Here is a 144179-nt window from a genome sequence, read left to right as displayed (position 1 = left end):
TCAATGGAGGAATGGATACAGAAATTGTGGTATATTTACACAATGGAATACTACTCAGCAATCAAAGAGGAGGAAATCATGAAATTTGCAGTAAATTATGGGATCTAGAAAAGATCATTCTGAGTGAAGTGTCCCAGAAAGAGAAAGACAAACATGGTATATACTCGCTTGTATAGAATACAAGGTATGATAACCATAATGAAATCTATACACCTAAAGAAGATAATCAAGAAAGTGGACATGGGCGAGGATGATCAATCCTCAGTGAGAAAGACAAATGGAATGTGCACTGAACGTATGACTGGAGTCTACTGCAGAAGGCATCTGAAAGACTCTAACTAGCAGTGTTTCAAAGCAGACACTAAGACTCATAACCAAACCCTGAGCAGAGTGCAGAGAATCATATGAAAGAAGGGGAGTTAGTATGATATGGAAAGGATAGGAAGTCTACAAGGATGAAATATATCTGGGCAGAGGGTCTTTTCTGAGACTGACATTCAACCAAGGACCATCTATGGATATAGCCTAGAACTTCTGCTCAGATGTGAGCCATGGTAACTCAGTAACCAAGTAGTTTCCCAAAGAAAGGGTAACAAGGACAATTTCTAACAGGATCTTAAGGGTAGGCTCTTTGACCCCCACCCCCAGGGGAGGAGCAGTCCTGTTAGGCCACAGAGGAGGACTTTGCAGCCAGCCCTGAAGATACCTGATAAAACAGTGTCAATTGAAAGGAGAGGAGGTCCTCTCCTATCAATGGACTTGGAAAGGGGCAGGGAGAAGACCAGGGAGGGAGTGTGGGATTGGGGAGGGAATGAGGGAGCAGGATACAGCTGGGACACAGAGTTAACAAAATGTAACTAATAAGAAAAATAAAATTAAAAAAAGAGAAAAAAATAAATGCTTAACATTTTAAAATATCAAAAAACATGTTTATCCAAAAATCTCCTATATTTCTACAAATGTGGCATATTTCTCAAGTAAGCATAAATAATTTACTTGCTAGCTGTAAGTTACTTTCTTCTAATTTATTAGTCTGCATTTTATATTCTAACATCATTTAATTATATAAAGTCAGGTTATGTAATTTTCTTTTTTCTAATACAGGATTTATTGATTTTGGTTATAGATTTAATGACTGTTTACTTTCTCGGTTCCCAAGAACTGAGAATTATTGCTAATGCCTTGATCTTAATGATTTTTTTTAAAACTTAATATATTAATAAGACTCATTTTAAAATATTTTTATCATTTTAGTGGTTACCATATTGAGTACATTTTCAGGTGTTAAGATTACTTATTTTAAAATTTTAAACCTCTACATTCCTCAATGTGCTCTCCTTATGCTTGCCTTTGGTTCTCAAATAATATCTAGAGACAGAAGATTGTTCAAACCTTTTGCTATATTATTTATGTTCTGATATAGTGTGGTGTGTGCCTATCTGCATAATCAGTTCAGAGAAGACGCTCTGGAGACAGAAATACTACAAATCTTGGCTCTGCTACCAAGAAAAACAAGTCAAAAATATGGTTTTCAGGTGTTTCTTTTTTAATTTTTTATTAATTACACTTTATTCATCCTGTATCCCCCCATAGCCCCTCCCTTCTCCCCTACCTATCCAACCCTCTCTCCCCTTTCTGCATGTATGCTACTCCCCAAGACCGGGGAGGTTCTCCTCTCCTTTCTGATCTTAGTCTATCAGTTCTCATCAAAAGTGGCTGCATTGTCTTCTACAGTGGCCTGGTAAGGCTGCTCCCCCCTCAGGGGGAGGTGATCAAAGAGCAGGCCAATCAGAATATGTCAGAGGCAGTCCCTCTTCTCATTACTTTGTAAACCTCTTGGACACTGAACTGCCATGGGCTACATCTGTGCAGGGGCTCCAGGCCATCTCCAAGAATAGTCCTTGGTTGGAGTATGAGTCTCTGGGAAGTTCCCTGTGTTCAAATTTTCTTGTTCTGTTGCTCTCCTTGTGGAGACCCTGTCTTCTCCAGCTCTTACTATTTCCCACTTCTTACATAAAATTTCATTCACTCTGCCCAGCAGTTGGCCATAGGTGTTTCTTGAAACAAATTATTTTTGAAGGACATGCTGTTTTAAAAAGTTGTTACTTATAAGAGTTTTCATGTAGAAATGATATAAAGGTGTTCAAAATGAAAAATAAAATGAAATAAACAGTCAGTGCTCCATCAACTTATCAGAACACTATTGATTAATGCCAAAACACCGAACTTCTGAAATATTATAACATAAACACAACAGTAGCAAAAAGTAGCAAAAGGGGTGGGTGGGAATCTGAAGTATCTCCCATTTTTAATGTGTTTTAAACTATTTTTGTATCTTTATAACTCATAATTATACCTTAATATATCAACTTAGACTCTTTAATCTTTTTTGAATTTATTGACTCTAAAACATTTTCTCTTACCAAATAACAACACTCTAGATTTTTACAACCTAAACTCCTATATCCTCAGATCCTACATAAGCTTCATATTTTTATCCAGCTATATACCTTAAGAGACAGGCAACTGACATGAATCCTGTGAGCAAGGCAAACCTGTTTTCCTTTCTAAATAAGAGATCTAGTACCTAGTAGTTCTGTCTAGCCAATGAACTGATGAATGAGCTAACAGTGAATCTAATTGTCTGCTCTTTAGCTGTAAACCTACCATAACCGTAGCCTAGCCGTCAAAGTAATCAGAGACCTGAGAAGGATAAATTATAAGATAAATAAATATACCAATCCATGTGCCAATCAAAATGACAGAGATGACCAGTTAGTACATCACCTAGGCAGTGTCCCTAGCTCCTGTGTCTCATGGCATCCTGAACAGAGGCAGTCCAGCCAGGCACAGAAGTTAAGAGACTGTTTCTGTGGAGAAAGAAAAGAGAGAATGGCCTCACCTCACCCTTTGCAACATGAAACATTGACTTTCCAGGTGTCCACAGTTTTGGCTAGTGGGCCAGTTGAGGCAGCATTGCCCAATATTTAGCATACCACAATCCAGAGTCATAATCATCTGTCGTTATGCCGAAATCTTCTCTGAGACCTTGGGGAGCTACTGCCAGGATTTCAGGACTTTCTGTCACAATAAGCTTATACCATATTCATCAGATCTCTGACAAGCTTAAAGGCCAGCATATCTGTGTTACTCTTTGTTTTTATCATCTGCTCTAAACTGTGTCCTAGAAAACAGAGTGCTATACAATCTAATTCTGAAATTTTTTCTAAAATGCATGTTTTAGAACTATATATTTTAAGTAGCCTAGTCTTGACCTTAAAAAATCCTACACAAAGAGACTAGGTAAGGCTCAACTGTAGTATTTAGCATGACTTTAAATCAGCTCTTTCTGAATGAAAATCAAAGCAAACCTTTAAATCAGATACAGTTCATAGAAAGGCTAGCAAATCTTGCTGCTCCGGCCACTTGAGACCTAAACAAAGATGATCGCAAACTCATGGCTCCACCCTCTTTATCTCTGGACCTGCATGGTGGCTGGCCACGTGTAACTGAACTCAGCTGAAAGCCCTAAACAAATATGGCAAGAAAACTACAGCTTCCACACTCTCTATCCCTGAACCATCATGGCAGCTAGCCATGTGTTAGCACAGGCTGCAACTGACAATACCAAACATAGCCATTAGGTGTTGATGATGATACAGCAAACACTGTGGAGCATCCACAACCCCCCCACAACCAAAAGTTCTAACATAATGATCAAATGAGTTTTAGAACCAACTGCATAACAGAACAGTACAGAACACTTTTAAACTATATGAATTATTCTGGCCACACCAAACCTATCAGCCAGAATTCTTTCCCATTAAAAGAGCATGAGAAAACATTTTGCAATGAGGAATCACCAGCCTTTTAAATGAATTATACAGTACTTTCTGAAATCATATTTACTCTCTGGCTTTTTATAATACATCCACTAACCTGCAACATCCTATATACCTTCAGGTGTCTAGCTTTCTTTATTTTGCTTAACCAGACATTCTTACTTTTTTGCGTTCTCTCTTGCTTTTCAGACAACATAAAAACTGTCATCAAAATCCTTCCCATTCTGACATGATCCTACTGGAGCCCAGCATCTACAATTTGCTTTTTATAGGCAAAGCAAAAACAAGTTACATTAATATAAAAAAGAGTTCTGAAACTGCCAAATTATTTTTCTAAAACAACTTTCCAGTAGCAGATAACATAAAAGTAACATAAACAAACTCTAAGGAACTTAGAACAAGTTTTAAAGAACTTGGTGAAACTTCCTCTTTTCTCCGTCTCAAGGTAAAAAACAGGATGGAAATTTTTTTTCCATAAAAAAAGCAGATTAACAAACAGCTCTCAACAAGATACATTGTACAAACTGCAATTTTCTCCATTAGTGCAAATCACATGGCTTAGTTTTACGTAGTAAAATTAATAAAATAAATACCAAAGTATTTTTATTCTCCCCCAAAGTATCAAGAAACTTTCAAATTTTCTGTTACACTGCCCAAGATTATTGTCATACCCAAATGCCTGATAAACTTTGAACATTTTATAGCCTTAAAGATTTAAACAATTTTTAAAACTAGTTTTTGCAATATCAAAATAAAGTACCCCTTTTGTAGGAGAGAAGTCACAAGGCATAACCATAATCTTAAAAGTCAAAACCAGATTTTAAAACCAGAATTTACCAGTGCAAACAATTTATTTTCTAAGACCAATACCAATTTAAAATAACTCATCCTTTTAACCTAGAAGGAAATGAGAATTATTTGACCAATGTCTCCCCCCAATTTTTTTTTTACCCATAACAAGGTGGCTGTCACATTATAACCCACATGGTAAAGTCAAGATGAGGTGAGACACTGAGGCACATCATATACCACGTACTAACCTATACATATGTGTTCATATACCTAATAAACAAATAAGCACACATTTTAAACAAGTTTCATAAGGTCTTTCAGAACAGAAAACAAAAGGTAGACACAAACAAATACTGCACAGAGATATTGAAACAAAAAACACTCACCAGCTGGCCAAATTTCCCGAGACTAAAACTGACTCTTTGGGGGCAGGCCGAACATACTGATTCCTCCTGCATTGGGCTATTGCAGTAGACATTGGGCTATTGCAGTAGAGTGGGCTATTGCCCCAGGAGACACCGAGTGGCACTCATTGGGACTAGGTAGTACAAATTACCCACCAAAATACTGAAAATACTGATGAAGCTAGGAGCAGGTCCATCTGATAGGTTTGGGGTGGAAAGTCATCTGTCCAATAAACACAAAGACTCACAAATGCAAGAAACACAACCGAAAAGCAAAAACAGTGCTAGGGGTTAAGGAGCTCTTCTGTCAGAAATTCCTCCAGGATGGGCCCAAGTCCCTTCCTGGGTAAGGTACTGTAAAAACAGACCTTCAGATTCTCACTCTGGCTCTTCTGCCACAGAAGCCTCAGAATGGTGGGTGGTTCTAGACCACCTCTAGAAACTGATGAAGTTGGGGGACGTCTCCCCCAACTTCAGAAACTGTGATTGTTTGATACGTCTGTCTAAATCACATTTAGTCACTCATACAGATACCTCGAGGCAAAACAGAATACAGAAGATAGGCGCCAACCAGAACACTGCACACTGCACAAAACACAAAGAGACAAAGACGGTGACAGAGACTGAGACACAGACACTACACTTACCAGCTGGTATGAGACCCTCCAGATCAGTCCTGAGGTGTTGGTGGGCCCTGGAATCTCTGTGGAACCTCCAAATGTTACTCCCAGTTAGAAAGCCCCCAAAAGATCTACAGGAATTGACTCCATTGCAAAACACATGAGAGGCTTTTTATTGTAAATTACAAGCTGCAGCTTGAGCCCACAACACCCACTGCCAGAAGCAGTGGGAGCTGAGTGAGATGCGCCCAGGTTAGTTAGGTGATATATAGATTCTGGTCCCTCCCAACATGCCCAAGGCAGGGGCAATTCCTGCCTGGCAAGCATCCATTGGTCAAAATGCTACATTTTGAATTGATTGTCTATAGGAAGGTCCCCAGACCATAATGACCTGGTGTCCCTCCCTAGGGGGATGGGCCAGTTTCCTAGCAACTGTTATCTCTAGTGGGTGGGGAAAAATGCAGTAAGGTGGTCCTTCCCCTCAGGGCATTGCTGGACTTCCCCACGCACCTACCTCAGATCTTAATAATAGTTGCTAATTTTTAATCTTTTTGGTCTCTCAGTATCCACAGAGATGATTCCTTCTGCATCACATGGGATTGTATATAGAGATCCACAGCACTATAAAATGCAGAGAGAGACCTTATAACACCCCGCTCTAAATGGGATTTTCCTACTGAATTCTCCCTCCCTTCAGAGTTCTGGAAAGCATGAAGGAAAATAGTCAGGAAGAGTTTCTTAAGTAGAGGGAATTGAAAACACAAGAAGAATAATGCCCTGAGAATCTGGCTGCAGAGGAAGATGATGCAGCTAGTGTTGATGAGACCTGATAAGCTAGGTTCATATAGAAGGGTGAGGACAACCTCCCCTATCAGGGAAGTAGAGAAAGGGCTATGGGTGGAAGAAGGAGGCTGGGTGGAAATGGAAGGAGAAGAAGGTGTGGGCAGCAGAGGAGATACAATGTGAACAATTTGTAATAAATAAACACATAAGAAAAAACAGGACTGATGTCTTCTTCTTGGGGAGGGTTCCAGGGTATGGCAAGGATGAACTAAGTTTTCTCTAAGAGACTTGGCACTGAGACTATGATCATGTGCCAATGAATAGATAAAGAAGTCATACTTCATTTGATGTATTTTAAAGAAAAAAAAATTAAAGTGGCACATGGATAGGAATATGAACCTGGGAGCAATGGAAAAGGACTGTAATGTATATTATATCAAATTCCCACATAAGCAATAAAAAATAATATGTGGACAACTTTTACAATGACTTTTAACATGGAGAAAAGATTCCATTAAAGGAGGGCAGAGTTTGACTCTATAAGGCATTCTTTCCAGGAACTCTTTATGTAGCAGAGAATCATAGTCATGAACTAGTCATTACCCCACTACCTCAGACTTCATGAACTCAGTTGGCACCACTGAACTAGGAGTCCTACCCCTAACACTACATTTAGAGGGTTTAGATGGAGGACCACAGGAGGAAACACAACTGCTCTTGTTTCCTAGGCGTTTAACAGGAACCCATTACACTGTCCTGAAGGCCCAATTTTAAATGTAAACACTAGGAAAAGGAGGGTTCCTCACTGACCACTGACACAGCTGCCAATCCAGCCAGGTCAGCCAAGGCAACCCTGCTCATAAAGGTTTGGAAACACTAGTGTGGAACAGAACCAGCTGTCAAATAGTTTACTTTCCCCCACTTCTCCTTTTACACTCACAGATATTCTATCTTTTAGTCAAACTAGTCTCAGGAATTGTCTGTTTTCTGAAGGAGTCTGGTGATTGGAATACTGCCTCCTGATCTTGAAGATGTGTGTCTTATCTAAGTTCTATATCTCAGAGACTTCCCTTGGTGGTCTGTACAAGCATGGTATTCTGAGTCTGAGAAGTAGATAACAAGCTTCCTGAAACCTTGGGAAACAGATCACAAACTTTGTTTAACCTTGAGCAAATTCTTGGATGGTTTGACAGGTGGTACAGATGTGTTGATACTGTGAAAAAAAATTTGGTTGTATGCTTTGCTTTATAAGTGTTGTTTGCTAGTGCAGTAAAGTGAGACATGATCAGGAATCTGTATTCTCTCCATTCTTTGCCTCCCTGTCCCCTCATTTACACTCCATCTTTCAGATGGACCCTTTTCTGTTGGTTTAATGTTCTTTTGAAATGTATGCATCTTACCCTTGTTCACTCAAAGGCTGATTTCTCCCCCACCACCCCAGTGTCTGGATTCAATCTGGATATTGCAATGTGATAACAGGCCAAAATAAAACAACTAGCCACAATGTTGTGTAAAGGGAGGAGCCAGAGAACAGGAAAAGGGGAAAGAGTGGGAGAAAAGGGTGAGAGAGCTTGGAGAGAGAGCTGCAGGACAGATCTTGGAACTACATGGAGATAGACTGGACCTAATATTTAACAAAAAAGCAAGTATAATGGGTAAAATCGAAATGTTAGGAAACTATGAGGGCTTGGAGGTTTAGGAAGGAGTAACTCTTGCTCAGCATTGCATTTTAGGTTAACTAAATAAACCCAGTGTCTATGTAGTGATTTGGTTATACAGCTGTTTAGGACTAACAGCAGCTTTAGCAGAAGATAAATCACCAATAGTAAATATTAATAGTCACTTACAACAAATGGCACCAAACTAATCTAAGTATCCAAACCCTTTAAATCATGCTTTACCATAATGTGGTGGAGGTAATAAGCTCCCAGTAAAAAAAAAAAACCCAAACTTAAAAACGTAAAAATCCCAGGTAAATTACTGTATTTTTAAGAGAGACTCTTACATGCCCAGGAGCAAAAGACAGCCTCCTGTGGACAGACCTGAGACTTGACAAAACTGGCTGGCACTATAGTTTATCTGAGGGGTAAACAAGCATGGCTCCTTTATACTGTGGTTGGTTCAACTGTCTCAGATCCACAGCCATGGAAGGAAAGAAAGAAAGTAGAGGCAGATAGACCTCTAGACAGAGTTTGGCCTAAATTACATGTAAAATGAAAATTGCCATGGCAGAGGGTGTTTTAATCCCTTTTGGCTTCATTTTGGCTGTCATAGTCATGGATCTGGTTGCAATATGTTTAATGATGTGGTTTTTCTCCATACCTTCTCCAAGAAAGTTTAAGGAGAAAATGGAAGAAAATAAACAAGGATTGGAATACTAAGTTACAGTGAAGAAAAAGGGCACTCTTCCAAATAATTAGATTAATAATGGCTAAAATTCAAAGCTCTCTGGCTGTAAGATACTTGTCAGCTCTTTTTGATAAGGGTCCACCAATTCACTAAAAATCAATAAAAATAACCAATTGGGCTTTGTTATAGCATAAATTGGTACAACTGACCCAACCTTAAATTTTTCTTGTCTCTTTGTTTGATTTTCACTTAAAGGCTTTGAATTGCAGTGATACTGATTTGAATATATGCCTTTATTGCCAAACAGACAGATCTCTGAGTTCAGGATCAAGATTTTTTACATAATAATAGCCAGAATGGCAACTCCTGCTGATTAGCCATTTGAAGAGATACTCTTAGATTCAAAAATGACAAAATTTTCCAAAAGGTTACCATGTAAATTCTTTTTTCTTAATAATAGATATTATGTCCTTACTGATCTAAAGTTGGGATTCACATCAGTTTTAAGTTTATGTAAAGAGAGATAATGTCACACTCCTCCGGAAACTGCCTTATCTTTTAAACAAGAGACAGTTTCATGGGGGAAAATGTTGGTGATGCCTATGTAAAAAAAGACACAAGAGGCTAAAAGATGGCCAAGTACTTGCCAACCTAGTTTAGTCTTAAAAATTCAAAAATTATATTTATATGTTTTAAAAGTAAAACTGTCCATCCATTTCAAAAAGAGGGCAAGACAAAGAGCAGCCAAAACCAAGGTAAAAATCCAGGTACAAGATGCCAAGGATATACTTAATGCTAAGGGTAAGTGTCTTTACAGTCTAAGGCTAAGAAAGTTAATATAAAGTTCAACTATAAAGGCATAAATGTCCAGTCTTTATAAAAAAGGGGCAAGCCAAAAAATAGCCACTAAAATATCAATGTAAAGCCCAGGTACAAGATGCCTAGAATATGCTTAAATGCTAAAGGTAAGAGGGAATTAAAATTAAGTTTGGCTCTAAAGGCATAACTTCCCATTCTATATAAACAAGAGGATAGGACAAATAGCTACAACATATAGAAAAATATAGGACAAAACTTCAAATAAGATACAAGACACCTACGGTATGCTTATATTCTGAATTAAAAAAGGAGTTTATATAAAGTTTACTTTAACATGCGTTTTTCTATTTCTCAAGGCAAACAGCTTGTCTCTCTAATGGAAGACTTCTCTAGAGAAATAGGTAGCAACGTGGTCTAATACAACAGGCACACAAGAGCCCAAAAAGATATTTTGATCTATCCAACTTTGTTTTGTTTTCAACATGATAACAAGGGTAACTTATATTGGTAAAACTTTTACATGGGAACAATTCTAAAACTGACTGAGACATAAAAATGTGTCTCCAGACAAAACTTCAACAAATATACTCAAAATGTATTATGCTAACCTTTTAATTGATATAGATTAAATTGGCTTAAGTTTAGTTTCATCCAGCACATATCTTACATTCATCATTTTAGAACAATATAATGCTTGTGAGAAATTATATGTTTGCAGAACAAAAGAACTAGACACCAGAGATGCTGGATCACACCTAATAGAATCGTTCTTCAGTATGCTGAGACATTGACACATCTGTTCCAGCATCTTGCATGTTCCAGCATTCTGCTTGTTCCTGCCTCAACTTCTTCAACTCCTGTTTCTCATCAAAGCCTGCTTCCAAAAGAACTTTGAAGAAAGCTACTAATCTTAATAGGTCCAGCATTGTAGACTGTTCCAAAGAGGACTTTTATTAAGCCTAAATTTTCTCAATATTCAAGCACTAGACTACAAATATTATTGCTTGCTTAATTAACCATTTTCCCATTTTATTTCAGCCCCTACAGGATTTCTACATGTCCAAAATGTCAGCTACAAAATTTTATTGTCATTGGGAGATGTTTATTATACTGGTCTTTTTCAAAGTGAAACAAGGAATATACAGGGATATCATAGGAATAGAAAAAAGATAACTTATTGAATCTACTCAACTTAGGATTTTGTTTGTTATTCTCAAATAAGCTTATTTTTAACTCATTGGTAAATGATTTTGTATATTGATTAAAAATAAGTTTACTTTTGATACATTGTTATAAGCTTTAGTATATGGATAGAAATCAAGGTTACTTCCAATACTTTTAAACTGCTATTAAAGACTGTTTAGGATATTAGGTACTGCAAGTTAATTTTTAGCTATTGTCATCTCAGACACTACTCTACTTTATCACAGGAGTATATATCCTAGGTTTAACAGAGATAAATGATTTTGTAGACAGATCAATTACATAAAGATAGGTAGTCTTCCAAACTTCAGAGACCTACAGAATATGACATTTAAAAGTGCCTTTATTATTTTAGAGATTCTTTCATGATGAGACAAGTCATTTCCTGGCAGCACCGTGCCAACCTGAAAGAAGATAATGAGCATCTAAGAACCTCCATATGGAGATGGCTACAAAACTGGCAATAAAGCCATTCCAGTAAAGAAATTACCCTTGCTTCAAAAACAAGAAATTCTGCTAAAAATGGGCAGGCTTAAATGTAGGACAGGTAGACTGACAAACTCTGCCCAAACAATGTAAGCAAGTCCTAAATAGTTCACATATATGTCTGTCAAATATTCTGAGCAAGAAGGCTGAAGATGATGCTCCAATGTTCTAAAGAGTTATGGGTGACTGTTCAGGCACCAAACTGTCTCTTGTCAATTTTTATTTTTTGGAAGCTGCTAACATGCACTTCCTATTTATTCTAATAGCTAATTTTATTTCCTTCTCAAGTCTCTGATGGGGTTGAAACCAAATAGTTATAGTGCCACAATTAAGCTTGAGTTGTTTAGAAGTTAAGAAAACTTTTCATATGGGTAATACCAATAAGGATAAAATTAACTTGGGTATAGAAGTTTTAACTTGTCAAGATAGATAGGAGAATCAGATAACTTTCTTCTAAGTTGCTAAATACACATGGACTGGACATTGTGCATGTAGATTTTACCTAACATTTTTCATAATTTCATAATTATTATTGTATTGATAGAAAAGAAGACTTTTATTGGACTTAAAGGGGTATAATGTTCTTTTGAAATCTATACTACCCTTGTTCATTCAAATGCTGATTTCTCACCCTCAGTTTCTGAGTTCAATCCAGATATTGCATTGTGATAAACAGGCCAAAATAAAACAACTAGCCACAATGTCGTGCAAATGGAGGAGCCAAAGGACAGGAAAGAGGGGAGGAGCCAGAGGGCAGGAAATGAGTGGGAGAAAAGGGTGAGAGAGCTAGGAGAGAGCTGGAGGACTAATCTACGAACTATGTGGAGATTGACTGGACATAATATTTCACAAAAAGCAAGTATAATAGGTAAAATCTAAATGTTAGGAAACTATGAGGGCTTGGAGGTTTAGGAAGGAGTAACTATTGCCCAGCCAGCATTGTATTTTTGGTTAACTAACTAAACCCAGTTTCTGTGTGATGATTTGGTTATACACCTGTTTAGGATTAATGGAAAGCTTTACTAAAGATAATTAATAGTAAATATTAATTTCAGATAAAACACTTTTCATCAAGCCCAAATGATGGGTCATTTGGCGCCTGAACAAGTGACCTTGAAAACGAGGGGCAACATGAGAAAGGCTGGTTTTTAGGAGCTGTGGATGCCCAAAAATATGTGCTTTGTGATGACCAGCGATTGCAAGGAGGAAGACAAGGTAGGCAGGCAGTGAAATCATGGGGCAGAGAAATAACAGGAAGAAGTTAATGAGGAATTTAAAGTCAATGCTAATAAAAGGAAGGAACTGGGAGAAACACCTTTATCCCCTTTAGTTTGTAAATGAAGATTGTCCCTTGTTCCCAGTTGAAGGTACCATCAATCTGGAAACCTGGGAAAAGGAATCTCATAAGCTAATGCATTGCTTGGGGAAATTAGAGCAGCCAGACTGGCAGAAAACAAGTACTTCTAAGGTTATTTCAAATGTTCATAAAGGAGCTCAAACAGATTTGTGTAATTTGAGGGCAAAAAATAGTTTTAGGAGCTAGATCATGAGGATAAAGTGGAGTCAGACGAAGAAATTGCCAAGTCTCATAAGTAAGACTGGCCTCCTGGTCCCTCTGCCCCAGTGGCTTTTCATGACACATGTGCAAGAGATTTGGGACCACTGCAGGAGGATATTACTGTTCTCTTAAATAAAGTCCAATTAGAAATGGAACAAGTTCAGATATTAAGTGAACATAAGAAATTAAAATTACAAAATAATAATAATGATAATAATAAATAATAATGACAATAATAATAAAAAATATTGTTTGAACTGGTAAATTTTAAAGTAGTTTTTACTTTTGAAATTATAAATTTATGATTTTACTTTATTATTTTGCTTTATGATTTCACTTCTGAAGAGGATGCTTTGTTTTAATATTACAAAAACATGTTTTAACAAATATATAAATGTTTAAAAAGTATGTACCACGCTTCTTTTTTTATCTTTGTTTCTACTTTTTGGTTTTTGTGTGCCAGGTTCTGGTTTTGGTTTGCTCACAAGGTCTGGGAACTTGGAGAGTTTCCAATCTGGCTGAGGGAATCTGGAGGGCACTCCAATTCATAGGGAAGAGATCCCAAGAGGCCCGTAAAGGTTCTACTCCTTTTGGGACAAGGAGAGAGGGTCTCTCAGATCCTATTTTATGTAATAAGGAGGCTGCTGGAGCCTGCTCTCTATCTGGAAGCTTTGGAAAGGGCCAGGGGGCTCTGCTCCTTCCAGAATATATGTGTGTAGAGGGAACCCATGAGTTTGCAATTTTATTTCTACAAATGAGGGGTCCACTCCTTCTGGACTCTGTGGGACTTGTGTCTCATAGGGGCTGGTCAAGTCCTGGAATTTGGATATTATGGTTACTCCAAGGTGACAAAGTCAGATTTCTATGTTCCTTATGTATGGGAGGATGGTTGACCAAGGTGTATTTAGACTTTAATGTAGAAAAAGACTTTGGCAGGTATTTGTCTTGGCTTGGAGGACTATTATAGCTCCTGACTTTCCCCTTCACTAGTCACTGATAATGAAACCACAGTTTGAGGTTTTTGTTTCTTGTTTGCATTGATCAGAAAGTTTCTAGGCTGAGATTTTTTGTGGGTACTGCTTTATGCTTGGCTACACTTTCCAGTTAAAACAAACTTTGTATCCTTGGTAAAAGTTTGAATGTTTTGGAAAGCATGCCAACGTTAAGGTGCTTCCTTATGAAATCAGTATAAAATTATTAGCCTGCCTTCAGTAAAATTGCAGCAGAGCCAAAATCATCAAGGTGTCTCTGTCAATTCATCCCCGAAACCCTGTGTTCCTGTCCAGAGCCTTGTTCCCCACGGATGCAGGGAATCCGACTGGGCTGGTCTGTGGCAACCAAAGTTTATTGTTCACAGTTAAAAATAGCTAAGGATGCCCATAGTATGCATCATCTTAATAGTCAAACCTTGAGACTTCAATATGGATTGAGTGAGGAACAGGCCAGTAGTATAGTCAAGACTTACAGTACTTGTACTCAATTTCAGCCTGTTATTCAAGCCAGTCCTAAAAGATTGGCTCCAAATCAGATATGACAAATGGATATTACTCATATTTCTGAATTTAAACAATTAAAAAGTATACATGTATGCCTAGATATCTATTCTAGATTTATTTTGCCACTCCTCAACCAGGAAAATCTCCAAAGAATGTATTGCTCATTATCTACAGGCTTTTAATATTCTAGGAATTCCTAAACTGACAATGGAACAGAATATAGTAGCAAATCTTTTAAAATATTTTGTCAACAGTTTCAAGTTTTTCACGTAACTAAAATGCCTTACAGGCCTCATGGATAAGGCAAAGTAGAGCATGTCCACTAAACAGTGACGATTTATTTGCAAAAAACAAAGAAGGGGGAGCTACTCCCCTGGATACCTAAGAATCATCTTAACCATGTTATTTTCATTTTGAATTTTTAAAATTTGGATAAGCATGGTAAATCTGCAGCATATTGATTTTGGCGTACAGAAACCAAGAAAACTTTTGCTAAAGTTAAATGGAGGGGTCCTTTAAAAATCAATGGCATGGACTGGCCCCTGTACTCATATGGGGACAAGGATCTGTCTATGTTTTTCCACAAGAAAATGTTGCACCTCGATGGCTACTAGAACATCTGGTGCAAAAAAAAAAAAAAATGAATGAGGAGTTTCCTCCTGACAAAGATAATGATGTCAATGAAGACCTGGGCAGTCAATATGACTTTTTATTGGGAGTACTTTCCTAATACATCTCCACTACACCCAGTTTCCTGGGATGATCTAGAAGTCCTTGTTTAACTCAACAATCTTTGGTTGCTGGGTTTTCCTGCTTTTGAAGGAACACAAGTAAAAGAAACTCTTAACTTTTCAGGAATAGGAAGAGCTCATCTTCTTGCTTTACCAGAAAGAGTATTCATCAGGACTGCTTACCAGTCTCTCCTGACTAGATCATAGGTCGAAATGCTTACTACTCTGAAGTTGGGTTGGCAGCTCAAGCCTCCCTTTGCAAACAGGCAAAGTAGAACATTGGAGGGATATTATTGTCCCTTTCTACGGGAGTTAAGAATGACAGTCTTACATCTCCAATGAGACACCCATCCTGTGAGAAAGGTGATCAACTCACTTGACCTCAAATGATGTTTCCTTGAATAAGATGCATTGGAGTAACACCAAATAACTACTCCTGGGACAATGACACTGCGTTTACAGTCATGGACTGGACTGGTCTATTGTTAAGGGTATTAAGAACTTGGTTTCTGATATAGGTAGTCAAAATTCCTTTGTTTTAGAAAAAGCTATTAGTACTTTACTTTGGAAGATTTCAAATAGAAATTGGCAAACCTATGTATAGGAATTGGGGACTGTGTTGGGATATTGGGCTTTCTCTCTGGGAATGCAAGTAGCTTTGCTAAACTAATCAAGTATACTTCTGTTTGGCATGTGTTAATCTTCTTTATTTACTGCTAATCAGAAACATTGTAGTAAGACATTTTCAGAACGATACCTATTCAATTCAATGTGTATATAACAATGTTACTAATTATGTTAGTGCTAATAATAATGCTCTTTCAGTATTAGTTGTTAAGCAATCTGCCTTTGTTATGATTCCTGTTAGGGGTTTAATGATGAGAAATAAGATACATGACATAGAATCTGCCAAGAAATGTAGGTTAGAATTGGCCAATACAATCTGGGATATATTTACTAGTCTCAAGGAGGTACTTTCCATCCTTTGATTCTGTGCTTAAGTGGAGACTGACACTTGCGGGTATGGCCGGTATGCATTTGTTGCCCTGTGCCTGCCTTCCTTCTTCAACAAAAACAATGCATGCAAGTAGAGTTGCATGAATTTAAATTAAAGACCTCTAACAACCCCAGTTGATATGGAGGTAAGTCAATGACAGGTCAGAGTAAAATTGTGGTTGTTCAACCTAAGTCAGAGTCTCATAAAATTGCATCTGAGACCTAAATGACAAGTAAGGAAAAATACATATTTTGCAAACCTAAGACAGCCTTTCCAAAACAAAGAAAGGGGAACTGAAGGAGTCTGGTAATAGGAATTCTGCCTCATGGCTTTGCCAGATGCTGATCTTTTCTAAGTTCTATGTCTCAGAGACTGTTCTTGGCAGTCTCTGCAGGCTGGCTGTTCTGAGCCTGAGAAGTAGAGGTTCTCCAACCTTGGGAACCACACAGCAAATTTTGTGTAACCTTGAGTGAATTCCTGAATGACTTCCCTGTTGGAATAGATGTGTTGCTACTGTAAAAATAATTTTGCTTGTATGTTTTGCTTTATAAGTGTTGTTTGCAGGTTAAGTAATTGAGACTTGATTAGGAATCTATCTTGTCTCCATTCTTTGTTCCCCTTTTCCCCATTTCTACTCCCTCATTCAGTAGTAATCTGTTTGACTACCCTACAGTGCTGGTCATGTTACCCTGTTCTTAGAGACTCAATACCTAAAAGAAAACCTAGACCCTGACAGTCTATTTTATCAATAAGAATATGAAGGTACATTTAGTTAGTATGCCAGTAACTGCTCAGATCAAAGTCACAATCTAGGAAAGTTCAGATCCAAGACCACAGTAGGAGACCACCTTTTCTTTTGGTACATTCCACTTAATCCTACATCACTTTGAAGCTTCCCTACTTAGGAAGCTGTCCAGTTGAGTAAACATTAAAGTTACAATTCCTACCTTAGATTGTCACAGAGGTAAAGAGGAGTAAAGGAATGGGATCTGGAAAAAGGGATGCGATAAAACCTTTTGTTTGTCACCACAAAGAGTTAAGTTTGCCCAGGATCAGAGATACTGAACACTAAGGAAAGGTGTTCACTCATCTCCATGGAAACCTTAAGATTCTCTCAGGTGTTGATTGGCTGAGAGGTAGAATGATGTCATGCAAAAAGTGGAAGCCAGTAAGTGTTTCAGGAGGCCATTATTAAAAGGGCCAAGTGGATAGCCTCCTTGAGAGAAAAGAGATCTGTCTAGCCCCCCATTCCAAAATCTTGGCAGCTGAAAGCACAAAACCCAGAGATGAAAGTTCCTGTGTCCAAGACTATTAGCTCAGGAAAAGTGTCACGTATTTCTTTCAAGTGTTCATTAATAAAGTTACATTTCCTTGACATGTGACTTACACATTATCACAGATTCCATTATATGTGTTAAATACACAGATATGTCCTCAGTCAATGAATTAATTACTGTGAAAATGCTCCCTGACCAAGGCTACTCTTAGAAAAAAAAGCCTCTAATTGTCACCTTGCATATGTTTTTACATAAACCATGAATGATATCACATCAGCAAGCAGTCAACTTTTACAGTCCTGTAGCAGAACTGGGAGCTTTTCATACTGAAGTACAAGTGGCAGGCAGAGAGAGGAAGTCAAAGAGAGATATAGGTAGACAGAAAGATTGAGGAATAGAGAGATTGAAACAGACAGAAACAAAGATATAAAGTGACAGTGACCAAGAGACAGAGACTCCATTCTATCTGTTCACTTTCATCGGCACATTAACCTCAAACCACACCCTCTGATAATATAACTCCAAAAGGAATTATATTTTCTAAGTAGGTCATCCCTCCTAACACTTCCCAGACATTTCTTCTGGGAAGAAGAAGAAACATTTAAATGGATGAACTTGAAGAGGGCATTGCAATTCAAATCACCAGCAAGTAGAAGAAGATGGAGAGACTTCTAGGCTGAAAGAACATAGTTATCTTCAAAGTTTGTCATTCAATGCAATGATTAAAGTCCCAGCAACTTCCAAGGACAAAAGAACAGGTTTGACAACCTCCTTTGGGAAAATGTGGAATATTTCTATAATGGATTATTCTTCAGCTAAGAAAATGACATCATGATATTTTCAGGCAAATGGATGGAACCAGCAAAAATAATCCTGGGTGAAGTTACTAAAATGCAGAAAGACAAATATGGTATGTATTTACTTATTTGGAAGTCTCCTAGCAGTGGGGGATAATGTTCCAATAGGCTATCTATTCTGAATAAGCAAGTCTTCCACTAGGGGGATTGGATGGCAGTTAAATGAGTTGTTGGGCCAGGACATTCTATGAATATTTTCAAGCAACCCAGGCCCTTTTTATTGAAATATTTTGTCTCTGCTCAAAACTCATAGATCAGTGCTATGTTCTCAGATCCTCAAAGATGCTTCGTTTTTCATCAAATGGGATTGCATACAGAGACCCACAGTCTGATACTATGCAGAGAGAGACCTGAAAACACTCAGATCTACATGGGATTTCCTTATGAAATTCTTCCCCTCCCCTTAGAGCTCTAGGAAGCCTTCAGGAAAGTTTCAGGAAGAGTGTCATATGTAGAGGGAATTGAGAACACAAGGAGAACAATGCCCTGAGAATCAGGCTGCACAGGAAGATGAAGAAGCCAGAATTGATGATACCTGATAAGTTAGGGTCAGATAGAAGGGGGAGGAGGAACTCCCCTATCAGAGAACTCAAGAAAGGGCATAGGAGTAGAAGAAGGGAGCTGGTTGCGACTGGAAGGAGAAGAGGGAAGGGGGAGCAGAGGAGATACAAGTAAACAAATCATAATAAATAAATAAATAAATTTGAAAAACTGTGATTAAGGCAATGACGTATAGACCTCTTCTTGGACATGGTACCAGACTGCAGCAAAGATGAACTCATTTTTTTTTTATGGGACTTGGGACTGAGACACTCTGATCATGTTCCAATGAGTAGATGAACAACACATACTTTAATTGAGGTAATTTAAAGAAAAAAAAATTAGTGTGAAATGTGGGTAGGAGACTTTAAACCTGGGAGAAATTTAAACCTGGGAGAAATGGAAAAGGAGTGTAATGTATATTAAATGAGACTCCCAAATAAGCAGTAAAAATAATATGTTGACAAATTCATAATGATTTTTCACATGGCGAATAGATTCTGTAAAGGAGGGCATAGTTTGACTTTGTAAGGTATGCTTTCCAGGACCTCATAATGTAGAAGAGAATCCTAGCCATGAACTAGTGGTTACACAGCTACCTCAGATCAGAAGCTCAGGTGGCACCTCTGAACAAGCCGTCCTGGCACAAACACTACTTTTAGAGTGTTTGTCTTGAGGACACAGCAGGGAACACAACTGCTCTTGTGTCATGGGCATATAACATGGACCGGTTTCTCTTTCCTGATGGCCTAGTTTAACTCTTAACCCTAGGACCAGGAGGATTCCTGACTGAACCAAGAGTAGGACACAGCTGCAGATCCAGCCAGGTCAGCTAAGGCAACCCTACTCAGAGAGGGTTGACAACACTAGTGTAGTACAGCACCAGCTGTCACATAATATCTTGCCCCTTAGTCGTCTACTCTTCCCAATATTTCTCTATTTCAGCCAAAACAGTCCGAGGAATTGTCTTGTTCCTTCTCTTTTCACTGTTCTTAAAGACTCAACAGCACAGGGAACCTTAGACAATAGGAGTGTATTATATTAGTAAGAATGTGAAGGTATATTTAATGAGTACATGAGTAACTGGCTAGTTCAAAGTCACAACCTGAGAAATTTCAGAACCAATACCACAATAGGAGACCATCTTGTCATTTGGTACATTCCTCTTAATCCCACATCACTTTGAAACTTCCCTACTTAGGAAACTATATAATTAAATAAATAGTTTTATTTCCTACCTGACATTGTCACAGAGATAAACAGGAGTAAAGGTGTGGGATCTGGATAAAGGGATGAGATAAAGGCTTGTTGGGTTTCCTAAGAAAAAGTCACCTGTACACAGGATTAGAGATACTGGACACAGGAAAGTTTGCCAATTCATCTCCATGGAAACTTCAACATTCTTTCAAGGTGCTGAATGGGTGAGAGGGAGAATGATATCATGCAAAAGGGGAAAGTTAGTAAGAGTTTCAGGAGCCAGTCATTAAAAGGGCCAAGTGGACAGCCTGCTACAGAGAAAGGTTGAGCAGCCCTATATGCCTCAATCAGGGCAGCTGATAGAGTACAGCTGAGAGATGACAGTTCCTGTGTCTAAGGCTCTTAGTTCAGGAAAAGTGTCACATATTTCTTTCAAGTGGTCATTAATAAAGTTATATTTCTTTGACAAGTGACTTTCACTTCATCATAGATTCCATTATTATTTGTTAAATGTACAAATATGTCCTCGGTCAGTGAATTACATACTATGAAAATGATTCCTGACCAAGCCTACTCTTTGAAAAAAAAAAACAAAACATTTAATTGGGAACTTGCTTATATTTTTACAGAGACCATCCCTGATGTCTCCTCAACAAGCAGTCAACTTGTTGTAGTCCTTTAGCAGAACTGAGCGCTTTTCATATCAAAACATAAGTGGCAGGCAGAGAGAGGGAGACAGAGAGAGCAAGAAAGAGAAAGAGCTATGTAGACAGATTCAGAAATATTGAGACTGAGACTGACAAAAACAGAGATATAAATTGACAGAGACCAAGACACAGAGACTCCCTTCTGTCTGGTTACTTTTATTCATACATCAACCTCCAAGCACAACCTCCTATAACATAAATCCAAAAGGAATTATATATTTTTAATATTTTTAAAATTTCTATTAATTACAATTTATTCACTTGTTATCTCCCCATAAACCCCTTCTTTCTCGCCTTCCCATCCCACCTTCTTTCCCCTTTCACCTTGCATGCCTGTTTTGAAGTCCATTGATAGGTGAGAACTTTCCTTACTTCTAATCCTAGTCTATAAGATCTCATCAGGAGTGGCTATATTGTCTTCCTCTTTGGCCTGGTAAGGCTGCTTCCCCATCAGGGTGAGGTGAATAAAGAGCAGGCCAATCAGTTCATGTCAGAGGCAGTTCTTATTCCCATTACTCTGGAACTCCCTTGGACACTGAACTCTGCCATGTCTACATCAGTTCAGAGATTCTAGGTTATCTCCATGCATGGTACTTGCTTAGAGTATGAGTCTCATGAAAAAATGTTCTGCTCAGATTTTTGGTTGTGTTGCTCTCCTTGTGGAGCTCCTATCCTCTCCAGACAGATCTTACAATTTCCAAATTCTTTCATTAGATTCCATGCATTCTGCCTAACAGTTGGCCATATGTCTTAGCAGTTGCTTTGATAGTCTGAACGACAAAGCATTTCAGAAGCCCTCTGTGGCAGGCTCCTATCTTGTTCCCTGTTTTCTCCTTCTTCTGATGTCTGTCTTCTTTGTCCTTTGGGATGGGGATGGAGAAATTTAGCCAGTCTTCCTTCTTGATTAGTTTCTTTTTTTATTTTTTTTATCAGTTACATTTTATTAACTCTGTATCCCAGCCATGTCCCGATCCCTCATTTCCTCCCAGCCCCTCCCTCCCTCCCTCCCTCATCTCCACCGTGCCCCTTTCCAAGTCCACTGATGGGGGGACCTCCTCCCTATTCATCTGATCCTGTTTTATCAGGTATCTTCAGGACTGGCTGCAAAGTCCTCCTCTGTGGCCTAACAGGACTGCTCCTCCCTTTGGGGGTGGGGAGACCAAAGACCTGTCATTGAGTTCCTGTTAGAAATAGTCCTTGTTGTTTCCTTAATTTCTTTCTCAGCCCTTTTGTCTTTTGTATACAGGAGGGCTACTGATTTTTTTGAGTTAATTTTGTATCCTGCCACTTTGCTGAAGGTGTTTATCAGCTGTAGGAGTTCCCTGGTAGAGTTTTTGGGGTCACTCACGTATACTATCATATCATCTGCAAATAGTGATAATTTGACTTCTTCCTTTCCAATTTGTATCCCCTTGATCTCCTTCAACTGTCTTATTGGTTTAGAAAATCATTCATTAGACCAGCAGCCTATAAAGTGACAATAGTCACTATTAATTCAAAAGTAAAGGCACATAAATAATTTCATTTAAGTATTGACATCAAAATTGTAAATTGCATATGGGAAAAATCTGTATGTTTTTGCTTTAAATAAAAGCCAACAAGATTAAAAAATAATAATAATAATAATAATAAAAGAAATAGTCCTTGTTCCTCTCACTTTGGGAAACCAATTGGTTACTGAGCTACCACAGGCTACATCTGAGTGGAAGTTCTAGGTTATATCCATACATGGTCCTTGGTTGAATGTCAGTCTCAGAAAAGACCCTGTGCCCAGATATATTTGGTCCTTGTGGAGCTCCTATCCTTTCCACATCAGACTAACTCCCCTTCTTTCTTATGATTCCCTGTACTCTGCCAAAGGTTTGGTCATGAGTCTGCTTTGAAAACACTGCCAGTTAGAGTCTTTCAGATGCACTCAGTAGACTGTCATACATTCAATGCACATCCCATCTGTCTTTCTAAACGAGGATTGATCATCTTACCCCATGTCCGCTCAATTGATTATCTTTTTTAGGTGTATAGATTTCAGTATGTTTATCATATCTTATAGGTCTATATAAGTGAGTATATCCCATGTTTGTCTTTCTCCTTCTGGGATATTTCACTCAGAATGAGCTTTTCTAGATTAGTTTCTTAAGTGTACAGATATTAGTAGGTTTATCCTATATTATATGTCTAGATCCGTGAGTATATGTCCTGTGTGTCTTTCTGTTTCTGGGATAGCTCACTCAGGATGATCTTTTCCAATTCTCACTATTTACCTAAAAATTTCACAATTTCCTTCTTTTTATTGCTGAATAACATTCAATTATGTAGATGTAACACTATTTATGTATCCATTCTTCAGTTTTGGAGGATTCACTAGGTTGTTTCCAGGTTCTGGCTATTACAAATAAAGCTGTTACAAACATGATTGGGCGAATGTCCTTATTATATACTTCAGCCTCATTTTGATATATGCCTATGAGTAGTATATCTGGATCTTCAGGAAGCTCTATTCCTAGTTGTTTATGAAAGTGCCAAATTGATTTTCAGAATAGATGTTCAAGTTTACATTCCCACCAGCATTGGTACAAGTTTATAGTCACACCAGCATTGGAGGAGGGTTCCCCTTCTCCACAGCCTCTCCAGCATGTGTTGTCACTTCAGTTTTTCATCTTGGCCATTCTGATGGGTGTAAGGTGAAATCTGAGGGTCATTTTGATTTGTATTTCCCTGGTGGCTAATGACATTGAGCATTTCTTTAAGTGTTTCTCTGCCATTCGATATTCCTGTATCAAGAATTCTCCCGTTAGATCTTTTTCACATTTTTTTTTAAATTGGATTACTTGATTTGTTGCTTTTCAACTTCTTTAGTTCTTTATATATACTGGATATTAGCCTTCTGTAACTAAAAGACTTGGTGAAGATTCTTTCCCAATCTGTAGGCATTTGTTTTGTTTTAATGACAGTGTCCTTTGCTTTACAGAAACTTTTCTGTTTCATGAGGTTCCATTTACTGATTGTTATTATTAGAGCCTGTGCTGTTGATGTTCTCTTCAGGAAGTTGTCTCCTGTGCCAATGAGTTCAGTGACTTTCCCTCTTTTTCTTCTACCCAATTTAATGTGTCTAGTTTTATGTTGAGGTCTTTGATCAACTTGGACTTTAGTTTTGTGCAGGATGATAAGTATGGATCTATTTGCATTTTTCTACATGTACACAACCAGTTAGTTCAGCAGCGTTTGTTGAAAATGCTATCTTTTTTCCATTGTATGGTTTTGGCATCTTTGTCAAAACTCAGGTGTCCATAGTGTGTGGGTTTACTCCTGGGTCTTCTATTCAGTTCCATAGATCCCCCATTTTTTCTATGCCAGTACTATTCAGGTTTTATAACTGTTTCTCTATAGTACAGATTGAGATCAGTGATGTAGAAACCTCCAGAAGGTCTTTTATTGTGGATGACTGTTTTTGCAATTCTGGGTTTCTAGTTTTTCCATATGAGTTTGGGAATTTTCTTTCAAGATTTGTAAAGAATTGTGTTAGTAATATGATGGGAATTGCAGTGAATCTGAGAATTTCTTTTGGTAAGAATGCCATTTTTAATACATTAATTCTGCCAAGACATGAGAATCGGTGATCTGGTCCATCTTCTGATATCTTCTTCTAATTCTTTCTTCAGAATATTGAATATTTTTTATACAAGTCTTTGACTTGCTTGGTTAGGGTCATACCAAGGTACCTTATATTTTTGAGCAAATACAAGAACACATTAAAGATATCATCCATGATGACCAAGTAGGGTTCATCCCAGGATGCAGGGGGGTGTCAATATATGGAAATCCTTCAATGTGATCAACCATACTAAAAAAAAAAAAAAAACATGATAATATCCTTAATGCTGAGAAAGCTTTGACAAAATCCAATATCCATTCATGTTTAAATATTGGGGAGATTAGGGATGAAAGGTACATATTGAAAAAAAAGTAAAAGCAATACACAAGAAGCCTATAGCCAACATAAAGCTAAATGGAGACAAACTTAAAGCAATCCCACTAAAATCAGGGATAAGGCAAGGCTGCTCACTCTCTCCATATTTTTTTCAACATAGTTCTGGAAGTCTTTGCTAGAGAAATAAGAAAATTGAACAAGATCAAGGAGATAGAAATCAGAAAGGAAAAATTCAGAGTATCACTATTTGCCGATGGTATTATAGTATACCTTAGTGATCAAAAAATTCTACATGTGAAATCCTACAGCTGATGAACACCTTTAGCAAAGGGGAAGGATACAAAATTAACTCAAAAAAATCAGTAGTGCCTGTATACAAAAGACAAAAGGGCTGAGAAAAAAATTAGGGAAATAAAATGAATTAAATTATCCAACAAGCCCATACCTCCTAACCCTTTCCAGACATTTCCTTACTGGGGACTCCACATGTAAATAGATGAGCTTCAAGAGGAGAGTGCAATTGAAATAACCAGGAAGTGGAAGAAGACGGAGGGACTTCTAAGCTAAAAGAACATAGGTATCCAGATATTTTGTCATTCAATATAATGTTTAAAGCCCAAATTACTTCCAAGTTCTAAATAACAGGGCTGACAATCTCATTTGGGGAAATATGGCATATTTCTCTAATGAATTATTATTTAGCTAAGAAAATGACAACAAGATATCAGGCAAAAACATCCTTGGTGAAATAACTAAAATGCAGAAAGACAAATATGTTATGTATTCATTTAAGAGGAAGCCTCTGAATAGTAGGGGATAAAGTTACAATAGGCCATCTATTGTGAACAAAGCAGTGTTTCACTAGGGCCTGGTGGCAGTTAAAAGAGCTGTTGGGTTGAGGGCATCCTACAAAAATTTTCAAGAAACCCATGCTATTGTTATTAAAATATGTTGATCTCTGCCCTCAAGTGATAGTTCAGTGTCATTCCGTAAATTCCCCTTAATCCCACTTCATTTTGAAGCTTTCCTATTTAGGAATCTGTCCAAATAAATAATCATTAAAGTTTCATTTACTAGCTGACATTGTCACAGAGGTAAGCAGGAGTAAATGTGTGGGATGAAAAAAAAGCTTGTTGGTTTTCACAAGAAAAAGTCACATGTGCACTGAATCAGAGATGCTGTGGAAAGTTTGTTTACTCATCTCCATGTAAACCTCAAGATTCTCTCAGTTACTGATATATATATATCAATTGAAGTAAGTGTTTCTCATATACTCATTGAAACATGATCAGAGTCTCAGTGCCAAGCCCCTTAAAGAAAACTGAGTTTATCATTCCCACACACTGGCACCAACCCAAGAAGAAGCCATCAGTACTCTAAGCCATCAGAGCTCTATAATTCATCACCTTGTTCACAGATTTTCTCATGTATTTATTTATTATGAATTATTTACTTTGTATCCCCACTGCTGCCCCCTCCCTATTCTCCTTCCAGTCCCACCCACCCTCCATAATCTATCCTGATGTCCATTTTCTAGTTCCCTGATAGAAGAGGTCCTCCTCACCCTTTTGTCTGACCCTTGCTAATAAGGTCTCATCAAGACTGGCTGCATCGAATTCCAATGAGTCCTGATTCTCAGAGCATTGTTTTTCTTTTGTCCTCAGTTCCCTCTACTCATGAGACTCTTCCTGTCTCCTCTCCTGCAGGCTTCCCAGAGAACTGAGGGGAGTGAGAATTTCATCCTGAAATCCCTTTTAGACCTGTTTTAAGGTCTCTCACTGCATAATATAGGACTGCATGTCTCTATATGGAGTACCATTTGATACAGAAGAAAGCATCTCTTTGGATCCGAGAACATGGCACTGATCTATCAGTTGAGGGCAGAGAGCAACATACTTTAATAACAACAGACCGGTTGCTTGAAAATTTCCATAGGATGCAGTGGCACAACAACTCAACTAACTGCCATCCAATCCCATTCCTGGAAGACTGGTTTGTTCAAAATAGATGGCCTATTAGAAATTCATCTTCCACTATTAGAAGACCTCCTAATAAATGAATACATACCATATTTGTCTGTTCATTTTATTTATTTCACCCAGGATGAAATAACTGGTTCCATCCATTTGCCAGAAATTATCATGATGTCATTTTCTTAGCTGATTAAAACTCTGTTATGGAAATATTCTACATTTTCCCCAAAAGAGATTGTCAAACTGTTCTTTAGTCCTTTTAAGTTGCTGGGACTTTACTCATTGTATTGAATGACAAGCTTTCAGGATAACTATGTTCCTTTAGCCTAGAAGACTCATCTTCTTCCACTTCCTGGTGATTTGAATTGCAATGTCACCTTGAAGCTCATCTAATTTCATGTTTAGTCCTCAGTGAGGAAATGTCTGGGAAGGGTTAGGAGGTATGGCCTTGTCAGATAATGTAATTTGTATTGGAGTTATAGGATAGCAGGGTGTGTTGTGTAGTTTATATAGGAATGAAAGTGACCAGACAAAATGGAGTCCCTGTCTCTCAGTCTCTCACTTTATAACTGTTTTTCTGTTGGTCTCAATCTCTCTATTTCTGAATATGTCACCCTCACACTTTCTTTCTCTATCTCTCAAAGTCTCACTCTCTCAGCCTGAAGATTGTGGTTCAGTGTGAAAAGCCCTCAGTTCTGCTGAAGGACTACAACAAGATGACTGCTTGATGACATGACATCATAAATAATCTCTGTAAAAATAAAACAAGGTCACAATTAAATGCTTTTCATTCAAAGAGTGGCCTTGGTCAGGGAATATTTTCACAGTAAGTAATTCACTGACTGGGGACATATCTGTGCACTTAACAAATAATAATGGAATCTGTGATAATGAAGTCCTGAAAATCTTGCTGGCTTTCTCCTGTTTCATGACATCATTCTGCCTCTCAGTCAATCAGCAGCTGAGAGAATCTTGAGGCTTCCATGCCCCATACCCAGACCACAAAACTAAACTCCTGTTTACCTCTGTGACAATCTTAGGTAGGAAATTGAACTTTAATATTTATTTAATTACACAGCTTCCTAAGTAGGGAATCTTCAAAGTTATTTAAGATGAAGGGGAATGTACAGAATGACAAAGTGGTTTCCTTCTGTGGTATTGGATCAGAAATTTCCTAGGTTGTGACTTTGAAGTGAGCAGTTTAGTGTGTACTCACTAAAGATACCTCCACATTCTTATTGATATAATAGGCTGCCATGGTTTAGGGTTCCATGGATTATTGAGTCTGTAAAAACAGGGGAAAGAGACTGATACCAGACAATTATTGGGACTTGTTTGGCTCACACAGTAAAAGATCAGTGTATGTAAAAGGAGAACTGAGGGACAATTAACTATTTGACAGCTGGTGCTCTTCCAAACTAGTGTTGCCAGCCCTCTCTGAGCAGGGTTGCCTTTGCTCATCTCACTGGATTGGTATCTGTGTCCTATTCAGTGGTCAGTGATGAACCCTCCTGGTCCTAGGGTTTACAGTTAAAACTGGGCCTTCAGACCAGTGAAAGCAATCTGTACTATATGCCTAAGACACAAGAGCAGATGTGTTTCCACCAGTGGTGCTCCAGACAAACCCTATGCATGTAGTGTTAATGCCAGGATTGCTTTTTCAGAGGTGCTACCTGAGCTCATGGGGTCTGAGGTAGCTGGGTAACAACTAGTTCCTGGCTAGGATTCTTTGCTACCTTATGAGTTCCTGGGAAGCATACCTTACAATGTCAAACTCTACCCTCTTTAGCAGAATCTTATCTCCACATTAAAAGTCATTGTGAAAGTTGTCAAGATATTATTTTTATTAAATATTTGGAATTTTATATAACATACATTACACTACTCCTCCATTGCTCTCACATTCAAATTCCTATCCATGTGTCAACCTGAAATCTTTTTTCTTTAAAATACATCAAGTGAAGCATGTGTTGTTCATATACTCATTAGAACATGATCTCAATCTCAGTGCCAATGAGTTCATACTTGTCACACCATGACACCACCCTCAAGAAAAAGCCATCAGTCTTGAAGAGTTCTATACTTCATCACCTTGATCACAGTTTTTCTTATGTATTTATTTATGATAATTTGTTCCCTTTATTCCCCTCTGCTGCCCCATAATTCTTCTCCTCCCAGTTCCACTCACATTTTTTCTCCTAATCTTTTTCTAATTCCCTGTGAGGGTAGGTCCTCCTCCCCCACTGATCTGACCCTAGCTTATCAAGTCTCACAAGGCTGGCTGCATCATCTTCTTCTGTGCCCTGAATCTCAGGGCATTGTTCTCCCCATGTCCTCAAATCCCTCTACTTATGATACTCTTCCTGTTTCCACTCCTGCAGGCTTCCCAGAGCTCTGAGGGGAGGAAGAATTTCATTGGGAAATCTCACTTAGAGCTGTTTTTTTAAGGTCTCTCTCTCTCTCTAGTATCATACTGTGGGTCTATATGCAATTCCATTTGATGCAAAAGGAAGAATCTCCATGGGTAGAAGAACAAGGCACTAATCAATCATTGCAGGGAAGTGAGGAACTTATTTTAATAACAACAGCCTATGATGCTTAAAAATTTCTGCAGAATGCCCAGCCCCAACAACTCAATTAACCGCCATCCAATTCCCCTACTGGAAGACTGCTTTGGTCACAATAGATGGCCTAGTGGCCATTTATCCCCCACTAGTAGGAGATCTTCTAATAAATAAATACATACCATATTCGTGTTTCTGCATTCATGCAGGATGATTATTCCTGTTTCCATCCATTTGCCTGAAAATATGTTGTCATTTTCTTAGATGAATAATTCTCTGTTATGGAGATTCCACATTTTATCCAAAGGATATAGCCAGTCCTGTTCTTTAGAACTGGAAAATTCTGGGACTTCAATTATTATATTAAATTACAAACTATAAGGACAACAATGTTCTTTTAGCCCAGAAGTTTCTCCATTTTCTTCCACACTTTGGTGATTTGAATTGCAATTTTCCCTTGAAGTTCATCTGTTTATATATGGAGTCCATATATATAGAGAGGAAATGTCTGGGAAGGGTTAGCCATATTGCCTGTTAGAGGCAATATGGAGTTATATTATGGGAGGTTGTGCTTTGAGGTTGTTATGCCAATGAAAGTGACCAGACACAATGGCATCTCTGTCAGGGGGAGGAGGACCTCACCTATCAGCAGAATTTTAGAAAGGGGTAGACGAAGAAGTGTAGCTGGAAATGGAAGAAGAAGAGGGAGGGAACAGCAGAGGGGATACAAAGTGAACAAATAAATGAAAACATTTTAAAAAAAACTGTGATCAAGGTGATGAAGTATAGAGCTTTTCAGGACCTATGGCTTCTTCTTGGGGGTGGTGTCACGGTGCAGAAAGGATGAACTCAGTTTTCTTTAAGGGACTTGACCCTGAGACTCTGATCATGTTCCAATGAATAGATAACACATACTTCAGTTGATATATTTTAAAGGAAAAAAAATAAGTTTGACTCATGAACCTGAGAGCATTGAAAAAGGAGTATAATATGTATTATATTAAATTCACATATAAGCAATAAAAATATTATGTTGAAAACTTTTACAAAGACTTTTAACATGGAGAAAAGATTCTGCTAAAGGAGGGAAGAGTTTGACTTTGTAAGGCATGATTTCCAGGAACTCATAGTAGATAATCTCTGTCATGAACTAGTGGTTACATACCTACCTCAGACGCCATGAGCTCAGATGACATCTCTGAAGAAGCAGTATTAGTACTAACACAAAGTTTAGAGGGTTTGTCTGGAGGACCACTGTATGTCCTAGGCATACAACACAGACCTATGTCTATGTCCTGAAGGCCCAGTTTGAACTATAAACCCCAGGAACAGGAGGATTTTTCACTGACCACTTAGTACGAGACGGCTAACAATCCAGCCATGTCAGCGAAGGCAAACCTGCTCATAGAGATTTGGCAACACTAGTGTAGAACATCATTAGTTGTCAAATAGTTTATTGCCCCTCAGTTCTCCTTTTACATTCACAGATCTTTCCTATTTTAGCCTAACTATTCCCAGGAAATTTTGGATTTCCTTCTCATTCCCTGATCCTCAAGAGTCAATTCTCCAGAGAACACAAGACCATGCCAGTCTACTTTTATCAATAAGAAGATGAAGGTACATTTGTTGAGTATATCAGCAAGTGTTCAGTTCAAAGTCACAACCTAAGAAATTTCAGATTTAAGACTACAGTAGGAGACCACCTTGTCATTCCTACATTCCCCTAAATGCCACATCACTTTGAAGTCTCCATACATAGAAATGTGCATGATAGCACTCATTAAAGTTTCATTTCCTACCTGACATTGTCACAGAGGTAAACTGGAATAAATGTGTGGGATCTAGAAAAAGGGATGAGATAAAGGCTTTTTGGGATACAGGAGAAAAAGTCACATGTGCCCAGGATCAGAGATACAGGACACTGATGGAAGTTGGTTATCTCATCTCCATGGAAACCTCAAAATTCTTTCTGATGTTGATTGGTTGAGTGGAAGAATGATGACCTGAAACAGGTGAAAGCCAGTGAGAGTTTCAGGAGACAGTTATTAAAATGGCCAAGTAGACAGCCTGCTTGAGAGAAAGGCTCAGCAGACCTACATGCCTCAATCTGGGCATCAGAAAGCACACAACCCAGAGATGACAGTTCCTGTGGAAAAGAATTTTAGTTTAGGAAAAATGTCACATATTTCTTTCACGTGGTCATTAGTAAAGTCACCTGTCCTTGCCATGGGAGTTTTACATTATCAGAGATTACATTACTATTTGTTAAATGCACTGATAAGTCCTCAGTCAGTGAATTACTTACTGTGAAGATGCTCACTGAGCAAGGCAACTCTTTGAACAAAAAGCTTTTAATTGGGAACTTGCTTATATTATTTACAGAGACCATCCAGGCTGTCATAGCAGCAAGTAGTCATCTTGTTGTAGTTCATCAGCAGATCTGTGAGCTTTTCATACTGATCCCCAAGTGGCAGGCAGAGAGAGGGAGACAGAGAAAGAGAATGTGCTAGAAAGACATATTCAACAATAGAGACACCAACACCGACAGGAACAAAGATATAAAGTAACAGAGACCAAGAGACAGAGACTCCATTTCCTCTGGCCACTTTCATTGGCATATAATCTTTAAAGCACAACCTCCTATAATAAAACTCCAATAGGAATTATATTATTTAACAAGACCATAACTCCGATCCCTTCCCAGACCTTTCCTCACTGGGGACTAAACAAGTAAATAGATGAGCTTCAAGTGAACATTGGAATTCAAATCACCAGAAGCAGAAGAAGTTGGAGGGATTTCGAGGCTAAAAGAACATAGTTATCCTGATAGTTTGTCATTCAATACAATGATTAAAGTCCCAGTAACTTACAATTTTTAAAGAATGGAACTTACAATCTCCTTTGGGGAAAATGTGGAATATTTCTATAACAGGTATTATTCATCTAAGAAAAAGACCTCATGATACTTTCAGGCAAATGAAAAGAACCAGGAAATACCATTCTGGCTGAAGGAACTAAACTGCAGAAAGAAAAACATGGCATGTATTCACTTATTGGAAGGTCTCCTAATAGTGGGGGATAAAGTTCCAATAGGCCATCTACTGTGACCACACCAATCTTCCACTAGGGGCATCGGTTGGCAGTGAATTGAATTGTTGGGCCACAGCATCCTACCGAAATTTTGAAGCAATGCAGGGTGTTGTTAATGAAATATGTTGCTCTCTGCCCTCAACTGATAGATTAGTGCCATGTTCCTGTATCCACAGGGGTGGTTCCTTCTGCCTCATATAGGATTACTTGCAGAAAGCCATTGTCCAATATTATGCAGAGAAAGCCCTTAAAACACCCAGCTGTATATGAGATTTCCCTATGAAATTTTCCATCCCCTCAGATCTCTGCGAATCCTACAGAGAGGAGACAGAAAAAGTGTCCTAAGTAGAGGGAATTGAGGACACAAGAAGAACAATGCCCTGTGAATCAGGCTGCAAAGGAAGATGATGCAGCTAGCATTGATGAGACCTCCTGATAAGCTAGGGTCAGTTAGAAGGGGGAGGAGACCTCAACTATCAGGGGAATTTTAGAAATTACATAGTGGTAGAAGGAGGGTGTTTGGGAATGGAAGTAAAAGAGGGAACAGCAGCAGAGTGAATACAATGTGAACACATTGTAATGAATAAATGCATAAGAAAAACTGTGATCAAGGTGATGAAGAATAGAGCTCTTCAAGACTTATGGCTTCTTCTTGGGGGTGGTACCAGGGTACAGAGAGGATGAACTCAGCTTTCTTTAAGGGACTTGGCACTGAGACTCTGATTATGTTAAAATGAGTGTATGAACAACACATAATTTAATTGATGTATTTTAAAGAAAAAAATATTTTACTGTGACACAGGAGTAGGAATTTGAACCTGGGAGCAATGGAAAAGGATTGTAATGTACATGATATGAAATTCCCATATAATCAATAAAAATAATATAATAACAACTTTTACAATGACTTTTAACATGAAAAAAGATTCCATTAAAGGAGGTCAGAGTTTGACTCTACAAGGGCTGCTTTCCAGGAACTCATTGTGTAGTAGAGATTCCTAGTAGTGGTTATCCAACTACCTCAGATCCCATGAGTTAAGGTGGCACCTAGAAGAAGCAGTCCTAACACTAACACCAGGTTTTAGGGTTTCTCTGGAGGACAACAGCAGGAAAATCTGTTGCTCTTGTATCCTAGGCAAATAACACGGGCCCATTTCTCTGTGCTGAAGGCCTAGTTGGAACTGCAAATCTCAGGACCAGGAGGGTTCCTCACTGACCCAAGAGTAGGCCAGAGCTACCTACCCAGGAACGTCAGTGAAGTGTGGAACAGCACCATCTTTTAAATCCTTTATTGTCCCTAAGTTTTCATTTTACAATCGCCGATTTTCTCTGTTTCAGCCAAACCTGTCCAGGAAATGGCTAGTTTCCTTCTCTTTTACGTGCTCTTTAAAGACTCAATATCCTGGAAACCATAGATCCTGCCAGCCTATTATACCAATAAGGAGCTGTGGGTAGATTTTGTGAACGCGCCATTAAATGCTCAGTTCAAAGTCACAACCTAGGAAATTTCAGATGCCACAGTTTGAGACTTAATTGCTATTTTATATGCCCCTTAATCCCACATGACTTTGAAACTTTCCTACTTAAGAAGGTGTCCAATTAAATATACAGTAATTTTATATTTCTTATTTGACATTGTCATAGAGGTAAACATGTATGAATGTGCGGGATCTGGATAAAGGGATGATAAAAAGGGTTGTTGGGTTTCACAAGAAAAAGTCACATGTGCACAGGATCAGTGATTCTGGACACGGAGGATAGATTGTTTACTCATCTCTATGGAAATCTCAATATTCTCTCAGGTGCTGATTGGCTGAGTTGCTGAATGATGTCATGAAAAAGGTAAAAGCCAATAAGAGTTTCAGGAGCCAGTTATTAAAAGGGCAAAGTGTAGAACCTCCTTGACAGAAAGGCTGAGCAGCCCTAAATGCCTCAATTTGGGCAGGTTAGAGCACACAACCCAGAGATGACAGTAACTGTGTCCAAGACTTAGTTCAAGAAAAATGTCACATATTGCTTTCAAGTGTTCATTAATAAAGTCAGGTGTACTTGACCATGTGACTTTCACATTATTACAGATTCCATTATTTTTTGTTAAATGCACAGATATGTCCTCAGTCAGTGAATTACTCACTGTGAAAATGCTCCCTAACCAAAGAAAATCTTTGAACAAAAAGCGTTTAATTGGGACCTTGCTCATACATTTACAGAGACCATCTTGAGGTCATATCAGCAAGCAGTCATCTTGTTGTAGTCCTTCAGCAGAATTGAGAACTTTTCATACTGAACCACAAGTGGCAGGCAAAGAGAGGGTGACAGGAAGAGCAAGAGAAAGAGCTAGAGAAAAAGATTCAGAAATATTTAGACCAAGACTGAGAGAAACAAAGATATAAATTGATAGAGACCAAGAAACAGAGACTCCATTCTCTCTGGTCGCCTTTACTGGCATATCAACCTTCAAGCATGTCCTCCTATAATATAACTCCAAAGGGAATTATATTTTTGAATGTTTTTTTATTTTAATTTTTATGAGTTGCACTTTATTCACACATAAAAGTGCTACAAACACAATTGAGCAAATGTCCTTATTGTGTACTTGAGCCTCTTTTGGATATATTCCTAGAGGTAGAAAGCTTAATCTTGAGAAAGCGCTTTCCTAGTTGTCTAAGAAAGCACCAAATTGATTTCCAGCATGGTTGTACAAGTTTACATTCACAACAACAGTGGAGGAGGGTTCCCCTTTGTCCACAATCTCATCAGCTGTGTTGTCATTTGAGTTTTTGATCTTGGCCATTCTGATGGGTCATTTTGATTTGCATTTCCCTGATGGCTAAGGACATTGAGCATTTAAGTGTTTCTCTTCCCTTCGATATTCCTCTATCCAATATTCTCTGTTTATCTCTGTTCTCCATTTTTTATTACTGGTGCTCTATAATAAAGCTTGAGATCAGGGATGTAGATACCTCCAGAAGATCTTTTATTGTAGAGGACTTTTTTTTTTTTTTTTAGCAATTCTGGTTTTCTTGATTTTCCATATGAAGTTGAGAATTTTTCTTTCAAATTCTGTAAAGAATTGTGTTGCTACTTTGAAGGGAATTGCATTGAATATAGATTGCTTTTGGTAAGATTGCCATATTTACTATGTTAAGCCTCCCAAGCCGTAAACATGGGAGATCTTTCTATCTTCTGATATTTTTTTCTAATTCTTTCTTTAGAGATGGGACATTTTTTTCATAAACTCTTTGACTTGCTTGGTTAGAGTCATATCAAGGTACTTTATATCTTTGACCAAACACAAGAACACATCAATGATATCTGCCACTATTACCAAGTAGGCTTCATCCCAGGTATGCAAGGGTGTTTCAATATATGGAAATTCATTAAAGTGATCCACCATATTAAAAAAAAATGAAAGAAAAAAACATACGATAATCTCCTTAGATGTTGAAAAATCATTTGACAAAATCCAACATCTCTTTATGTTTAAACTATTGGAGAGATCAGGGTTACAAGGCACATATTTAAATATAGTAAATACAATATAATGTAAGCCTATATCCAACATCAAACTAAAATAAGAGAAACTTCAAGCAATCCCACTGAAATCAGGGACAAGGCAAGGCTGCCCACTCTCTTCATATCTCTTCAACATATTTCTGGAAGTCATTGATAGAGCAATAAGACAATTGAAGTAGATCAAGAGGATACAAATCTGAAAGGAAGAAGTCAAAGTATCACTCTGCAGATGATATGATACCTGAGTGACCCCAAAATTCTACTAGGAAATTCCTTCAGCTGATAAACAGCTTTAGCAAAGTGGCTGGATAAAAAATTAACTGAAAAGAAAAAAAAATTTCAATAGCCCTCCTATATACGAAAGATAAAAGGGCTTAGAAAGAAATTATCGATACAAAAGGAATTGAATTAACTGACAAGGACATACTTCCTAAACAGACATTTCCTCACTGAAGACTCAAATGTAAATAAATGGGCTTGGAGAGGACATTGTAATTCAACTCATCAGGAAAAAGAAGAAGATGGAGGGAATTCTAGGCTAAAAGAATATTGCTATCCTGAAAGTTTGTCATTTAATACAATGAACAAAGTCCCAGCATCTTGGAAAGACTAAAGAATAGGACTGACAATCTCCATTTGGGAAAACATGGAATAGTTCCATAACAAGAGTATTATTCATCTAAGAAAATGACAACAAGACATTTTCAGGCAAATGGATGGAACCAGGAAAAATCATCCTGGAGGAAGTAAATAAAATGCAGAAAGACAAACATGATATGTATTCACTTATTAGGAGGTCTCCTAATATTGGGAGATTGAGTTCCAATAGGCCATCTATTGTGAGCACAAGGGATATTGGATGGGAGTTAATTTAACTGTGGGGCCAGGGCAACCTATGGAAATTTTAAGACAACCCATGTTGTTTTTATTAGAACAAGTTGCTCTCTGCCCTCAAATGATTGCTCAGTGCCATGTTCTTGGAGCCACAAAGATGCTTCCTTCTGTATCAAATGGGATTGCACATAGAGACCCACAGTCCAGTCCAATATTATGCAGAGAGAGACCTTTAAACACCTAGCTGTGAATGGTTTTCCCTATGAAATATTACCTATCCTCAATTCTCTGCTAAGCCTGCAGGAGAAGAGGTAGGAAGAGTATCATAAGTAGAGGCAATTGAGGACAGAAGAAGAACAATTCCCTGAGAACCAGGCCTCAAAGGAAGATGATGCAGCCAGCCTTCATGAGACCTGATTAGCTAGGGTCAGATAGAAGTGTGAGGAGTACCTCTTCTATCGGGGAACTAGAAAAAGGGAATAGGGATGGAATAAGATGGGTAGATGGGACTGGAAGCAGAAGAAGGAAGGGGCAGCAGTGGGGATACAAAGGGAACAATTCATAATAAATAAATACATCAGAAATAATGTGAACAATGTAATGAATTATAAAGCTCTTCAGGACTGATGGCTTCTTCTTGGGGGTGGTGCCAGGGTGGGGGAATGATAAACTCAGTATTCTTTAAGGGACTTGGCAATGAGACTCTGATCATGTTCCAATCAGTATATGAACAACACTTACTTCAATACATATATTTTAAAGAAAAAATTTAATGTGACACATAGGTATGAATTTGAATATATATATAATATAATTTGATATATATAATATATAATTTGAATATATATAATAATATTATATATAATGTATATTATATATAATGTATATATTACACTCCTTTTCCATTATTCTCAGGTTCAAATTCATACCTAATTGTCACATAAATGTATATATATATATATATATATAATAAAATTCTCACATCATAATCAATAAAAATAACATGTTGAAAACTTTTACAGTGACTTTTAACATGGAGAAATAATTCCGCTAAAGGAGGGCAGAGTTTGATGTTGTAAGGCATTTGTTCCAGGAACTCCTTATGTAAGCATCCTAACCATGAACTAGTGGTTATACAGGTATGTCAGACCCAAAGAGCTCAGGTGCCATTCCTGAACAAGCAGTCCTGGAAAAAACACTATATTTAGAGGGTTTGTCTAGAGGACCACAGAAGGTAACACAGCTGCCCTTGTTTCCTAGGCATATAACACCAACCCATCTCTCTTTCCTGATGGCCCAGTTTTAACTGTAAACCCTAGACCAGGAAACTTGCTTACTGATCACTGAGTAGGATACAGCCGTCCATTGAGACAGGTCAACCAAGGCAACCCTGCTCATAGAATGTTGTCAAAACAAGTGTGGATTATCACCAGCTGTAGGAAAGCTTTAAAGTGGTGTGGGAGGAAGGAGAATGTACTGAATGACTGTGGTCTTGGATCTGAAATTGCTAGGTAGTGACTTTTAACTGAGCAGTTACTCTAGTCCTAAGTGTATCTTCACATTCTTATTGATATAAGTTGGCAGAGTCTAGGGTTCCCTGTGGTATTGAGTCTTTAAGAGCAGGGAAAAGCGAAGAAAACATGGTAATTCCTGGGACTGTTTCAGGTGAAACAGAGAAAGAATGGTGAGTGTAAAAGAACTGAGGGGCAAATATACTGTTTGAAAGCTGGTCCTGTTTCACAATAGTGTTGCCAACCCTTTATGAGGTTGCCTTAGCTGACCTGGCTGGATCGGCACCTGTGTCCTCAGTAGTCGGTGAGGAACCCCACTGGTCCTGGGCTTTAAAATTAAAAGTGGGCCTTCAGGACAGAAAAATGGGTTTGCATTATATGCCGAGGAAACAAGGGCAGTTGCATCCTACAGCAAACACTCTAACGTAGTGTGAGTGCCACCACTGCTTGTTCAGTGTTGTGACCTGATTTCATGAGGTCTGAAGTAACAGGGTAACCACTATTTCATGGCTATGATTCTTTACTATCTAATGACTTCCTGGAAATTATGCCTTACAAAGACAAACTCTGCCCTCCTTAAGCAGAATCTTTTCTCCATGTTAAAAGTCATTATAAAAGTTGTCAACATATTATTATTGATTATGTTTAAATTTCATATAATATATATTACACTCCTTTTCCAATGCTCTCAGGATCAAATTCCTACCCATGTCACACACACACACAAAAATTTGTTTTTCTTTAAAATACATCAATTGAAGTGTGTATTATTCATCTACTCTTTGGAAGATGATCAGACTCTCAGTACCAACCCTTAAACCCTTCAACCCTTAAAGAAAACTGAGTTCATCAATGTCGAACCCTGGATCCACTCCCAAGAAGAAGCCATCAGTCCTGAATAGCTCTATACTTCGTCACCATGATCACAATTTTCCTTATGTATTTATATATCACTATTTGTACACTTTGTTTCCCCTATGCTGCCCCCTCCCTCTTCTCCTTCAAGTCTCACCCACCCCCTTTTAAACCCCTATACCCTTTGTCTAGTTCCCTGATTCGGAAGGACCGCCTCCCCCTTCAATATGACCCTAGCTTATCAGGTCTTATCAAGGCTGGCTGCATCATTCTCCTCAGCAGTCTGAGGCTCAACGCGTTGTTCTTCTGTACTCTGCTTATCACACTCTTCCTGCCTCCTCTCCTGCAGGCTTCCCAGAGTTCTGAGGAAAGGGAGAATTTCATAATGAAATCCCATTTAGAGCTGGTGTTTCCAGGTCTCTCTCTGCATAATGTCAGACTGTAGATCTCTGTGCATTCCCAATAATGTAAAAGGAAGCATCTCTGTCTGTACAAGAACATGGCTGATATATCAATTAAGGAAAGAGAGCAATATATTTTAATGACAACAGCCTGAGTTGCTTGAAAACTTCCATAGGTGCCCTGCCCTAACAACTCAGTTAACTGACACTCAGTCCCCCTATTGGAACACTGGTTTGGTCACAATAGATACCCTATTAGAATTTTATCCCCTACAATTAGGAGACCTCTTAATAAGTGAATACATACCATATTTCTCTTTCTGCATTTTAGGAACTTCACCCATGATGATTTTTCCTGGTTCCTTAAATATGCCTTAATATCAATGTAATGTCTTTGTTGAATAATACTCATTTATAGGAATATACCACATATTCCCCAAAGGATACTGTAAGTCCTGTTTTTTAGAAATTGGAAGTTGTTGGGACTTTAATCACTGTATTGAATGGGAAACTATCAGGGTAATTTTGTTCTATTGGCCTAGAAGTCCCTCCATCTTCTTCTTCTTCCTGGTGATTTGAATTGCAATATCCCTTTGAAGCTCATCTGTTTACATGTGGAGTCCCCAGTGAGGAACAGTCTTGGAAGAGTTAGGAGGTATGGCCTTATTAGATAAAATTATTCATTTTGGAGTTATATTATGGGAGGGTGTGCTTTCAGGTTCATATGCCAATGAAAGTGACCAGACAGAATGGAGTCTCTGTCTCTTGGTCTTTGTCACTTTATATCTTTGTGTCTGTTAGTATCAGTATCTTTATTTCTGAACCATCTCTCTCACTCTTACTCTCTCTGTCTCTCTCTGCCTCTCCCTCTCTGTTTGCCACTTGTGTTTCATTATGAAAAGCTCTCAGATGTGCTGAAAGACTACAAGATGACTGCTTGCTGACATGACATCATGGATGGTCTCTGTAAAAATATAAGCAAGGTCCCAATTAATCACTTTTTGTTCAAAGATTTATGTTGATTAGGGAGCATATTCACAGAAAGTAATTCATAGACTGAGGATATATCTGTGCATTTAAAAACTAATAATGGGATTTGTGATAATGTGAAAGTCAATGTCAAGGACACATGAATTTTTTAATGCTTACTTGATAGAAGTATAGGACCCTTTTACTAAACTAATAGTCTTGGACTCAGGAACTGACATGTCTGGGTTTTGTGCTTTCACCTGCCAAGATTATGTCATGTAGTTATGCTCAGCTTTGCTCTTAAGCAGGCTGTTGGTCTTTTTAATGACTTGTTCCTGAAACTATTACTGGCTTTCACCTGCTTCATGACATCATTCTTCCTTACAGCCAATCAGCACCTGAGAAAATCGTGAAGATTCCATGGAGATGAGTAAACAATTTTCCTCATTGTCCAGTATCTCTGATCCTGTGCACACATGACTTTTACTTATGAAACCCAACAAAACTTTACCTCACCTGTTCCTGCCCCTTTACTGCTGTTTACCTCTGTGACAATGTCATGTAGGAAATGAAACCTTAATGTTTATTTAATCAGAAAACTTGCTAGTTAGGGAAGCTTTAAAGTGATGTGGGATTAAAGGGAATGTACTGAATGACAACGTGGTCACCTACTGGGATCTTGGATCTGAAATATCCTAAATTGTGACTTTGAACAGAGGAGTGTTCACTTAATAATTGTACATTCACATTTTTCTTAATATAATGGCCTGGCAGGGTTTAGGGTACCCTGAGGTACTGAGTTTAAGAGCAGCAAAAGAGAAGGAATCTTGACAATTCCTGGGACTGGTTGGCTGAAACAGAGAAAGATCTGTGATTGTAAAATGAGAAATGAGTGGCAAAAAAGCATTTAAAAACTGGTCCTGTTCCACACTAAGGTTGCCAACCCTCTATGAACACAGTTGCCTTTGCTGACATGGCTGGATGGGCAGCTGTGTACTACTCATTGATCATTGAACTCTCATGGTCCTGGGGTTTACATTGAAAACTGAGCCTTCGGGACAGAGAAATGTGTCTGGGTTATAGACCTAGGACACCGTCGCAGCTGTGTTTCCTTCAATTGTCCTCCAGAAAAACTGTCTAAAATAAGTGTTAGTGCCAGGACTGCTTGTTCATAGGTGCCACCTTATCTCATGTGGTCTTAGGTAGCTTGGTAAGCACTAGTTCATGGCTAGGATTCTCTGTTACATAATGAGTTCCTGGAAATCATGCCTTACAAGGTCAAACTCTTCCCTCCTTTAGCGGAATCTTTTCTTCATTTTAAATGACATTGTAAAATTTGTCAACATATTAGTTTCATTGATTATGTGTGGGAATTTCATACACTATACATTACACTCCTTTTTCATTGCTCCCAGGTTCAAATTCTTACCCATTTGTCACACTATTTTTTTTCCTATAAAATACATCGATTAAAATATGAGTTGTGTGTATACACATTGGAACATGATCAGGGTCTCAATGCCAAGTCACTTAGATAAAACTGAGTTCATCCCTGTCGGACCCTGGCACTAACCCCAAGAAGAATCCATCAGTCCTGAAGAACTCTATACTTCATCCCCTTGATCACAGTTTTCCTTATGTATTAAGTTTTCACTATTTGTTTACTTTGTATCTCCTCTGCTACCCCTCCTTTTTTTTTCTCCCAGTCCCAACTACCCTCCTTCTTCAAACCCTATGCCCTTCCTCTACTTCCCTTATAGGGGAGGTCCTCCTTTTTTTTCATTTTGACCCTAGCTTATCAGGTCACATCAAGGCTGTTTGCATCATCTTCTTCTGATGCCTGACTCTCAGAACATCAATCTTCTTATGTCCTTAATTGCCTCTACTTATGACATTCCTCCTGCCTCCTCTCCTGCAGGCTTGCTAGAGCTCTGAGGGGTAGGAGAATTTCATAGGGAAATCCCATTTAGAGCTGGGTGTTTTAAGATCTCTTTCTGCATAATATTGGAATGTGCTCTCTGTATGCAATACTATTTGATGGAAAATGAAGATTCTCTTTGGATTCAAGAACATGGCAGTGATCTATCATTTGAGGGCAGAGAACAACATATTTTAATTACCAGGTCCTGGGTTGCTTGAAAATTTCCCTAGGATGCCCTGGCCCAACAACTCAATTAACTGCCACCCAATCCCCCATTTGGAAGATTGGTTTGGTCACAGTAGATGGCCTATTGGAAATTTATCCGTCACTAAAAGGAGACCTAGTAGTAAGTGAGTACATACTGTATTTTCTTTCTGCAGTTTAATTGCTTCACCCAGGATTATTTTTCCTGGCTTCATCCATTTGCCTGAAAACATCATAATGTCATTTTCTTAGCTGATTAATACTCTGTTATGGAAATATTCCACATTTTCTCGTGAGGATATTGCCAGTCCTGTTCTTTAGAAGTTGGAAGTTACTGGGAATTTGTTTATTGTATTGAATGACAAACTTTCAAGATAACTATGTTCTTTTAGCCTAGAAGTCCCTTCATCTTCTTCTCCTTCCTAGTGATTTGAATTGTAATGTCCCCTCAATGCCAATCTATTTACATGTGGAGTCCCCAGTGAGGAAATGTTTGATCCTAGTTAGAATGAATGGCTTTGGTAGATAATATATTTCCTATTGGAGTTATATTATAGGAGGCTCTGATTTGAGGTTGATATACCAATGAAAATAACCCTCCAGAAAGGGGAACCCTTCTCCACTGCTGGTGGGAATGTAAACTTGTACAACCACTCTGGAAATCAATCTGGCGCTTTCTTAGACAACTAGAAATAGCGCTTCCTCAAGATCCAGCCATACCGCTACTGGGCATATATCCAAAAGAGGCTCAAGTACACAAAAAGGACATTTGCTCAACCATGTTTGTAGCAGCTTTATTTGTAATAGCCAGAAGCTGGAAACAACCCAGATGCCCCTCATCTGAAGAATGGATGCAGAAATTGTGGTATATCTACACAATGGAATATTACTCAGCAATGAAAAATAAGGAAATCATGAAATTCGCAGGTAAATGGTGGGATCTGGAAAGGATCATCCTGAGTGAGTTGTCCCAGAAGCAAAAAGACACACATGATATATATTCACTCATATAGACATACAACATAGGACAAACCCTCTAAAACCTGTGCATCTAAAGAAACTAAGCAAGAGAGAGGACCCTAACTAAAATGTCCAATCCCCATCCGGAAAGGCAAAGAGGATGGACATCAGAAGAAGAAGAAAACAGGAAACAACCTAGGAACTTACCACAGAGGGCCTCTGAAAGCCTCTGCCCTTCAGACTATCAAAGCAGATGCTGAGCCTGATGGGCAACTGTTGGGCAAAGTGAATGGAATTTTAGGTAAGAACTGGGAAATAGTAAGAGCTGGAGAGGACAGGGTCTCCACAAGGAGAGCAACAGAACAAGAAAATTTGAACACAGGGGTCTTCCCAGAGACTCATACTCCAACCAAGGACTATTCATGGAGATAACCCAGAACCCCTGCACAGATGTAGCCCAGGGCAGTTCAGAGTCCAATTGGATTACATAGTAATGTGAGGAGGGACTGCCTCTGACATAATCTGATTGGCCTGCTCTTCTATCACCTCCCTCTGGGGGGGAGCAGCCTTACCAGGCCATAGTAGATGACAATGCAGCCACTTTTGATGTGAACTGACAGACTAAGATCAGAAAGGAGAGGAGAACCTCCCCTATTAGTGGACTTGGGGAGTGGCATGCATGCAGAGGAAGGAGGAAGGGTGGGATTGGGAGGGGAGGAGGGAGGGGCTTATGGAGAGATGCAGAATGAATACAGTGTAATTGATGAAAAATTTAAAAAAATATTCATTCACAATAAAAAAAGAAATAAAGATTATAATACTTAAAAAAAAAGAAAATAACCCTCACAATTGAGTTGATGTTTGTTTGTCTATGTCACTTAGTATATTTGTTTCTATTTGTCTCTGTCTCTCTATTTCTATATCTGTCACTCTAGGTCTTATCTCTTTCGGTCACTTGCAGTATCCCTCTTTCTGTATGCTGATTCTGGTTTAGTATGAAAAGATCTCAGTTCTGCTGGAAGACTACAACAAGGTGACTGCTTGCTGACATGACATGGATGGTCTCTGTAAAAATATAAACAAGTTCTAAATTAATTGCTTTTTGTTCAAAGAGTTGCCTTTGTCAGTGAGCATTTTCACAGTAAGTAATTCACTGACTGAGGATATATCCCTGCATTTAACAACTAATAATGGAATCTGTGTTAATGTGAAACTCATGTATCAAGGACACATGAATTTTTAATGACCATTTGAAATAAATATGTGACATTTTTCCTGAACTAAGAGTCTTGGACAAAGGCAGTGTCATCTCTGTGTTGTGTGCTTTCAGATGTCCAGACTGAGGCATGTAGGGCTGCTCAGCCTTTCTCTCAAGAAAGCTGTCCACTTGACCCTTTTAATAACTGTCTCCTGAAACTCTTACTGGCTTTCACCTTTTGCATGTTATCATTCCTCCTTTTGGCCAATCAATACCTGAGAGAATCTTGAGGTATCCATGGAGATGAGTAAACAACATTCCTCGGTGTCCAATATCCCTTCTCCTGTGCATCTCTGACTCTTTCTTGTGAAACTCTATGAGACTTTATCTCATCCCTTCATCTAGATCCCACACCTTTACTCCTGTTTACCTATTTAATATAGGAAATCAAACTTTAATGTTTATTTAATTGTTGTTCTTCCTAAATAGGGAAGCTTCAAAGTAATTTTGGATTAAGGATAACATACTGAATGACAAAGTGATGTCCTAAGGTCATCTTGGATCTGAAATTTCCTAAGTTGTGACTTTGAACTGAGCAGTTACTTGTGTACTAACTAAATGTAGATTCACATTCTTATTGATATAATAGGCGGGCATGGTCAAGGGTTCCCTGGGATATTGAGTCTTTAAGAGCATAGAAAAAAAAGAGGTAACCTGATAGTTCTGTGGGCTAGTCTAACAGGGTTCACCTGAAAGAGGGAGTGTAAATGGGGAGGGAGGACAGTGACGTCAAGAATGGAGACAAGACAGATTGCTGATCAAGTCTCAGTTTACTGAATGAGAAAACAATTCTTATAAAGGAAAGGATACAAGCATTTTTTTTCCACATTAGCAATGCATCCATACCACATGACAGGCATCCAGGTATTCACTCAATGTTACACCAAGTTTCCTTTCTAGTTCCCATGGTTGCAGGGTGGTTGCTATATACTTCTCAGGCTCAGAACACCTGGCTTGCAGAGACCACCAAGGACAGTCTCTGAGTCATGGGACTTAGAATAGACCCACATCTGCCATGGCCAGGAAGCAGAATTCTAATTACAAGAATACATCAGTTCCTCCTTCTTTGTTTTACAGAGAGCCTGTCTTAGGTTGGCATAATGTGCATTTTTCCTTACTTGTCATCCAGGATGCAATTTTATGAGCTTCTGTCATATATTGGAAAAACAACAATTTTAATCTTAAATATCATTTACTTACCTCCATATAAAATGGGGTTATTAGAAATCTTTAATTTAAATTCATGCCACTGCACTTCCTTCTTCAAGAACTTTAATGCATGCAAGTGCACACAGAAGGAAGGCAGGCACACACCAACAAACCCATAACCTCCAGGCCTTCAAGTGTCAGTTTCCAATTAAGCACAGAGTCAAAGGATGGAAAATGCCTCCTGAGGCTAGGAAATATATCTCAGGTGGTATTAGCTAATTCTAACCTAGGTTTCTTGGAAGAATCTATATCATGGATCTTATTTGTTATTTTTATCATGTCCAATAAAAAGTGTTTGCTAGACCAAATACCATCAAGGTAATTCTGAACCTGAGTCCAATTAAATTCTGTGTCATCATACCAAGAATCAGAACCCTGACAGGAATCATAACAAAAGCAGGTTGCTGAACAACTAATACTGAAATAGCATTATTATCAGCACTAACGCAATTAGTAAGATTGTAATATACACGTTCTTTGAATAGGTATCATTGTTCTTAAAATGTCTTATTACAATGTTTTCAATTAGCAGTAAATAAGGAGGATTTACACAGGCCATAAGAGAAGTATACTTGATTAATTTAGCAAAGCTACTTGCATTCCCAGAGACAATGCTTATATATCCCAAGACAGCCCCCAATTTCCATACATAGGTTTGCCAATTTTTATTTGAAGTCCTCCAAAGTCCAGCACTAACAGCTTTTTCTAAAACAAAGGAATTTTTACTGCCTTTACCAAAAGCCAAGTTCTTAATTCCATTAACGATAGACCAGTCCAGTCTATTACTGTAAATACAGGGTCATTGTCCCAGGAGTAGATGGTGGGTGTTTCTCTGATGGATCTTCTCCAAGGAACCATCAGTTGAGGACAAGTACTATGATCCCCTTTCTCAAGGGTGGGTAATTCATTGGAGATGTAAGACTGTCATTCTTAACTGCCATAGGAAAGGAAAATAATAATATCCCTCCAATATTCAACTTTGCCTCTTTGCAAAGTGAGACTTGAGCTGCCACCCCAACTTTAGAGTAGTAGGCATTACAAACTATGACCCGGACAGGGGAGACTGATAAGTAGTCCTGATGAATATTCCATCTTGTAAAGCAAAGATGATGAACTCTTCCTATTCCTGAAAGTTAAGAATCTGTTTCACTTGTGTTCCTTCAAATGCAGGAAAACCCAACAAACATGTGTTGTTGACAAAAACAAGGGCTTCTGGAGTATTCCAGGAAACTGGATGTGGTAGAGGTGGATTAGGAACACACATCCAATAAACAGTCATGTTGACCAGATGGGTGTTCTTTGTTTGGGGGGCTTGTCCCAGGACCCCAAGACTCCAGGAACCTGACCCAGAGGTTTTCTATGCAGGCCATAAGTGTCTAAATGTTTCTGTGCAATGTTTGTGTGTGCAGTACTTTCTGTTCTCTATTCTGAAAATTCCTCAGAGCTCAAGGCGTCAGTATCTGCGTAGCAAGACGTGATCAAGGTGGAAGCACTGGTGGTCACAAATGTTAAAGTTCAGGGGGACGTCCCTAGCTTAATCAGTATTTTGGTGGGTAATATGTCTAGTCTGTTTTGATTTTTTTTTGTGTGTGTGTCTGTTGGGAGTGAAATTGTTAGACCTTTGACAGACACATTTCCAACATTGCGGAGCACGGTGGCCTTGTACTCCTGGCTCTGGGGCAGGGCATAGTCACACCTCCATACTGTAAGTTCCAGAATGCCTGCTCTCACAGGCCCAGACTGCTTGGTCCCAGTGAGCACCAGTCAGTGTCTCCTGGGGCAACAGCCCACTCTCAGTGTCTCCTGGGGCATTAGGGCCCATGCCTCCTGCACCCACTGGGGTGTAGCAGAAGAGGAATCAGTATGTTTGGCCTGCCCCAGAAATCAGTTTTGGTCACAGGAAATTTGGCCAGCTGGTGATTGTTTTTTTGTCTCAATGTCTCTGTACAGTATTTGTTTGTGTATACCTTCTGTTTTCTGTTCTGAAAGGCCTCATGAAACTTGTTTAAAATGTGTATGTGTGCCTATGTGTTTATAAGATTTATAAATGCATAGGTTTGAAGGCAACAATATAGGTTACCACATGGTGTTACTCTGCCATCTTGAAATAAGTCTCATGAAATGTAATGTGACCTGTGACCACCATCTTGGTAGCCACATGTTTCCTTCTAGATTAAAAGGATGGGTTATTTTAAATTGTTATTGGCTTTATAGGTTGGATTGTTTTCACTAGTAAATTCTGGTTTTAAAATATGGTTTTGACTTTTAAAATGATGGTTATGCTTTGTGACTTCTCTCCTACAAAAGGGGTACTTTATTTTGATATTGCAAAAACAGGTTTTAGAAAATTTTAAAGTTTATGAGGCATTTTAGACTATGATCTTGGTTAGTCTAACAGAAAATTTAAAAGTTTCTCGGTCCTTTGGGGAGAACAAAAAAAAACATTGGTATTTATTTTATTAATTTGACTAAATGAAACCAAGCCACATGTTTTGAGCTAATTAAAAAAAAATGCAGTTTTTACAATGTATCTTGTGGAGAGCTGTTCGCTTGTTAAGCTGCTTTGTTTATTGTAAAACATGTTACCACCCTGGTCTTCACCTTGCTCAGAGAAAAGAGAAAGTTATACCAAGTTCCTCAAAACTTGTTCTAAGTTCCTTAGTCTTTGTTTAGGTGACCTTGGACCATATTTCCTTCAGGGAAGTAATTTTAGAAAAAGAGTTTAGCAGTTTCAGAACTTCTTTTTTTGTATTAAGGTAACTTGTTTTTGCTTTGCCTATAAAAAAACAAATCGTGGACTTGCTGCTCCAGCAGGATTGTGTCACTATGGAAAAGATTTTGATGAGAGTTTTTATGTTGTCTGAAAAGTAAGAGAGAGAACAAGAGATATTTTAAAAACAGCTTTTCTAAAGTAAGAATGTCTGGTTAAGCCAGAAGAACGAAGCTAGGAACCTGAAGGTTTATACAGAAGGTTGGTGGATGTATTATAAAAAGCCAGAGAGTTAATATGATTTGAGAAAGAACTAAATTTAAATATGGTACAATTCATTTAAAAGGCCATTGATTCTTCATTGCAATTTTTTTTTTTTTTATGCTCTTTTAAGGGGAAAATATTCTGGCTGATAGGTTTGTTATGGCTACAACAGTTCGTACAGTGTAAAATTGTTCTGTATTGTTGTATTATGCAGTTGGTTCTAAAACTTATTTGATCACAATGTTAGGACTTTTGGTTATAAGAGCTAACAAAGCCCAATGGCTATGTTTGGTATTATCTGTCACAGCCTCTGCTAACACATGGCTAGCCACCATGATGGTTCAGTGATAGAGAAGGTGGAGCTGACTATTAACTGTAAACCCTAGACCAGGAAACTTGCTCACTGATCACTGAGTAGGATAAAGCTGCCCATTGAGCTAGGTCAGCCAATGTTGTGAGCCGCGTGGTCGTATCGCCAGCAAGAACGCACGCAGACAACAGGATCCTTCTGCAGCAAGCTTTATTGCAGTCAAACGATGATAGGAGGAAGACCCCGAGCCCCGAAGTGGCGCTGTTTATATAAGCCCTGCTTGCACCAGAGTGGTGGGAGATGACATATCATCCCCTGATTGGCTGCTCACGCATCACCCCATATGACGCCCTGGGCTGGGCTCGTGACGACGGTTGCCCAAAGGTCATAACTGTCATAACGGTCATGTGCTCTAGGACTTGTTTACCAGTTTAGAAGGGCAGAAGCCAGCGCCATGGCAACCAAACCCTGGCTCTCCACATCTCCCCCTTTTTTATTTTGTTTGAACAGTAAGCTTCCTACTGTCAATACAGCATTATGCCAGAAAGCCAACGTCTGAGCCTAGTGGAAGGCAATGCTTCAGCCATTGCCCATCATTGGAGCAACCTCCTCACTGTGAGGCTGTCCTGTCTTATGTCGGTGAAGACTTATTTGCACTCTTCCGTCACTGACTTTCCAGATCGTTTGGCAAGAGAAAAATTGTGATTTACACCCATCCCCTTGCAATGGGAAACAGATCCCCAGGGAGTGCAAGGGCTGTAAATCCAGATTGTGGCATGTGCCTGCAAAGACAGAGGCAACCTTGTCAAACATTAATTTTTCCGCATGGATAACCAAACATCGGGGGGGGGGGGTGCCTTGCTCCAGAGCGGCTAGCACCTGTACGATCACCACCTTGTCACGTTTTTGTTGTGTTTTGAGTTTGCAGAACAACCAGAGGACAAATATTAAACCACAGCACAGGGCAGCTCCAAACATCCCAATGCCCACCCATTCCTTAAAATAAGAAAAGGCGGAAGAAACCCAGGATAATAAGCCATCTGTGAGCGATAAATCCACTGGAGTAGAATTAATGGTCGCCACCGCCGCCCTTAGCTCTTCCTTTCTTCAAATCATTCTGACCAATTTCCTGCAAGATATAGGAACAATTTCCTGGACAAATTAGCGGCTCGGGTAAGATTTTCATTTGTACACTGGCAATACAGAGTGATCATATTTTTCTTTCACACCCTAATTGAGCCAATTGAGATAAAATATCTATTCTTTCTTCCACAAGATCCCGATGCTGGTTAAGAACCATCAATCTGCCTTTTAATTGTGCGCTAGCAGATGCATGAAGGTTTATGGCTTCAGCCACACCTGCCGACAATTGATTTACTGTTGTGCTTGTTTGGACTGAATTTGCCATTGCCAAGCCGACTGCAGTCAGCGATGGCAGTAACAAGGGCTGCGGTGATGCCAAAATCTCTCTTCTGTCTAAACAGGGAGAGGGTGGATGGAGTCTCCACAGGGATTGGGATCCACTGCCGGACTCTAACAACCAGGGCACGAGCGTATCGCCAGGCATTCCAACATTGCGACATCCAGCATGTCTCATTGGTACAATTTCTAAAAGAATTATTGGACAAAACAAGTAAAAAAGGGGAATAAACACAGACAGGACTAGGCGGAAAAACCGTCTGATTTGTATTGGAGGAGAAAAATTTAGGAAAAACCAATGAATTATGTCTGACCGGCATATTCTTCAGGAATGCAGACAAAATGGCCCAACGTTGTATCCACAATACTAGGAACCCGATTTATAAGGATCCAAGCAAGAAGTGGAATTAGTTGCAGATATATTCGTTGGAGGATCATCTTCAGCTGCCACGAGCTTTCGCCTGAGGTGCTCCGGTACCCAGAATGGATTGTTTTTTTCCTGTGGGAAAACACAGACAGCTCCCCTGGATCTTATTAAGATAGGATCCGGGCCTTTCCATTGACCAGTCAAGACATCCTTCCATTTGACCATTTCCTTAGGCCTATCAGGCTCTAAGCAGTTGCGATCAGCTGCCGAGCGGCCCTGACTGTCCAAATTTAAAAAATTGAGAGGAAAAGAGTGCCAAGGAAACAGTCACTCGTGGCACTGAGGGCAGAGCCTCCTCGACTCCCCCTTTTTGTTTTATTAAGTAGGATTTTAGAGTGCGATGAGCACGTTCAATAATACCCTGTCCCTGAGTGTTATATGGGAGACCCGGTAGGTGGGTCACTCCCATTTGATGACAAAACTGTCCAAATTTCTGAGAAGTATAGGCTGGCCCATTGTCAGTTTTTAGAATTTTGGGCTTTCCCCAGGCATTCCATGCCTCCAGGCAATGTTGAATAACATGGGCTGCCTTTTCTCCAGTCAGGAGAGAAACAAACATAACTCCAGAGCAAGTATCAATGGAAACATGTAAATATTGAATTTTACCAAGAGATGAAATGCGAGTAACATCCATCTGCCTCAATTGTAGAGGATGGATTCCTCTGGGATTAATCCCACCATGAGGCATAGGTAAGAACTGACAACAATTTTGACATTGGGTTACAATATCTCTAGCTTCCTTTCTAGTTATGTCAAATCGATGACGCAGTGTTTCAGCTGTCACATGAAATTTCTTATGAAACTCTTTAGCCAATTCCAAATTTGAGAAGAGGGTAAATGCAATCATCTTTGTGGCTCGATCTGCCAGGTCATTTCCATGGGACATGGGTCCCGGTAGACCTGAGTGAGCCCTAATATGTGTAATAAAAACAGGGGATTTTCTGATAATTAAGGCAAACTGAATTTTTTGAAAAGTTTTTGCAAGCTTGCTAGATGCCTTGATCAATCCAGCAGCCTCTAAACTTTTGGTTGCATTTACCACATAACTAGAATCAGAAAAATATTTAAAGGACCTGGAAATTTTGTCAAAACTTCTAACACTACTAAACATTCCACAATTTGAGGCGAAGTCTCATGATATTGCTTAGAAACAATATTATTATTACCCGCATAAGCTCCTACTCCTGTTTTTGACCCATCTGTATAAACTACCAGTCCATCCCGAAGTGGTTTCTGGGACGTTATATGCAGGAAGACTACCTCTTGAGTTAAAGCAAATTGCAAATGAGGTGATGAGGGTAATGATTATCAATCAAGCCACTAAAGGAGGTAACTAGCACCGCCCAAGTATCAGAGGTAGCAGTCAATACCAGAACCTCATGAGCTGTATAAGGCACTATTAAGAACTTTGGCTCCTTCCCAAAGTGTGTAATGGCGGCTTTTAACCCTCGTAGTGCAAGTTGAGCAACTGCATCTGGATACCATTCAAAAATTTTTGCAGGAGAAGCATTGGGATGAACCTACAATAAGGGTCCATCTTGCCATAATACAGGAGTTGGTAAATGTTTAGTTTTAATAACACACAGATAAAAGGTCTTAGTTTTATCTACACGTTTTAATTGGGCATCTTACAAAGTGTTTTCTCCCACTTGCAGGGCGCGGCTTGCAGCCGGTGTTAAGGCTCTGGGTGAAGAAATATGAGCATTCCCTTCCAAAATATCAAATAGGGGTTTTAATTCAGCAGAAGGAATCTTTAAAAACGGCCTAAGCCAATTTATATCACCTAATAATTTTTGAAAATCATTTAAGGTATACAAATGGTCCCTGCAAATTTCTATTTTTTGAGGAACTATTTTGTCCGGGTAAATGACCATTCCCAAAAAGGAACCTACCTCAGAAATCTGGACCTTTTCAGTGGCAATATGCAATCCCCATTGCTGCAGGGTTTTTTGCAACAAAGGATATGCATCTTGCAAAATGGCTAACTCCTCATGGCACAAGAGAATATCATCCATATAATGAATCAGCAACAAGGAAGGAAATTGCTGTCTAACTGGTTCAAGAGCCATCTGCACATACAATTGACACATGGTGGGGCTATTAGCCATGCCTTGAGGTAAAACTCTCCATTGATATCTTTTGTCTGGCTCGTGGTGATTAACAGCAGGTAGGGTAAAGGCAAATCTCTCATGGACACAGAGGAACGGAGAAGAAGCAATCCTTGATATCTATAATTATGACTCTCCATTGTTTAGGCAAAGCAGAAAGTAAAGGTAGGCCTCCCTGAACAGAGACAAAGAGCCACATCTGTGCATTAATGGCCCTTAAATCATGAAGAAGTCTCCATTTTCCAGACTTCTTTTTAATAACAAAAATAGGTGTGTTCCAGGGGGAAGTAGATGGTTCCAAATGACCAAGCTGTACCTGTTCTTTAACCAGCCTTGTAGCGGCTTCTAGCTTTTCAGAGGAAAGGGGCCATTGTGGAACCCATATGGCTTCCTCTGTGAGCCAAGATATGGCCATGGAACCCACAATGGCAGCTAATGAAAACCCAGGCCTTGTTTCCCTGTATTACTTTCCTGTGAAATTGGGTGTAATCTCCTTTGTTCCTGTTTACCAAGGCCTTTTCCTTCCTTATAACCCATCCTTTTCATTATATCAACCGCTTGTTGCGAATACTCATTAGTCAATGCTAATCTTAAATCCTGCAAAATATCTCTTCCCCAGAGAATGACAGGGAGAGGAAGTGCATATGGTATGAAGCTTCCCATTTGACCTTCTGGTGCCTGGCACATCAAATAACATGAACTAATCGCAGGGCTGGCCTCATATACCAACAGGCCACACCTTAGGCCACCAGGTGGAAGAGATAATGCTTTTATCAGCCCCTGTGTCCAAAATACCAGTAAAACTTTTCCGTTCTATCTGTAATTGTAGAGTAGGTCTAGTTTTAAGATCAACTACCAAATGAGCAAAATCTGTTCCTGTGGAACCAAGCCCTCTTGCACCCCTTGATGTTTCGGTAAATGGAAAGCAATCATGAAGGCTTGGGAGGAGGACCAATTGAGCAATCCTATCTCCAGGAGAAATAGAAAATACGCCTTCAAGGCAGGAACAAAGCACCTGGAGCTGTCCCATAAAATCTTGATCTAATACTCCAGGATGGACCATAAGTTCTTTTAGAGTGAGAGAGGAGTGACCCAAAATAAGTCTGACACTTCCTTCAGGCAGGGGGCCTTCAAACTCCACTGGGACAGGTTGCACCCCCATGTGTGGCATTAATAAGAATTGGGAGGTGGAACAGAGGTCCAACCCTGCTGATCCTCTTGTTGCTCTATTACTGGATAAACCCTCCCATTGTCTGCCTGTGTCCAATATCTTTTGGGGCCCTGAGATCTGGGGCCCTGAAGTCCGTTTTTTGGAACATTTTTATCTCTCTCCTTAGAGGGGGTGTCATGCTGTATAAGTTCTCCCTGAATATCTCTGACTGAGCGGCATTCATTAGCCCAGTGATTGCCTTTTCTACACTTAGGGCAAAGTCCAGGAACTTTCTTTTGCACAGACATACGACAGTTTCTTTTTAAATGACCCATTTTGCCACAATTAAAACAAACTTTATTGTTTCCAGAACTTGGGTGGTTATTGTTTTGTAATATGGCTGCCACCAGGCCGGCGTTGGCAAGCTGGCCTCCGAGTCCTCGGCAAACTTTTATCCAATCTGTCAGTCCTTTGCTCTTTCTGGGGGTAATGACTGCCTTGCATTCTGGTGAAGCATTCTCATACACCAGTTGCTCTATCATTGGTCGGACCCTTTCCGGGTCTCCAAATATTCTGCCTGCTGTGTCTGTCATTCTGGCCACAAATTCTGGGAATGACTCCTGAGGACCCTGGATAATTTTGTTAAATGGCTCTCGGTCCCGCCCTTTTTTGAAAGGGCCTTCCATGCTTTAATTGCAGCAGCAGATATTGGGCTGTACGCTCCCCAATCATAATCTGTCTGTTGCTGAACATGTGGACCTTGTCCTGTTAGTAGCTCAAATGTCCAGCATCATTGATTGTCTTCTGCATTGGCATTAGCCCTAGCTTGGGATTGACAGGCATCATGCCATAAGGCTTTCCATTCTAAATACACTCCCATATTAGGGAGGGCAGCTTTCACTACAGTCTGCCAATCATTTGGGGTCATTGCTGTAGAGCCTAGCCTTTCAAGCTGCATAATTGTAAAATTAGCATCCACCCCGTACTTATTAACTGACTCTGCCAGTTCCTTGACTAGAGGGTAATCTACAGGTACGTGGACACAGCCTCCCTCCACATCTTCAAATACTGGAAAAGTCTGAACATTTTTGTTTCTATCTTTTGTTGAAAAGAAGGAATCAGGACAGTGCCTCCTGGTGTAGGGCGGAGGAGCAGTAGAGACAACGGGAGCAGCCGAATGAGAAAGTGCGCCCTTCCTGTTCCTCATACTACCTTGCTTTTGATACAACAGTAATGGCCGCTCATCTGGGTGGTATCGTTCTTCCTCATAGCGGCTGCTTCTTCCTCTGACCCCTCGGAGGGACTTAACTCCTCTGACTCAGAATTGCCAATTTCTAAAGCCTCTAGTTTTTTTGTCGGATAGAGAGGCTCCTTTTTAGATTTTTTTCTTCTCCTTATCATGTTTCTCTCCCAGGGCGTTCTTTCCCTTATCTCTCACTCCTGCGGCTTTAACATCTGCAGAAGGGCCTTTTTTCTTAGAGATGTCTTTATTTCTATCCATTGGGGCCCCTAATCTTTTGTCACGTTCTGTTTCTGACATGCTGTCTTGTATCTCCTCTAACACTCCCTTAGTGCCTACTCTTAGCTTTCCGTTAATCTCTTTCCTTTCAAGGTCACCCTTAAGCTTGTATGAAACCAAAAAAAAGAGGACGAGGGCAATGGTCACAACAGAGAAAGAAATAAAGGCTTCTGCTAGCTGAAGTGAAAGATGAGATAAATCAAGACCAAACATGCCTCTCAGAAGTAATCTCACTGCTGCAGTTCTGAATCCTCCCCTCGAACGGGGGTCTCCTTGGCACCGGCAATGGCGGGCTCCCGGCGTCCTGGGTTTCGGCACCAAATGTTGTGAGCCGCGTGGTTGTCTTGCCAGCAAGAATGCATGCGGACAACAGGATCCTTCTGCAGCAAGCTTTATTGCAGTCAAACGATGATAGGAGGAAGACCCCGAGCCCCGAAGTGGCGCTGTTTATTTAAGCCCTGCTTGCACCAGAGTGGTGGGAGATGACGTATCATCCCCTGATTGGCTGCTCACCCATCACCCCATATGACGCCCTGGGCTGGGCTCAAGACGATGGTTGCCCAACGGTCATAACAGTCATGTGCTCTAGGACTTGTTTACCAGTTTAGAAGGGCAGAAGCCAGCGCCATGGCAACCAAACCCTGGCTCTCCACAAGCCAAGGCAACCCTGCTCATAGAATGTTGCCAAATGATGTGGATTAGCACCAGCTGTAGGGAAGCTAAAATGTGGTGTGGGAGTAAGGGGAATGTACTGAATGACTGTGGTCTTGGATCTGAAATTTCCTAGGTAGTGACTTTTAACTGAGCAGTTACTCTAGTCCTCACTAAGTGTACCTTCACAAACCTGCAGGAGAGGAGGCAGGAAGAGTGTGATAAGCAGAGGACAGAAGAACAATGCCCTGAGACTCATACTGCTGAAGAGGAGGATGCAGCCAGCCTTGATGAGACCTGATAAGCTAGGGTCAGATTGAAGGGGGAGGAGGTCCTTCCAAATCAGCCAGTTTTGCTGCCATATTTGTTTAGGGCTTCCAGCTGAGTTCAGTTACATGTGGCCAGCCACCATGCTGGTCCAGAAATAAAGAGGGTGGAGTCATGATTTGTGATCATCTTTGTTTAGATCTCTGAGTTATGTTTAGTCCTCTGATTAGTGCTAAGTGTAAAGCTTTTACTGTTGAATTGTAATGCAAAGTGGTAGAATCAGCAAGATTTGCTAGCCTCTGTATAAACTGTATCTGATTAAAAGGTTTGCTTTGATTTTACTTCAGAAAGAGCAGATTTAAAGTCATGCTAAATACTACAGTTGAGCCTTACCTAGTCTCTTTGTTTAGGTTTTTTGACTCTAAACCATAAATTTTGGTGAGTTTATCAGCCAACGCATTTCCTTTAACAGGGGTCTTAGGAAATTTGAATAAGCCCTATAATTTCCTATAAAAAACCGAAAGTTATTTTTTGTATCAAAGTTTGAATTTGTAAAAATAAAATTCCAGCAGGAGAAGATGTCTTAATTTGACCTGCAGTCTCTAACCTAGGCAAAGGCTGAGATATATTTGCACTATCTGTAAAAATGTTCAAAGACTGCTTATTAAAACTTTGAAACACAGCCAATACTTCAGGTAACGGCTTTTTGTGCAGATGTGTTAGACTCTTGAAATGATATTGTTTTTCTTTTATAAGCATAGGCAGCAACACCAAATACTGAAGCATCAGTAAATACTGTTAAAGTACCAACAACTGGGGTAACTTTTGTTTTAATTGGAAAAACTATAGGATGCACCTATAAAAATTAATTATTATTATTATTATTTTTGCCTAAACAGTTTGGACTCTGTCATAATAAGCTTACATATGTGAAAATGGCCATATTTATCAGATCTCTGACAAGTCTGAGGGCCAGCATATTTGAGTTACTCTTTGTCTACATTTATCATCTACTCTAAACTTCATCCTATAAAACAGGATGTTGTAATCTCAATTTTGGCATATTTTTCAAATCTATGTTTTAGAACCAAATTTTAGTTCAATCTATATAGGGAAACTTTATAGTGACTAATTTTAGATTTAACATCAAAAAAAAAAAAAAAAAAACTGGACAAAGAGACTAGGTAAAACTCCAATCGTATACTCAACTATAATTGTTAGCATAACTTTAAATCTGTTCTTTTTAAACTAAAATCAATGCAAAATTTTCAATTAAACATAATTTATAAAGGGGCTAGTAAATCTTATTAATCCTATTGTACTGTATTAAAACTTAACAGCAAAAAATTGAAGGACAAAAGTTTTATTTAACATTAAACATAGAACTAAATTTATTCTGTAGCCCTCAGCAAAAATTTACTACTCTGGCGGTACCAAATTATAGGCCAGAAAAAAACAGCATTAAATTATTTAATTAGGTAGTGGTAGCCAGGCATATATTTTATATAATGGTTAACAATGATCTGAATATAGCCCTGCATAATCCTGTGCTAATATAGAACTCTAGTCCTTTTTGTCCTGTAAAAGAGCATAAGCGATCATTTTGCATTGATGAATCTCCAGTCTTTTTAAATGAAGAACAACATATTTTATAGGGTTTTTTTTGTTCTTTTTTTTGTTGTTGTTGTTGTTTTTACCTGAGTATATTGTACTAACTGCAGTTTCTGTTTAATTGGCTTAAACAACATTACTTGGTTTTACTTTGTTAACCTAATAAAATAAATACAAAAGGTTTTTTATTTCCCCCAAAGTGTTGAGTCACTGTTTTAAGTTCTTTGGTAGAGTGCCCAAGGGTTGCAATTTTAAAATAACTGATAAATTTTAAAATGTTTTACAGAATTTAACTCCAATGGTCCAAGACCAAAATCAGGGGTGTTGATTTTGTCAAATACTTTTTCAGTATCTAAGGAGATTATCATGTGTTTTTTCCTTTCTTCTATTTTTTTTAATATGGTGGATCACATTGATGGATTTCTGTATATTGAACCACCCTTGCATACCTGCGATGAAGCCCACTTGTTCATAGAGGATGATATCTTCGATGTGTATTTTTGTATTTGGTCAAAGACATAAAGTACCTTGATGTGTTCCTATGAAAGCAAGTCTAAGATTGTATGAAAAAGATTTCAAGTCTCTGAAGAAAAGATTGAGAAGAAGATATCAGTAAATCAAAATATTTCCCATGCTCATGTCTTGGCATTATTAACACTATAATAATGCCCAACTTACCAAAGCAATCTACAGATTCAATGCAATTCCCATCAAATTACCAACACAATGCTTTACAGACCTTGAAAGAAAAGTCTCACCTTCATATGGAAAAACAAGAATCCCAGAATAGCTAAAGTAATCCTCCACAATAAAAGATCTTCTGGAGGTTTCATTATGCCTGATCTCAAGCTGTATTATAGAGCAACAGTAATAAAACCTGCCTGGTACTGGCATAGAAATTAGAATGGTGGATCAATGGAACAATAGAGAAGACCTAGATATAAACCTACACATTTATGGACACCTGAGTTTTGACAAAGCTGCCAAAACTAAAAAATGGAGAAAAGATAGCATCACCAACAAATGGAATTTTCTAACTGGAGATCTACATGTAGCAGAATGCAAATAGATCCATACTTATCACCCTTCACAAAACTAAAGTCCTGGTTAATTGAAAACTTCAACATAGAATTGCACTCATTAAATTGTTTAGAAGAAAAAGTGGGGATGAGCCTTGAACTCACTGATATTGGAGACAACTTCCTGAACAGAACACCAACAGCACAGGTTCTAAGAGTAACAATCAGTAAATGGGCCCTCAAGAACCTGAAAAGCTTCTGTAAAGCAAAAGACACTGTCATCAAAACAAAACTACAGATTGGGAAAGAATCTGCACCTTACCTCTATGTAACAGAGGGCTATTATCCAGTTTTTACAAAAAATAAAGAAGTAGAAAAGCAATTAACAAGTAATCCAATTAAAAAATGGGGAACAGTGTGAAATAGAGAATTATCGATAGAGGAACATAGAACGGCAGAGAAATACTTAAAGAAATGCTCAATGTCATTAGCCATCAGGGAAATGCTAATCAAAATTTTCCTGAAATTTCACCTTACATGCATCAGAATGGCCAAGATCAAAAACTCAATTGACAAAACATTCTAGAACGGTTGTGCAGAAAGGGGAACGAACTCTCCTCCACTGTTGGTGGGCATGTAAACTTGTTAAATGACTCTGGAAATCAATCTGGTGCTTTCTCAGACAACTAAGAATAGCAATAGCATGTCCTCAAGATTCAGCTATGCACCTCTAGGCATATATCTAAAAGAGGCTCAAGGACACAACAAGGACATTTGCTCAACCATGTTTGCAGCGGCTTTATTTGTAATAGCCAGTACCTGGAAACCTTCCAAATGAAAAAATGGATACAGATTTTGTGGCACATCTACAAAATGGAATATTACTCAGCATTGAAAAAAACACAAAAAAACCCAGAAATCATGAAATATGCAGGTAAATAGTGGGAACTTGGAAAGATCATTCTGAGTGAGCTATTCTACAAGCAGAAAGACACACATGGTATATACTCTTTAATAGACATATAATATAAGATAAATATAATAATATCTGTGCACCTAAGGAAACTAATCAAAAGGGAGGACACAGGTAAAATACTGAATTCCAATGCCAAAAGACAAAGAGGATGGCCATCAAAAGAAGAAGAAAACAGGGAACAAGTTAGAAGCCTGTCACCAAGGGCCTCTGAAAGGCTCTGCCCTGCAAACTATCAAAGCAGATGCTGAGACTTATGGACAACTGTTGGGCAAAGTGAATGGAATCTAATGAAAAAAGTGCCAAACAGTAACATCTGGTAAGAACAGAAAATCCACAAGGCGAGCAACTGAACAAAAGTATCTGAGCACAGGATCTTCCTGAGACTCATACTCCAACCGAGTACCATGCATGGAGATAACCTAAAACCCCTGCACAGATGTAGCCCCTGGAAATTCAGTGTTGAAGGGGGGTTCATAATAGTGGGAACTGCCTCTGACATTAAATGATTTCCCTGCTCTTTGGTCATCTCACCCTGATGGGGGAGAAGCCTTACCAGACCAGAGAGGAATACAATACAGGGACTCCTGATGAGATCTGATAGACTAGTATGAGAAGGAAAGAAAAGAACTCCCTTTTCAGTGGACTTCGGAAAGGGCATGCATGGAAAAGTCAGAGAAAAGGTAGGATTGGGTGGGGGAGGTAGGAGGTTTTATGGGGGTATACAAAGTAAATAAAGAGTAATAAAAATAAAAATTAAAAAGATTAAAAAAAATAATTCCTTTTGGAGTTACATTATAGGAGGTGGGCTCTGAGGTTGATATGCCAATTAAAGTGACCACACAGAAAGGAGGCTCTGTCTCTAGGTCTCTGTCAATTTGTATCTTTTTTTTTCTATTGGTCTCAGTCTCTCTGTTTCTGAATCTTTCTCTCTAGCTCTTTCTAGCTCTGTGTCTCTTTGTCTCCCTCTCTCTGCCTACCAGTGGTGATTCAATATGGAAAGCTCTCAATTCTGCTGAAGAACTACAACAAGATGACTGCTTGCTGACATGGCATCCTGTGTGGTCTGTGTAAAAATATAAGCAAGGTCCTACATACACGCTTTTTGTTCAAATATTTGCCTTGGTCAAGGAGGGTTTTCATAATGAAAACTGTGTATTTAACTGTGTATTTAACAAATAATAATAGAATTTGTTATAATATGAAAGTCACTTGACTCTATTGAAGATTGCTTGAAAGAAATTTGTGACAAATTTCTTAAAATAAGCATCATGAACACACAAACTGTCATCTCTGGTTTGTGTACTTTCAGCTGCCAGATTGAGGAATGTAGAGCTCCTAAGCCTTTCTCTCAAGTAGGCTGTACACTTGGCTCCTGAATCTCTTAATGGCTTTCACCTGTTGCATGACATCAATTTCTCTATCAACCAATCAACACCTGAGAGAATCTTGAGGTTTCCATGAAGATAAGTAAACAAACTTTCCTCAGTGTTCAGTATCTCTGGTCCTGTGCACATGTGAATTTTTATTGTGAATCCCAACAAGCCTTTATCTCATCCCTTAATCCTGACTCCAGAACTTTACTACTGTTTACCTCTGTGATAATTTCAGGTAGGAAATGAAATTTTAATCTTACTTTATTTAATTGGACAGCTTCCTAAGTATGAAGCTTCAAAGTGATGTGGAATTAAGGGGAATGTACCTATTGACAAGGTGGTCTCCTATTGTGGTCTTGGATCTGAAATTTCCTAGGCAGTGACTTTGAACTGAGCAGTTACTGAAGTACTGACTAAATGGACCTTCACATTGTTATTGATATAATAGGCTGTCAGGGTCTAGGGTTCCCTGTGGTATTGATTCTTTAAGAGCAGGGAAAAGAGATAGAAACCAAATAATTCCTGGGAATGGTTTGGCTGAAACAGTATTTGTAAAAGGAAAACTGAAGGACAAGATATTGTGTGACAGTTGGTGCTATTACCCCTAGTGTTGGCAACCCACTATGAGCCAGGTTCCCTTGGCTGACATGGCTGAATGGGCAGCTGTATCCTATTCAGTGCTCAGTGAGCAAGTTTCCTGGTCCTGGATTTACACTTAAAAACCATATCATCAGCACAGGTGTCTTTTCTGAGACTTACACTCCACCAGGGACCATGTATGGATATAACCTAGAATCTCTGCTCAGATGAAGTATGTGGTAGCTCAGTAACCAATTGATTTCCCATAGTAAAGGGAAAAGGGACTATTTCTGACAGGAGCTCAATGGCAGGCTCTTTGACCTCCCCACCTTCCAAGGGAGGAGCAGTCCTGCTAGACCACAGAGGAGGACTTTGCAGCCAGTCCTGAGATACCTGATAAAACAGGATCAGATGAATAGGGAGGAGGTCCTCTCCGATCAGTGGACTTTGAAAGGGGCAGGGAGGAGATGGGGGGGGGAGGGTGGAATTGGGACTGAATGAGGGAGGAAGATACAGATGGGATAACAAAGTTCATAAAATGTAAGTAATATTAAAAAAAAAAAAACTGGGCCATCAGGACAGAGAAATGGATGGGTTATATGCTTAGGATACAAGAGTAGCTGTTTTACCTGTGGTGTTCCTCCAGACAAACCCTCTAAACTTAGTGTTACAGCCAGGACTGCTTGTTCTGAGTTGCCACCTGAGCTCATGGTGTCTGACATAGCTGGGTAACCACTAGTTCATGGCATTGAATCTCTGCTACACAATGAGTTCCTTGAATGCATGCCTTATAAAGTCAAAATCTGTGCTACATTAGTGGAATCATTTCTCCATGTTAAAATTCAATGTATAAGTTGTCAACATTTTATTTTTATTGATTATATGGGAATTTCATATTCCACATATTGTACTCCTTTTCTAATGCCCCCAGGTTTAAAATCCTACCTATGTGTCACACTTTTTTTTTCATTAAAATACATCAATTTAATAAGTGTTGTTCATATACTCATTGGAACATGATCAGAGTCTCAGTGCCAAGTACCTTGAAGAAAACTGAGTTCATCCTTGCCACACACTGCCACCAATGCCCCAAAGAAGCCATCAGTCCTGAAGAGCTCTATACTTCATCACCTTCTTCAAATTTTTCATATGTTTTATTTATTGTGAATTGATCACTTTGTATCCCCTCTGCTGCACTCTCCCTCTTCTACTTCCAGTTCCACCCACCCTACTTCTTCTATCCCTATGCCTTTTTTCTAGATCCCTAATATAGGAGGTACTCCTCACATTTCTATCTTACTTTAGCTTATCAGGTCACATCAAGGCTGGCTACATCATGTTCCTTTGCAGCCTGATTGTCAAGACATTGTTCTCCTTATGCCATCAATGACCACTAGGGGAGGTCCTCCTTTTCTTTCGTTCTGACCCTAGCTTATCAGGTCACATCAAGGCTGTTTGCATCATCTTCTTCTGATGCCTGACTCTCAGAGCATCAATCTTCTTATGTCCTTAATTGCCTCTACTTATGGCATTCCTCCTGCCTCCTCTCCTGCAGGCTTGCTAGAGCTCTGAGGGGAAGGAGAATTTCATAGGGAAATCCCATTTAGAGCTGGGTGTTTTAAGATCTCTTTCTGCATAATATTGGAATGTGCTCTCTGTATGCAATACTATTTGATGGAAAATGAAGATTCTCTTTGGATTCAAGAACATGGCAGTGATCTATCATTTGAGGGCAGAGAACAACATATTTTAATTACCAGGTCCTGGGTTGCTTGAAAATTTCCCTAGGATGCCCTGGCCCAACAACTCAATTAACTGCCACCCAATCCCTCATTTGAAAGATTGGTTTGGTCACAGTAGATGGCCTATTGGAAATTTATCCATTACTATAAGGAGACCTATTAGTAAGTGAATACATACCGTATTTTCTTTCTGCAATTTAGTTGCTTCACCCAGGATTATTTTTCCTGGCTTCATCCATGAGCCTGAAAATAGCTTGTTGTCATTTTCTCAGCTGAATAATACTCTGTAATGGAAATATTCCATTTTTTTCCATGAAGGAGAATGTCAGTCCTTTTCTTCAGTCATTGGAAGCTACTGGGAATTCAATCATTGTATTAAATGACAAACTTTCAGGATAACAATGTTCCTTTAGCCTAGAAGTCCCTACATCTTCTTCTACTTCCTAGTGATTTTAATTGAAATGTCCCCTCTAAGTCTATCTATTTACATGTGGAGTGCCCAGTGAGGAAATGTCTGGTTAGGGATAGAGGGATGGCCTTGTTAGATAATATAATTCCTTTATTTCCCTAATTTTTTTCTCAGCCCTTTGATCTTTTGTATACAGGAGAGTACTAATTTTTTTTAACTTGATTTTCTTTCCAGCCACTTTGCTAAAGGTGTTTTTCAGCTGAAGGAATTCCCTTGTAGAATGTTTGGAGTCAAACAGGTATATTATTATATCATCTGCAAATACTGATTCTTTGACTTCTTCCTTTCATATTTTTATCCTGTTGATCTTCTTCAATTGTCTTATTCTTCTATTAAGTACTTCCAGAACTATTTTGAAGAGACATGGATAGAATGGGCAGTCTTGACTTTTCTCGGATTTCAGTGCAATTGCTTTAAATTTCTCTCAGTTTAGTTTGATGTTTGATATAGGCTTGCTAAATACTGCCTTTTCTATATTTATATATGTGCCTTGTATCCCTGATCTCTCCACCACTTTAAAAATGAATTGATGTTGGATTTCGTCGAATGCTTTTTCACTATCTAAGGAGATTTTCATGTGTTTTTTTTTTCAGTCATTTCTTTAATATGGTGGATAACATTATAGGGTGTGCCTATATTGAACCACCCCTGCATAGCTGAGATGAAGCCTACTTTGTCATAGTGAATGATATCTTTGATTTGTTCTTGTATTCCATCAAAAACATAAAGTACCTAGGTGTGACCCTAAACAAGCAAGTCAAATACTTGTTTAAAAACAATTTCAAGAATCTGAACAAAGAATTAAAAGAAGATATGAGAAGGAAAGGTCTCCCATGCTCATGGCTTGGCATGATTAACATGGTAAAAATGGCCATTTTACCAAAAGCAATTCAATGCAATTCCCATCAAATTACTAACACCATTCTTTACAGAATTTGAATGAAAAATTCTCAACTTCATATGGAAAAACAAGGACCCCAGAATTGCTAAAACAATCCTCTACAATAAAAGATCTTCTGGAGATATCTCCATCCCTGATCTCAAGCTGTATTAAAGAGCAACAGTAATAAAAAATTCATGGTTCTGGCATAGAAACAGAATTGTGAATCAATGGAACCAAATAGAAGACCCAGGAATTAACCCACATACTTATGGACACCTGAGTTTTGACAAATATGCCAAAGCCATTCAATGGAAATAAGATAACATGTTCAACAAATGGTGCTGGTCAAACTGAATGTCTACATATAGAAAATGCAATCTGGTGCTTTCTTAGATACCTAGGACCAGTGATTCCTCAAGATGCAGCTATCTACCTCTAGGCATATATCGAAAGATGCTCAAGTACACAATAAGAACATTTGTACAACAATGTTTCTAGCAAATTAATTTGTAAAATCCAGGAACAGGAAACCACCCAGATTCCTCCCCCACACCAATTATAAAATGATACAGAAATTGTAGTCCATCTACCATATGGAATATTGCTCAGCCTTTGGTTCAAAGAGTTCCCTTGGTCAGGGAGCATTTTCACAGTAAGTAATTCATGAACTGAGGACTTATCTGTGCATTTAACAAATAATAGTGGAATCTGTGATAATGGGAAATTCATGTGAATTTATTAATGACCAATTTCCAAAGAAATGAAAGAAATATGTGACACTTTTGTTGAACTAAGAGTCTTGGACACAGGAACTGTCTTCTCTGGATTGTGTGCTTTCAGCTGCCCAAAGTGAGGCATGTAGGGTTGCTCAACCTTTCTCTCAAGCAGGCTCTCCTATTGGCCCTTTTAATAACTGGCTGGCTTTCACCTGTTTCATGACATCATTCTCCCTCTCAGCCAATCAGCACCTAAAAGAATCTAAAGGTTTCCATGGAGATGATTGAACAAACTGTCCTCAGAATCCAGTATCTTTGATCCGGTGCACATGTGAATCTTCTTTTGAAACCCAACAAGCCTTTATCTCATCCTTTTATCCAGATCCCCACTTTTACTCCTGTTTTCCTCTGTGACAATGTCAGGTAGAAAATGAAATTTTAATGTTTATTTAATTGGACAGCTTCTTAAGTAGGATAGCTTCAAAGTGATGTGGGATTAAGGAGAATGTAAGGAATATCAAACTGATCTCCTACTCTTGTCTTGGATTTGAAACTTCCTAGGTTGTGACTTTGAAATGAGCAGTTACTCAGGTACTCATTAAATGTATTTTCATATTCTTTTTGATATAATAGCCTGACAGGGTCTATGGTTCCTGGTTCCTTCCATTTGCCTGAAAATATCATGATGTCATTTTCTGAGCTGAAGAATAATCTGTTATGGAAATATTCCATGTTTTCCTCAAAGTAGATTGTCAGTCTTGTTCTTTAGCCTTGGAAGTTTCTGGGAATTTATTCATTGTGTTGAATGACAAAATATCAGGATAACTATGCTCTTTTATCCTAGAAGTTCCTCCATCTTCTACTTCCTGGTGATTTGAATTGCAATGTACCCTTGAAACTCTTCTATTTACAGGTAGAATCCCAATAAGGAAGTGTCTGGGAAGTGTTAGGAGGTATACCCTTGTTAGATAATACAATTCCTATTAGAGTTATTTTATAGGGGGGGTTCTTTGAGGTCAATATGCCAATGAAAGTGACTAGAGAGAAAGGAATGTCTGTCACTAGGTTTCTGTCACTTTCTATCTTTGTTTATGTTGGTCTAAGTCTCTATATTGCTGAATTTCTCTCTAGCTCTATCTATCTCTCTGTTTGGGTCCCTCTCTCTGCCTGCCACTTGTGGATCAGTATGAAATCTCTCACATCTGCTGAAGGACTACAACAAGATGGCAGCTTGCTCAAATGACATCATGGATGGTTTCTGTAAAAATATAAGCCATATCCCAATTAAATGCTTTTTGCTCAAATAATTGTCTTGGCAAGGGAGCATTTTCTGAGGAAGTAATTCACTGGCAAGGGAGCATTTTCTGAGGAAGTAATTCACTGACTGAGGACATATATGTGCATTTAACAAATAATAATGGAATCTGTGATAATGTGAATATCGCATGTCAAGTACTCGTGACTTTATTAATGACCCCTTTAAAGAACTATGGGAAACTGTTCCTGAACTAAGATTCCTGGACACAGGAACTGTCTTCTCTGGGTTGTGTGCTTTCAGCTTCCCAGATAGAAGTATGTAAGGCTACTCATCCTTTTTCTCAAGCACTCTGTACAATTTGCCCTTTTAATAACTGGCTCCTGAAACTCTCACTGATGTTCAGCTGTTTCATGACATCAATTTCCCTCTAAGCCAATCAGCACCTGAGAGAAACTTAAGGTTTCCATGGAGGAGTGAACAAACTCAGTGTCCAGTATCTCTGATCTTGCGCACAAATGACATTTTCTTGTGAAACCCAACAAGACTTTATCTCATCCATTTATCTAGATGCCACACCTTTATTCCAGTTTACCTCTGTGACAATGCCAGGTAGGAAATTAAATTTTAATGTTTATTTAATTAGACAGCTTCCTAAGTAGGGAAGCTTCAAAGTGATGTGTGAGTAAGGGGAAACTAACAAATAACAAGGTGTTCTCGCACTATGGACATGCATCTGAATTTTCCTGGGTTCTGTCTTTGAACTGAAAATTTACATACTCACTGAGTGTACATTCACATTATTATTAATATAATAGGATGGCAGTTTCTAGGGTTTCCTGGGTTACTGCATCTTTCAGAACAGAGAAAAGAGAAGGAAAACATAATTACTAGGACTCGTTTGGCTGAAACAGAGAAAGGTTGCTGTATGTGAAAGGAAAACTGAAGGGCAATAAACTATTTGACAGCTGGTATTGTTCCTCACTAGTGTTGGCAACTCTCTATGAACAGGGTGCCTTGAGAGACATGGCTGTATTGGGAGCTGTGTCCTACTCAGTGGTCAGTGAGGAACTCTCCTGGTCCTGGGGTTTACAGTTAAAACTGGGCTTACAGGATGGAGATATGGGTCTGTGATATATGCCTAGACACAAGAGCAGCTGTGTTTCCAACTGTGGTCCTTCTGACCAAATCCTATGAAGTGTTAGTGCACCTCTGCTTGTTCAGAGGTGCCATCTGAGCACATGGGGTCTGAGGTAGCTGGGTACACCCTAGTTCATGGCTAGTATTCTCTATTATATAATGAGTCCCTGTAAAGCTTGCCTTACAAAGTCAAACACTGCCCTCCTCTATCGGATATTTCCTCCATGTCAAAAGTCATTGTAAATGTTGTCAATATATTATTTTTATTGTTTATGTGGAATTTCATGTATTTTACATTACACTCCTTTTCCATTGCTCCCAAATTCAAATTGCTACCCATGAGTCAAAATAAATATTCTTTTTCTTTAAATTACATCAATTGAAGTAAGTGTTGTTCATCTTCTCATTGGAACATGATCACAATCTCAGTGCCAAGTCCCTTAAAGAAAACTGAGTTCATCCTTGCCATACCTAGGCACCAACCCAGAGAAGAAGCCATCAGTCCTGAAGAGCTCTGTACTTTGTCACCTTGATCACAGTCTTTCTTATGTATTTATTTATTATGATTTGTTCACATTTGATTCCCTCTGCTACCCCTTCTGTCTTCCCAATCCAGTCCAACCTACCCTGTTTTTTCAAACCCTATGACATTTCTCTATTTTCTGAAGTTGAGGTCCTCCTCCCCCTTCTAACTGACCCTAGCTTATCAGTATTCATCAAGGCTGGCTGTACCATCTTCCTCTGTAGTCTTATTTTCTGGGCATTGAACTCTTTGCGTCCTCAATTGCTTGTACTTATGTCACTGTACCAGTCTTCTCTACTGTAGCTTTCCAGAGCTCTGAGGGGAGGGAGAATTTCATAGGGAATGCCCATTTAGAGCTGGGAGTTTTAAGGTAGCTCTCTGCATAATATCAGAGTGTGAGTCTCTGTATATAATCCCCTTTGTTGCAGAAGGAAACATCTTTGTGGATCAAAGAACATGGTACTCATCTATCAGTTGAGGGCAGCAAGAAATATATTCTAATAACGATGACCTGGGTTACTTGAAAATGTCCATAGGATGCTGTAGCCTAACAAATCAATTAATGGCCACCCATCCCCTAGTGGTAGACTGGTTCACTCACAGGAGAATCCTTATTCTAATTTTATCCCCCAGTATTAGGAGACCTCCTAATAATAATGAATACATACCATATTTGTCTGTCTACATTTTAGTTACCTCACACCTTATCTTTTTTTTTGCTTCTATTCTTTTGCCTGAAAATAAAATGATGTCATTTTTTAAGCAGAATGATACTTTGTCATGGATCAATCCACATTTTTGCCCATGGAAATTATCAATCCTCTTCTGTAGACCTTAGTAGTTACTGGGACTTTAATCATTGTATTGAATGACAAACTATCAGGATAACTATGTTGTTTTAGCCTAGAAGTCCCTCCATCTTCTTCCACTTCCTGGTGATTTGAATAGCAATGTCCAGTTGATGCTCATCTATTTACATGTTTAATCCCCAGTGAGGAAATGTCTGGTAAGTCCTTGGAGATATGGTCTTATTAATAGGTATTATATTACAGAAGATTGTACTGTGAGGTTGATATACCACTGAAAGTGACCAGACAGAATGGAGTCTTTTTCTTTTGATCTCTGTGACATTCTATCATTGTTTCTTTTCTTCTCAGTCTATCTATTTCTGAACGTATCTCTCTAGTTCTTTCTCTATCTGTCTCTGTCTGTCTCCGTTCTCTGCCGGCCACATGTGGTTCAGTATGAAAACCTCTCAGTTCTGCTGAAGGAGTAAAACAAGATAACTTGCTTGATGACGTGATATGGATGGTCTCCATAAAAATATAAGCAAGGTCCAATTAAACGCTTTTTGTTCAATGAATTGTCTTGGTAAAGGAGCATTTCTACAGTAAGTAATTCACTGACTGAAGACATATCTGTGCATTTAACTAATAATAATGGCATCTGTGATAATGTGAAAGTCACAGGTCAAGGACCCGTGCCTTTATTAATGACCACTTGAAAGAAATATGTGCCACTCTTCTTGAACTCTTGGACACAGGAACTGATATCTCTGTGTGTTTTCAGCTGCCCAGATTGAGGCATGTAGGTCTCACCACAATTTCTCCCAAGCATGTTGTCAACTTGGCCCTTCTCATAACTGGCTTCTGAAACACTTTCTGGATTTCACCTATTGCATGACATCATTCTCCCTCTCAGCCAATCAACACCTAAGAGAATTTTGATGTTTCCATGGAGATGAGTAAAAAACGTTCCTCATTTTACAGTATCTCTGATCCAATAAACATGTGACTTTTTCTTGTGAAACACAACATTCTTTATCACATCCCTTTATCCAGATCCCACACTTTTACTCCTGTTTATCTCTGTGACAATATGAGGTAGGAAATGAAAGTTTAACATTTATTTAATTGGACTGCTTCCTAAGTAGGTTGCTTCAAAATGATGTGGAATTAAGGGGAATGTACCCAATGACAAGTTAGTCTCCTACTGTGGTCTTGGATCTGAAATTTCTTAGGTTGTGACTTTAAACTCTACAGTTACTTGTGAACTCATCACTATAACTTCGCATTCTTATAGATATAATAGGTTCTTATGGTTCTCAGTTCCTTTAAAATAATAATAATATTATTATTACTAACTAATTTAAATTTAAAATTTCTGTAGGATGACCTGGCCTAACAACTCAATTCACTGACACCTGATATCCCTAGTACAATACAGTTTGGTCACAATAGATGGCCTATTGGAACATTATCCCCCACTATTAGGAGACCTCCTAAAAAGTGAATACATACCATGTTTGTCTTTCTGAATTTTATTTACTTCACCCTGAATGAATTTTTCTGGTTCTGTCCATTTAGCTGAAAATATCATGATGTCATTTTCTTAGCAGAATAATACTCCATTATGTTAATATTCCACATTTTCCACATAGAAGATTGTCAGTCCTGTTCTTTTGCCCTTGGAAGTTGGTGGGACTTAACTCATTATATTGCATGAGAAACTATGAATATTACTATATTCTTTTATCCTACAAGTTCCTCCATATTCTTCTACTTCCTGGTGATTTCAATTGCAATGTACTCTTGAAGGTCCTTATTTACATGTGGAGTCCCCAGTAAAGAAATGTCTGGGATGTTTATATGAGTGAATATATACCATGTGTGTCTTTTTGCTTCTGGGACATCTAAACATACTAAGCAAAACAGAGGACCCTAACTAAAATGTTCAATACCCTTCCTGAAAGGCAAAGAGGATGGACATCAGAAGAAGAAAACAGGAAACAACCTAGGAACCTGCTATAGAGGGCCTCTGAAAGCCAGAAGAAGAAAACAGGAAACAACCTAGGAACCTGCCACAGAGGGCCTCTGAAAGCCTGTGCCATGCAGACTGTGAAAGCAGATACTGAGCCTGATGGCCAACTGATGGGCAGAGTGAATGGAATTTTATGTAAGAAGTGGGAAATAGTAAGAGCTGGAGAGGACAGGAACTCCCCAAGGAGAGCAACAGAACAAGAAAGTTTGAACAGAGGGAACTTCCCACAGACTCATACTCCAACCAAGGACTATTCATGCAGATAACCTAGAACCCTGACAATGCAGCCACTTCTGATGAGAACTGATAGACTAAGATCAGAAAGAAGGAGAGGAGGACCTCCCCTATCAATGGACTTGGGGAGGGGCATGCGTGCAGAAAGTGGGATAGGGGAGACCAGGAGGGGAGGTGGGAGGGGCTTTTGGGGGATACAAAATGAATAAAGTGTAATTAATAAAAGTTAAAAAAAAATAAAAAAGAGAAATGTCTGGGAGGGGCTATGATTTATGTCATCGTTAGATGATATAATTCCTATTGTAGTTATATTATAGAAGGGTTTGCTGTGAGTTTGATATGCCAACGAAAGTGACCACAGAGAGTGGAGTCTTTGTCTCTAAGTCTGTGTCACTTTATATCTTTGTTTCTTTTGATCTCCGTCTATTTATTTTGCTTTGAAAACTCATTTTTTAATTAATTATATTTATTCACTTTGTATCCCCCCATAAGCTCCTCCCTTCTTCCCTATTGATCTCATCCTCCATCCCCCTTCTTCACCCATGCTCCTCCCCAAGTCCACTTATAGGGGAGGTTCTCCTCTCCTTCCTTCTGATTTTAGTCTATCAGATCTCATCAGGAGTGGCTGCATTGTCATCTTCTGTGGCCTAATAAGGCTGCTCCCCCCCTAAGAGGGAGGTGACCAAAGAGCAGGCCAATCAGATTATGTCAAAGCATTCCATCTTCCCATTACTATGTAACCCACTTTGATGCTAAACTGCCATGGGCTAAATCTTTGCAGGGGTTCTAGGTTATCTCCATGCCTGGTACTTGGTTAGAGTATGAGTCTCTGGGAAGACCCCTGTGTTCAAATTTTCTGATTCTCTTGATCTCCTGTGGAGTTCCTGTCCTCTCCAGATGTTCCTATTTTTGAATTGCTCTCTCTAGCACTTTGTCTGTCACTTGTGATTCAGTATGAAAAGCTCTCAGTTCTGCTTAAAAGCTGCAACAAGATGAGTGCTTGCTAACTTGATATCCTGAATGGTCTCTGTAAAAATATAATCAAGGTCCCAATTAAATGCTTTGTGTTCAGAAGGTTACCTTTTTCAGGGAGTGTTTTCCCACCAAGTAATTCACTGACTGAGGACATATCTGTATTTAACAAATAATAATGGACTCTGTTGTATGTGAATCTCACATGTCAAGGACAAGTAAGTTTATTAATGACCACTTGAAAGAAATATGTGACACTTTTCCTGAAATAAGAGTCTTGTACACAGGAACTGTAATCTCTGCGTTGTGTGCTTTCAGCTATCCAGATTGAGGCATTTAGGGCTAACCACCCTTTCTCTCAAGCAGGCTGTCACTTGGCACTTTAAATAACTGGCTCCTGAAACTCTTACTGGCTTTCACTTCTTTCTTGATATCATTCTCCTTCTCAGCCAATCAGCACTTGAGAGATTCTTGAGGTTTCCATGGATATGAGTAAACAATCATTGCTCAGTGTCCAGTACCTCTGATCCTGTGCACATGTGACTTTTTCTTGTGAAACCCAACAAGCCTTTATCTCATCCCTTTATCCAGCTCACACTCCTTTACTCCTGTTTATCTCTGTGACAAAATTAGGTAGGAAATGAAACTGCAATGTTTTTTTTTTTTTTTTTAATTGGACAGCTTCCTAAGTAGGGAAGCTTCAAAGTGATGTGGGATTAAAGTAAATGTACCGAATGACAAGGAAGTTACTACTGTGCTCTTTGATCTGAAATATCCTTGGTTGTGACTGTGAACTGGGCAGTTACTCACATACTTACTAAATGGATCTTCACTTTCTTATTGATATAATAGGCTGGCAGGGTCTAGCATTTCCTGGGGTTTTGAGTATTCAGGAGCAGCGAAAAGAGAAGGAAACCAGAAAATTCCTGGGACTTTTTTGCTAAAACAGAAAGTTAGGTGCATATAAAAGGAAAAATAAGGAGCAATAAACTTCTTGACAGCTGGTGATGTTCCACAATATTGTTGCCAACCCTCTATGAGCACTGTTACCTTGACTGACCTGCTGGATTGTCAGCTCTGTCATTCTTAGTAGTCAGTGAGCAATTGTCCTGACCCAGGTGTTTACGTTTACCTGGGCCTTCAGGACAGAGAAATAGGTCTCCGTTATATGTCTAGGACACAAGAGCAGCTGTGTTCCCTACTGTGGTCTGCTAGACAGAACTTCCAATGTAATGTTTGGGGCAGGACAGCTTCTTCTGAGGTGCAACAAAGTTCTTGGTGTCAGAGGTAGCTGGGTAACCCCTAATTCATGGCTAGGATTGTCTGCTACCTAATGAGTTCCTGGAAAGCTTGCCTTACAAAGTCAAATTCTGCCCTTCTTTAGCTGAATCTTTTCCCATGTTGAAAGTCATTGTAAAATTTGTCCACACATTTTTTTTTTTATTGCTTATGTGGGAATTTGATATAACATACATTACACTCCCTCACCATTGCCGCAGCTTCAAATTCGTACCCATGTGTCATACTATTTTTTTTTTCTTTAAAAGACATCAATTCTAGTATGTGTTATTCATCTACTCATTGGAACATGATCAGAATCTCAGTGCCAAGTCCCTTAAGGAAAACTGAGTTCATCCTTGCCACACACGGGCACTAACCCCAAGAACAAGCCATCAGTCAAGAAGAGCTCTGTACTTTATCACCTTGATCACACTTTTTCTTTTGCATTTCTCTATTTTGATTTGTTCATTTTGTTTCCCCTCTGTTGTCCCCTCCCTTTTTCTCCTCCAAATACCACCCACACTTTTTCTTCTACCTCTATGCCCTTTCTCTAGTTCCCTGATAGGGGAGATCATCCTCCCCCTTCTATATGACCCTAGCTTATCAGGTGTCAACCAGGCTAGCTGCATCATGTTCCTCTGTGGCCTGATTCTCAGGAAATTTTTCTCCTCATGACTTCAGTTCCCTCTACTTATGACAGTCTACCTGCAAACTCTTCTGCAGGATTTCCAGAGTTCTGAGCTGAGATATAATTTCATAGGGAAATCCCATTTAGACCTGGATGTTTTAAGGTCTTTCTCTGCATAATATAGGACTGTGTGTCTCTGTATTCGACCCCATTTGATGCAGAAGGAAGCATCACTGTGGATGGAAGAACATTGCACTGATCTATTATTAGAGGGCAGAGAGCAACATATTTCAATAACAATAGCCAGGATTGCTTGAAAATTTCTGTAGGATGGACTGGCGCAACAACTCAATTAATTGACCCCTAGATCTCTCTAGTGGAACACTGGGTTTGCTAACAATAGATGGCCTATTGGAACTTTATCCCTCACTAATAGTAGACCTCCTAATAAGTGACTACATAACATATTTGTCTTTCTGCATTTTAGAAGCTTCACTCAGGATTTTTTTCCCTGGTTCCATCCTTTTGCCTGAAAATATCATGATGTCATTTTCTTAGGCGATAATACTCCAGTATGGAATTATTCCACATTTAACCCAAAGAAGTTTGTCAGTCCTGTTTTTTTTTTTTTCCTTGGAAGTTGCTGGGACTTTCATCTTTGTATTGAAAGACAAACTATCTGGATAACTATGTTCTTTTAACCTAGAATTTCCTTCACCTATTTCCACATCCTGGTGATTAGGATTGCAGTGTCTTCTTGAAGCTCATCTATTTACATGTGGAGTCCCCAGTGAGGAAATATCTGGGATGGAGATATGGCCGTGTTAGAAAATATAATTCTTGGAGTTGGAGATTTAGCTCAGTGGTAGAGTGCTTGCCTAGCAAGCACAAGGCCCTGGGTTCAGTACTCAGCTCTGAAAAAAAAAAAAAGACAAAAATAAGAAAAAGACCGAAAAAAAAGGTAACTAAGATATAATTAATTTTTTAATTTTAATTTATTTTTATTTTTAATTACACTTTATTTACTGGTATCCCTCCATCTATTTCCCTACCTTCCCTCCCAATTCTTCCCTTTCTCCCTCTTCTCCACACATGCCCCTCCCCAAGTCCACTGGTAGGGGTTTCTTCTTCTTTCTTCTCATCCTAGTCTGTTAAGTCTCATGAGGAGTGGATACGTTGTCTTCTTCTGTGACCTGATAAGACTGCTTCTCACTCAAGGGGAGGTGATCAAAGAGCAGGCCAATCAGTTCATGTCAGAATAAGTCCCTGTTCCCATTACTATAGAACCCACTTGGACACTGAAGAGCCATGGGCTACATCTGTTCAGGGATTCTAGGTTATCTCCATGAATGGTCCTTGGTTGGAGTATGAGTCTCAGGAAAGACCCCTGTGTTCAAATTTTGTTCGTTCTGTTGTTCTCCTTGTGGAGCTCCTGTCTTCTCCACATCTTCCTATTTCCCCTTTCTTTAATAAGATTCCCTACATTCTGTCCAAAGTTTGGCTATAAGTCTCAACATCTGCTTTGATAGTCTGCAGGGCTATCGTTGATAGATTTCTGTATAAAGAACCACCCTTGCCTTCCTGAGATGAAGCCTACTTGGTCATAATGGATGATATATTTGATGTGTTCTTGTATTTGCTTGTATTTTGCTGAGTATTTTTTCATCAATGTTCATAAGGGAGATTGGCCTGAAATTCTCTTTCTTTGTTGGCTCTTTGTAAGGTTTAGGTACCAAGGTGGCTATGGCTTCATAGAATGAGTTTGGTAGTTTTCCTTCTGTTTCTATTTTGTGGAATAGTTTGAAGAGTATTGGTGATAGCTCTTCTTTGAAGGTCTGGTAGAATTCTGCGCTGAAACCATCTGGTGCCTGAGATTGATTATTACTCCTCTTTTGTGTCTGCTTTTTTTTTTTTTTTTTTTTTTTCTAGAGCTTTTAGGTGAGCCATTCAGTTGCTGGCATGAGATGTTTCTAATTTCTTCTTGTAGGCACTTTGTGCTATGAACATTCCTCTTGGCACTGCTTCCATTTTTTTTTTTTCCATAAGTTTGGGTATGTTGTGCCTGCATTGTCATTGAATTCTAGGAAAACTTTTATTTCTTTCTTTATTTTTTCTCTGATCCAACTTTTATAAAGTAGCAACTTGTTTGTTTTCAATGTGTATGTGAGGTTTTTGTTATTTCTGTTGTAGTTCAGATTGAGCCTTAGTCCATGGTTGTCAGATAGGATACATGGATTTATTTCAATCTGTTTGTATGTGTTGAGACTTGTTTTGTGACCCATTGTGAAGTCTATTTTGGAGAAGGTTCCAGGAGGTGCTGAGAAGAAGGTAAATTCTTTTGTGTTTGGCTGAAAGGTTCTGTAGACATTTGTTAGGTCCATTTGATATATGACCTCTCTTAGTGTCATTGCTTCTTTGCTTAATTTCTGGTTTGTTGACCTGTCCTTTCTTGATAGTGGGGTGTTGAAACCTCCCACTATTAATGTGTGGGGATCCATGTGTGTTTTAAATTTTATCAATGTTTCTTTTACAAATGTGGGTGCCCTTGTATTTTGGGCATAGATATTCAGGATTGTGATGTCTTCTTCGTGGATTTTTCCCTTGATGAATATGAAGTGTCCTTCCCCATCTCTTTTAATTAATTTTGGTTATACATTTATTTTATCAGATAGTAGAATGGCTATTCCTGCTTGCTTGTTGGTTCCATTTTCTTGGAAAACTGCCTTTCAGCCCTTTACTATCAGGTAATGTTTATCTTTGTGACTTAGCTGTGTTTCTTGTACATAACAGATTGTTGGGGCTTGTTTATGCATTTGTTCTGTTAGTATGTGTCTTTTCATTGTAGTGTTGAGTCCATTGATGTTAGGGGAGAATAATGACCAGTGGCTGTTAGATGCTTTGATTTTGCTGTTGTCTATGGTACTTTGTTTGTTCTTGGCTACTTTTGCTTTTTGCGGTAGAGAGGTTATTTGTTTCCTGTGTTTTCTTGAATGTAGTTAGTTTTCCTGAGTTCTATTTTTTCTTCTACTATCTTCAGTAATGATAGATTTGTGCGTAAGTATTGTTTGAATTTGTTTTTGCTACTGAAAATCTTGTTTTCTAGATCTATGATGACTGAGATTTTTTGCTGGATATATTAGTATGAGCTGACAGCTGTGTTCTCCTAGGGTCTGCATTATATCACTCCAGGCCCTTCTTGCTTTCATTTTCTCTGTTGAGAAGTCAGTTCTGATTCTGATGGGTTTGCCATTATATGTTACTTGGCCTTTTTCCCCTTGTAGCTTTCAGCATTTTTTCTTTGTTCTGTGTACTTACTGTTTTGATTATTATGTGGCAGGAGGATTTTCTTTTCTGCTCTAATTTATTCTTGTGCTGTAGGCCTCTTATAATCTTTTAGGCCTCTCCTATATGTTAGGGAAATTTTCTTCTATGATTTTCTTCTTTTGTTGAAGATATTTTCTGGGCCTTGGAGCAGGGAATCTTCCTTTTCCTCAATTCCTATTATAATTAGATTTTGTCCTTTCATATTGTCTTGGGTTTCTTGGATGATCTGTGTCAGGAATTTTTTGGATTTAACATTTTCTTTGATGGATATGTCGATTTCTTCCATTGTTTCTCTCTACACCTGAAATTCTTTCTTCCATCTCTTGTCATCTGTTGGTTATGCTTACCTCTATACTTTGTTTTCTTCCCTAAATTCTTCCTCTCCATTACTTACTCTATTTGTGTTTTCTTTAAGTTTTCCAATCTGTCTTCAGATCTTGAGTTGTTTTCTTTATTTCCTTCACCTGTCTGATTGTATATTCCTCTTTTACTTTTATTTCCTTCAACTGTTTGAACATTCCTCTGTTTCTTTTATTTCTTTCAGTGATTTCACTATTTCTTCTCTGAAGGCTACAGACTGTTTGGCTGTATCTTCCCATATTTCTTCACGGATGACGATAATCTGTTTGATTTTGCCTTCCTCTAATTCTTTACATATTTTATTCATTTCCTCTATTATCCTCTTTATCAGCATAGATGAAAGGTCATCTTCTTGAGTTTCTATTATTGGGGGGTGGTCCAGGGCTGCTCACCCACCCATAGATGGAAGGGTTCTGGAGATACCATATTGCTGTGTCCTTTGTTGGTTAAGCTTTTATGATGACCTCTACTCATTGGGACGTTTTAGGTGTTGGTTGTTAGTTTCTGCTGCTTCCTGGAATACTGGGGTAGAGAGAATCTCCGTGCAGGAAGATATTTTTTCCTGACAGAGGCTTCCTCTGCTTTTTTGGTATGGTCACTCTATGGCCAGTGTTTCCCAGGAATTGCCACTGTTCACCTCAGGTGTTTAGACCTAAGTAGTAATTGTGTTCTTTTTTTGTCGGGGGGCTCTCCTCTCACCTGTAGAAGTCCTCAAGTCAGCTGACCCGCTGCTGGGTTTCTCCTTCTGAATTTAGTGAGCTTCTGCACTGTTTTCCAGTTATAGCCCTCTTGAAGAACCTGCTGATTCCCTAGCTGTGGGGTTTTCTCCCAACAGGGTAACTCATTATGGTACCATGGGGCACACAGTTCTGTCTAGGAAGTTGAGAGATTACCCCAGCAAGTCTCTGTGCCAGAGGCTGAGAGTTCTGCTCTGGGATGGGAGACTGTTTTCCCAAGTTAGAGATGGTGGTTGGGGTGCTACTTTGAGCCCAAGGCTGTGCACTCCTCTCTATGCTGGCAACTGAGGGCTCCACTCTGATCTGGAGGCTGGGCATCTCAGTCCTGGCTGGAAGCTCTGTTTTCCTGTCTGGGATGGCGGCTGTTGGCTCCGCTCTGGTCCACAGGCTCTGTGCTCAGAGCTGGGCTGGCAATATGTGCCCTCTCCTGGTCCAGAGGCTGGGCCCACCTCTCTGACCTGGCATCTAAGAGCTCCGCTCTGGCTCAGAGGTTTGGTGACACACCCTGGGCTAGAGGCTGTGCTCCCCGGTTGGAGATGGTGGTTGGGGTCATCATGTGGGCCAGCTTTCGGTCAGAGGCTGTGCACTCCACTCTGGGCCCGCAATTGAGGTCTCTACGCCGGTCTAGAGAATGAGCTCTTGATTCTGGGCCAGAGGCTGTGTGTCCCAGTCTTGATGGCAGCTGGGGGTGCTGCAGAAGGCTGTGTGCTCGAATCTGGAGCAGCAGGTGCGCCTGCTGGTTCCCAAAACCTTTTCCAGGTATTGACTAGGTAACCTGAAGTTGGGCCCCAGTTGATTTCCACACCTTAAGCTTTCCTCTCACCTGGCAATCACAAACACTGGTGTTTTAGGTCACAGAGTTCAGTCTCCTGGTCGCAGTGCCGACACTGCTGTCCTGCTCCTAAGAAACAGTGTCCTCCTGACACCGCCATCTTTTCACAGAAAATATAATTCTTATTGGACTTTTATTTTAGGAGGTTGTGCTATGAGGTTGATTTGCCAAAGAAAGTGACCAAAAAGAATGGAGTCTCTGTCTCTCGGTCTTTGTCACATTTTATATATATATATATATATATTTTTTTCTGTTCGTCTAGGTCTCTCTATTTCTGAATCTGTCTCTCTAGCTCTTTCTCCCCAGTGAGGAAATGTCTGGAAATATAGGATTAAGGGGAATGTACTGAATGACAAGGGGGTCTCCTTCTGTGGTCTTGGATCTGAAATTTCCTAGGTTGTGACTTTGAACTGAGCAGTTATTGTTGTATTGACTAAATAGACATTCACATTCTTAATGATATAAAAGGTTGGCAAAGTCTAGGGTTCCCTGGAATATTAGTTCTTTAAGAGCATGGAAAAGAAAAGGTATCCTGAGAGTCCTGTAGGCTAGTCTAACAGGGTCCACTAGAAAGAGGGAGTTTAAATGGGGGGGGGGGTAGAGATGCAAAGAATAGAGAAAAGACAGATTCCTTTCCAAGTGTCAGTTCTCAGACATGCAATGAAAGTTTATAAAGCAAATGTTACAAGCAAAATTATTTTCACAGTAGTAATACATCTGTGCCACCTGGAAAGGCATCCAGGAATTCACTCAAGGCTACACAAATTTTGGTCTCTGGTTCCTAAGGTTGCAGGGAGTTTGCTATCTACTTCTCAGGCCTAGAACACCCCACTTGCAGAGACCACCAAGGACAGTCTCTGTGACATGGAACTTAGGTAAGACCCACATCTAACATGGCCAGAAAGCAGAATTCTAATTACAAGTTTCCTTCAGTTCCCCCTTCTTTGTTCTATGAAGAGCCTCACTTAGGTTGGCAAAATGTGCATTTTTCCTTACTCGTCATCAAGGTCTCAGATGCAATTTTTATGACCTTCCTTCTTAGGGTGGAAAAAACACAATTTTACTCTTACATGTCATTCACTTACTTCCATATCAAATGAGATTGTTAGAGAGCTTTAAGTTCATGCAACTGGACTTGCATGCATTGAAGTTCTTGAAAAAGGAACTGCAACACACAAAGAAGGCAGGCATATGCCAACAAACCAATCCCTGCCATGCCTGCAAGTGTCAGTCCCCAATTAAGCACAGAGTCAAAGAATCAAATGCTTCTCCTCAGTCTAGTAAATATATCCCAGGCTGTATTGGTCAATTCTATCCTAGGTTTCTTAGAGAGTCTATGTCATGGATCTTATTTTCTCATAATTAACATGTGCAATGAGAAGTTTTGATAGACCAAATACCAGCAAGGTAATTCTGAACCTGAGTCCAATTAAATTCTGACTCATCATACCAAGAATCAGAAACCCTAACAGGAATCATAACAAAAGCAGATTGCTGAACAACTAGTACTGAAAGAGCCTTATTTTCAGCACTAACTCAATTAGTAAGATTGTAATATATACATCCAGTAGAATAGATATCATTTTTCTTAAAATGTCTTACTACAATGTTTCCAATAAGCAGTAAATAAATTAGCATGCCAAAACAGAAGTATACTTGATTAATTTAGCAAAGCTATTTGCATTCCCTATATTTCACAATGCAGCTCCCAATATCTATACATAAGTTTGCCAATTTTTATTTGAAGTCCTCAAAAGTCTAGCTTTTTTTCTAAAACAAAGGAATTTTGACTGCCTTTACCAGAAGCCAAATTCTTAATACCCTTAACTATAGACCAGTCCAGTCCATGACTGTAAATGAAGTGTCATTGCCTAGGAGTAGATGGTGGACTTTTCTCCCATGCATACTGTCCATGGAACCATCATTTGAAGATAAGTGCATTGAATCTCTTTCTCCCTGGGTGGTTAACTCATTGAAGATGTAAGACTGCCATTCTTAACTCTGGTAGGAAGGGACAATAATACACCGCCAATGTTCTGCTTTGCCTGGTTGCATAGGGAGACTTGAGCTGCCACCCCAACTTTAGAGCAGTAGACATTTTGATCTTTGACCTGGACATGTGAGAATGGTAAGCTGTCCTAGTAAAGCAAAGAGGATGACCTTTTCCTATTCATGAAAAGTTAAGATTTTATTTTACTTGCATTCCTTCAAAAGCAGGAAAACCCAGCCATCACTCTTATTGACATAAACAAGGACTTCTGAATCATCCCAGAAACCTGTATGTAGTACACGTGGATTAGGAATATACACCCAATAAACAGTCATCTTTACTGGAGGGGTCTTCATTAACATCATTATCTTTGTCAGGAGAAAACTCCTCATCCATTTCTCACACCAGAAGTTCGAGTAGACATCGAGCTTCATCATTTTCCTGTGCAAGAACACAGACAGATCCTCATACCCATATGAGTACAGGGTGGAGTCCATGCCATTGATTTTTTTTATTGTTTATTATTAGTAGTTACATTTTATTAACTCTGTATCCCAGCTGTATCCTGCTCCCTTATTCCCTCCCAATCCACCACCCCTCCCTCTGCTTCTCCCTGCCCCATTCCAAGTCCAAGTACTGGAGGGGACCTTCTCCCCTTTCATCTGGCCCTGTTTTATCTGGTATTTTCAGGGCTGGGTGCAAAATCCTCCTCTGTGGCCTAGCAGGACTGCTCCTCCCTTAGGGGCTGCGGAGGTAAAAAAAACTTGCCATTGAGTTCCTGTCAGAGATAGTCCCTTTTCCCCTTATTATGAGAAACCAATTGGTTATTGAGCTACCATGAGCCTCGTCCAAGCAAAGGTTCTAGGTTATATCCATAAATTATTTATTAAAATATCCTTCTATTTTACTTTAGCAAAAGTTTTCCTGGTTTCTGTATGCCAAAATCAATCTGATGCAGATTTACCAGATTTATCCTGGTATTTCATTCTGAATTTTAAAAATTCAGAATGAAAACAACATGATTAAGATGATTCTTAGGTGTCCAGCTCCCCTTTCTTTGTTTTTTTGCAAAAAATCTTAATTGTTTAGTGGGCATGCTCTACCATGTCTTGTCCTTAAGGATTGTAAGGTAGTTTAGTTATATGAGAAGCTTGAAACTGTTGACAAAATCTTTTAAAAGATATGCTAGTATATCCTGTTCCATTGTCAGTTTTAAATTGCTTTAGGAACTCATAGAACATTAAACTCTTTAGACATTGAGCAATAGCATTTTTTTTGCAGCTATTGCTAGTAGAACAGTGGCAAAAATGAATCCAGAATAGGTATCTATTCAAACATGTACATATTTTAATTGTTTAAATTCAGTAATTTGAGTAATATCCATTTGCCAATTCTGCTTTGGAACCAACCCTTTAGGATTGACAACCAAATGAAGAACAGGCTGAAATTGAGGACAAGTATTGCAAGCCTTGACTATAGTATGGGCCTGTTCCTTAGTCAATCCATATTTAAGTCTCAAGGTTTGACTATTAAGATGATGCATATTATGGGCATCCTTGGCTCCTTTTAACTCTGAACAATAAACTTTGGTGACTTTATCTGCCAATGCATTTCCTTTAGACAGGGGTTCTGGTAAATTAGAATGAGCCCTCCAATAGCCTATAAAAAAGGGAAAGGTTTTTTTTTTTTTTTTTTCTGTAACACAGTTTGAATTTATACAAATAAAATTTCAGCAGAAGAAGATGTCTTAATTTGACCTGCAGTCTCTAATCCAGGCAAAGACTGAGCTTCATATACACTATCTGTAAAAATGTTCAAAGACTGTTTATTAAAACTTTGAAACACAACCAATACTTCAGGTAACTGCTATTTGTGCAGATGTGTTAGACAGTTGAAAAGATATTATTTTTCTTTTATATGCATAGGCAGCAACACAAGATACTGAAGCATCAGTAAATGCTGTTAAAGTATCAATAATTAGGCTAATTTTGTTTTAAATGGAAAAACTATAGGTTGCACCTGTAAAAACTGAATTAATTTGTTTTTTTTTTCTTTTGTGCCTCAACTGTTCAGAATCTGTCATAATAAGCTTACATATGTTAAAATGCCCATATTTATCAGATCTCTGACAAGTCTGAGGGTCAGCATTTTGAGTTACTGTTTGTTTACCTTCATCATCTGCTTGAAACTTCATCGTAAAAAGCAGGATGTGATAATCTCAGTTTTGGCATATTTTTTAAATATCTGTTTTAGAAACAAATTTTAGGTAGATCTACATAGGCAAACTTTATGGATACCAATTTTAGATTTAACCTTAAAAAATAAAACTAAACAAAGACACTAGGTAAATCAATCTTGTACTCATCTATAATCTTTAGCACAACTTTGAGTTTGCTTTTTTAAACTAAAATCAAATAAAATTTTCAGTTAAACCTAATTCATAAAGGGGCTAGGAAATTTTATTAATCTTACCAAATTGTATTAAAACTTAACAACAAAAAATTAAAGATAGAAGTTTTATTTAACATTAAACAGAGAACTAAACTTAGCTTGTAGCCCTTAGCAAAAATGGAATATTCTGGATATACCAAATGTATAGGTCAAAAAGAAACAGCATTAAATCATTTAGGTACCGGCAGCCAGGCATATACTTTATATAATGGTTAAGAATGATCTGCATAACCTGCATAAACCTGCATAACCCTGGGCTAACATGGAACTGTAGTCCTTTTTTTTTCTGTAAAAGATCATAAGCAAACATTTTGCATTGAAGAATCTCCAGCCTTTTTTAAAAAATAACAACATATTTTATAGTTTTTTTATGTGAATACATTGTTATAACTGCAGTTTTTGTTTAATTGGCTTAAACAGCATGGCTTGCTTTTGCTTTGTAAACATAATAAAATAATTACCAAGGATTTTTTTTTATTTTATTTCCTGAAAGAGTTGAGAAAATTTTAAGTTCTTTGTTAGAGTGTTTTAAAATACCTGATAACTTTTAAAATATTTTATAGTATTTATCTCTGATGTTCCAGGACCAAACTCAGAGGTGTTGATTCAAATGGTCTCAAGTCTAAAAATACGCAAATCTGGAGATAAACATATACACACAGAGAGATACATAAAGAGCATAGAAATCTGACATTGTCACCTTGGAGTAAGCAGAATACCCAAATACCAGGACTTAACCATCTACAAGACACAAGTTCCACAGAGTTGAGAAGGAGTGGATCCCTCGTGGTTCTGCTCCACACAGATAGATTCAGAAGGAGCAGAGCCCTCTTAGACCTCTCCAAAGCTTCCAGATGTAGAGTGGTCTCCAGCAGCCCTCTTAGCACACAGTCCCAGTGCCCCTCTCTCCTGTTCCCCAAAGGAGTAGAAGATTAGGTGCCTCTCTCCAGGAATTGGAGCATCCTCCATATTCCCTTGACCAGATTGGAGACTCTCCAACTTTCCCAGACCTCACAAGCAAACCAAAACCAGAAACGAAAACAGAAGCCAGCAGACAAAAACCAAAACCAAAACCAAAACAAAAAACAAAGACAAGAAACAACTGCAGTACCTGCTTTTTTACATATTTAAATATTTTTTTAACTTTTATTAATTACACTTTATTCCTTTTGTATCCCCCACATAAGCCCCTCCCTCCTCCCCTCCCAGTCCCACCCTCCCCACCTTCTGCATGCATACCTCTCCCCAAGTCCACTGATAGGGGAGGTCCTCCTCTCCTTCTTTCTGATATATATATATCAGAACAACATATATATATATATATATTTGTTCTTCTCAATGCAGTATATTCAGGAACCTTGAACAATCATCTGACCCTGGGGAAAGCCAGCCCACAGTTTAAATAGCCTCTGGGTAGCCAACCCCAGCGTGCCTCGTGGGCAATTGGGCAATGCAGATATGCAGATAGGTCCACATACATGGAGGCAAGCCAGATCCTCAGCCTTAGCCAAATATGGAGTTGTTTGTGACAGAGAGCACTCACCATTGGGAAGGTGGAAGGCAGAAACCAGCTCCATCTTTAAGGCGCGGCATTACTCAGCTCTCTACAGTTCCCCTTTTTTGTTTTAGAGGCATCAGGCAAGAGTAGAGGTCCGATCTCTGATATTAGAAATAAATTGGGACTTTGTACCAATGTTCATTTAGGTGTCATTCACTCAAAGAGCATCAGACCCGTCTGATACCTTTTTCTCAGAGGCGGGACCTGGGGCATCAACCTGCATGCAATCAGACATGCTCTTCTCTGGGTCAAAAGCGGCTGACCCTGATTGCAGTGCTTAGCCTCGCATCCTGAATGTAACATTTTAGCTTTTTATGGTAGCCAAACATGCTTGGGGAGACTGTCCTGCATCAATGGCTGTAAAGGCCTGAATGATCATGGCTGCATTACGCTGTTGTGAGACTCTAATCTTGCATATACACCACAGGCAAACCAAGGAGACCAACACCCGAAGGCCTTCTAATGCTCCCATTCCTTCAGATGATTCATGGCTGCAGCAATCCATGATGATAATCCTGTGGCTAGTCCTGTGTCCACTCTGGTAGAATTTACTGTGACAATGGCCACTCTCAGCTGCTCCTAAAACAAAACATCTTCTTTAGGAGTGAAATCATAAAGCACAAGTATAATTTTAAAAGTCAAAACCAGACTTTAATATTTAACAGTGCAAACAATCCAATTTTATTATTATTATTATTGTTGTTGTTGTTATTTTGTAATTTTAATTTCTCTAATTCCCTTAATAAGTGAACTTGTTTCCTTTATAATTGGACTTTCTCTAGGGGAACAGTGATATCCTCTTGCAGTGGTCCCATATCTCCTGCATATGGGGCAGTTAAAGCCATGGGGACAGAGGGTGCAGGAAGCCAGTCTGAAGTATGAGAATTAGAAGTTTCTTCCTCTAACTCCATTTCATCCCCACCTTCTAGCTCCTAAATTATCTTTTGCTCTCAAATTACACAAATATGTTTGAGCTCCTTTATGAACATTTGAAATATACTTAGAAGTCCTTTTTTTCTGCCTGTTTGGCTGTTCTATATTCACCAAGTAACTCCCTAGCTTGTGAGATTCCTTTTCCCAAGTTTCCAGATTGATGGAAACTTCACCTGGGAACCAGGGACTTACTTCATTTACATACTAAATGGGAGAAGGTTGTATCTCCCAGTTCCTCACTTTTATTAGCATCGACTTTGTATTCCTCATTAACATCTCCCTGCTATGTCTCTGCCCCATGATTTCACTGCCTGCCTACCTTGTCTTTGTTCCTGCGATGGGCAGTCATCAAGAAGCACATTTTTTTTTCCCTTAGGAATGAGGAGCTCCAAAAACCAGCCTTTCTCATGTTGCCCTTCATTTTCAACGTCCCTTTTTTTGGGCACCAACTGACCCATCCTTTGGGCTTGTCAAAAAGTGTTGTTGTATATGAGAGTAATATTTACTGACAACTATCTTTAGTAAAGCTTGCTGTTAATCCTAAGCAGCTGTATAACCAAATCACCATACAGAGACTTGGTTTATTTAGTTCACCTAGAAGACAATGATGGGCAATAGTTACTCCTTCTTAAACCTGGTTGCCTTGAGCAATAGAAAATGCATGTTTTAAGTAAACTTTATATAAATTCCTTTTTTAAATTTAGAATATAAGCATAATATAAGTATCTTGTACCTGTTGTGAGATTTAGTCCTACATTTTCATATATGTTGGAGCTATTTGTCCTATCCCCTTGTTTACATAGAATGAGAAGTTACGCCTTTATAGCCAAACTTAATTTTAACTCCTTCATACCTTTAGCATTCAAGCATATCCTATTCATCTTATACCTGTGCTTTACATTGATAGTGGCTATATTTTGTCTTTACCCCCATTTTTTTTTTAATACAGAGTGGACAGTTAAGCCTTTATAGCTGAACTCTATGTAAATGCTCTTAGCATTAGTATATAAACTCTCTTACCCTTAGTGTTAAGTATATCCTAGGTATCTTATACCTGGATTTTCAATTTATTTTTGCCTACTCTTTTGCTTACCCTCTTTTTGATATGGGGTGGACAGTTTTATTTTTTAAACATATTTAATTATATAAATATAATAAAATAAATATAATATAAATATTATATATAATATATAATATAATAAAATAAATATTATATAAATATTATATATAAAATATAATAAAATAAAAATAAACACTTTTTGAGTTTTTCAGACTAAACAGGTGCGGCAATACGCAGCTCTCTACAGTTCCCCCCTTTTTGTTTTAGAGGCATCAGGCAAGAGTAGAGGTCTGATCTCTGACATTAGAAATAAATTGTGACTTTGTACCAATGTTCATTTAGGTGTCATTCACCCAAAGAGCATCAGACCCGTCTAATACCTTTTTCTCAGAGGCGGGACCTGGGGCATCAACCTGCATGCAATCAGACATGCTCTTCACTGGGTCGTAAGCAGTGGACCCTGAGTGCAGTGCTTAGCCTCGCATCCTGAGCACTTTGCCATCTTTAAGACTCTTGTGTCATTTTTACATAGGCATAACCAATGTTTTTTACCCATTAAAATATCTCATGTTTAAAAGGATAAGACAGTTTCCAGAGCAGTGTGACATCTCTCTTTACATAAAACTAAAAATGATGTTAATCCCACCTTTAGATTAGGAAATGCATAACATCTATCATTAAGAAAAAATAATTTACAAGATAATATTAGGAAAATTTTGTCATTTGAATCTAAGAGTGTCTCTGCAAATGGCTAAACAGCAGGAGTTGATCACAGTTTTTCTTATGTATTTTTTTATTAACATTTTGACACTTTGTATCACTTCTGTTGCCCCTCCCTCTTCTCCTCCAAGTCCCACCCACTCTTCTTCTTCTACCTCTATGTCATTCCTCCAGTTCTATTATAGGGGAGGTCCTCCTTTCCCTTCTATCTGATCCTAGCTTATCAGGTCTAATCAAGGCTTAGTGCATTGTATTTCCTTGCAGCCTGAATTTCAGGGAAATGTTCACCTTGTGTCCATAATTCCCTCTATTTTTGACACTCTTCATGCCTCCTCCCCTGCAGGCTTCTCAGAGCTCTGACAGGAGAGAGAATTTCATAGGAAATACCATTTAGAGCTCAGTGTTTAAGGTCTGTCTCTGAATAATATCAAACTCTGTTTCAATGTTTGCAATCCCATTTGATGCAGAAGGAAACATCTCTGTGGATCCATGAACATTACTCTGATCTATGTGGTAAGGGCAGAGAGCAGCATATTTTAATAACAAGAGCCTGGGTTTCTTGAATATGTTCTTAGGGTACCCTTAAAAATTCAATTAACTGCCACCCAATCCACCTTGTGGAAGACTGCTTTGGTCACAATAGATGGCCTTTTGGAACTTTACTTGCCACTATTAGGAGACCTTCTAATAAGTGACCTCATAACATAATTGTCTTTCTGCTTTTTATTTACTTCACCCAGGATGATTTTTCCTGGTTCCATCCATTTGCCTGAAAATATCATGATGTTATTTTCTTAGCTGAAAAAAATATCCATTATGCAAATATTCCACATTTTTCTTAAAGGACATTGTCACTCCTTGTCTTTAGAACTTATAAGTTGCTGGAACTTTATTATTATATAGAATGACAAACTATCAGTATAACTGCATTCTTTTAGCCCATAAGTCCCTATATCTTCTACTACTTCCTGGAGATTTGAAACACAATGTCCCATAGCAGCACCTCAATTTACATTTTGAATGCCCAGTGAGGAAATATCTGGGAACTGTTTGGAGGTATGGACATCTTAGATTGTACAATTATTGCATTTATATTATAGGAGGGTGTGATTTGAGTTTGATATGCCAATGAAACCAACCATAGAGAATGGCATCTCTGTCTCTCAGTCTCTGTCACTTTATATATTTTTTCAGTTTGTCTATGTCTTGCTATTTCTAAATCTGTCTCTCTATTTCTCTCTTTGTCTCTGTCTTTCTCCCTCTCTCTGCCTGCTGTCTATAGTTTAGTATGAAATGTTCTCATTTGTGCTGAATGACTATGACAAGGTCCACTTAGCCCTTTTAATAACTGGCTCCTGAAACTTACTGGCTTTCACCTGTTTTCATGACATCATTATCCCTCTTCAGAAATCAGCACCTGAGAGAATCTTGAGTTTTCCATGGAGATGAGTAAACAAACGATCCTAAGTGTCCAGAATCTCTGATCATGTGCACACGTTCATTTTTCTTGTGAAACCCATGAAGCCTTTATCTTATCCCTTTATCCACATCACACACCTTTATTCCTGTTTACCTCTGTGACAATGTCAGGTATGAAATGAAAATTTATTGTTTATTTAATTGGATAGCTTCCTAAATAGGGAAGCTTCAACATGATGTGGGATTAAAGATCTGTACAGCATGACAGTATGGTCTCCTACTGTTGTCTTGGATCTGAAATTTCCAAGGTTGTGACTTTGAACTGAGCAGTTACTTCTGCACTCACTAAACGGACCTTCATATTCTTATTGATATAAGAGGCTGGCAGAGTCTAGGTGTCCCTGTGGTACTGAATCTTTAAGAGCAGGGAAAAGAGAAGAAAACCAGACAATTCCTTGGCCTTATTTGCTGAAACAGAGAAAGATCAGTGTATGGAAAAGGAGAACAGAGGGGAAATAAAGTATTTGACAGCTAGAGTGGTTCCACACTAGTTTTGCCAACCTTCTATAAACAGGATTGCCGATTGACCTGCATGGATTGGCAGCTATGTCCTACAGAGTGGTCAGTGAGCAATACTCCTAGTTCTGGGGTTTATAGTTAATACCTGGCCTTCAGGACACAGAAATGGGTCTGTGTTACATGCCTAGGACACAAGAGGAACTGTGTTTCAAGTTGTATTCCACCAGATAAGCCCTTTATACTCAGTGTTTGTGCCCAAATTGATTGTTCAGTGGTGACATCTGAGCTCACGGGGTCTGAAGGAGCTGGGTAACCACTAGTTCATAGCTAAGATTCTCTGCTACATACTAAGTTCCTTGAAAGCATGGCTTTCAAAGTAAAACTCTGCTCTCATTTAGCAGAATCTTTTCTCCATGTTAAAAGTCATTGTAAAAGTTGATAACATTATTTTTATTGATTATGTGGGAATTGCATATACTATACATTACACTCCCTTGCCATGGCTCCCATGTTCAAATTCTTTCCTATGTGTCACATGGAAAAATATATTTTTTTCTTTTTATTATTATTATTAATTACACTTTATTCATTTTATATCCCCCATAAGCCCCTCACTCCTCCCCTCCCGATCCCACTCTTCCTCCCTTTTCTGCATGCATGCCCCTCCCCAAGTCCACTGATAGGGGAGGTCTTCCTCTCCTTCTTTCTAATCTTATACTATCAGTTCTCATCAGAAGTGGCTGCATTGTCATCTTCTGTGGCCTGGTAAGGCTGCTCCCCCCTCAGGGAGAGGTGATTAAAGAGCAGGCCAATCATATTATGTCAGAGGCAGTCCCTCTTCCCATTACTATGTAATCCACTTGGACACTGAACTGCCCTGAGCTACATATGTGCTGAAAATATATTTTTTTCTTTAAAATTCATCAACTGAAATATGTGTAGTTCATATACTCACTGTAACATGAACAGAGTCTCAGTGCCAAGTCCCTTAAAGAAAACTGAGTTCATCCTTGCTGTACTCTGAAAACACCCCCCAAAAGAAGCCATGAGTACTGAAGAGCTCTCTTCTTCACCTTGATCACAGTTTTTCTTATGTATTTATTCATTAAAAAGTGTTCCCTTTGTATCCCCTCTGCTGTCCTCTCCCTCCCTCTTCTTTTTCTGGTCGCACACACATTCTTCCACCCCTATGTAATTTCTAAAATTCCCCTGATATTCCTCCCCCTTCTAACTGACTCTAGCTTATCAGGAGGTCTCATCAATGCTAGCTGCATCATCTTTCTCTGTAGCCTGATTTGCAGGGCATTGTTCTTCTTGTGTCCTCAATTACCTCTACTTATGACACTTTGCTGCCTCCTCTCCTGCAAGATTCCCAGAGCTCTGAGGGGAGAAAGAATTTCATAGGGAAATCCCATTTAGAGCTGGGTGTTTTAAGGGTTCTCTCTGCATAATATTGGACAGTGGATCTCTGCAAGGAATCCCATATGAAGCAGAAGGACCCATCTCTGCGGATATAGGAATATGGCACTGATCTATCAGTTGAGGGCAGAGAGCAACATATTTCATTAACAACAGCCTGCGTTGCTTCAAAATTTTGGTAGGATGCCCTGTCCCAACAATCCAATTCATTGCCACCCAATTCACCTAGTGGAAGATTGGTTTGGTCAGGATAGATGGCCTATTGGAACTTTATCCCCCACTATTAGGAGACCTTCTACTAAGTGAATATATACCATATTTTTCTTTAGGCATTTTAGTTACTTCAGCCAGGATGATATTTCCTGGTTCCTATAGTTTGTATTAAAGTATCATGATGTCATTTTCTTAACTGAATAATACCCGTTATAGAAATATTTCACATTTTCCCCAAAGGAGATTGTAAGCCCTGTTCTGTAGAAATATGAAGTCGCTGGGACTTTAATCATTGTATTAAATGACAATGATTAACCTAGTTACAGGGTAACTATGTTCTTTTAGCCTAGAAGTCCCTCCATCTTCTTCTGCTTCTGGTGATTTGAATTCCAATGTCCACTTGAAGCTCATCTATTTACTTTTTTAGTCCCCAGTGAGGAAATGTCTGGGAAGGGATAGGAGTTATGGTCTTGTTAGATAATATAATTCCTATTGGAGTTATAATATAGGAGGTTGTGCTTTTAGGTTGATATGACAGTGAAAGTGGCCAGAGAGAATGGAGTCTCTGTCTCTTGATCTCTGTTAGTTTATATCTTTTTTTTCTCTTGGTCTTGGTCTATTCATGAATATGACTCTCTAGCTCTTTCTCTTTCTCTCTCTGTCTTACTCTCTCTGCCTGGATGCTGCAGATCAGTATGAAAAGCTCTCAGTTCTGCTGAAGTACTACAACAAGATGACTGCTTGCTGACTTGATATCCTGGATGGTCTCTGTAAATAATATAAGCAAGTTAATCAGGGAGCATTTTCACAGTAAGTATTTCACTGACTGAGCACTTATCTTTGCATTTAACAATTAATAATGGAATCTGTGATAATGTGAAGCTCATATTTCAAGGACACTTGACTCTATTAATGACCACTTGAAATAAATATGTGACACTTTTCCTGAACTAAAAGTCCTGGACACAGAAACTGACATCTGGAGCTTGTGTGCTTTCAGCTGCCCAGTTTGAGGCATGGGCATGTAGGGCTGCTGAGCCTTTCTCTCAAGAAGGCTGTCTACTCGGTCCTTTAAATAACTGGCTCTTGAAACTCTTACTGGCTTTCACCTGTTTCAAGACATGATTCACTCTCTTAGCCAATCAACACATGAGAGAATCTTGAGGTTTTCATGTAGATGATTAAACAAACTTTCCTCAGTGTATTTTATCTCTGATCAGGGGCACATGTGACTTTTTCTTGTGTATCCCAACAAGCCTCTATCTCATCCCCTTATCCAGTTCCCACACATTTATTCCAGTTTACCTCTGTGATAATGTCAGGTAGGAAATGAAACTTTAATGAGCATTATTATACAACTTTCTATGTAGGGAAGCTTCAAAGTGATGTGGTATTAAGAAGGATGTACGGAATGAAAAAGTGGTCTCCTACTGTGGTCTTAGTTCTGAAATTTTCTAAGTTGTGACTTTGAACTCAGCAGTTACTGGCATACTCACTAAATGTACTTTCAGCTTCTTATTGATTAAATAGGCTTACAGGGACTAGAGTTCCCTGGGGTATTGATTCTTTAAGAGCAGGGAATGAGAAGGAAACCATGATTCCTGGGACTCATTTGGAAGAAACAGAGAAAGATCTGGAAATGTGAAAGGAGAACTGAGGGTCAATGAGCTATTTGACTGCTAATGATGTTCCACACTAGTGTTGCCAAAACTCTATCAGCAAGGTTACCTTCACTGATCTGGATGGATTGGTAGCTGTGTCCTACTCAGAGCTTAGTGAGCAATCCTCCTGTTCCTGGATTTACAGTCCACAGTCGTCCTCCCCCTTCTATCTGCCCTAGCTCATCAGATATCATCAAGGCTAGGTGTATCAACTTCCTCTGTTGGCTAATTCTCAGGGATTGTTCACCTTGGGTTCTCAATTCCTTCTAATTCAGACACTCTCATTCCCTCCTCTCTTAGAGGATTCCCAGAGCTCTGACGGGAGGGAGAATTTCATAGGAAAATCCCATTTAGAGATTTGTGTTTTAAGGTTCTCTCTACATGATATCAGACTGTGGGTCTCTGTATGCAATCCAATTATTGCAGAAGGAAGAAACTCTGTGGATACAAGAACATGGGACTGATATATCAGTTGAGGGCAGAGAGCAACATATTTTAATAACAGCCTTGGTTGCTTGACAATTTCCATAGGATTCCCTGGCCCTACAACTCAAATAACTACCATCCAATCCCCCTAGTGGAAGAGTGGTTTGTTCAGAATAGATAGCCTATTGAAACTTAATCCCCCACTATTAGAAGAACACCTAATAAGTGAATGCATACCTATTTGTCTTTCTGCACTTTAGTTACTTCACCCAGGATGATTACTCTTGGTTCCATCCATTTGCCTGAAATTATCATGCTGTCATTTTCTTAGCTGAATAATATTCCTCTATGGAAATATTCCATGTTTTCACCAAAGGAGATTGTCTGTCCTGTTCTTTAGTCATTGGCAATTGCTGGGACTTTAATCATTATATTGAATGACAAAGTTTCAGGATAACAGTGTTCTTTAGCCTAGATATATCTCCATCATCTTCTACTTGCTGGTGATTTGAATTGCAATGTCCCCCTCAAGCACATCTATTTAAATGTGGAGTCCCCAGTGAGGAAATGTCTGGTTAGGCTTAGCAGGTATGGCCTTGTTAGATAATATAATTACTTTTGTTTCAATAATTTCTTTCTCGGCCATTTGGTCTTTTTATACAGGAGGCCTACTGATTTTTTTGAGATAATTTTGTATCTAGCCACTTTGCTGAAAGTGTTTATCAGTTGAAGGAATTCTGTCGTAGAATTTTTGGGGTCATTCAGGTAAAATATCATATAATCTGCAGATAGTGATACTTTGAATTCTTTCTTTCCAAGTTGTTTCCCCTTGATCTCCTTTTTTTTTTTGTTATGGCTCTAGGACTTCCAGAACTATGTTGAAGAGATATGGAGAGATTGGGCAGCCTTACCTTGTTCGTGATTTCAGTGGTATTCCTTAAAGGTTCTATCAGTTTAGTATGATGTTGGCTATAGGCTTACTGTATATTGCCTTTACTTTATTTAGATATGTGCCTTGTATCCCTGAACTCTCCAATACTTTAAACATGAATAAAGGTTGGATTTCATCATATGATTTTCTGCATCTAAGGAGATTAGCATCTGTTTTTTTTACTTTCATTTTTTTTTATAATATGGTGGATCACATTGATAGATTTCCATATATTGAAACACCCCTGTATACCTGGTAAACAGCCTACTTGGTTATAGTGGATGATATCTTTGAAGTGTTCTTGAATTTGGTAAAAAATATAAAGTACCCTGGTATGACTGTAACCAGGCAAGTCAAAGACTTGTATGAAAAAAAAAAAATTCAAGTCTCTGAAGAAAGAATTAGAAGTTATCAGAAGATGGAAAGATTTCTCATGCTCATGGCTTGACAGGATTAACATTGTAAAAATGGCCATCTTACAAAAAACAATTTACACATTCAATGAAATTCCCATAAAATTACCAGCAGAATTCTTTACAGACATTGAAAGAACCTTTATGTGGAAAAAACAAGAAAGCCAGAATTGTTATAACAACTCTCTACAATAAAAAAGATCTTCTAGAGGTATCTCCATCCCTGATCTCAAGTTGTATTTTAGAGCAACAATAATAAAAACTGCATGGTCCTGGCATAGAAACAGAATGGTGTGTCAATAAAACTTAATAGAAGACCCAGATATAAACCCACACAATTATGAACACCTGAGTTTAGACAAAGATGCCAAACCATACGATGGAAAAAAAAAAGATAGCATCTTCAACAAATGGTGCTGATCTTCCTGGATGTGTAGATATAGGAAAATGTAAATAGATCCATACTTATCACCCTGCACAAAACTAAAGTCCAAGTGCATCAAAGACCTCAACAAAAATCCAGACACATTAAATCTGTTAGAATAAAAAGTGGGGAAGAACCTTGAACTCATTGGAACAGGAGACAATTTCCTGAACAGAACATGAACAGCACTGACTCTAAGAGCAACAATTGGTAAATGGAACTTCATGAAATTGAAAAGCTCCTCTAAAGCAAAGGCCATTGTCATCAAAACAAAATGAATGCTTGTAGATTGGATAAGAATCTTCACCAAGCCTCTATGTGAGAGAAGAATAATAACAAGTACATATAAAGAAATAAAGAAGCTGAAAAACAACAAATCAAGTAATCCAAGGAATGAACTGATTGGCCTGCTCTTTAATTACCTCCCACTCATGGGGATGCAGCATTACCAGGCCACAGAAGAGGACAAGGCATCTACTGCTGATGCAACCTAATTGACTAGGATCAGAAGGAAGGAAAAGGGTTCCTCCCCTATCAGTGTACTTGGGGAGGTGCCTGCATGCAGAGGGTGGAGGAAGGGAGGGATTGGGACAGGAGGAGGGAGAGAACCACGGGGGGATACAAACTGAGTAAAGTGTAATTAATAAAGAAAAATAAAATAAAATAAAATAAATAAAATAAAATGGGAAACAGAGCTTAACAGAGAATTCTTGATAGAGAGATATTGAATGGGAGAGAAACACTGAAAAGCTCAACATCATTAGCCATCAGGAAAATGCAAATCAAAACGACCCTGAGATTTCACCTTACACCCATCAGAATGGCCAACATCAAAACTCAAGTGACAACACATGCTGGAGAGGCTGTGGAGAAGGTGAACCCTACAACATTGCTCGTGGGAATGTAAACTTGTACAACCACTCTGGAAATCAATCTGGCTCTTTATCAGACAACAAGGTATAGCACTTTGTCAAGATCCAGTTATACCACTCCTAGGCATATATGAAGAAGAGGCTCAAGTACACAATAAGGACTTTTGCACAACCATGTTTGTAGCAGCTTTATTTGTAATAGACAAAACATGGAAACAATCCAGATGCCTCAATGTTGCGAGCCACGTGGCCGTCTCGCCAGCAAGAATGCACGCGGACAACAGGATCCTTCTGCAGCAAGCTTTATTGCAGTCAAACGATGAAAGGAGGAAGACCCCGAGTCCCCGAAGTGGCGCTGTTTATATAAGCCCTGCTCGCACCAAAGTGGTGTGAGATGCGGTATCATCCCCTGATTGGCTGCTCACCCATCACCCCATATGATGCCCTGGGCTGGGCTCCTGACGACGGTTGCCCAATGGTCATAACGGTCACAACGGTCATGCGCTCTAGGACTTGTTTACCAGTTTAGAAGGGCAGAAGCCAGTGCCATGGCAACCAAACCCCGGCTCTTCACACCTCCCAACTGAAAAATGGATACAGAAATTGTGGTACATCTATACATTTTCTCAGCAATCAATTCACACATATTACTCAGCAATAAAAAACAAGGAAATTATGAAATTTGCAGGTAAATGTTATTATGACATCACAATGGTATTATGAACTCAAAATCATAATACTATGTCATCATAATACTATGATGACATCTTAAAAGTATTATTGCATCAAAAATGCGTATGATATCAAAATTCATCATGACATCCCAATGCTATTAAGACATGATTGTTGTATAACATCACAATGGAATTATAACATCTTCATTGGAATTTTGATTTTACAATTGTATTATGACATCACAATTCTATGATGACTTCACAATGCTATTATGGCTTTACAATGGTGTTATTTCATCACAATAGTATTAAAACATACAATGCTATTATAAAATTACAGTGTTATCATGCTTTCATAATGCTATCATGACATCACAATGTTATCTGGATATCACAATGCTATTATGAACTGGCAATTGTATGACATCTCAATACTATTATGACAGCACAATGCTATTATGTCAGCCCAATGGCATTATGAATTCACAATGCTCTCATGACATTACAATGCTATTATGATGTGATATCACAATGCACATATCACATTGTGATATGATGATATCACAATGCCCTCATATAGTAATATGACATCACAATGCTATGTTGATATCAGGGTGCTATTATGACATCACAGTTGTATGATGACATTATAATGCTATGATGACATCACAATCACGTTATTACCTAAATAGGCTAGTATGATATCATAATGTTATTATGACCTCAAAAATAGCATTATGACATAATTATTTCATTCTGACAATTCAATGGTATTATGACATCACACTGATAACGACTGACAGTACTATTATGATATCATAATGGTGTTATGAGTTCAAAATGCAATCACAATGCTATTATGATTTCAAAATGCTATTATAATATCTCAATGCTATTAGTACAGGACAATGATATGAAATCACAGTGCTATTATGAATTCACAAATGAATTATGATATTACAATGTTATGACATCCCAATGGTATTATGATTTTACAATGTTGTTTTGATAACATAATGCTATTATAACATCAGAATGCTATGATGACTTCAAAATGCTATTATGCTATCACAATGGTGTTATGACATCACAATTCTATTGTGACATTACAATGATATTATGACATTACAATTGCATTTTGACAACAAAATTCATCATGATATCCCAATGCTATTATGAAATAAACATGGTTTCATGACGTTACAATGCTATAATGACATCAAATGTTATTATGACTTACAACCAGATGACTTCACAATGGTAATAGGGCATCACAATACTATGATAACATCACATTGGGTGTATGACCTCAATATGCTGTTGTGATATCGCAATGCTATGTTGACAGTATAATGCTCTTATGTCATCACAATGCTATAATGACATCACAATGCTATTATGCTACCATAATGGTGTCATGATTTCACAATAACTATGCTATTATGACATTACAATATTATGATGACATCAAAATGTATTATGACATCACAATCATGCAAAGACCTAAATAGGCTAGTATGACTTCACAATGGCATTATGATATCACAATGATATCATGACATCACAAAATGTTATGATAAAATAAAAACTGTAAAATGTATTATCACATCACAATGGTCTTATCACAAATCTAGCATGACTTCAAAAAGGTATTATAACATCACAATAGTATTACAATGACATTGAAATGGTATGAAATCTCAATGCTATTTGGATATCACAATGTTATTATAACCTCAAAATGGTATTATGACTCACACGCTATAACAGCATCACATTTGTGCTTTGACTTCACAATGCTATTACAACTTCACAATGCTCTGATGACATCCATAAGTCATTATGATATCACAATGGTATTATGACAACAAAATTCATTATTACAATCCAATGTTATTATGATAGCACAATGCTTTTAGGATTATTGTGGTATGACATCACAATGGAGTGTTGATATCACAATGGAATTATGAAATTACAATGCTATGATGACATCACAATGCTATGATGACATCATGATGCTACTATGATATCACAATAGTATAAGGATAGCACATGATATGAGGACTTCAAAATAATATTATGACATCACAATTTTATTATGACATTACAATAGTATTAGGATATCAAAATACTATGATGACTTCAAAAATGTCATGACATCCCAATGGTATTATGACATCCCAAATCTATTATAAAATCCCCACTGTTATCATGATATCCCAATGCTACTATGACATCACCATACTATGATGACATCACAATGCTATTATGCTATCACAATGGTGATATGTCTTCACAATGGTATTATATAATTACAATGTTCTTATAATATGATTGTGTTATTACATCATGATGGAATTAGGATATCTCATTGCTATGATGACATAAGATTAAGATTTCACAAAGGTGTTATGAATTCACAATGCTATTATGACATCACAATGCTATTATGAGATCACAATGGAATCATGACATCAAGATTCATCATGATATCCTAATGCTATTATGACATCACAATTCTATTATGACATGATTGTAGTATGACATCAGAAAGGAATTTTGACATCACCATGCTATGTATGACATCACAATGCTATGTATGACATTACAATGTTATGATGATGCCACAATGCTATGATGACATTACAATGCCATTATGATATCACAATGGCATTATGACATCAAAATTCATCATGCTATCACATTGCTATTATGAAATCACAATGGTATTACGACATGATTGTGGTTTGATATCACAATGTAAATTTGACATCAAAATTCTATTATGACTTCACAACCATATGACTTCACAAGGAAATTATGACATCACAATGATATGATGACATACCAAAGGTATTATGACATCATAGTGGCCTCATAATATCAAAATTTATGATGACATCCTAATGCTATTCTGACATCACAATGCTATTACGACATGATTGTGGTATGCCTCATAATGAAATTTTGACATCATAATGACATTATGACATCAGAGTTCTATTACTACATCACAATGTTATTACTACATCTCCATGATATAAAAGCACAATGCTATTACGACATCACAAAAGTATTTTGTCATAACACTGCTATTATGATATCACAATGTTATTACATCCCAGTGGTATTATGATTTCACAATATGTTTATGACATCACAATGCTATTATGATATCACAATTCTATTATGTCATCACAATCCTATTATGACTTCAAAAATAAATTATGACAGGACAATGGTGTGACATCTAAATACTTTTATGACATCAGATAATATGACATCACAATTCTATTATGATATCATAATGCGATTATATCTCAATGCTATTATGACAATACAATGATATGAAATATAAATGCTATTTAAAACATCACAAAGTATTATGACATCAAAATACTATTATAACATCACAATGTTATGAGAATCCAGTGGTTTAGGGACATCACGATTCCATTATGACATAACAATGCTTGATGACATCACAATACTCTTACAACATGATTGTGTTATATATCACACTGTTCTTATGACATTACAATGCTATTATGATTTCACAACAGTATGACTTTCCAATGATATTAAGACATCTCAATGGTACTATGACTTTACAGTGGTCCCATGACTTCACAATGCTCTTATGATATCTCAATGCTATTACCACATCACACGATAGGAAATCACAATACTATTATGACATTACAAAGGAATTTTGACATCACAATGCTATTATGACATTATAATATGTCATAATATATATATGACATCTCAATGATATTATGATTTCACAGTGTTAATATGACATCACAATGCTATTATGACTACGCAATGATACTTAGACATGATTGTTTTATGATGTCACAGTGAAATTTTGAAATTAAATAGCTATAATGACTTCACAACAGTAAGACTTCACAATGATATTAGGACATCCATTGCTATGATAACATCACAATACTTTATGACATCACAATGGCATCATGACTTGAAAATTCATGGTGACATCCTAATGCTATTATGATATCACAATGGTTATGTGTTGATTTCCTGAGAGGGAGAATGATGCAATGAATCAGGTGAAAGCCAGTAAGAGTTTCAGGAGCCAGTTATTTAAAAGGCCCTGTGGACAGCCTGCTTGAGTGAAAGGCTGAGCAGCCCTACATGCCTCAATCTGGGCAGCTGAAAGCACACAACACAGAGATGACAGTTCCTGTGTCCAAGACTCTTAGTTCAGTTAATCTGTCACGTATTTCTTTCAAGTAGTCATTACTAAAGTCCGGTGTCCTTGACATGTGACTTTCATATTATCACAAATTCCAATATTATTTATTAAATGCACAGGTATATTCTCAGTCAGTGAATTACTTACTGGGAAAATGCTCTCTGACCAAGACAAATTTTTGAACAAAAGCATTTAATTGTGACCTTGCTAATATTTTTACAGAGACTATCCAGAATGTCACATCAGGAAGCAGAAAATTGTAGTCCTTCAGTAGATCTAAGAATTTTTCATACTGTACATACTGAAGCCGGCAGAGAGAGGGAGACTGAGTGAGACAGAGAAAGAAAGAGCTGGAGAGACAGATTCAGAAATACAGAGACCAAACCTACAGAAACAAAGATATATTGTGACAGAGACAGAGAGACAGAGAACCATTCTGTCTGGTCACATTCATTGGAATATCAATCTCAAATCACACCCTTCTACAATATAACTCCAATAGGAATTATATTATCTAACAAGGCCACACCTCCTCACACTTCCCAGACATTTCCTCAATGAGGACTCGACATGTAAATAGATGAGCTTTAAGGAAAAATTGCAATTCAAATCACCAGGAAGTAGGAAAAGATGGGGGGACTTCTAGGCTAAAAGAATAGTTATCCTGATAGTTTGTCATTTCATACAATGATTAAAGTCCCAGCAAATTCCAAGTTCTAAAGAACAGGACTGAAAATCTCCTTTGGGGAAAATATGGAATATTTACGTAGTGGACTATTTGCTAAGAAAATGACATAATGATATTTTCAGGCAAATATATAGAACCAGTAAAAAATCTTCCTGGGTAAAGTAACTAAAATTCAGAAATACAAATATGGTATGTATTCATTTATTAGAAGGTCTTCTAATTAGTGGGGAATATAGTTCCAATAGGCCATCTAATTTTGATCAAACCAGTCTTCTACTAGGGGATTCAGTGGCATTGAATTGTGCTGTTTGGCCAAGGCATCATACAAAAATTTTCAAGACTGTTGTTATTAAAATATCCTGCTCTCTACCTTGAACTGATTGATCATTGCCATGTTATTGGATCCACAAAGATACTTCCTTCTGCATCAAATGTGTTTTCATACAGTGACTCACATTCTGACATTATGCAGAGAGAGACCTTACAATACTAAGCTCTAAATGGGATTTCCCTATGAAATTATCCCTTCCCTCAGTTCTGTGATAAGCCTGTAGGAGAGGAGCCAGGAAGAGTGTCATAAGTAGAGGGAAATGAGGACACAAAAACAATCCTCTGAAAATCAGCCCTCAGAGGAAAACAGTGCAGAGAGCCTTGATGAAACCTGAAATTCTGGAGTCAGAAGGGTGAGGAGGACCTTTCCTATCAGGGAACTAAAAAAAGGGCATAGGGATAAAGGGATGGTGTGGGTGGCATGGAAGGAGAAAAGGACGGGTGTAGCAGAGGGGATACAAAGTGAACCAATCCTAATAAATAAATACATAAGAAACAGTGTGATCAAAGTGATAAAGTATCATGCTCATTTGGGAGTTATGGCTTCTTCTTGGGATGATGCCAGTGTGCAGCAGCAATGATGAACTCAGTTTTCTTTAAGGTACTTGGCCCTAAGACTATGATCTTATTCCAATGAGTATATGAACAACAATTATTTCAACTGATGTATTAAAAAAAATGTGTGACACATAGTTAGGAATTTGAACTTGGAAGCAATGGAAAGGGAGTGTAATATATGTAATATGAAATTCCCACATGATCAATAAAAATAATATGTTGAAATCTTTTACAATGACTTTTAATATGGATTCCACTAAAGGAGGGCAGGATTTGACTTTGTTCTTTCCAGGAACTCATTATGTAGTAGAGAATCCTTGCCATGAAATAGTGGTTATCCAGCTATGTCAGACCCCATGAGCTCAGGTGGCACCTTTGAACAAGCAGTACTTGCATTAACACTACCTTTAGAAGGTATTCTGGAGGATCACAAAATGTAATACAGCTGCTCTTGTACCCTAGACTTATAACACTGATCCAGTCTCTGTCCTGATGGCCCAATTTTAACTGTAAACCCTAGGACTAGGAAACATATTCACTAATCAGTGATTAGGATACAGCTGCCCATCCAGCCAGGTCAGCCAAGGCAACCATGCAAATAGAGGATTGCCAAAATTAGTGTGGACTATCACCAGCTGTCTTTTAATATCTTGCCCTTCATTCTTCCTTTAATAGTCACCAATCTTTCTCTGTTTCAGCAAAACCAGTCCAAGAAATTATCTGATTTCCTTCTCTTTTATCTGTTCTTAAAGAATCAATACCTCAGGGAATCCTAAATTCCGCCAGCCTATTATATCAATAAAAATGTGAAGGTCCATTTAGGGAGTAACTGCTCAGTTCAAAGTCACAATGTAGGAAATTTTAGATCCAATACCACAGTAGGTGACCAGTTTGTCATTTGGCACAATCCCCTTAATCCCACATCACTTTGAAGCTTCCCTACTTAGGAAGCTGTCCAATTAAATAAAGTATAATTAAACTTTCATTTCCTACCTGACATTTTCATAGAGGTAAACAGGAGTAAAGGTGAGGCTCCTGGATAAAGGGATGATATAAAGGCTTGTTCAGTTTCACAGAAAAATTCCCATGTACACAGGATCAGAGATACTGGACACTGAGGAAAGTTTGTTTAATCTTCTTCATGGAAAAAATCAATATTCTCTCAGTTGCTGATTGGCTTAGAGTGAGATTGATGTCATGAAACAGGTGAAAGCCTGTAAGAGTTTCACTATCTAGTTATTAAAAGGGCCAAGTGGCCAGCCTGCTTTAGTAGCCCTATATGCTGCAATCTGGGCAGCTGAAAGCACACAACCCAGAAATTACAGTTCCTGTATCCAAGACTCTTAGTTCATGAAAAGTGTCACATATTTCTTTCAAGTTGTCATTAATAAAGTCCTGTGTCCTTGACATGTGAGTTTCACATTGTCACAGATTCCATTACTATTTGTAAAGTGCACAGATAAATGTCCTCGGTCAGTGAATTACTTACTGTGAAAATACTCCCTGACAACTGCAACTTTTGAATAAAAAGCACTTAATTGGGACCTTGCTCATAATTTACAGACACAATATAAATGTCAAGTCATCCTATTGTAGTCCTCTTCCACCTTCTATCTGATCCTAGTCTATCAGATCTCATCAAGTTTAGCTGCATTATCTTCTGTGTTCTGATTCTCAGGACATCTTTCTTCTTGTATCCTCAGTTGCCTCTAGTTATGACACTCTTCCTGCCCCTTCTTCTGGAGGTTTCTCAGAGCTTTGAGGTGAGGGAGAATTTCATAGGAAAATCCCATTTAGAGTTGGGTGTTGTAAGGAATCTCTTTACATAATATCAGACTCTGGGTCTCTGTATGCAATCCAATTTAATGCAGAAGGAACTATCTCTGTGGATACAAGATCATGGGACTGATCTATCAGTTGAGGGTAAAGAACAACATATTTTAATTGTGACAGCTTGGGGTTGCTTGAAAAATGCCATAGGATACTCTGGCCCCATAACTCAATTAACTGCCAACTAATACCCTAGCTTAAGTCTGATTTGTTCACAATAGATGGACTATTGGAACTTTATACCTGACTATTAGGTGACCTCCTAATAAGTGAATATATACCATGTTGTCTTTCTGCATTTTAGTTACTTCACCCAGGAGAATTTTTCCTTGTTCCATCTATTTGCCTGAAAAATACATGATGTCATTTTCTTAGCTGAATAATATTCCTTTATTGAAATATTCTACACTTTCCCCATAGGAGATCATCAGTCCTGTTTTTTTTTAACTTAGAAGTTGTTTGAATTTTAATCATTGAAATAACAAACTATGTGCTTTTACCCTAGAAGTCCCTCCAATGAAAGTGACCAGACAGAATGCTGTCTCTGTCTCTTAGTCTCTGTCACTTTATATCTTTGTTTCTTTCTGTCTCAGTCTCTCTATTTCTGTATCTGTCTAGCTCATTCTATCTTTGTCTCTCATTATCTCCCTCTCTCTGCCTGCTGCTTGTGGTTCATTAGGAAAATCTCTTACTTTTACAGAAGGACTACAATAAGATGTGTGCTTGCTGATGCAATATCCTTGATGTTCTCTTTGAACATATAAGCAAAGATCTAATTATGCTCTTTTTGTTCAAAAAATTGCCTTGCTCAGGGAGCATTTTTACAGTAAGTAATTCACTGACTGTGGACATATCTATGCATTTAATAAAGAGTAATGGAATCTGTGATGATATGAAAGTCACATGTTAAAGACACGTGACTCTCTTAATGATCACTTAAAAGAAACATATGACACGTGGATGCTGGAACTGACATCTCTGGTTTGTGGGCTTTCAGCTGCCAAGATTGAGGCATGCAGGGCTGCTCAGCCTTTCTCTCAAGTTTCTTGTCCACTTGGCCCTTTTAATAAATGGCTTCTGAAACTCTTACTGGCTTTCACCTGGTTCTTGACATCATTCTCCCTCTTAATGAATGAGCACCTAAGAGAATCCTGAGGTTTCCATGGAGAGGAGTAAACAAACTTTACTGAGTGTGCAGTTTCTCTGATCCTGTGCACAAGTGACTTTTTCTTTTGAAACCCAGCATGCCTTCATCTCATCCCTTTATCCACATCACACACTTTTACTCCTGTTTACCTTTTTGACAATGTCATATAGGAAATGAAACTTTAATGTTTATTGAAATGGACAGCTTCCTAAATAGGGAAACTTCAAAGTGATGTGGAATTAAAGAGCTATATAGAGTGACAATATGGTCCTCTACTGTGGTCTTGGATCAAGAAATTCCTAGGTTGTGACTTTGAACTGAGCAGTTACTCCCTTACTCACAGTCTTATGGATACAAGACGTTGGCAGGGTCTAGGGTACCCTGTGGTATTGAGTCTTTAAGAGCAGGGAAAAGAGATGCAAATCAGACAATTCCTGAGAGTGGTTTGCCTAAAACAGAGATAGATCAGTGTATGGAAAAAGATAATAGAGGGGCAAAAAAGTATTTGATAGTTGGTTCTGTTACATACTAGTGTTGCTAAACCTCTATGGGCAGGGTTGCCTTGGTTGACCAAGATGGATGGCAGATATGTCCTTCTTAGTGGTCAGGGAGGAATCTGCCTCATCCGAGGGTTTAAAGGTTATACCTGGGCCTTCCAGAGAGAGGAATTTGTATCATTGTAAAACTTGTCAATATATTATTTTTATTGATTATCTGGGAATTTCCTATTACATATATTACACTCCTTTTCCATTGACCCAAGTTCAAATTCCTACCTATGTGTCACACTATTTTTTAAAATACATAAATTGACATAAGTGTTGTTCATATACACATAGGAACATGATCAGAGTCTCAGTGCCAAATCCCTTAAACAAAACTGAGTTCATCATTGCTGCACATTGGCACAATCTCATGAAGAAACCCTCAGTCTTAAGAGCTTTATAATTTATCACCTTGATCACACTTTTTCTTATGTATTTATTCATTACGATTGTTTCAATTTGTATCCCCTCTGCTACCACTTCCCTCTACTCTTTGCAGTCACACACCCTCTCTTTCCTCTATATTGATGCTCATTTTTACTTCCCTGATAGACAAGGTCCTCCCCTTCTAAATGACCCTAATTTATCAGGTCTCATCAAGGCTCTCTGCATCATCTTCATCTGAGGCCTGATTCTCAGGGCATTGAACTCCTTGAATCCTCAATTCCCTCTACTTATGACATACTTCCTGCCTCTCCTCCTGCAGGCTTATCAGAGAACTGAGGGGAGGGAGAACTTCATAGGGAAATCGCATTTAGAGCTTAGCCTTGTAAGGTCTCTCTCTGCATAATGTTGGACTGTGGGTCTCAGTATGCAATCCCATTTGAACAGAAAGAAACATCTTTCTGGATCGAAAACATGGCACTGATCTATCAGTTGAGTGCAGAAAGCAACATATTTTAATAACAACAGTCTGGTTTGCTTGACAGTTTCCATTGGAAACCCCAGCCCAACAATTCAATTAACTGCTATCAAATGCTCCTAGTAGAAGACTGGTTTAGTCAAAATAGATGTTCTATTGGTACTTAATCCCCCACTGTTAGAAGACCACCTAATAATTGAAAACACACCATATTTATCTATCTGTATTTCAGTTATTTCACCCAGGAAGGTTTTTCCTGGTTCCATCCATTTGCCTGAAAATATCTTGTTGTCATTTTCTTAGCGGAATCATAGTCCTTTATGGAAATATTCTATGTTTTCCCCAAAGGAGATTGTCAGTCCTGTTCTTTCATCATTGGAAGTTGCTGGAAATTTAAAAATTATACTGAATGACAAACTTTCAGGATAACTATGTTCTTTCCACCTAGAATTTCCTGCATCTTCTTCTACTTGCTGGTGATTTGAATTGCAATGTCCCCTCAAAGCCCACCTATTTACATGTGGAGTCCACAGAAAGGAAATATATGGTTATGATTAGGAGGTATGGCCTCCTAATTCCTTTGGTTTCCCTAACTTTTTCTCAGCCCTTTTATCTTTTGTATACAGGAGGGCTACTGATTTCTCACAGTTTAGTTTGATGTTGGCTATTGTTGTACATTGCCTTTACTACATTTAAATATGTGCCTTGTATCCTTTATCTCTCTAATACTTTAAAAATGAATGGATATTGGGTTTCTCCAAATGCTTTTTCAGCATATAAGGAGATTATAATGTGTTTTTTTTAATATGTTGGATCATATTGAAGAATTTCCACATATTAAATCACCTCTGCATACCTGGGATGAAAACTACTTGGTCATAGTGGATGATATCTTTGATGTGTAATTGTATTCTGTCAAAAACGTAATGTGACTTGGTATGACTATAAACAAGCAAGTCAAAAACTTGTATGAAGAAAATTTCAAGTCTCTGAAGAAAGAATTAGAAGAAGATATCAGAAGTTGGAAAGATCTACCATGCTCATGGCTTGGCAGGATTTACATTGTAAAAATGGCCATCTTGCCAAAAGCATCTACAGATTCAATGCAGTTACCATCAAATTTCCAACACAAGTCTTACAGATCTTGAAAGAAAAATTCACAACTTCATATGGCAAAACAAGAATCCCAGAATTGCTAAAACAATCCTCCACAATAAAAGATTTTCTGGAGGTATTTCCATCCCTGATCTCAAGCTGTATTAAAGAGCAACAACAGTAATAAAACTGCATGGTACTTACATAGAAACAGAATTGTGGATCAATGGAACTGAATAGAAGACCCAGTTATCAACCCACACAGTTACGGACAACTGATCTTTGACCAAGATGCCAAAACCATACAATGGAAAAAAGATAGCATCTTCAACAAATGGTGCTGATAAAACTGTATGTCTACATGTAGAAAAATGCAATTTGGGTGCTATCTTAGACAACTAAGACTAGTGATTCTTCAAAATTAAGCCATCCTCCTCCAGGCATATATCCAAAAGAGTCTCAAGTACACAATAAGGATATTTGCACAACCATGTTTGTAGCAGCTTTATTTGTAAAAGCCAGAAACTGGAAACCACCCAGATGCCCCCCCCAATTGAAAATGTTACAGAAATTGTAGTCAATCTAAAATTGGAATATTATTCACCTTTTTATTCAAAGAGTTGCCTCGGTCAGGGAGCATTTTCAAGTAAGTAATTCAGTGACTGATGATATATCAGTGCATTTAACAAACAATAATGAAATGTGTGATAAAACGAAAGTCACAGGACTTTATTACTGACCACTTGAAGGAAATATATAACACTTTGCAGAACTAAGAGTCTTAGACACAGGAACTGTCATCTGAGGGTTGTGTGCTTTCAACTACCCAGAATAAGGCATGTAGGGTTGCTGAGTCTTTCCCTCAAGCAAGCTCTCCATTTGGCACTTTTAATAACTGGCTCTTGAAACTTCTACTGGTTTTCACCTGTTTCTGAAATCATTCTCCTTCTCAGCCAACCAGCACTTAAGACAATCTTGACGTTTCCATGGAGAGGAGTTAACATATTATCCTCAGTGTCCAGTATTTCTGATCTTGTGCATATGTGAATCTTCTTCTGAAACCCTACAAGCCTTTATCTCATCCCTTTATCCAGACCCACATCTTTACTCCTGTTTACCTCTGTGACAATATGAGGTAAGAAATTAAATTTTATTGTTTATTTAATTCCTTAGTAGAGAAGCTTCAAAGTGATGTGTGATTAAGGGGAATGTAACCAAAGACAAGGTGGTCTCCTACTGTGGTCTTGGATCTGAAATGTCCTAGTTTGTGACTTTGAACTGATCAGTTACTTGTATAATAACCAAATGTACCTTCATATTCTTATTGATGTAGATGCTGGCAGGGCCTAGCATTCTGTGTGTTATTGAGTTGTTAAGAGCAGAGAAAAAAGACGGAAACCAGATAATTGGTGGGACTGGTTTGCCTGAAACAGAGAATGATCTGTGTTTGTAAAAGGAGAAGTGAGGGGCAATAAACCATTTGACAGCTGGTGCTGTTCTACACAACTGTTGCCATCTTCTTTGAGCAGGCTTGCCTTGAATGACCCGACTGGATCAGCACCTGTGTCCTACTCAGTGTTCAGGGAGAAACACTTCTGCTCCTGGGGTTTACAATTAAAACTGGGCATTCAGGATAGAGAAATATGTCCATGTTGTATACCTAGGACACAAGAATAACTGTATTTCCTGCTCTTGTCCTTCAGACAAAAATCTCAACATACAGTGTTAGTGCCAAGACTGTTTATTCAGTGGTACCCCCTGAATCATGGGTCTGGGTCACTAATTCATGGCTAGGATACTTTACTACATAATTAGTTCCTGGAAAGCATACCTTCCTTACAAAGTCAAACTGTGCCTTCTTTTAGGAGAATCTTTTCTCCTTGTTAAAAGTCATCATAAAAGTTGTCCAAATATTATTTTTATTGCTTATGTGGGAAATTCACATAATATAAATTACAATCCTTTTCCATTGCTCCCAGGTTCAAATTCCTACCATGTGTTACCCTATTTTTTTTTTCCTTTAAAATACATCAGTTTCAGTTTGTGTTGTTAATATACTAATTGGAACATGATCAGAGTCTCAATGCCATGTCCCTTAAAGAAAACTGAGTTTGTCCTTGCTGTACCTTGGTACTACCCCCAAGAAGAAGTCATCACTCCTGAAGATCTCTATACTAATTCACCTTGATCACATTTTGTCTTATGTATTTTTATTGTAATTTGTTCACCTTGTATTCCCTCTGCTGCCTCCTCTCTCTTCTATTTCTACTCCCATCCACCTTCCCTCTTTTACCCCTAGGCCCTTCCTCCACTTCTTTAATAGATAGGTGAGGTCCTCCTCACGCTTCTCTCTGAACCTACTTCATCAGGTCTCATTAAGGCTGGCTGCATCATCTTCCTCTTTGGCCTGATTTTCAGGGCATTGTTCTCCTTGTGTCCTCAATTGCCTGTACTTATGACTCTTCCTGCCTCCTCTCCTGAAGGCTTCTCAGAGCTCTGATGTGAGGGAGAATTTCATAGGAAAATCCCATTTAGACTTGTGTGTTTTAAGTTCTCTCACTGCACAATTATCAGACTGTGGGTCTCTGTATGCATTTTACTTACTTCACCCCAAATGATTTTTCCTGGCTCCATCCATTTGGCTGGAAATATCATGATGTCATTTTCTTAGCTGAATAATACTCCTTATGGAAATATTCAACATTTTTTTCCAAAGGAGATTGTCAGTCCTGTTCTTTAGAACTTGGAAGTTGCTGGGGAAAAAGGGAACCATTTAGGAGCCTGCCAAAGAGGGCCTCTGAAAGGCTGTGTCCTGAAGACTATCAGAGCAGACCCTGACACTTATGGCCAACTGTTGGGCAGAGTGCATGGTATCTAATAAAAGAAGTGGGAAATAGCAAGATCTGGAGAGGACCTGAGCTCCACGAGAAGAGCAACATAAACAAAAAATCTGAGCACAGCGGTCTTTTCTGAGATTCATACTATAACCAAATACCATGCATGGAAATAACCATGCACAGTTCAGTGTCCAAGTGGGTTCCATACTAAGGGTAACAGGGACTACCTCTGACATGAACTGATTGGCCTGCTCTTTGATCAACTCAATGTGATGGGGGAGCAGCCTTGCCAGGCCACATGGAAAGAGAATGCAGCCACTTCTGAAGAGATCAGAAGAGACTCAGATCAGAAGCAGGGAGAGAAAGACCTCCGATATCAGTGACTTGGGGAGAGTCATGTGTAGAGAATGGGATAAGAAGGAGTGGGGGCTTCAGGGAGGATAAAAGGGAATAAAGTGTAATTAATAAAATTTAAAATAAAAATATTAATATAATTCATTTTGGATTTATATTATAGGATAGTGTACTTTGAGGTTGATATGCCAAAGAAAGTTACCAGAGAGAATGGAGTCTCTGTCTCTAGGTCTCTGTCACTTTACATCTTTGTTTCTATTGTCTCCATCTCTCTATTTCTGAATCTGTCACTCTAGCTCTCTCTGTATCACTTTCAGTCTCCATTTCTCTTTCTGCTGCTTGTGAATCTCTCAGTTTTGGGAAGGATTAAAACAAGATGACTGCTTGCTGACGTGACATCATGGATGGTCTCTGTAAAAATATAAGCAGTGTTCCAATTAAATTCTTTTTGTTCAAAGATTTGTCTAGGTCAGGGAGCATTTTCACAGAAAATAATTCACCAACTGAGAACCTATCTGTGCATTTAATAAATAGTTATGGAATCTGTGACAGTGTGAAACTCAAGTCACAGACATGTGATTTTATTAATGACCACTTCAAAGAAATATGTAGTGCTCTCTTCAGGAGCACATATACTAAAGTTGGAACAATAGAGAGAATATTAGCAAGGCACATACACAAGGATGAGATCCAAATACGTGAAGCATTCCATTTTTTTCTTTTTTTAGAAATTAAGGAAAACACAAATAGAGGAATTTGTGGAAAGAAAGAACTTAGGGAAGAAAACAGGAACTACAGAGCTAAGCACAAGGAATAGGCTATAAGAGATGGAAGAAAGAATCTCAGGCGTGGATGATACAATGGAAGAAATCGATGTATCTGTCAAAGAAAATGTTAAATCTAAAAAAAATTCCTGACAAAGACCATGCAATAAATTCAAGACAACATAAAAAGACAAAACCTAAAAATAATAGGAATAGAGAAAAAAGATTCCCTCCTCCAAGGCCCAGAAAATATTTTCAACAAAATCAATGAAAAAATATTCCCCAACTTAAAGTAGAGGTCAATAAGAATACAAAAGGTATACAGAACACTCAATAAATTAGTTCAGAAAAAGAAAATAATCCTGCCACATAATAATCAAAACAGTAAATAAAAATACTAAAATCTGCAAGGGAAAAAGCCCAAATAACAAATAATATCAAATCCATTAGAATCACACCTGACTTTTCAACAGAAACTATGAAAGCTAGAAGGCATGGATGAATATCATGTAGGCCCTGAGAGAACACAGATGTCAGCACAGATAGTTATTATACCCAGCAATACTCTCAGTCCTCACAGATGGAGAAAACAAAATATTCAATGACAAAAACAAATTTCCACAATACTTGCACACATATCTAGTGTTACAGAAGACACTAGAAGGAAAAATACAACCCAAGAAAACCAACTACTTTCAAGATTAACCTCATTATAGTATAATGAGGTACTATAATTAACCTCATTATAGTAAAACAAAAAGCAACCAAGCACACAAACTTACTACCACAATCAATATCAAAATCAAAGGATCTAACAAACACTGGTCATTAGTCTCTCTCAATATCAATGGACTCAATTCTCCAATAAAAAGAAACAGAATAACAGAATGGATGCATAAAGAAGACCTAGCAATCAGTTGCATTCAAGAAACACACCTAAGTCACAAAGTCAGACATTACCTGAGGGTAAAGGGCTGGAAGACAGCTTTCCAAGCAAGTGGACCCTAAAAGCAAGCAGGAGTAGCCATTCTAATATCTAATAAAATAGATAGGCAAGAACACTTCATACTCAGCAAGGGAAAATTTCTCCAAGAAGACATCACAATCCTCGACATCTATGCCCCAAATACAAGGGCAACCACATATGTAAAAGAAACATTAATAAAACTTAAGCCACACATTAATAGTGGGACACTTAAACACCCCACTCTCAAAAAAGGACAGGTCAATAAAGCAGAAATTAAACAAAGAAACAATGTCTCTAACAGAGGTCATGAAGCAAATGGACCTGACAGATATTTAAGGAACTTTACACCCAAACACAAAAGAATTTACCTTCTTCTCAGCACCTCATGGAACCTTCTCCAAAATAGACCATATGGTTGTTCACAAAGTGAGCCTCAACAGATACAAGAAGATACTTCCTTGTAGCTTAACTGACCACCATTGAATAAAGCTGGAACTCTACATCAATAGAAATAGCAAAAAGCCTACATACACATGGAAACTGAACAACTTGATACCAAATGACAGCTGGATCAGGGAAGAAATAAAGAAAGAAATTAAAGATTTTGTAGAATTCCATGAAAATAAAGGCACAACATACCCAAACTTACTGACACAATAAAAGCAGTGCTAAGAGGAAAGTTCATAGCCTTAAGTGCCTTTAAGAAGAAACTTGAGACACTGCATTCAAGCAACTTAATGGCTCACTTAAAACCCCAGAAAAAAAAAGAAAGCAGACACATCAAAGAGGAGTACACAGCTGGAAATAATCAAACTCAGGGCTGAAGTCAATCAATTAGAAACAAATGAAACAATTCAAAGAATCAATGAAACAAAGAGCTGGTTCTTTGAGAAAATCAACAAGATAAAATAAACCAAAAGGCAGAGAGATACCATCCAAATGAGAAAAATTAGAAATGAAAAGGGGGATATAACTATATACACTGAGGAAATCCAAACAATCATTAGAACTTATTTCAAAAGCCTACATACCACAAAATTTGGAAAATCTTAGTGAAACAAACAATTTTCTGGATTGATTTCACTTACTATAACTGAATCAAGAACAGGTAAGTCAATTAAATAATCCTATATTCCCCAAGGAAATAAAAGTGGTCATCAAAAGTCTTCAATCCAAAAAAGAAAAAGAAGCCCAGGACCAGATGGTTTCAACACAGAATTTACCAGACCTTCAAAGAAGAGCTAACTTCAGTTATCTTCGAACTATTCCACAAAATATAAACAGAAAAAGAAAAAAAAAAAAAACACTATCAAACTCATTCTATATTGCCACAGTCACCTCAGTACATGAATCTCACAAAGGCCCAACAAAAAAAGAGAATTTCAGGCAAATCACCCTTATGAACATTGATGGAAAAATACACAATAAAATACTTGCAAACCGAATATGAGAATAAATCAAGTATATCATCCACTATGTCCAAGTAGGTTTCATTCCAGGTATGCAGGGGTTTTTCAATGTAAGGAAATCCATATTAACAAACAACCAACCAAAAAAAAATAACTTGATACTTTCCTTAGATAATGAAATAGCATTTGACAACCTCAAACATCCATTCATGTTTAAAGTTTTGGAGAGATCAGTGATACAAGGCACATATCTAAACATAGTAAAGGGAATATACAGCATGCCTACAACCAACATTAAAATAAAGGGAAAGAAACTTAAAGCAATCCCACTGAAATCAGGAACAAGGCAAGGCTGCCCATTTTCTCCATATCTCTTCAACACAGTTTATGGAAGTCCATGCTAGAGCAATAAGAAGATTGAAGGAGATCAAAGAAATCCAAATCAGAAGGAAAAAGTCAAAGTATCACTATTTTCAGATGATAAGATAGTATACCTGATGTTATTAATTAAAAACAGATGAAGCAGGGGAACAACCGATATTCTCTGCGAGAGGTTTATTAGGAGGGTATGGTGAAAGTGGGTAGCAGGGCATGGTGAGGAGTGAGATGGAAAGAGCGAATGGGGCACCCTAGGGAATGAAAAAGAGCGTAAGATAGAGTGAGAGAGAGAGAAGAGAAAGAGAGAATATAAGAGAGGGGGAGTAAGAGTGAGACCATGTGTTGGACTGGCCCTTTTAAGGGGGCACAGTAACCAAGCCTTCAAGGTGTGGTCACCTGGCTGGCTGATGACACATGCTGGCATCAAAGGTTGCTGGGCAACCCAGAAGCAGGTTGTGTTCCAAAATACTAACATTCCTCCCTTTTTCTATAATTAAAAATGGGGAGTTTGGGCTACTTTTTATAAAGTAAGTTAAAGTATATGAATTTAGGCTCATTGGAAGCAGTTCTTGGTTGTCATGCAAAAGGTTGAGAGAGAGAAGAATTATAGCCACAAAATGGTTGGATTGCAAGGTCAAGAGTAAGGGAAGCCTCTGCCCTGGAAAATTAAGGGTAGAGGGTTATCAATAGAGAGAGTTGCCATCCATGCAAGGCAGCAGGTAGGGACTTGGGAACACTGGGAGAACCTGGAGCTGTCTGTCCTTGTCCTGAAGCACACCATTTCAGCTTTTGTTAACAACAAGTGAATAAGAGGCATAGATTCTACTCTGGCTACTTCCTGCTGACACTGTGGGTGCTGTAGGGAGGTCAAAAGTCTGAAATGTTGGCCAAGTCCAGGAAGAATAGGCTGCTTTGATGCTTTCCAGGGTGTGCAAGAACATCCGTGACTAGGAGGGAAGGTGCAGGTCCAGCCTGTTTAAAGTCTGTGAGGTCAGAGCTGAACACCTGCAATTGTTGGAAGTCCCTGAGGCCAGAGTTGAACACCTATAGCTTCTTTGGCACTGTTGTGGCTATAGGAAACATCTGTGTCTGGCAGGACACTGAAACACATATATAGGCAAAAGATAAAAGTTGAGTAGGGAAAAAAATCCTGTAGGTATACATTGAAAGGTTTGGATCGAAGAGGCCTATACATGGGAACCTCTGTCTACCTGAGGAACCTTTATTTAGCCAATCACTAGCAATATTTAAAGAAGGCTTTGTTTTAGATCTGTCATTGAGGTGAGATTTAATTACAGAAGCGTGTAAACTTAGAGGCCCTGGTGCCAGCTGGCACTAGGTGTAGAAACTTAAAATTCTCCAAGGGAGATCCTATCTGGAGCATGGGCATCTGGGCATCTTGCATTGGTGGCAGAGAAGACAAGACCTTCCAGTGGTGTTCCAAGGGAAAGTGTGGCTCCAAGCAAGAGGGGTGCTACCTGTCCAATAGCTCCTCAGCTCTTGGCCAGGGACCAGGGCATAGTGCCCAGTGGCATGGGTGAAGCATGATGGTTTGCCTAGCACTAGCTCTTTCCATGAACGGGTGAGAGAGAGAGAGGGCCCATGAGTGGGTGGAGAGGGGGCCCATGAGCAGGTGAGAGGGCAAGTGAGCAGGGAGAAGGAACTGTGTGCAAGAGGGGACATACGGCCCAAGGCAGAACATGGCCCTAAAATGGAGGTCAGCATAGAGGGTCAAGCCTAGACAATTAAGGCTATGGCTGAGGGGAGGTACCTTTGTCTCAAAAGTAGGAAGTTGCCAGAGCTCTGAGGTCAAGCTTTCCCTACCAAGAAATGCTGAGGAAATGGAGTGAACTCAACAATCTCGTTAGTGGTTGCATGCAGTAAACAGCAATCTGGTAGCGAGGAAAGGAAGTTTTAAGAAGGAGATACAAATTTAGACATGTTAGTATCACAATTGTAGTGTGCATTGAGAAAAAGGCAGTAGACATACATATGTGTTAACAGCATAAGTACTTTTTAAGGTGAACTCTGAAAAGGCAAAACCTTTTATGAAGTAAAAGGGAATCTCACTTGATCTTAACTTTTAGTATAAGCATACATATTATGGAGGCTTACAATCTTGAGCTTAGGACCATAATAGTGGAATGGTGGTATAGAGGACTGTTTTTGTATCAGAGTTAGATTAATAAATTAGAGCCCTATTAATAAAGGTCAAAAGTCTGGACAGTCAATATAACAGTAGCATAACAACAGGAAGAAATATTAAGCCTTTTTACCTATTTAAGATATCTTAAATCACCTTAGACCTTGTAATCTTTATAATTTGTGTTTATCAACCTTAAAACATTTTTAGAACCCTCAAACATTTATAAGTTGCATTACCAACCTTAACACACATTTTTAGACTCTCAAACATGCATAACTTGTATTTATTAACCTTAAGACATCTCTCAAATTTGTTTTTGAGAAGAACCTTTGCATTTAGTTATTTACCAGGAGAAATAGTTGAAACTGCTATGAACACTTATTGTCCTTTAGCTAAAGGGATAGTAAAAGGTTTCATTTAGGCCTCTTTCTTGAGTCTGAACTGTGTCTAGGCCTGAAAATAGCAGCTCTAGTACTTAGGCTTTAGGTCTGGTTCTCCTGCATATGAAGAGAACTGGGAAGTCAACTGACAGCTCCCAACACAGAAGTTGGCAATATGTCCGCGGGACCTCATTCTGAGGTCTAAAATAGACCTGTGCGAGAGATGCGGAGGTTGTTAAGTCGAGGAGCCAGCCTCCTGTTCTCCACCAGGCCAATAAGCTAGAAAGCTGGAAGTGTCTGTGCTATTGTGTGGGTTGAACCTCCATGGCTGAGCACAGAGGACAAGCCTGCTTGGGAGCATTTTGACTTCCAGAGTTCAATTTGCCAGCAGCCAGCTTTGGCATGTTGCAGCAGCAAGATCATCATCCACTTTGGCTGCATTTCAAAATGTCACCTGGCAGAATGGACTTTTTGGCTATGCAAACCTCTTGCGGGAATGCCAGAAGTCTCAGTGCAGCTAGGTCTTAGAGCCCTTCAGGACGGCTCACTTTTTACCAACTCCTATATGGTGACTCAATGACCATCCTCAGCTGTTTATTAAAAATTTCAGTGAGACCTTGTTTGCACCTGCAGGACTATAAATCTGTATGAAATGACTATTAACCTGCATTTGTTAACCAGTAAATATTAAGACTTTAGGTTTTGTCCTTGCTAAGTTAGGGCTTAAAAGTTATGAATATAAGTTATTAAAGTGATAGCATAAGAGTTTTTATGATTTAATATATAAATGATTATAGCTTGTAATAGTCTAAGGCTATACTACATATTAAGAACATCATTTTAAGAGAACAAGACCAAGCTTATATTAACCTTTTGATAGCAGAGATATAGTAAATTGAAACAGATATAATATAAGTATATTTTTAAAAATTAATAGATATTAATTTTAGAATATTGGCAAACAACTTGTACATAATAAAGAACCCTTGAGCTATAAGTTTAAAATCAACAATTTAGCAGAACAGCATAAACCAAATTTAAGATTAACCAAGCATAGTTTAACCTTTTGATAGTGGAGATGTAACAAATTGACCAGTTTTAACATAAATAAATGCCTCTAAAATCAATAGATCTTAATTTAAAATATTGATAAAAAATGTGTACGTAACAATGAACCCCTGAGCAGAACAGTATAAAGCAATTTTAAAATTATATTTGAGTAACATGTAGTAGGAGACACTAACAGTCTTATATTTTAAACTCACTCAATTTGAATAGATAGTTATAACTTTGAATTTTATTATTATATAAAATTTATTTTGAAGGAGGGTTGAATTATAAGATATTACAATGCAACTTTGAAATTTTATAAAAATCCATACCAACTTGAAATGAAGCTTGTTGTCTAAAGATAAGTCTAAAAGATAAGATATACCGTTAATTATGATTAAGACTTATAAATGCAAACCCAATGAGAAGATTATATAAAGCAATAGATAAGGAATTTAAAATATAAGAGTAAAGAGTAAAGTGTACAGAAATCAGGGAGAAAATTTTATTTTATTTTTAAAGCTTGGGAAAGGCTTAGAAGTGCAAAGCAAAACAGGTTGGTGAGAGAGTGAAGCATATAGCAAGAAGGAGCCGTCAGCTGCAGCCCAGGCAGCTTGGTCCGGGCAGCCCAGTGCATGGAGAGAGCTGCCCGGAACCACACCCGGGAGGCGGGGCCTCTTTGTCCGAACCTAAGTTGGCACTGGCCACAAGAAAGACTATGGTGAAGAAATGGCCCACACATTTTCCCCCAAAACCTAGATGGAGGCGGCTGGGCATCCAGCAGGAAATTTAAGTTCTACAAAACACCGTACCAAGTTCTGAAAAGTTGATTTTTGAGTTGTGTGTCTCCGCAACTCAGGAGCACTGTCGCTGGCCAGTACTGGCACGACTCAGGCTGTCCACCTCCACATAGACCCTGGCCCAAGTGCCTGCGGCAAAGCAGCACATGGCAGCAGGACTTGGGGGAAAGGGTGCGGGATGGCAGGCGGGAGAGGCTGCAGCCATGGGTGTTCACACCAGGCCAGGGGCGTAGTTGGTTCCAGCCAAGCCAGCCTGGGTCTCCTGCTTTGTGGCGGCCTCCACCTGGCTCGCAGCCTCCGCACAAGGTCCCCAGAGACAGCAGCAGTGGCAGCGATAGCCACTGGCCAGGAGAGGGGCAGTGGTGGTGGCGTCTCAGCAGCTCACAGGAGGGAGAGGTGAGAGCAGAGAAAATCGGTTGTAACCATACTGTCCAGGCAACACACCAATGTTATTAATCATAAAGAGGAAGAAGCATGGGGAACAACTGATATATTCTCTTCAAAAAGGTTTATTAGAAGGATATGGAGGAAGTGGGTAGCTGGACATGGTGGGGGAAGAGAGAGGAAAAGGGAAGGGGAAAGAGAGGGCACCCCAAGAGAGAGAGAAAAAGAAAAAATAGAAAGAGAAGAGTGTAAAGAGAGGGTGTAAGAGAGAGAAAATAAGAGAGGGTGTAAGAGTTAAGAGAGAGAGCATGTGTCAGATCAGCCCTTTTAAGGGGGCACGGTAACCACACCTTTCAGGTGTGGTCATCTGGCTGGCTGGCAACACATGACATCATCATAAGTTGCTGGGCAACACAGAAGCAGGTTGTGTTCCAAAATACTAACACCTGAGTAAACCCAAAAATTCTACCAGGAAACTCCTACAACTTCAGCAAAGTGGCAGGATACAAAATTAACTTAAAAAAAAAAAAGCGCTCCTGTATTCAAATTACAAAAGTGCTGAGAAAGAAATTAGGGAAACAACACCCTTCAGGAAGCCACAAAAGACATAAAGCACCTTGATGTAATGCTAAACAAGCAAATCAAAGACTTCTATAGAAAAAAATTTCAAGACTCTGAAGAAAGAATTAGAAGAAGATATCAGAAGATGTAAAGATCTCCCATGCTCATGGCTTGGCAGGATTAACATAGTAAAAATGGCCATCTTACCAAAACCAATCTACAGCTTCAATACAATTCCCATCATATTACCAACACATGTCTTTACAGAAAAATTGAAAGAAAAAATTCTCAACTTCATATAGAAAAACAAGAAACCCAGAATTGCTAAAATAGTCCTCTACAATAAAAAAGATCTTCTTGAGGTATTTCCTATAGAAATACTGTCCTATAGAGCAACAGTAACAAAAACTGCATGGTACTTTCATAGAAACTAAATGGTGGGTCAATAACACCAAATAGAAGACGAAGAAATAAACCCACACACATATGGACACCTGAGTTTTGACAAAGATGCAAAAACCATAAAATAGAAACAAAAATAGCATCTTCAAAAATATGTAGAAAAATGCAAATAGATCGATATTTATCACAGTGCACAAAACCAAACCCAAGTGGATCAAAGACCTCAATATAAAACCAGACACATTAAATCCTTTAGAAGAAAAAGTGGGGAAGAGCCTTAAAATCATTGGCACAGGAGACAACTTCCTAAACAGAACACCAAGAGCACAGGCTCTAAGAGCAACAATTGGTAAATGGGACCTCATGAAACTGAAAAGCTTCTGTAAAGCAAAGGACACTGTCATCAAAGCAAAGCAAATGCCTACAGATTGGGAAAGAATCTTCACCAAGCTTCTATGTGGCAGACGACTACTATCCAGTAGATATAAAGAACTAAAGAAGATGAAAAGCAACAAATAAACTAATCCAATTAAAAATGGGGAACAGAGATAAACTGAAAAATTCTTGGTAGAGGAATATTGAATGGCAGAGAAACACTTAAAAGAATGTTCAATGTCATTAGCCATCAGGGAAATGCAAATCAAAATGACCCTGAGATTTCTCCTTATGCTCATCAGAATGATCATGATCAAAAACTCAAGTGTCAACACATGCTGGAGAGGTTGTGGAGTAGGGGAACCCTCCTCCACTGCTGGAGGGAATGTGAACTTGTACAAACATTCTGGAAATCATTCTGGTGTTTTCTCAGACAACTAGGAATAGTGTTTCCTCAAGATCCAGATAAACCACTCCTAGGCATATATCCAAAAGTGGCTCAAGTACACAATAAGAACGTTTGCTCATCAATGTCTGTAGTAGCTTTATTTGTAATAGCCAGAAGCTGGAAACAGCACAGATGCCCCTCAACTGAAGAATGGATACAGAAATTGTAATACATCTACACAACTGAATATTACTCAGCAATGAAAAAAATCAGGAAATTATGAAATTTGCAGGTCAATGGTTGGAACTGGAAAGGGTCATCCTGAGTGAGCTATCCACGAAGCTGAAAGACACATAAGGTATATACTTACTCATATATATATACATATAATATATATATAGAGAGAGAGACATATAATATAGCATAAACCTACTAAAATCTCTAGACCTAGAGAATCTAAACAAGATGGAGGAGTCAGGCTAAAATGCTCAATCCCATCCTGAAAGACAAAAGGATAAAAATCAGAAGACGGAGAAAACAGGAAACAATTTAGGCGCCTGCCACAGAAGGCCTCTGAAAGGTTCTGTCCTGCAGACTATCAAAGCAGATGCTGAGATTTATTGCCAATTGTTGGGAAGAATGAATGGAATCTCATGAAATATTAGGAATTAGAAAGATCTGGAGAGAACAGGATCTCCAAAGGAAGAGAAACAGAACCAAAAAAATTGAACACAGGAATCATTCCTGAGGTCCATACTACAACCAATTACCATTCATAGAGATGACCTAGAACCTCTGCACAGATATAGCCCATGGCAATTCAGTGCCCAAATTTATTCCGTACTAATGAAATCAGGGATTGCCTCTGACATGAACTGATTACCCTGATATTTGATCACCTCCCCCTGAGGGGGAAGCAGTCTTACCAGTCCACAGCAGATGACAATGCAGCCACCCCTGTTGAGATTTGATTGAATAAGTTCAGAAGGAAGGAGAGGAAGACCTCCACTACAGTGGACTTGAGGAGGGTCATGAGTGGAGATGGGAGAGAGAAGGTGTGATTCGGAGTGGAAGAGGGAGAATTTTATGGGAAGAGACAAATTCAATAAAGTGTATTTAGTAAATTAAAATTAAAAATTAAAAAAAAATATGTGACACTTTTTCTGAACTTGGAGTAATGGACAAAGGAACTGTCATCTCTGGGTTTTGTGCTTTCTGTTAAAAAATAAGAAGAAGCAGGAGTCAACCCATATTCTCTGTGAGAGATTTATTAGGAGAGAAGGGGGAGCTGGACATGGAGAGAGAGAAAGAGAGAGAGAGAGAAAAGGGAAGGGGCACCTAAGGAGAGAAAAACAGAGAAAGAGAAAGAGTAAGAGGGTAATAGAGAGAACTAGGAGAGAGTAAGAGAGGAAAAGAAAGATTGTAAGAGAGAGACCACATGTCGGGGTTGGCCCTTTAAGGTGCAAAGTAACCACACCTTTCAGATGTGAACACCTGGCTGGAGACACATGATGACATCATAGGTTGCTGGATAACACAGGAGCAGATTGTGTTCCAAAATACTAACACTTTCAGCTTCACAGATGGAGGCATGTAGTGCTGCTCAGCCTTTCTCTCAAACAAGCTGTCCACTTTTGCCTTTTTAATAACTGTTTCCTAAAACTCTTACATTCTTTAATCTGTTGAATGACATCATTCTACATCTAAGCCAATCAGCACCTGAGAGAATCTTGCGGTGTCCTTAGAGATGAGTAAACAAACATTCCCCAGTGTCTAGTATCTCTTATCCTGCACATACATGACTTGTTCTTGTGAAACCCAACAAGCCTTAACTCACTCCTTTATGAAAATCCCTCACTTTTACTCCAATTTACCACTGTGATAATGTCAGGTAGGAAATGAAACCTTAATGTTTATTTAATAGGACAGCTTCCAACATAGGGAAGCTTCAATGTGATATGGGATTAAGGGGAATGTGCTGAATGACAAGGATGACTCCTCCTGTTGTCTTCGATATGAAATTTCCTAACAGGCTGTCCACTTGGCCCTTTTAATAACTGACTCCTGAAACTCTTACTGGTTTAACCTGTTTTATGAGATTATTCTCAGTCTCAGCCAATCAGCACCTGAGAGAATCTTGAGGTTCCATGGAGATGAGTAAGCAAACTTTCCTCAGTGTCCAGTATCTCTGATCATTTGAACGTGTGATTTTTCTTGTGAAACCCAAGAAGCATTTATCTCATCGCTTTATCCAGATCCCACACCTTCACTCCTGTTTACCCCTGTGGCAATCTCAGGTAGGAAATGAAACTTCAATGTTTATTTAACTGGACAGTTTACTCACTAGGCAAGCTTCAAAGAATGTGGGATTAAGGGAATTTTGATGAATCTCAAGGTGGTCTCCTACTGTGGTTTTGATTCTGAAATTTCCTAGGTTGTGACTTAAACTGAGCAGTTACTTGCATACTCACTAAATGTACCTTTATATTTTTATTGATATAATAGCAAACTGACCCCAGGGTTACTTGAGGTATTGAGTCTTTAAGAAGAGGGAAAAGGGAAGCAAACTTAAAACTTAGAACTGAGCAGTTACTCCTGTACTCCTGTACTCACTAAATGTACCTTCACATTCTTAATGATATAATAGGCAGGCTGAGCCTAGGGTTCCATGGAGTATTGAGTCTTTAAGAGCAAGGAAAAGAGAAGGAAACCAGACAATTCCAGGGACTGGATTGGCTGAAACAAAGAAAGATCAGTGAGTGTAAAAGGAGAACTGAGGACAAGATATTATTTGACAGCTGGTGTTGTTCCACACTAGTGTTGGCAATCCTCCATGAACAGGGTTGTCTTGGCTGACCAGGCTAGATCACCATCTCTGTCCTACTCAGTGGTCAGTGAGGAACCCTCTTGGTCCTGGGTTTTACAGTTAAAATTGGGTATGGAGAACAGACAATGGGTCTGAATCATATGCCCAGGACACAAGAGCAGCAGTGTTTCCTGCAGTGGTCCTCCAGGCAAACTCTCCAAATATAGTGATAGTGCCAGCATTGCTTGTTCAGAGGTACCACCTAAGCTTATGTGGTCTGACATAGCTGGTAAACACTAGTTCATGGTATATATTCACTCATATAGACATATAATATAGTATCAACCTACTAAAATCTCTAGATCTAAAGAAACTAATCAAGAGGGAGGACTCTGGCTAAAATGCTCAATCCCTATCCAGAAAGGCAAAGATGATGGACATCAGAAGAAAGAGAAAACAGGGAACAAGTTAGGAGCCAGCCACAGACAGCCTTTGAAAGGTTCTGGCCTGCAGAATATCATAGCATATGTTGAGACTTATGACCAATTGTTGGGCAGAGTGCATGGAACCTAGTGAAAGAAGGGGGAAAATAGTAAGATCTGGAGAGGACAGGAGCTCCACAAGGAGAGCAACAGAACCAAAAAAAAAAAAAAAAAAAAAAAAAAAAAAAAAAAAAAAAAAAAAAAAAAGCACAGGGGTCTTTCCTAATACTCATACTCTAACCAAATACCATGCTTGGAATTAACCTGGAATCCATGCACAGATGTATCCCATTCCATTTCAGTGTTCAAGTTAGTTCCACAGTAATAGGAACAGGGACTGCTCTGACATGAATTTATTGGCCTGCTCTTTGATCGCCTCACTGTGATGGGGGAGCAGCCTTACCAGGCCACAGAGGAAGGCAAGGAAGACACTACTGATGAGATCTGATAGACTAGTATCACAATGAAGGAGAGGAAGACTTCCCCTATTAGTGTACTTGGAATTCGGCATGTATGGAGAAGGTGGAGGGAAGGTGGTGTGGGGAGTAGCTTATGGGGGATGAAAAGTGAATAAAGTGAAATTAATAAAAATAAAAAAATATTGAAAAAATACAATTTCTTTCGGAGTTATTAAAGGAGGGTGTTCCTTGAAATTGATATGCTAATGAGAGTGACTAGACAGTAGGGAGTCTCTGTCACATTTTATCTTTGTTTCTGTCGGTCTACTTCTATTTTTGAATCTGTCTTTCTAGCTCTTTCTCTAGCTCTATTTGTCAGTCTCCCCCTCTCTGCCTGCTGCTTAAGGTTCAGTGTGAAAAGCTGTCAGGTCTGGTGAAGGACTATAAAAAGATGACTGCTTGGTGACTTGATATCCTGAATGGTCTCTGTAAAAAATATAAGCAAGTTCCCAAATAAACATTTTTTGTTCAATGAGTTGCCTTGTTCAAGATCATTTTCAGACTAAGGAATTCACTGACCGTGGACATATCTGTGCATTTAATAAATAATAATCAAATCTGTGATCATGTGAATCACACACTTGTGACTTTATTAATGAACACTTGAAAGAAATATGTGACACTTTTCCTATACTAAGACTCTTGGACACAGGAACTGTCATCTCTGTGTTGTGTGCTTTCAGCTGCTCAAATTGAGGCATGTAGGGCTGATAACCTTTTCTCTCAAGCACTCTGTCTGCTTGTCCCTCTTAATAACTGACTACTGAACTTCATACTGGCTCTCACCTATTTCATGACATCATTCTCCTTCTCAGCCAATCAGCACCTGAGTGAATCTTGAGGTTTCCATGGAGATGAATGAACAAACTTTCCTCAGTGTCCAGTATATCTGATCCTGTGGCACATGTGAATTTTTCTTGGGAAACTCAACAAGCCTTTATCTAATCCCTTTATTCAGGCCCCACACTTTATTCCTGTTTACCTCTGTGACAATGTCAGGTAAAAAATTAAACCGTAATGTTTATTATTTAGGAGAGCCTCCTAAGTAGGGAATCTTCAAAGTGATGTGGGATTAAGAGGAATGTACCCAATGACAAGCTGATCTCCTACTGTGGTTTAGATCTGAAATTTCCTAGGTGGTGACCTTGAACCTTGGGGTATTGAGTCGTTAAGAGCAGGAAAACAAGAAGGAAACCAATCAATTACTGGGCCTGGTACGCCTGTAACAGAGAATGAGCAATATATGTAAAAGGAGAACTGAGGGGCAATAAACTTTTTGAAATCTGGTGCTGTGCCACACTAGTATTGTCAACCCTCTGTGAACAGGCTTGCCTTGGCTGACAGTGCTGGATCAGCAGCTGTGTCCAACTGAGTGGTCAGTGAGGAACCCTCCTGGTCCTGGGGTTTAAAAATAAAACTGGGCCTTCAGGACAAAGAAATTGGTTCTATGCGTAGGACACAATAGCATCTGTGTCCTCCAGACAAACTCTTTAAAAGTATTTTTAGTGCCAGAACTGCTTGTTCAAAGGTGCCACCTGACCTTATGGGGTCTGAGGTAGCTGGGTAACCACTTGTTTATGGTCAGGATCCCTTGCTCCATAATGAGTTTCTGCAAAGCATGCCATATATTGTCAAAAATCTGTCCTCCATTAGCAGAATCATTTTTCCATGTTAAAAAGTCATTGAAAAAATTTTCAGCATATTATTTTTATTGATTATGTACTTTCATATAATATACTTTACACTCCATTTCCATTGCTCCCAAGTTCAAATGGCTACAATGTGTCACACTAAAAGTTTTGTATCTTTAAAATATATCAATTGAAGTATGTGTTGTTCATATTCTCATTGAAACATGATCAGAGTCTCACTGACAAGTCTCTTAAAGGAAACTGAGTTCCTCCTTGCCATATCCTGTCACCATCACCAACCACAAGAAGAAGCCATCAGTCCAGAAGAGCTCTATACTTGATCCCCTTGAACACAGCTTTTCTTATGTATTTATTTATTATGATTTGTTCACTTTGTTTCCCCTCTGCTGCCCCCTCCCTCTTCTACTTTCAGTCCCACCCACCCTCCTTCTTCTACTCCTATGCTCTTTTTCTATTTCCCTGATAGGATAAATCCTACCTCCTCTTCTATCTGACTGTAGATTTTCAGGTCTCATCATGTCTGGCAGCATCATCTTCCTAAGTGACCTGATTCTCAGGGCATTCTTTTGATTTAATCCTCAATTCCCTCTCCTTATGGCACTCTTCCCGCCTCCTCTCCTGCAGGCTACCCAGGGCTCTGAGGGGATGGAGAATTTCATAGGCAAAGCCCATTTACAGCTGGATGTTTTAAAGTCTCTCTTTGCATAATATCACTCTGTGGGTCTCTGTATGCTATGCCATTTGATGCAGAAGAAAGCATCTCTGTGGATCCAAGAACATGGTAGTCATCTGTAAGTTCAGAAAAAAGAGCAATACATTTTAATAAGAATAGAATGTGTTGCTTTAAAATTTCAGTAGGATGTCCTGACCCAAGAATTCAAATAACTGCCACTCAATCCTCCTAGTGGATGACTGGTTTGTTCACAATTAGATGGCCTATTGGAACTTTAACCCGAATATTAGGAGACCTCCTAATAAGTGAATACACACCATATTTGTCTTTCTGCATTTTAGTTACTGAACACAGGATGTTTTTTGTTTTTCCTGGTTACATCTTTTTGCCTGAAAATATTTTGATGACATTTTCTTAGGTGAATACTTCTTCATTATGGAAATATTTCACATTTTCCCCAAACTAGATTGCCAGTCTTGTTCTTTAGACCTTAGGAGTTGCTGGGATGTTAATCATTGTATTGAATGACAAACTATCAGAATAACTATATTCTTTTAGCCTAGAAGTCTCTGCATCTTTTTCTACTTCCTGGTGATTTGAATTGCAATGTCACCTTGAAGCTCATCTATTTACATGTTTAGTCCCCACTGAGGAATTGTCTGGGAATGCCATGGAGGTATGGTTTTGTTAATAGGAATTATATTACAGGAGGGTGTGCTGTGATGATGTTTTGCCAAGACTACATGATGTGTGACCAGACATTATGTAGTCTTTGTCTCTTCATCTGTCATATTCTATCATTGTTTATCATTGTTGGTCTTGGTCTCTCTATTTCTGAATCTGTCTCTCTAGCTCTTTCTCTCTCAGTCTCTGGCTGTGTCCTGCTCTCTGCCTGCCACTTGTAGTTCAGTATGAAAAGCTCTCACTTCTGCTGAAGGACTACAACAAGATGATGGCTTGCTGAAATAACATCATGGATGGCTTCAAAATATAAGCCTTGTCCCAATTAAACTCTTTTTGTTCAATGATTTGCCTTGATCATGGAGCGTTTTCTCAGTAAGTATTTCACTGACTGAGGACACATATGTGGATTTAACAAATAATGGAATCTGTGATAATGAGAAAGTCACATGTCAAGGACAGATGACTTTATTAATAACCACTTTAAAGAATTATGGAAAATTATTTCTGAACAAGCCTTTATCTCATCCATTTATCCAGATCTCACACCTTTCCTTCTGTTTACCTTTGTGACAATGTCAAGTAGGAAATGATCTTTAATGTTTATTTAATTGGACAGCTTCCCAAGCAGGGAATCTTCAAAGTGATGTGGGAATAAGGGGAAAGTAATAAATGACAATGTGTTCTCCCACTATGGACTTGCATCTGAAACTTCTTGGGAATTGACTTTGAACTGAGAAGTTACTCATGTACTCACTAAATATACATTCACATTATTATTGCTATAATAGGCTGGCAGTTTCTAGGGTTCCCTTGGGTTTTGAGTCTTTAAGAACAGGGAAAAGAGAAGGAAAACAGAAAATTTCTGGGACTGTTTTTCCTGAAACAGAGAATAAGTGCTGTATGTGAAAGGAGAACAGAAGGACAATAAACTATTTCACAGCTGGAATTGTTCCTCTCTATTTTTGGCAACCCTCTATGAACAGGATGGCTGTTCATAGACATGGCTGGATTGCTAGCTGTGTCCTAATCAGTGGTCAGTGAGAAACCTTCCTGGTCCTGGGGTTTACAGTTAAATTTGGGCCTACAGGACAGAGATATGGGTCCACTATGTATGCCTAGACACAAGAGCAGCTGTGTCTCCTGCTGCGGCACTTCCAATTAAACACTCAGAATATAGTGTTAGTGCCAGGACTACATGTTCAGAGGTGCTACCGAGCTCATGCAGTCTGAGATAGATGGGTAGTCCATATTTCTTGGCTAGAATTGAGTATGCTACATAATGTGTTTCTGTAAAGCATGCCTAACAAAATCAAACACTGCCATCATTTAGTGGAATTTTTCTCCATGGCAAAAGTCATTGTAAAGGTTGTGATTATATTATTTTTATTTATTATGTGGGAATTTCATATAATGTTCTTTAAACACTTTTCCATGGCTCCCATGTTGAAATTCCTACACATGGGTCACAATAAAAATTCTTTTTCATAAAAATACATCAATTGGAATATGTGTTGTTCATATACTCATTGAAACATGATCAGATTCTCAATGCCAAGTCTCTTAAAGAAAACTGAGTACAGCTTTGCGGCATTTAGGCACCATCCCCAAGAAGAAGCCATCAGCCCTGAACAGCTCTATAATTTCTCACCTTGATCACAGTTTTCTTATTTATTTATTACATTATTTTTACATTTGATCTCCCCTGCTGCCCCAGCACTCTTTTCTTTCAAGTCCAACCCACCCTTTCTTCAAACCCTGTAACTTTTCTCTAGTTCCTGATTGTTAAGTTCCTCCTCCCCCTTCTATCTGACCATACCTTATCAGTATTCATCAAGATGGCTGTACCATCCTCCCCTGTGTCCTTATTCCCAGAGCATTGTACTACTTTTGTCCTCAATTGCCTGTATTTATGTCACTCTCCCTGACTCCTTTATTGTAGGCTTTCCAGAGCTCTGAGGAGAGGGAGAATTTCATAGGAAAGCCCATTTAGCCCTGTTTTTTTTTTTAAGGTCTCTCTCTGCATAATATGGGAATGTGAGTCTCTGTATGCAATCCCATTTGATGCAGAAGGAAGCATCTCTGTGGATCCAAGAATATGGTACTCATCTGTCAGTTGAGGGCAGCAAGGAATATATTTTAATAACATCAGCCTGGGTTACTTTCTGTAGGAAACCCTGGCCCAACAACTCATTTAATGACCATCCATCCCCTAGTGGAAGACTGGTTTGGTTACAATTAGATGGCCTATTGGAACTTTATCCCCCACTATTAGGAGAACTCCTAATAATTGATATATGCCATATTTGTATTTCTGCATTTCAGTTACCTCACCCCATATGACGTTTCCTGGTTCCATCCATTTGCCTGAAAATAACATGTCATTTTTTAGCAGAATAATACTTTGTTATATATTAATCCACATTTTCCCTAAAGGAGATTATCAGTCCTGTTCTCTAGACCTTAGAAGTTACTTGGACTTTAATCATTGTATTGAATGACAAACTATCAGGATAACTATGTTCTTTTAGCCTAGAAGTTCCTCCATCTTCTTCCACTTCCTGGTAATTTAAATTGCAGTGTCTCCTTGAAGCTCATCTATTTTCATATTTAGTCTCCAATGAGGAAATGTCTGGGAAGGCCTAGAGGGTATGGTCTTGTTAATAGGAATTATATTTCAGGAGAGTGTGCTGTGAGGTTGATATGCCAATGAAAGTGACCAGAAAGAATGGAATCTTTGTCTCTTGATCTCTGTCACATTCTAGCATTTTTTTTGTTGGTTTCAGTATCACTATTTTTGAATCTGTCTCTCTAGATCTTTCTCTCTCTGTCTCTGTCGGTGTCTCCCTCTCTGCCTGCCACTTGTGGTTCAATATGAAAAGCTCTCAGTTCTACTGAAGGAGTACAACAAAATGACTGCTTGATGACGTGATATCATAGGTGATCTCTGTAAAAGTATTAGCAAGGTCTCAACTAAACATTTTTTTTGTTCAAAATCTTTGAACAAAATCCTTGGGCAGGGAGCATTTTCACAGTAAGTAATTCACTGACTGAGGACATATATGTGCATTCAATAAATAATATTAGATTCTGTGATAATATAAAATTAATAATGACCACTTCAAAAAACATATGTGGCACTATTCCTAAACTAAGAGTCTTGGATACAATAACTGACATCTCTGGGTTGTTTGCTTTCAGCTGCCCAGATTGAGGCATGTGAGGCTGACCACCCTTTCTCTCAAGCATGCTGTCAACTTGGCCTTTTTAATAACTGGCCCTGAAACTCTTACTGGCTTTCACCTCTGACATGACATCATTCTCCTTCTCAGCCAATCAGTACCTGAGAGAATTTTGAGTTTTCCATGGTGAAGAGTAAACAAACTTTCCTCATTTTACAGTATCTATGATCCAGTATGCGACTTTTTCTTGTGAAACACAACAAATATTTATCTCAACTCTTTATCCAGATCCTACACCTTTACTCCAGTTCATCTCTGTGACAATGTCAGGTAGGAAATGAAACTTCCATGTTTATTTATTAGGACAGCTTCCTAAGTAGGGAAGCTTCAAAGTGATGTGGGAGTAAGGGGAATGTACTCAATGATGAGGCAGTAGGTTGTGACTTTGAACTGAACAGTTACTTGGGAAGGTACTAAATGTACCTTCACATTCTATTGATAGGTTCTCATAATAGGTTTTCATGGTCCATTGTTTCCTGGAGTCTTTAAAAGCAAGAAAAAGAGATGTAAATCAGACAATTCCTTGGACTGGTTGGCTGAAAGAGAGAAAGATCGGTGAGTGTAAAATATGCACTGAAGAGCAGTAAACTCCTTCACAGTTTGTGTTATTCCACACTAGTTCAGCAAACCTCTACTAGTAGGGATGCCTTGGATGACCTGGCTAGATCAGCAGCTATGACATACAAAATGGTCCCTCAGGAATCCTCCTGATCCTGGGATTTACAAATAAAACTTGGCCTTCAGGACAAAGAAATGGGTTTGTGTTATATGCCTAGGACACAAGAGCAGCTGCGTTTCTGCTGTGGTTCTCCAGAGAAACCCTCTAAATGTAGTATTAGTGCCAGGAATGATACTTGAGAGGTGCCACCTGAGCTCATGGGGTCTGAGGTACCTGGGTAACCACTAGTTCATGGCTAGGATTCTCTGGTATATAATGAATTTCTGGAAAGCATGCCTTACATGTCAAACTCTGTCCTCCTGTAGCAGAATCCTTTCTCCCAGTTAAAAGTCAGTGCAAAAGTTGTCAACATATCATTTTTTTTTATTTATTTTGTGGGAATTTCATATAACAAACATTACAATCCTTTTCCATTATTCCCAGGTTCAAATTCCTACCTTTGTGTCACACTAATTTTTTTTAATACATCAATTCTAATAATTCTTGTTCATATACTCATTGGAACATGATCAAAATCTCTGTGCCAACTCACTTAAAGAAAATTGGGTTCATCCTTGTCACACACTCACACTACTCACAAGAAGAAGCCATCAGTCCTGAAGAGCTGTATGATTCATAACCTTCATCACACTTTTTCTTATGAATTTACTTATTATGATTTGTTCACTTTGTTTCACCTCAGCTGTCCCAACCTCTTCTCCTCACAGTCCTACTCAAGCTCCTTCTTCTATCCCTATGCCATGTCTCTAGTTCCCTGATGACATAGGGTATCTCATCTTCCCACTTCTATCTGACCCTAGCTTATTAGGCTTCAACCAGGCTGGGTGCATCATCTTCCTCTGCAGCCTGATTCTCAAGGCAATATTCTCCTTGAATCCTCAGTTCCCTCTACTTACACACTCTTCTTACCTACTGTCCTGCTGGCTTTCCAGAGTCCAGAGGAAAGGGAGAATTTCATAGAGCAATCCCATTTAGAGCTGGGTGTTATCTCTGAATAATATCAGACTATTTGATTTTGTATGCAATCCCATTTGATGAAGAAGGAAGCATTTCTGTGGATGAAAGAACATTTCACTGATTTATTATTTGATGGTGAAGAGCAACGTATTTTAATTACAACAGCCTGGGTTGCTTGAAAATTTCTGTAGGATACCCTGACACAACAACTCAATTAACTGACACCCGAATTCCCTAGTGGAAGACAGATTTGATCACAATAGATGGCCTATTGGAACTTTATCCCTCACTATTATTAGATCTCCTAATAAGTGAATATATTCCATATTTGTTTTTCTGCATTTTAGCTACTTCAAACTGGGTGATTTTTCCTGGTTCTATCCTTTTGCCTGAAAATATCATGATGTCATTATCTCAGCTGAATAGTACGCCATTATGGAAACATTCCACATTTTTCCCCAAAGAAATTTGTCTTCCATGTCCATGGAAGTTGCTCGAACTTTAGTCATTGTATTGAATGAAAAACTTTCAGGATAACTATGTTCTTTTAGCCTAGAAGTCCCTCCATCTTCTTCCACTTCCTGGTGATTTGAATTGCAATTTCTCCTTGAAGCTTATCTATTTACATGTTTAGTCCCCAGAGAGGAAATGTCTGGGATTAATTAGAAGATATGGCCTTGTTAAATAATATTATTCCTATTGCAGTTATATTATAGGAGGGTGTGCTGTGAGGTTGATATGCCAAAGAAAGTGACCAGACAGAATGGAGTCTCTGTCTCTCAGTCTCTACAATTTATATCTTTGTTGTGTTGGTCTAGGACTCTCTGTTTCTGAATTTTTCTCTCTAGGTCTTTCTTCCTAAATAAATGTCTGGGAATGTGGAATTAAGAGGAATGTACCGAATGACAAAGTTGTCTCCTACGTGGTCTTGTATTTGAAATATCCAAGGTTGTTACTTTGAACTGAGCCATTACTGGGGTACTGACTAAATGCACTTTCAGATACTTATCTACATAATATGCTGGCAGGGTCAGGGGTTCCCTGGGTACTGTGTCTTTAAGAGCAGAGTAAGAGAACATATACTGAGAGTCTTGCAGGCTAGTTTAACAGGGTCCACATGAAAGAGGGAGTGTGAATGTGGGGGAAAGAGATCTAAAGTATAGAGACAAGACAGATTCCATTTCAAGTCTTAGTTTACAGAACTTGCAATCAATGCTTAAAAAGCAAAGGGTACAAGTAATTTTTTTTTTCTCAATAGCAATACATCTGTGCCACCTGGCAAGATATCCAGAAATTTACTCAAGGTTATAGCAAGTTTGCTCTCTGGTTTCAAAGGTTGCAGATAGCTTGCTATCTACTTCTCAGGCCTACAACACACTGCTTTCAGAGACCACTAAGGACAATATCTGAGACATGTAGCTTAAATAAGACCTGCATCTGCCATGGCCAAGAGGCAGAATTCCAATAACCAGACACTTTGTTTTGTGGAGAGCCTTACTTAAATTGTCGAAATGTGCAATTTTTTTTCTTTCTTATAATCAGGGTCTCAGATGTGATTTTTATGAACCTCTGTCTTAGGTTGGAAAAACTACAATTTTACTCTTACACATCAATGACTTACCTCCATATCAGATCAGGTTGTAAGAGATCTTTAATTTAAATTCATGTAACTGCTCTTGCATGTGTTGAAGTTGTTGAAGAAGAAAATGTAACAAACAAGGAAGGGAGGCACAGGCCAACAAACCCATACCCACAATGCCACAAGTGTCAGTTTCCACTTAAGCACAGAGTCAAAGGATCAAAAGTGCCTCCTGAGTAAATATATCCCAGGCTATATTAGCCAATTCTAATCTAGGTTTCATGGTAGATTCTATATCATGGATCTTACTTCTCATCATTAACATGCCTAATGAGAAGTTTTGCTGGACCAAATACCAGCAAGGTGATTCTGAACCTGAGTCCAATTAAATTGTGTTTCATCATATTAAGAATCAGAAACCCTAACAGGAATCATAACAAAAGCAGTTTGCTTAACAACTAATTCTGAAAGAGCATTATTATCAGCACTAACAAAATTAGTAAGATTGTAATATACACGTTCTTTGAATAGGTATCATTGTTCTTAACATGTCTTCCTACAATGTTTCCAATTAGTAGTAAACAAGGAGGATTAACACATGCCAAACAGAAGTATACTTGATTAATTTAGGAAAGCTATTTGCATTCCCAGAGAGAATGCCTGTTTCCTATTTTCTTCTTTTTCTGATGTCCATCCCCTTTGCTTTCAGAGTGGGGATTGAGCATTTTAGCCAGATTCCTTCCACTTAATTCGTTTCTTTAGGTGTACAGATTTTAGTAGATTTATCCTAAATTATATGTCTATATGAGTGAGTATGTATTTCTGCTTCTGGGATAGCTCAAACAGGATGATCCTTTCCAGATCCCAACATTTACCTGCAAATTTCATGATTTCCTTGTTTTTAATTGCTGAGTAGTATTCCATTGTGTAGATGTACCACAATTTCTGTATACATTTTTCAGTTGAGGGGTATGTGGGCTGTTTGTATCTTCTGCCTGTTACAAATAAAGCTTCTACAAAAAAGGTTGAGCAAATGTGCTTATTGTGTACTTGAGTCTCTTTTGGATATATGCCTAGGAGTGGTATAGCTGGATCTTGAGGAAGCCCTTGTTTTCTGAGAAAGCACCAGATTGATTTCAGGAGTGTTTGTACCAGTTTACATTCCCACCAGCAGTTGAGGAGTGTTCCCCTCTCTCCACAACCTCTCCAGCATGTGTTGTCACTTGAGGTTTTTTTCTTGGCAATTCTGATGGGTGTAAAATGACATCTCAGGGTCGTTTTAATTTGTATTTCCCTGATGGCTAATGAGATTGAGCATTTCTTTAAGTGTTATTCTGCCATTTGATATTCCTCTTTCAATAATTCTCTGTTTAGTTCTCTTCCCCATTTTTAATTGGATTACCTTATTTGTTGCTATTCAACTTCTTTAGTTCTTTATATTTACTGGATATTAGCCCTCTTTCACATAGAGGGTTGGTGAAGATTCTCTCCCAATCTGTAGGCAGTCGTTTTGTTTTGAGCACAATGTCCTTTTCTTACAGAAGCTTTTCAGTTTCATGAGGTCCCATTTATTGATTGTTGCTCTTAGAGTATGTGCTGTTGGTGTTTTGTTCAGGAAGCTTTCTCTTTTGCCAATGAGTTCTAGGGTCTTCCCCAGTTTTTCTTCTAACTGATTTAATGTGTCTCGTTTGATCCACTTGGACTTTAGTTTTGTGCAGGGTGATAAGTATGGATCTATTTGCATTTTTCTACATGTAGAGTTTCAGTTAGACAAGAACCATTTGTTGAAGATGCTGTCTCTTTTTCATTGAATGGATTTGGCATCTTTGTCAAAAATCAGGTGTCCATAAGTATGTGGATTTATGTCAGGGTCTTCTATTCGATTCCATTGATCCACCAGTCTGTTTCTATGCCAGTACCATGCAGTTTTTATATTGTTGCTCTATACTAAAGCTTGAGATCAGGGATACTTTTACTTCTACTGTAGAGAATTTTTTTAGCAATTCTGGGCTTCTTATTATTCCATATGAAGTTGACAATTTTTATTTTAAGGTATATAAAGAATTGTGTTGGTAATTTGATAGGAATTGCATTGAATCTATAGATTGCTTTTGATAAGATGGTTATTTTTACTGTTAATCCTGCCAAGCCATGAGCATGGTAGATCTTTCATATTGTGAAGGGTGTTTATTCCTCAATTTCTTTATCAACCCGTTTGTCTTTTGTTTACAGGAGACTACTGATTTTTTTTTTTTGAGGCAATTTTGTATCCTGCCACTTTGCTTAAGGTGTTAATCAGATGTAGGTGCTTCTTGGTGGAATTTTTTGGGTTACTCAGGTATGCTATCCTATCATCTGAAAATAGTGATACTTTGACTTCTTCCATTTTGATTTGTATCTCTTAGATCTCCTTCAATTGTCTTATTGCTCTAGCAAGGACTTCCAGATCTATGTTGAAGATATATGGAGAGATTGGGCAGCCTTGCCTTGTCCCTGACTTCAGGGGTATTGCTTTAAGTTTCTCTCTTTAGTTTGATGTTAGCTTTAAGCTTGCTGTATATTGCCTTTACTATGTTTATATATGTGCCTTGTATCCCTGAACTCTCGAACACTTTAAACATGAATGGATGTTGTGTTGGATTTTGTCAAATGTTTTCTCAGCATCTAAGGAGATTATCATGTGGATTTTTTTTCTCCTTTAATTTGTTAATATGGTGGATAACACTGATGGATTTCCATATATTGAACCACCCCTGTATATGTGGAATAAAGCCTACTTGGTCATAGTGGACGATATCTTTGATGTGATCTTGTATTTGGTCTGCAAGTATTTTTTTGAGTATTTTGATATCAATGTTCATAAGAGAGATTGGCCTGAAATTCTCTTTCTTTGTTGGGTCTTTCTGTGGTTTAGGTACCAAGGTGACTGTGGCTTCCTAGAATGAGTTTGGTAGTGTTCCTTCTGTTTCTATTTTTTGGAATAGTTTGAAGAGAATTGGAATTAGCTCTTCTTTGAAGGTGTGATAGAATGCTGCACTGAAACTATTTGTGCTTTTTTTTTTTGCATGGGAGACTTTTGATGACCATTTCCTTAGGAGATACAGGATTATTTAACTGATCTACCTGTTCTTAATTCAGCTTTGGTAATTGGAATTGATCAAGAAAATTATCCATTTCATTTAGATTTTCAAATTTTGTGGCATATAGACTTTTGAAGTAAGTCCTAATGATTGTTTGGATTTCTTCAGTGTCTGTTGTTTTGTTCCCTTTTCCGTTTCTGATTTTGTTGATTTGGATAGTGTTTCTTTACTGTTTAGTTAGCTTGGCTAACGGTTTGTCTATCTTTTTATTTTCTCAAAGAACCAGGTCTTGGTTTCATTGATTTTGATTTTTGAATTGTTTAATTTGTTTCTAATTTATTGATTTCTGCCCTGAGTTTTATTATTTCCAGCTGTCTACTACTCTCTGGTGTATCTGCTTCTTTATTTATTTATTTTTTTTAGGGCTTTTAGACAAGCCATTAATTTGCTGGCATAAGAGGTTTCAAATTCTTTTTTGTAGGTATTTAGTGCTATGAACTTCCCTCTTAGCACTGCTTTCATTGTGTCCCATGAGTTTGAGTATGTTGTGCCTTCTTTTTCATTGAATTATAGGAATACTTTAATTTCTTTCTTTATTTCTTCCCTGATCCAACTGTCACTGAGTATCAAGGTGTTTAGTTTTCATGTGTGTATAGGCCTTCTGTTATTTCTGTTCTCGTTGAGATCCAGTTTTAGGCCATGGTGGTCAGATAGGATACATGGGATTATCTCAATCTTTTTTATCTGTTGAGACTTGTTTTGTGACCAACTATATATGATCTATTTTGGAGAAGGTTCCATGAGGTGGTGAGAAGAAGGTAAATTATTTCATGTTTGGATGAAAGGTCCTGTAGACATAGATTCGGTCCATTTGATTCATGACCTCTGTTAGAGTCATTGTTTCTTTGTTTAACTTCTGGTTTGTTGACCTGTTCTTTGTTGATAGTGGGGTGTTGAAGTCTCCCACTATTAATGTGTGTGAATCTTTGTGTGATTTCAGTTTTATTAATGTTTCTTTTACAAATGTGGGTGCTCTTATGTTTGGGCACATATGTTCAGAATTGTGGGGTCTTCTTGTTGGAGTTTTCCTTTGATGAGTATGAAATTACCTTTCCCATCTCTTTTGATCAATTTTGGTTGAAAGTCTATTTTATTAGTTATTAGAATGGCTACTCCTGCTTTCTTCTTGGATCCATTTGCTTGGAAAACCACCTTCTAGCCCTTTACTATCAGGTAATGTTTATCTTTGTGACTTAGATGTGTTTCTTGTATGCAACAGATTGTTGGCTCTTGTTTATGCATCCATTCTGTTAGTGTGTGTCTTTTCATTGTAGAGTTGATCCATTGATGTTAGGGGAGAATAATGACCAGTGGCTTTTAGATGCTTTGATTTTGCTGTTGTCTATGGTAGTTTGTGTGCTTGCCTACTTTTGGTTTTGCTGTAGTGAGGTTATTTGTTTCCTGTGTTTTCCTGAATGTAGTTAGTTTTCCTGGGTTCTACTTTTAGTTCTAGTATCTTCTGTAATGCTGGATTTGTGGGTAGGTATTGTTTGAATTTGTTTTTGTTACTGAATATCTTGTTTTCTCCATCTATGATGACTGAGAATTTTCCTGGATATATTAGCCTGGGCTCACATCTGTGTTCTCTTAGAATCTGCATTATATTAGTCCAGGCCCTTCTTGCTTTCATTGTCTCTGTTGAGAAGTCAGTTCTGATTCTGATGGGTTTGCCATTATATGTTACTTGGCCATTTTCCCTTGCAGCTTTCGGCATTTTTTCTTTGTTCTCTATATATGTACTGTTTTGATTATTATGTAGCAGGAGGATTTTCTTTACTCGTCTAATTTATTAGGTGTTCTGTAGGCCTCTTGTAATCTTTTAGGGCTCTCCTTTAACTTGGGGAAAATTTCTTCTATGATGTTGTTGATGATATTTTCTGGGCCTTGGAGCAGGGAATCTTCTTTGTTCCTCTATACCTATTATTTTTAGTTTTTGTCTTTTCATGCTGTCTTGGATTTCTTGGATGGTCTGTCAGGAATTTTTTTGGATTTAACATTTTCTTTGATGGATACATCAATTTCTTCCATTGTACCTTCTACACCTGAGAGTCTTTCTTCTATCTCTTGTAGTCTGTTGGTTATGCTTACCTCTGTATTTCCTGTTTTCTTCCCTAAATTCTTCCTCTCCTTGATTTCCTCCATTTGTGTTTTCTTTAATTTTTCCAATTTTATCTTCAGATCTTGAGGTTTTTTTGTTTATTTTCTTCACCTGTCTGATTGTATTTTCCTGTTTTTCTTTAAGTTCTTTTAATTCTGTTTTTTTATTTCTCCCTGTGATTTAATTATTTCTTTTCTGAAGGCCACAAACTGGCTGCATCTTCCCGTATTTCTTCATGGATGGCCATAATGTTCTTGTCTTTAACTTCCTCCATTTATTTATGGATAGCCATGATCTGTTTGGTTTTATCTTCCCCTAATTATTTACACATTTTAATTGTTTCCTCTATTATCCTCTTCATCAGCATAGATGTAAGGTCATCTTCTTGAATTTCAATTATGCAGGCTGCTCTCCCCTAGATGGCTAGGTTCTGGAGATGCCATAGTGCTCTGTCTTTTTTTGGTTGAGCTTTTATGCTGACCTGTACTTGTTGGGCTGTTTTAGGTGTTGGCTGTTATTTTCTGCTGCTTCCTGGAGCTGCTGCTGTTTTTACACTATTTTCCAGGTACAGCCCTCTTGAATTACCTGCTGATTCCCTAGCTGTGAGGTTTTCTCCCAACAGGGAAACTCAGTATGGTACCCTGGGGCACATCGTTCTCTCTGGGAAGGTAAGAGGAGTGCCCAGCAAGTCTCTGGGCCAGAGGCTGAGTGCTCTGCTCTGTTTTAGGAGATTGCATGCCCAAGTTTGAGATGGTGGCTGGGGGCAAAGCTCTGGTATGGAGGCTGTGCACCCCGGTCTGTGTGCCTCACTCTGGGCCAGAAGCTGTTTGTTCCTGTGTGGGATGGCAGCTGGGGTTCCACTGTTGTCTGGAAGCAGTGTACCCTAGTCTGGAATGGTGGCTGCTGTGGGTGCTGCTCTGGTCTGGATGCTCCACATTCTTATCAGTGCTGGCAGTTTGTCCCCTTCTGGGCCAGCGGCTGTGCATGCGTCTCTGGGCTGGCAACTAAGGGCTCTGGCAACTGGTTCAGAGGCTTGGCGCCTTATTCTGGGCTAGAGGCTGTGCCCCCCTCACCCCTCTGAGATGGTGGCTGCAGTTGACTATCTGGGCCTGAGGCTGTGTGCACCCATCTGGGCTGTCAGCTGTGCACCCAGCTTTGGGCCAGATGCTATGCACTCCACCTGGGCTGGTAATTGAGGTTTCCACTCTGGTCCAAAGATTTAACTCCTCACTCTGGGCCAGACGCTGTGTGTCCCGTTCCTGGATGGTGGCTAGGGGTGCCACAGGAGGCTGTGTGTGCCGATCTAGGGCAGTGGGTGCTGGTCCCCAGGACATTACCAGTTATTGACTGGGTGACCTGAGGTTAGTCCCAATTAATTGCCACACCTTAGGCTTTCCTATCACCTGGCAATCACAAACACTGTTGTTTTAGGTCCCTGAGTTCATTCTCCTGGTCGCTGTGCCAACATTGCTCTCTTGGTCCTCAGAACAGTGTCCTCCTCTTGCTGCCATCTTGTCGCCTACACTTATTTCCTTTCTAATTGTTCTTTCACTTGGAGAGCAGTAATATCCTCCTGCAGTGGTCCCATATCTCCTGCACATGTTGTAGGGAAAACCAGGAGGGTAGGGAGCACAGGACATCAGTCTGAATGAACTTGGCAATTTGTTCCTCTAACTCCATTTCATCCTCACTATCTAGCTCCTAAATTATTTTCTGCTGTCAAATTATACAAATCTGGTTGAGCTCTATTATGAACATTTGGAATGACCTGAGAAGTGTTTTTTTTTTTTCTCCCTGTTTGTCTGTTCTAATTTACCAAGTAACTCTTTAGCTTGTGAGATTCCTTTTCCCAAGTTTCCAGATTAAATGTACCTTCAACTGGGAACCAGGGACAAACTTCATTTACAAACAAAAGGGAAAAATGGCATTTCTTCCAATTCCCTGCTTTTATTAGCATTGACATTAAAGTCCTCATTAGCCTCTCCCTGCTCTTTCTCTGCCCCATGATTTCGCTGGCTGCCTACCTTGTCTTCTTCCCTGGAATGGGTGATCATCATGAAGCACAATTTTTCTTAGGCATCCAGAGCTCCAAAAACCAGCCTTTCTCATATTGCCCCTCATTTTCAATGTCCCTTTTTTGGGCACCAACTCACCCATTCTTCGGGCTTGTCAAAAAGTGCTGTATGTGAGATTAATACTTACTGATAATTATCTTTAGTATGGCTTGTTGTTAATCCTAAACAGCTGTATAACCAAATCACCACACAGAGACTGGGTTTTTTTGGTTAACCAAGAACAGAATGCTGGACAATAGTTACTCCCTCCTAAACCTGGTTGCCTTGAACAATAGAAAACATATGTTTTAAGTAAACTTTACATAAATTCTTTTTTTCTAATTTAGAAATAAATTTCTAAATAAAATATTTTAGAATATATATGGTTTAGCTATTTTCCATATCCACTTGTTTATGTAGAATGGGCAGTTATGCCTTTATAGCCAAACTTAATTTTAGCTCCCTCTTACGTTTACATTTAAGCATACACTATGCATCTTGGACCTGGCCTTTACATTAATATTGCCTATTTTTTTTGGCTTGAGCCTTTTTTATACAGACTGGACAGCTGTGCCTTTATAGCTGAACTTTATAAAAACTCTCTTAGCATTAGCATATACACTGTCTTACCCTTAGCACTACGTATAGCCCAGGCATCTTGAACCTGTATTTTTAAATTGGTTTTGGATATTCTTTGGCTTGCCCTCTTTTTGATATGGGATGGACAGTTTTGTTTTTTAAACATGAGTATATTTTCTTAGTTTTTAAGAATAAACTAGGTTGGCACGTACTTTGCCATCTTTAAGCCTCTTGTGTCTGTTTTACATGGGCATAAGCAATATTTTTCCCCTATGAAAATTTCTCACATTTAAAAGGATAAGGCAGTTTTCAGAGCAGTGTAACATTATCTCTCTTTACATAAAACTAAACATGTTGTGAATCCCAACTTTGGATCACTAACGACATAACATCTATTATTAAGAAAAAGAATTTACAAGGTAACTTTAGAAAAATTTTGTCGGAGGAACAGGGCAAGATGGCGGTGCAGGGAGGACTCTCATTCTGAGCAGCACAGCAGCACAGCAGGATTGGCACATTGACCAGCAATCAGAACTCGGGGCTGCAATAAAACACAGGAGATTCTGTTTCCCAGGTGAGAGGCTACCCCACGGTGGGGTATTCAATCAACTTTTAATTCACCCTGCTAAACAGTGGAAGAGATCCCGGATCCGCCAGACACTTGGCCTCCAGCCCCAGCCCCAGCCCATAGCCACAAGCCAGTGTCTCTGGACAAGGTCCCAGACTAAACCGTGCACACGACACTATGAGAGACTGGAATTTTTAGTCAATGGTGACGGAAACGATTGGGA

The 144179-nt window shown here is 38.6% G+C and overlaps 1 non-coding gene across 1 annotated transcript; it reads left to right on the top strand.

Annotated features, from left to right (window-relative positions):
- Positions 1-112915: 112915 nt before the first annotated feature.
- On the top strand, positions 112916-113022 carry LOC132651840 (U6 spliceosomal RNA). Its single transcript, XR_009589400.1, has one exon. It is a non-coding gene; the product is annotated as a U6 spliceosomal RNA (small nuclear RNA).
- Positions 113023-144179: the final 31157 nt, after the last annotated feature.

The sequence above is a fragment of the Meriones unguiculatus genome, assembly GCF_030254825.1.
Source record: "Meriones unguiculatus strain TT.TT164.6M chromosome Y unlocalized genomic scaffold, Bangor_MerUng_6.1 ChrY_unordered_Scaffold_25, whole genome shotgun sequence".
Taxonomy (NCBI): Eukaryota; Metazoa; Chordata; class Mammalia; order Rodentia; family Muridae; genus Meriones; species Meriones unguiculatus.
The sequence above is the reverse complement of the archived record's forward strand: the minus strand, read 5'-3'. Positions and strand labels throughout refer to the sequence as shown.